The sequence below is a fragment of the Peromyscus californicus genome, unplaced genomic scaffold (assembly GCF_007827085.1).
Source record: "Peromyscus californicus insignis strain IS unplaced genomic scaffold, ASM782708v3 Scaffold_4__1_contigs__length_199733344, whole genome shotgun sequence".
Lineage (NCBI taxonomy): Eukaryota > Metazoa > Chordata > Mammalia > Rodentia > Cricetidae > Peromyscus > Peromyscus californicus.
The window spans coordinates 154,842,959-154,985,825 of NW_026294562.1; the positions used below are offsets into that span (position 1 = coordinate 154,842,959).

The 142,867-nt window shown below is 42.5% G+C and overlaps 5 protein-coding genes and 1 pseudogene across 8 annotated transcripts; 3 read left to right on the plus strand and 3 right to left on the minus strand.

The window, feature by feature from the left end:
• Window positions 1-2,141: 2,141 nt before the first annotated feature.
• Window positions 2,142-22,788, plus strand: Spty2d1 (SPT2 chromatin protein domain containing 1). The gene is made up of 6 exons (XM_052761708.1): window positions 2,142-2,454; window positions 11,867-11,981; window positions 12,722-14,257; window positions 15,924-16,092; window positions 18,038-18,115; window positions 19,774-22,788. The coding sequence occupies exons 1-6, from the start codon at window positions 2,395-2,397 to the stop codon at window positions 19,865-19,867; spliced, it is 2,052 nt and encodes a 683-aa protein (XP_052617668.1). The 5' UTR covers window positions 2,142-2,394; the 3' UTR covers window positions 19,868-22,788.
• Window positions 22,789-23,233: 445 nt separating this feature from the next.
• On the minus strand, window positions 23,234-37,132 carry Misfa (mitochondrial sheath formation associated). Of its 2 annotated transcripts, XM_052761712.1 has the most exons (5): window positions 29,785-31,236; window positions 29,206-29,294; window positions 26,311-26,348; window positions 25,532-25,609; window positions 23,234-24,033 (listed from the first exon to the last, which is right to left on the minus strand). In XM_052761712.1, exons 1-3 carry the CDS (start codon window positions 29,920-29,922, stop codon window positions 26,327-26,329), a joined length of 249 nt encoding a protein of 82 aa, XP_052617672.1. In that variant the 5' UTR covers window positions 29,923-31,236; the 3' UTR covers window positions 23,234-24,033; window positions 25,532-25,609; window positions 26,311-26,326. The 2 variants fall into 2 exon arrangements, 1 of the variants encoding a protein (XP_052617672.1); XR_008223044.1 differs by lacking the exons at window positions 23,234-24,033; window positions 25,532-25,609; window positions 29,785-31,236 and adding an exon at window positions 37,019-37,132 and having other exon boundaries at window positions 26,327-26,348.
• Uevld (UEV and lactate/malate dehyrogenase domains) lies at window positions 37,045-73,945 on the plus strand. 2 transcript variants are annotated; one of them, XM_052761709.1, is made up of 12 exons: window positions 37,048-37,435; window positions 41,569-41,653; window positions 42,239-42,304; window positions 46,694-46,857; window positions 50,416-50,551; window positions 52,036-52,154; window positions 54,637-54,739; window positions 57,549-57,719; window positions 60,362-60,535; window positions 67,222-67,285; window positions 69,618-69,741; window positions 70,575-73,945. In XM_052761709.1, the coding sequence occupies exons 1-12, from the start codon at window positions 37,172-37,174 to the stop codon at window positions 70,737-70,739; spliced, it is 1,635 nt and encodes a 544-aa protein (XP_052617669.1). In that variant the 5' UTR covers window positions 37,048-37,171; the 3' UTR covers window positions 70,740-73,945. The 2 variants fall into 2 exon arrangements, with proteins under 2 accessions (XP_052617670.1, XP_052617669.1); XM_052761710.1 differs by lacking the exons at window positions 67,222-67,285; window positions 69,618-69,741; window positions 70,575-73,945 and having other exon boundaries at window positions 37,045-37,435; window positions 57,575-57,719; window positions 60,362-60,474.
• Window positions 73,946-76,149: 2,204 nt separating this feature from the next.
• Tsg101 (tumor susceptibility 101) lies at window positions 76,150-109,029 on the plus strand. Of its 2 annotated transcripts, XM_052762847.1 has the most exons (10): window positions 76,151-76,294; window positions 82,939-83,023; window positions 87,188-87,253; window positions 89,159-89,322; window positions 91,520-91,646; window positions 95,469-95,535; window positions 97,707-97,798; window positions 106,096-106,298; window positions 107,458-107,697; window positions 108,695-109,029. In XM_052762847.1, the coding sequence occupies exons 1-10, from the start codon at window positions 76,253-76,255 to the stop codon at window positions 108,782-108,784; spliced, it is 1,176 nt and encodes a 391-aa protein (XP_052618807.1). In that variant the 5' UTR covers window positions 76,151-76,252; the 3' UTR covers window positions 108,785-109,029. The 2 variants fall into 2 exon arrangements, with proteins under 2 accessions (XP_052618808.1, XP_052618807.1); XM_052762848.1 differs by lacking the exons at window positions 95,469-95,535; window positions 97,707-97,798 and having other exon boundaries at window positions 76,150-76,294.
• Window positions 79,856-80,381, minus strand: LOC128125428 (40S ribosomal protein S12-like; annotated as a pseudogene).
• A 6,496-nt stretch (window positions 109,030-115,525) lies between the features above and the next one.
• LOC128095127 (L-lactate dehydrogenase C chain-like) lies at window positions 115,526-134,176 on the minus strand. Its single transcript, XM_052713851.1, has 7 exons — window positions 133,519-134,176; window positions 127,720-127,837; window positions 124,593-124,766; window positions 121,944-122,117; window positions 118,662-118,779; window positions 117,362-117,485; window positions 115,526-116,265 (listed from the first exon to the last, which is right to left on the minus strand). The coding sequence occupies exons 1-7, from the start codon at window positions 133,642-133,644 to the stop codon at window positions 116,101-116,103; spliced, it is 999 nt and encodes a 332-aa protein (XP_052569811.1). The 5' UTR covers window positions 133,645-134,176; the 3' UTR covers window positions 115,526-116,100.
• Between the last annotated feature and the right edge of the window lie 8,691 nt (window positions 134,177-142,867).

The following is a 142,867-nucleotide window of genomic DNA, read 5'->3' on the forward strand; positions in this document are numbered from 1 at the left end:
CATAGGGCGACTAGAGAAACAAAAGGTATGGGTTAAACAAAGGATGGATTAGGCCTAGGTGCTACTCTCTGGAGCCAGGCCAGAAGTAGCTCAGCAGGAATGCAGCCACACTATAACTGCATTCAATAATAATGCAGTTATTTTATATCTTGAGTTTCAGCTCTTTTTTGTTTTGTTTTGTTTGTTTGTTTGCTTTTTGGTTTTTCGAGACAGGGTTTCTCTGTGTAACAGTCCTGGCTTTCCTGGAACTCACTTTGTAGACCAGGCTGGTCTTGAACTTACTGAGATCCACCTGCCTCTGCCTCCCAAGTGCTGGTATTAAAGGCGAGCACCACCACCGGTTGGCTTCAGCTCTTTATCTACAGCAGCAAATAAGTAGATTGAGTTAGTTAAGGTTGAATCTACTGGGCCGGTGAGAAGGTTCAGCAGGTAAAGGTGCCCCTTGCCAAACCTGAGAGCCTGAATTCTGAGTTCAATCTCTAGGACCCACATGGTGGAAGAAAAGAATCAACTCCCACACATTTTCCTCTGACCTCCACATGTGGTCTATGGCACATATTCAAATGTACACACACACACATGATTTTTTTTACTTAAAAAAAAAGATAAATCACCTAAGATTTAATCATACAATCCCCATGAAGTACTTAGCATATTGCATGCCAGCTATCAAGACATGGATTAGGAACTTCTTATCCATTCACTAATGGGCATGAGCAGAGAAATATTTTGGAGATGGAACAGTGATGGGTAAAGGGGTTTGTTCCTGTTTTCACAGATCTTCATATTTAGCCTCAGAGCCAGCAATTAGAAAAAAAAGAACATGCGTTAAATATCTAATTACAAACTATGAAAGAAAATACTGGTAGCTGTAAGATTTTATAAAAAGAGCTGGAGCCGGGCGGTGGTGGTGCACACCTTTAATCCCAGCACTCGGGAGGCAGAGCCAGGCGAATCTCTGTGAGTTCAAGGCCAGCCTGGTCTACAGAGTGAGATCCAGGACAGGTATCAAAAAACTACATAGAGAAACCTTGTCTCAAAAACCCAAAATAAATAAAAAAATAAAAAATAAAAATAGCTGGAGAAACAATGGCTCAGTGGTTAGGAGCACTTGCTGCTCTTCCAAAGGACCCAGGTTGGATTCCCAGCATTGACATGGCAGCTCACAACCATCTGTAATTCCAGTTCCAGGGGACCAGGTGTCCTTTCCCAGTCTCCATGGGCAATAGGCACTGCATGCACATGGTACATAGACATACACGCAGGCAAAACACTCATACACATAAAATATACTTTTTAAAGCACCTAAAAGGAATACTACTATGTTAGGCTAGGGAAAGAGTTCTTAAGATGCCTGTGGGCTGAGGAAGAGGAAAATTAAGAATTTCAATTCTGTGATATGGCGAAGGCTTCATCTTGGTCTCTTACCCAACCTGAAGTGATTGCCATTCCGACACAGCAGTCAAACACCAGTTCACAGAATAAGGTCTTTGGGTTCACTCACCCCTTTCAACAGTACAAGAATTGGTAAAGAGTGCAGCCACCCCCACAGTCCAGTATGGGGTATTTCTATCACATCAAAACGATCCATGGCCCATTCCCACCCCCAGAACCAGGTATACCTAGTTATTCACGTGTGCTTTATTGAGACAAAGTGACCTTGCAAGCTCAAGACTACTCAAACGAAAGCCAGGCGAGGCTCCCAATGGGTGCACATATGTTCGGCAGAGTCAAGGCTGGCTCGGTATGTGACTAAAGGCTTTTTTCATTCCCTGGGCAAAAAGCAGCAGGCGCCTCTCTGATCTGAGTAACCGGCATCGGAGGACCAGGCGAAGCCGTGTGCGCACGCGCAGCTCGGGGGAGCCGATAAACGAAACCGAAATCTCCTTGTCCAGACCTGTCGGGTCAGCTGTTAGAACGCCACCATTTGGGATCTGAACACCCACGCGTGACACCTACAGAACCCACACCTCGGAGACCCTCGGGCTGCGAAGATCGTCAGGTGGATCGTTCTCCCGCTTAGCCACACCCCTAGCTGCTATATTGCGTCTGATTGGCTGGTAAAAGCTTCAGCCCCGCCCATTTGAGCCAACGCCAACAGCCACGTACGCCTCTTACGTGTCTCGCCCCCGAAAGCGGAAGTTGCGCGATTACCCGCAAGCGCTGCGGCCGCGCTGGGCGTGTGTGTATATATATAAACACATATGTACTGTATTCAGTTGCAGCGCGGGGGCGGCCCACGGCATTAGAAGGCGCCGGAAGTGTCCGTGTCGAGGGGCGGCGGGAGAGGAGCCACTAAAGCAAGCCAGTCAGCGGAGCTAGGCGCAGCGGTAAGACTCGTGTCCGCCGCGTCCCGAGTCCCCGGCCCAGCCGGGCTTTTCTCTTCGGCCAGACATGGACTTCAGGGAAATCCTCCTGATCGCTTCCAAAGGACAAGGTGTCAACCATGTACCGGTGAGTCTCCCGGCTTGCAGTAGGAAACCCGGGCGTCAAGTTCGTTTGTGGCGGGTGGAACTTCTCGACGAGCGTCTTTCGGCCTCGGGGAGACTTGGACTACGCCCTTTTCTGGAGTTTAGGGGGAGATTTGGGTACAGAGGGGCTGGCGATGCGAAAGGGGAGCTTTCTTGGCGTTGGTTTCGCGGAATCATGTTCCCTGAAAGGTGGACTTTGCGGCTTGGGGGGGTTTTAGAGTTGCGCAAAGTGGGTGAGTGAGCCACGCCTGCTAGAGTGCTGTCTAGCAGTAGTAGCATACGGCTTCAAAAAAACTTCAGCCCCTAAATTGAGGACCAATATAGTCAGGAAGCTCGGGGACTTTAAGGACTTCGCATGATACAGCCTTCTGGGTCTTTTAGCGGTTCTAATGCCGGTTTTAGCGTGATTTCTTGAAAAGGTTCTCTGGTTCGTGGACCCACCCACTGAGCCAAAGATGTTATCACCTGCTGAGGAGGTATCTTATGTTGGAAAGAGAAGTTCAGGGTATTTCAGAAGACCTAAGGCCAACTGTGAGGTGGTTTGGGTATGTGGCCTGCGGGTGTGTGGTAGACCTTCTTTTTTTCCTAAGGTGCGTGAGGCCCTCGGATCGATCGATTCCCTGTTCGAGCGGGTTAGGCAAAGCCGATTTCAGCTTTTGTTTCCTAGTGAACTTCAAGATTTTTATAGATTCCATTTGCTCAGTTCTATGATAGTCTCAGAGGTAAATGCTGAAGTGGTGGAACGTCTGGTTTCTGGGGTTACAGCTGTTTTGCATAAACTAATCATTTCTGGATCATCAGAAGGTCCCCACAGCACAGCTGTAAACCGATATTTTGCGTTGTGATACCTGCGGTTTGATCAGTGAAGTGTCCGACTCAAAACACCTCTCTTAGAGTCAGTCAACTAGAATTTGAGGTTTCACGTGGACTCTGCATTTCCTAGTTTTGTATATTGCAGTATCTTTTTTCCTCTCTTGCCACTTCTTGTCTAATCCAGCCTATTTTTTACTCGTTTGAATATATTAATCTAAAATAACGAGTAGTTGTTTGTATGTATGTGGCATATACACATACGATTTATATATTGTGTGTATATATTATATATATATATATATTTATAACTGTCATCTCCCATCCTGATAATAGTCACTCAGAATAAGCCTTTCTCTACACCACAACTCATAAGCCTGCAGGTTGAAGCTGTGGATGCAAAGCCTTTGAAACCTAGAGCAACAATACTTTATGCATTTGTAGATTTTCTAGTCAAGTCAGTGTTAAGTCTAATAACCATTCATCTTTGCATAATTATTTCATCTTAGATCTTCTTGAATTTCGAGAAAGGTTAAAAAAATAAAAGTTGCCGGGTGGTGGTGGTGGTGGCGGCGGCGGCGGCGCAAGCCTTTAATGCCAGCACTCGGGAGGCAGAGGCCAGCCTGGTCTACAAAGCGAGTTCCAGGAAAGTCACAAAACTACACAGAGAAACCCTGTTTCGAAAAACCAAAATAAATAATAAATTAAATAAAAATAAAATAAAAGTTACTAGCTTTAATGGCCAGGATTTGTCTTGTGGAAGAATCAGAACCCAGATTTTAAAAGCCAATAGCCGGGTGTGGTGGCTCACACCTTTAGTTACAGCACTCAAAAAGGCAGGTGGATCTCATCGAGTTCAAGGCCAGCCTGGTCTACATCATGAGTTCCAGAACAGGACTATATAGAGAGACCCTGCCTCAAATAATAATAATAATAAATTAATTAATTAAAAGCCAATAACTGCTGGGAGAAAAGCAGTCTAATATTCCAAAAATTTCAAAATACATGGTATTTCAGAGTACATGTTATTTGTTGCTCTGTGATTGCACTAACAGGAAATGAAGAAAGGTAAATTGGTGAAGTAATTTAAATTTTTTTCTCCTACCCTTAATTTAAAATATAATAATTGAATAACAGACACATTTTATGAATCATCCTTCTCTTCCCCCCAAAGAAGTAGTAAACTTAGAAGTTTGACTTAGTTTGCAATATTAACTTCTTTATCCCCACCCCCACCCCACCCCACCCCAGGCACACACAGGGTTTCTCTGTGTAGTTTTGGTGCCTGTCCTGGATCTCGCTCTGTAGAACACTTGAGAGGTGTAGGCAGAACATCAGGTGTTCAAGATCCTTAGCTACAGAGTAGTTTGTAAGCTGCCTAAGCTACCTGAGACCATGTTTCTAAATAACTAAGAAAATACTACTATCCAACTCAAAAAGCACTTTGGTAAACACACACACACACACACATACACACACACACACACACACACACACACACACACACACATACCCCTGTATGTCATGCATAACATGACCTACTTGGCCTAAACCTGCTTAGGGAATCAAGGCCTTTGCAGTAACTGACAGCATCCCTTTGTGCACTTGGTCCTTTCCCCTTTAGCTGTCTTCTCCCCTCACCTTCTTCTTGGATCCTATCAGAGTTGACCCTCAGACTTTAGGCTTCAGAGCTCTTAGACCATACCTTTACTGAAGAAAGGCAGTGTGGCTAGGGATGGGTTAAAAGCCTAGAGGTTAACATGTTGGCCTGTCACAGGTGTAGGTGTCTGTTGTATCTGGCTGCAGAGCTACAGTTGTGTACCCCTTACCTGGAGTACTTGGCACTACAAGTGTTCTGCATGTCAGATTTTTTCCCCAGAATTCTGTGATATTTGTATAAATATAATGAGATATGAGGATAGGAATGAGGTCTAAACACAAATTCATCTGTTTCATATATATATAGTTTATGTAGTTTGGAAGTATTTTTAATTTTTTATTCTTTGACAATTTCATACACAAAAATAATAATTATTGTTACCCTCCTTTATCCTCTCACCCCTCTCTCCCACTATGCCTCTTCCTCCTAAGTCCTCCTCCTACTTTCATGGTGCGTGCGTGCGTGCGTGCGTGCGTGCGTGCGTGCGTGCGTGCGTGCTCAATAGGATCACTTGCATGAGCATGGGTGAGGCATGGGCAGTTTACCAGACTCCTCCTCCCTGAGCAACCATTACCCCCTAGCTCTGCAACCTTTATTTCCTACTTCAAGGAGCATTGGGTCCCTGTCTTAAATTACTTTCCTGTTGCTGTGATAAGACACATGACCAGGCAACTTATAGAGCAGTTTATTGGGGGCTTACAAGGTTAGAGTTCATGACCATGGCAGAAAGCATGGCAGTATGCAGGCAGGGATGGTGCTGGAGCAGGAAGCAGAGAGCTTACTGGGAATGTCATCTTATAAAACCCCAAAGCTCAACCCCAGTGACACAGCTCCACCAACTGGGGACCACATATTCAAACATGTGAGCCTACAGAGGCCATTGTCATCCAAACTACCACAGGTCTCATGAGCCCCTCTCCCACACATGATTTTGGGAATGTCAGTTCCATATTGTGTAGATTTTGTACAGGTAACCACAGCTTGAAGGTTCCTCTTGTACAATATTTTTTAAACAGTTTTCTTTTTTAATTTTTTATGTATATGAGTGTTTTGCCTGCATGTATGTTTGGGCACGATGTGCATGCCATACTCCAGAGTCCAGAAGCAGGCATTAGATCCTCTGGAACTGGAGTTACATAGGGTTGTGAGCCTCTGTGTGAGTGCTAGGAACTGAACCTGGGTCCTTTGCAAGAGCATTAAGTGTTCTTAATCACTGAGCACCTTAGAGTGCCTCTGCATTGACTTTAACCCATGGTGTGAAAACAAATATGAAATTTTCAACTTCTGGTGTTCTGTTAGAAGGATCAGAGTTTGATTGGGTGTTTCCAGGTCCTTGGCTTATCCAGAGTTGAAAATAAGGGCACGCACACACATTTGCAAAAGAAGCACGATAATTTTATTTAGAGCAAGGCAGTAACAGTACAGATTAAAGACAGTACTTGACAGAACAAGAGTAAAGAAAGATACTCAGGGCCTCAGGATGCATGCAGCCTGTGGAAAGGGGGCCTGGTTTACTATGGATACAGTTAGGATGGTTCTTTATTTTGATTGATGGATAGGTTATATAATCATTTCTCTGTGCATGTCCCTCCCCATAATGCATCTGATTTTAATCCTGTCCATCCCCAATTATGCATAGGCATAAAATGGTAAATAGAGATTCTTCCTAAAAGATTACAAGATGATGCAGTTTTTTCTTATTGTGCCTGCACTCAAAACCAGTTTAAGCCTGATTGGCCTTTCTAATTGTCATACCTGGCAAACAGGAAATACTTTTGAATAAAAGTGGTAAATTTGATTGCTACCAGGGGGCTGGGGCTGGGGCTGGGAAAGTATACCATTGTTCAGAGATGAGAGACCATGTAGCCCATGCAAGTGGGGGATTGTGTGTTTCTGAGGTTGTTAGGTACATTGTTTGCAGTAGGTATGTGTACATAGTATGTGCAAGTAAAGGAAGCGGGCTGCCAAATACATTATTCCAAGGGTTTATGAATAAGCCAAACTAAATGGGGTCCCAAACTAAGCTGTCTCCTATGATTTTATGTGACTTCACTATCAGTCCTTAAAACATCACAGATTTTGGAGCATGTTGGATTCTGAATTTTTTTATTAAGGATGTTCAGCTTGTACTAGCATTTCCCTCATTGTTGTTTTTAAATGAAACAATCATCTTAATGTTTTAGTTAAAACAAAGGTAGGATTGCATCATGTGTGAAAGTATTAGGCATACACTCTTTTCTCAGTGGAATTCTGAATACAAAAATAACAGCCCATTAGGATGATGCAACCATTGTCACTGGCTTTTTTTTTTTTTTTTTGGTTTTTCGAGACAGGGTTTCTCTGCGTAGCTTTGCGCCTTTCCTGGATCTCGCGCCGTAGACCAGGCTGGCCTCAAACTCACAGAGATCCGCCTGCCTCTGCCTCCCGAGTGCTGGGATTAAAGGCGTGCGCCACCACCGCCCGGCTTTTTTTTTTTTTTTTTAAGGTAGGATTTCACTCTATAGCCATGGTTGGCCTGTGGTACTCATTATGTAGGCCAGGCTGACCTCAAACAGAGATCTGCCAGTTTCTGCCTCCCAAGTGCTGGGATTGTAATGGTTCCTCGTGAAGAGCAGTGTGGGCAAACAAGGTTTTGCTGCAGTGGTGATTGAGCTGACAGTGACATCCCTGCTGTCTGACAGCTGCTCTCCAGAATAGAGCAGTACTTCCGAACCAGTGCTTTATGGACAAGCTGCTCTTCCCTTCTTCCCCACAGGGATTCTGTTGTCTCTCTTCCCTTAACACCTTAAAGAATAATCTCTTTCTGAATAATGGGGGGTAACAATTAACATCCATTGTGCTGAGCCTGTGCCAGGTATTGTTCTAAGCACTTCGTATGTTAATTAATTTAGTCACCATAATGAGCACATGAAAGATTTTACAGATGACCAAACTGAGGCCTAGTGAGGTGAAGAAATTGCCCAAGGCCACGCAGTGAGTTATATTGGTTATACAGGATTGGTTCTAATGAAGGAGGGGATCTAATCCAGCACAGTACTTCAGAGTTCCTGCTCTTAACCCTGTCCCTCTGTTGAGTGGAGGGAATGTATTGACTTTGTCATCTTCATAGGCAGAACGCAAGCTCCTTGCCTCAGCGCTTGTTTAATACAGCTTTAAGGAATAATACTGTTGGATTTTTATGACATTCTCAATGTAAAGATGGAAAGATAATATAAAGGCCAAACCAACAGCATTTAGAAACCAGTGGACAGCTATGACCAGACCACCTGAACAGGCCCACCTGATCTTATCTGATCTCTGAAGCTAAGCAGGATTGGGCCTGGTTAGTACATGGATGGAAAACTGGCAGACAGAGGGATATTGGAAGTCTGTTTTAAAAGAGTAATCACTCTCCCAAAGGAGGGGAAAGGAAGAGAGTATAGGGAAGATCAGTTATAGACCTGTCTGGGGTAGATATGCGTGGAAATTAGGGAATTCCATTTAAGATTGAGGTGCGAGCCTAAGGGGAAAAAAAGTGTTGGAATCAAACAGAAAGTGAAGTGTGAAAACGTTTGGTCCTGAGTTAGAAGAACTGCATTCAACATGCATTCAGCTACAAAGCCTGTGCCTAAGCACCAGGAAAACATAGCTATCCTTTTTTAAGGCCATTTCTAACAAAGAACTCATTTGATAGGTGATTTTATATTAGATTTGAATGATGCTGTAAAGATTGAGCCAGGGCCTACAGCATGCCAGCAAGGGCTGTACTATTGAGCTTCACTCCAACCCTAATCAAGTGTTTTATAAACCTTGTAGTAGCTGATTTTGGCATTTAACACCATAGCCAGCCTGAGTAGATGCTTTCCGGATGTTTTATTCCCATTGCCCTTTTCGCCATCCCGCTGACCTTGCTTAATGCAAAGAGCTGTTTCCCTGCATTTGGTCCTGACTAATGTCTTGAGAAGGTGTTTAAAACTTTGTGGTGTTGGTTAAAGTTAAGAATATATTATTTGACTACTCTAATGAATACTAAGTGATGTAAAATCATCAGAAAATTTATGTTTTCTACGATTACAACAGTCTTGTTTCTCTTAAGGAGCAGTTTGGGGGTGAGGGGGAGTAACATGCTGGTTTTGACTGAGCACACTTGCTGAGCAAGGTTTCCAGACTGTGTGCTGCTTCTTAATCTGATCTCCACAGGATGGAATCAGTGGAGGAATATGTTTTTAAATGGCTTGGTATTTTCTACACCTGTTGACTTTAGAATTACAAATCTTGGCAAAATCTCTGGTGCTATACTAAATGACAGAAGTGCCACCATTGTGGATCATTCATCAGGGTCCAACAAAGTGATGAGGTTGGCTTTGCAGGATGATAAAATGGATATGCTTAGGAGAAAAGAAACTTGTCCAGCTGCTTCTCATGAAGCCCAGACAATGAAGCAGCCTGGTGCCTTGAATCAAGAGTCAGAATCAATGGGTACATCTTGGTGTGCTGTTTCTGTAGCTGTGTATGGCCATCTGATGCAGGGGACAGGCCAAATGACTCTTCTGCCTTAAAGAAAACACAGTGTGCTCCAACCTCAGGCTTTTTTTTTTTTTTTTTAAAGCATCATTCTCTACTGTGAGGTAGAGGAAATCTTCCATCAAAACATATTTTGGCCGGGCTGTGGTGGCGCACGCCTTTAATCCCAGCACTCGGGAGGCAGAGCCAGGCGGATCTCTGTGAGTTCGAGGCCAGCCTGGGCTACAGAGTGAGTTCCAAGAGTGGCGCAAAGCTACACAGAGAAACCCTGTCTCGAAAAACCAAAAAAAAAAAAACAAAAAAACATATTTTGATCTGCTTGCAGCCCTTTTTGGAAAGGTCTACTGAACTTAGTGTTAAGATACATGATCATAGCTGGGTGATGGTACTCATCGCCTTTAATCCCAGCACTCAGGAGGCAGAGGCAGGTGGATCTCTGTGAGTTCCAGGACAGCCAGAGCTACATAGAGAAACTCTGTCTTGAAACCCCCCACCCCCGAAAAAAGAAAGAAAAGATACATATGATCATATACCCAAGAAAATTTTAAACATATGTCTGCCTAGAACTACACACAAATGTCACAGCAGCATTTTTTATGAAGCCAAAAAAAAAAAAAAATGGAAATCCTCCAGATGGCCAGCTGGTGAGCAGATAATATGCTATGTATCTATACCCTGCGATATTACTCAGCTCTTGAAGGAATGAGCTCCTGACAAATGCAACATGAGCCTTGAAACCTTCATGTTCACTTCATTATCAGTCAGTGTTCTACAGAGAAACGGACAAGTAGGAATGAGTTGGGATTATCTGTGGGGCTGGCAAATCCAAAATTTGTATGGAAGGCCAGGCAGCCTGGAGTCAATACCGTCTTCTTGAGGTAGTTCTCTGCTGACCCCCAGACCTGAAGTCATTGAACTAAGTAGGGGACCATAGACATTTATGGAAGTTAATCTGACTGCAGATGTTAATCAGTTGTATCAGTAAAATTCTTTCAGGCAGCATAAGGTAAGTGCCTGGTTAAATAGTTTGGTACTGCAACCAGGTGAGCACACAGAGTTGACTATCACAGCAACACTGTAAGATTTCATTTCTTTAAATGTGTAGGATAGACAAATGCATGGAGATAGAAAGTTCACTAATAGTGATAGGTTGCCAGACTCATCACTTAAGAGACTTCTTTTTGAGGTAGTTACAATATTCTGAAAACCAATGATGATTGCTCTGGAACTCTGAATATACCAAAAAATATTTAAATTGTGTGATGCTGCCTGTGAGCTGTGTGTCTTAGTAAACTTGAATCAAGTGTCATCATATTCGTGGTAGTTTCTGGAGGGAAAGAGCTCTCAATTCAGTTTACAAAGATGTGGACTAATTAAGGGATCTGATTGTGTCTTAGCCTGGGTGACTAGAAAACAATTGGAACTGTCTTGGGATTCCTGTCAGGGATGAGTCAGTTGTCAACACTGCCATCATGCAGGATTTTCAGGTTGGATGAGGCCTGCCTTCTTGGCCAGCTGCTTTTTGAGTTGACTGATTTAGCTGGAACTTGAGCTTGTTTCAAGATACATCGTATTTGGCAGTCCTGTAGTAAGCAGATCCCTTGGCTTTCCTCCAAGGATGTCATACACAGGATGGGAGAACATTGGGGTTGACAAACTGTCTGTCATACACGGGATGGGGAGGCATTGGAGGTTACAAACTGCTGGCTTTTCCCACAAAGATGACTTTCTTTTACTATCATCACAGACTCAGATTTAGTACATAAAAAGGATGTCTGTCTCATATAACAGAAGATGGGGGACATTTTAAGACTATTGTTTTCAGGGATGGAATGTAGCCCAGTAGTAGAGTGCCTGGCATATGTGAGACTCTGGCTTCTTCAGCTCTGTAATTAAAAAAATAAAATAAAATGCTGGCCCATAGATTATGTCCCATGGTCCTAGACATGATGATTAGCTGTTTATCATGCTTCTTTAATAGTAGATACTTAAGAAATGGAAATATTTTTCTTTCAGGGTTCAGTCATTCCTGTTTTAGTCCTTTTTCTCTATGCAGTTACTTAACAACCAAAGTCCAGAAAAACACCATCTGTTCCTAGGCAGCACGGGTGATCTTGGTGAGACGGAAACCAGTCTAAAGGAACTTGTGTAGTAAATTAATATTTCATAAACTTAAATGCTACTGTTAAAGATTACAGAGAATTGGGCCCTTTGTTTAGAGTTCTTATTTTTCTTTCCCTTTCTCCTCCCTCCTTTTCCTCCCTCATTTTCTTTCTACATTTTCTGCAATACTGAGAATTGAACTCAGAGCTGGTACTTATTAGACAAGCATTCTACCACTGAGCCACACAGCCCAGCCCAAACAGACTATATATTCTGAAAGTTGAAGTGCTTATAGCTTTTATTCTGCTTTTGTTTTTAGAAAAGGTATAGTTTGGCAGTGGGGCCTCCCAAGAAAGACCCCAAAGTTAAAGGTGTCCAGTCGGCAGCTGTGCAGGCTTTCCTTAGGAGGAAAGAAGAGGAGCTTAGACGGAAAGGTATGTGCTTGTGCCTCTTCTCAGTCTCAGTGTCTGCACCAAACCCATCTTGGACCCAAAGTGTGTGTTTGTAAATATATCCTAACAGGCTAGTAAATTTGGGGATGATGCGTATGTGTCTCTGGGTTAATTTTATGGACATGTACACATGCACACATAGGGGGGTGTGTTCATAGGTTGGCTATTTGTATTGTTTTATCTACTCCCACCCCACCCACCCCCAAGGCTTTGTGATAGTCACCTGTCATCTCAGGTATTCACCAGGCCGAGGCAAGATAATTCCTTGGGCTCAGGAGCTTCAGGGCAGCCTGGACAACATAGCTAGGCCTTATCTCTTGAGGAGAGGAGGGAAAAGGTGAAAAGGCCTGGTGTAGTGACCATGTAACTCTCCATAACAAGTCTCCATTCTTTACCTTGGTCCTGACATTGTTTTAGGTATTCACTGATTCATTCTTAACAACTTCAGTGGGTGCTGGCGTTCCATTAACTTGGTGTGTATTTCTGAGCCCTTTTTTACATTTAAAGCAAAAACTAAGTCCCCTACTTGCTTGTTCATAGAGAGAAGCTTATATATGACCCACTTGTGTAAAAAAAATCTCTCATTTTGTTAGATGACTTCCTCATTTGACTCCTAGATACCTGGAAACTATAACTCGGCATTGTGTCTTGACTGTGGACTGGTGTCATATGAGCCATCCTGAGACAGTTGAAACAATGTGCTCTTGTTTTATTCCTTTCAGCCTTAGAGGAGAGAAGGAGGAAAGAAGAGCTAGTGAAAAAACGAATTGAGCTCAAACATGACAAGAAAGCAAGAGCTATGGCCAAGAGGACAAAGGACAATTTTCACGGTTACGATGGGATTCCTATTGAGGAAAAGTCAAAGAAGAGGCAGGCAGTGGAAAGCCACCTGAACCAGGGAACTGACCAAGAGTATGAGATGGAGGAGGAGGAGGAGTTCCTAGACTACAGTCAAGCTGAGTTGGAGCAGGAATATGAGGAGGAGCCAGAGCCTCCCAAAGCTGAAAGCAAACCAAAGGCCCCCCTTAAAAGTGCCCCTCCACCCATGAACTTCACTGACTTACTGAGGTTAGCCGAGAAGAAGCAGTTTGAACCCGTGGAGATCAAGGTCGTGAAGAAAGCAGAGCAGCGGCCCATGACTGCTGAGGAACTTAGGGAGCGAGAGTTTCTCGAACGGAAGCACAGGAAAAAGAAACCCGAAACAGACGCCAAACTACCTCCGCCTGTGTCCAAAAGGGCACCGTCTCATAAAGACATCACGGGCACAAAACCCAGCAAGGGTTCTGCGGACAGGCAGCTTTCTTCCAAAGGATTGCCCTTTCCTCATGCTGAGAAGAAATCCAGACCCAGCACAGCCAATGAAAGACAAGTAGCTTTGTCTTCATCCAAATCCATGCCGGGAGAGAGGACCAAGGCAGGATCTGGCAGTAGTTCCCAACCCTCACTTCGGGAAGGTCACAACAGACCTGTCCTCAATGGGGCTGGAAAGCCTCACCCCAGCACCTGTTCACCAAGTGTCCCAAAGACTTCTGCTAGTGGGACTCAGAAATCTGCTTCTGAGCACAAAGCCAAAAAACCTCTTCCTTCTCATCCCAGCCATTCCAAGCCTGGCCCCACAGTTCTCTCGCACAACAAAGCTAAGAGTCCAAGTATCAGACAGCCAGGCAGCAACTCTGGCTCAGCTCCTGGGCGACCTAGCCCAGGGACAGCTCGGCCGACAGTTAGTTCTGGCGCTATGCCCAGGCGCCAGAATGGCAGCTCCAGCTCAGGACTTGAGCAGTCAGTCAGTGGGATCAGAAAGCTGGCCAGCAATGCACATCCCTCCGGACGAACAGTCAATGGCACAAATGGGCCTGGACGACCTGCAAGCAGCTCAACTGGCCCTGGGCGACCCCTCAGTGGCCCTAGTGTTTCTAGAAGACCTGTGAGCAGTTCTGGAGGTCCTGGGAGGCCTGTAAACAGTCCACATGACATTCGACGACCAATGAGCAGCTTAGGCTCCCCTGGGCAGTCAGTCATTGGCCCTGGGAGGTCCATAAGTGGTTCCATTCCAACTGGACGAACTGTCAGTTCAGGTCCTGGAAGACCAGTGAGCAGCTTAGGACCTGGACGAACAGTTAGTAGCCCAGGCCTCCCCATAAAACCCAAGTGCACTGTTGTCTCAGAAACAATTTCTTCAAAGAATATTGTTAGTCGGTCAAGCAATGGACAGATAAATGGAATGAAGCCTCTCCTGTCTGGCTACAGATCTGCCCAAGGTAAAATTGATCTTCCTCCTAAACAGTATAGTTATCACCAAGCCATCAGGAAAGTACCTAGCTTTATAGAACCAGGAACCCTGTGACCACTTCCACATGCCCTGTAATATACTCACTGTTGATAGTAGAGAAGAGACTTATCTAAGATCTGTCATTCACACCCCCACCTGGTTCTCTTACATGCAGTAAACTTGGCTCTAATTTGTGAGAGAAAGTAACTGTACATAGCTGGTGGTTTGGTGGATAGGGTAGTGTTTTACATGAATACTAGGAGACTTAAAGATGTTTGTTAGCACCTGTCGTGTCCCAGCAGCTATTTCAGACTGTCCTGAGTTCTGTTCCTTTAATAGGCAGTGTGAAGAGCCTTGTCGAAAAGCCTAGTGCTTTAGGAATCTGCCATCTCCAAGTCATTGGTGGCCCCACCAGCTGCTTGCTGTAGATACTACATGCTGCGTAGTATTGTGAAAGTATTTGTTGAGATCCATGGAGAGGATAAAAAGAAACCAATGCCCAAATACCTTGCTTTAGATTTCAGAGCCTGGAAGGTTGTTCTCAGACACTGGTCTGTTGATAAGTACCTGTCTTTTGAAAAATTGTTCTTTGTTTTTTTTTTTTTTTCCTTTGTTTTTGTTTTTGAGGGATTGAGGAAGTTAGTGTTTTAGTTTTTTGTGGGTCTTTTTTTTTTTTGTTTGTTTGTTTTTAGATAAGGTAGCCCATATTGGCCTGGATCTCAGTGTATAGCTGAGGGTGACCTTTAATGTCTGATACCCTGTCTGTACCTCCTGAGTGCTGGGATTACAAGTGTGTACCACTGTACTGGTCTGCTGTAGTGCTGGGATCCGAGCCCAGGGCTTCATATATCCTGGCAAGCTCTCTGCTGAACTGCATGTCCAGGTCTTTTTTTTTTTTTTCAGTTTTTATCAGTCATTAGGCAAAAATAAGTTTTTCTTGCAGTCATACTTTTAACTCTCTTTAAACAATTATAATTCTGAAAATGTTTTATACTTGGGACTTTTTCTTTTCTAAAATATGGTCTTGCATGTTGCCCAGAGCTTCTTCAAAGTGCTGGCTCAAGCTCCAAGCCCAGATAGCTGTAGCTACAGGCATGTGCGGGGCTTGGATTTTTAAGAGAAATATGGGAAAAATAAGGAACTACTTTCAGTATCTTTATTTGGTAGAATTAAAAATTAATGATTCTGTGGCAGTTTGTAACTTGACTTAGTTTCAGAAATTTTACTGATCTTTTAAATCCCAGAAGTGTGTATAGCTAAGCTAGAAAATGTGACAAGGTACCATGGCATGCATGCCAAGTGAGCCATAAAGGAGAACGCAGTCCCTTTGGGTACTTTCTCCAGCAGAGGTGCTGCAGTCTACGCTGAGAGCCAGTCATGTGCACGGCTTTCAAGGGTGCCATCTATTTTGGTTTTTTGAGACAGAGTTTCTTTATGTAGCCCTGACTGTCTTGGAAATCGATCTGTAGACCAGTCTGGCCTTGAATTCAGAGATCTGCCTGCATCTGCCTTCCGAGTGTTGAGGTTAAAGGTGTGGGCCACCACCACCCAGCCAGGGGTGCCATCTTAGTGTCAGTTTCTCTGACTTCCAGACGACATAGTCCACTGCAAAAATACCATACAATGTTCTTATAAGTCATGGCGTTTGTACTTAGGTCCTCAAAGGCTCCCCTTCCCTACTGGCTACAAAAGGCCTCGAGAGTATGAAGAAGAAGAAGATGATGAATATGACTCAGAAATGGATGATTTCATCGACGATGAAGGAGAACCTCAGGAAGAAATATCCAAGCACATTCGGGAAATCTTTGGTTATGACCGGAAAAAGTAAGCTGAAGATTTACCTAAATGTCAACTTTTTATCATTTATAGGAGAAAAACATTAACAGTAGAGGCATTGAATGCTTAATTAGAAACCTTTGGGGTGGGGTGGTGGTCCTAAAAAGATTTAATCTTAGAGCAGGTGCTGACTAGTGTTTAATGTCAGCTTAAGATAGGCTAGAGTCATTTAGGAAGAGAGAACTTGAATTGGGAAAAATACTCCCTGCCAGATTGGCCTCTGGGCAAGCCTTGGTACATTTTCTTTGTTGATGGTTGATGTGGGAGGGCTCCAGCTCACTGGGCGGTGTCACCCCAGGCCTAGCTGTCACCCCAGGCCTAGGTGCTAGAGGAAAACAGGCTGAGTCAGGCATGGTGGTGCACGCCTTTAATCCCAGCACTCGGGAGGTAGAGGCAGGTAGATCTCTGTGAGTTCAAAGATAGCCAGGGCTACACAGAGAAACCCTGTCTCCAAAAGAACCTTTAAAAAAAAGAAAGCCGGGCGATGGTGGCCTCCCAGCATATGGGAGGCAGAGTCAGGCAGATCTCTGTGAGTTCGAGGCCAGCCTGGGCTACAGAGTGAGTTCCAGGAAAGGTGCCAGAACTACACAGAGAAACCCTGTCTCAAAAACAAAACAAACTCCCCCCCCAAAAAAAAGAAAGAAAGAAAGAAAGAAAGAAAAGAAAGAAAGAAAGAAAGAAAGAAAGAAAGAAAGAAAGAAAGAAAGAAATGAGGCTGAATAAGCCATGAGGAGCAAGCCATTAAGCAGCCTCTGCATTAGTTCCTGCCTATAGTTCTTGACCTGCCTTCCCTAGATAATGGACTTATAAGCTGTACAATGAAGTAAACCCTCTCCTTCCTGGGTTGGTTTTGGTCACAGCAATAGGAATCTTAACTAAGATAGTGTACATAATAGTTTCTAATGGATTCAGAGTGTTTTATGGTGTTGTTTGCTTGTAAACTGCTTTAAAAGAGAGAGCGTGAAGCAGCTTCATGTAATAGAAAGAGATGGGCTTTGAAGTCAGAAAGTCATTCACAGAGCCACAGTAAAAGTCATTCTGCTATGACACCTGCTTTTCTTTGGTGTAATGTTGTGCTGCCTGAGAATGTGGACCCTGGTCACCAGTATGGGACCATCACCATCCTTGATGTGCCTAGGAGCTTATTAAAACTTCAGGCTCTCAGGCCCCAACCTTATCCTACTGAATGCACATCTGTTTTATACAGTCCCCAGGTAAGGGTGCATGTGTTTAAAAGTTTGTGAACCATTAATGTAAAGAAACCTAGCTTCACCATATTCTGGTGAGGTAAACACTTTGGAAGCACTGTCGTATGTGGGTAAGACAGATGAGAACTGTCACATTTCCTACGACTAAGTGATTGCACATCTTTAGAAGCCCCTCTGAGAAACTAGGCCATCTGAAAAGCATTAACATCTGAGACACTTAGACAGTGAGAGGAGGAACCAGTTGCTCTAGAGCTGCAGTGGAAGCTGGTGAGTTCAGGGCAGCCTGTGAAGCAGTAACACTTATATATATATATATATATATATATATATATATATATATATACACACACACACACACATACATACATACATACATACACACACACACATACATACATACATACATTTTCATATTGTGCTTTCAGGATTTTAATGTGAGTATGAAGTGAATGTAGCTGGTTGAGGAAGCCTTACTGAGTTTGGTTCTTTTGTTAACACTGGGTTCAGGAAGAGTTGCCGTGTAAGGATTTAAGGCTCATTTAACTTCTTTACTGCAAAACTGACTTCTACCCATTGTCTGGCCTTCTCACTCCCAAACAAGGTGGGAGGAATCCTAAAACTGAGTAGTTTAGTTGTAAGCATGTTCGCTTTGTTTGTTTAATGAGAGGATGTAGCTTTTAAGAAAATGGAATTTCTGTTCATTTGTTACTTTGCTCTCTTGCCAGGTATAAAGATGAAAGTGACTATGCCTTACGTTACATGGAGAGCAGCTGGAAGGAGCAGCAGAAGGAGGAAGCCAAGAGGTGAGCAGGAGACTTGGTACATTATATAAAAATGTCATAAAAAGCCTGCAGCTGCAGGGTTTGAATGGTGGCCGGACCACACAGTTCTCTGGATGATAGTGCTGCTGGCTGGCTATGAAAGCCTTAGACAAATTCTTTTGCCTTTCTAAGGTTTTCCCATGTGTAAAATGAGAATATACTACTTTACTCATTGATGCATCGTAGGGATTAAGACAATATGTAGCCAAGGCTGCAGTTTCTCGTATGTAATGTACAGTAAAATTAGAGGCCTCTGAGTCTGCCATGGGCTGTTTGTTTTTCTTTGCCCATCAGACTTGTCTCAGTCTTGGAACCTGTAATTTTGCTGCCTCAGGGACCTAGTGGGAGTAAATTAGATTCTCTCCACCTCCTTCTTTTTTTTTTTTTTTGGTTTTTCGAGACAGGGTTTCTCCGTGTAGCTTTGCGCCTTTCCTGGATCTCGCTCTGTAGACCAGGCTGGCCTCGAACTCACAGAGATCCGCCTGGCTCTGCCTCCCGAGTGCTGGGATTAAAGGCGTGCGCCACCACCGCCCGGCTCCACCTCCTTCTTTAGCTGCCCAGTCATGAACCCCTGAGAGTTTCTTAGGTAGGGGTAATAAATTACTTTGCTTATAGTATTAATAATTTTCCTATTATAGAGAAATAATTCACCTCAGTCCCAACACAAAACAGCTTTCTTTCTTTTGACCCTCCCTCCTCCTATAACTATTTAAAATGTCAAAATAAGTATTAAGAAAGAAGGATATGGATTATTACTAATGAATAAATGTTTCCTGGGTTTTTGGCACGTGCGCGTGCATGTGTAGGTAGGTCAGTTCTCTTCTACCTTTATATGGGTGCCAAGGATCAAACTCAGAGTATGAGTTTTCTTTATTTTTAAATGTTTTTAAAAAGGATGGAAAGATAACTCAGTGGTTAAGGAGAACTGCTTTTTTTTTTTTTTTTTTTTTTTTTTTTTGGTTTTTCGAGACAGGGTTTCTCTGTGTAGCTTTGCGCCTTTCCTGGAACTCACTTGGTAGCCCAGGCTGGCCTCAACTCACAGAGATCCGCCTGGCTCTGCCTCCCGAGTGCTGGGATTAAAGGCATGCGCCACCACCGCCCAGCGAGAACTGCTCTTATAGAGAACCTGAGTTCAGTTCCAACACCCACATCAGGTGGCCGAGAACTGCCTGTGACTCCACCATTATAGCATCTGCCCTCTTCTGGCCTAGACAGGCACCTGTACTCACATGCACATACCTACACCTTTTTTAAATTAAAAAACAAAAAACAAGGCCTCTTTATGTAGTCCTGGCTGTCCTGGAACTCAGTATGTAGACTAGTCTAGCCTAGAACTCAAAGATTTGCCTCCCAAGTGCTGGGATTAAAGGTGTACGCCACTTTGCAGGGCTTCACAATCTTTTTTTTTAATTTGAGATAAATTTATATTTTATTACTTTAAATGTGGATATTAAGGGGGTTTTGTCATTCCTGTTGTAAAATCTTTAAAGTGTGTGTGTATGTGTGTATGGATGTGTATCCGTTACACAAGCAAACTCATTCATCAGCATAATAATCTACATGAAAGATGCCAGTCTTGCTTTTTAAAGTTGTAATTTCGTGTACATTAACAAATATCCTTTAAAACAATTTCTCCATAGTTTAAGACTAGGTATGCAAGAAGACTTAGAAGAAATGAGACGTGAAGAGGAAGAAATGAAACGTCGAAAGGCCAAGAAGCTGAAGCGCCATTAGCTGCTGCTGAATTTGTGAATTTTGGGTACTGCTGCAAGGATTTCCTGCCTTCAGACTGAACAAGCCCCTTATCAGTTTAGATTTACACATGAGCACTCAAGAGGAAGGAATGAAGGAAAGCATACTGTCATTTGCAGGCTATCATTTGAGTATACCATGTTTTCAAATAGTCCAGGTGGAATCTGTAATACAGATGATACGATGCTTGCCGTGTGCCCTGATGAAGTTAACATTCACAGGTGCTGGCTTTGATCCTGATGAGCTATGCACGATAATGTGGGGTCACTCACCAGTCTATTGGTCTTTTATTGTTCCTTTGCTACTTTAAAAGGAGAAAAAGATTGATGTGTGAGTAGGGTACTACCCAGATCCCAGTCAGACTTGTCCTTATGAAGGGCCCAGCCCTTCTGTGAATGCTGCCAGCAATAAAGTGACCTGTCCCAGTCTATGTTTGAATTGAAAACCCAGGAAAGAGTAGGCTTTATAATTACATGGATGTCATCCTTGTGACTTTGACATACAAAATAGAATTATATTGTATTCAGCGTTATTTGTGGATTGGATGCTAAGCATTCTTAATTTATATGATTAGGTAATAAAATTTTTCTAAGTTAAAATACAAATTTTGCCAGAACAAGAAATATTCTTTTCTATTTTTCCTTTCAGGCTTCCTGTCACATTGACCTTAGTATGAAGTAGATGAGGGCCCTTAATATTATGTTGATTGTTTTATTTTTGTCTTTGTTTTTTTTAATTCCTTTTATTAAAGAAAGATGGTTATTCAAATATTAGATTTGAAAGAGTAATAGTTTAAAAATCAACAAGTGACATATGTTGTGGCCCCCTCTGCTTTATTCCCCCCATTATAAAAGATATTTGGGGACCCTAAGGTGCCCCTGTACCTCTTGCTGTTAATAACATTGCATTTTTAGCTTCAATTCCTTAGAAAATGTTAATGACCAAAAAACCAAAAACTAAATATTTAGTGTATTGAGAGTACCACCTTCTCTTTTGTCCGTATTGCACTTTTATTTCTAACTATGCACTGTGACGAGGTATGTTTTTCCTGTTGTTGGTGTTGTACTGAGCTGTGAAACTTTAAGTTCTACCCTTCTTAAAGGCAGACCTTCAGACTTGGTCATGAGCCTAGAGTGCATCCAGGCTGACCCAGGGTCTGGCTGGAAGGAAGCCATGTCTCAAGGACAGGCAGCAACAGAGAATGAAGTGGGATGCTAGAGACCTGAAGGTTGGAAGCAGTCAGAATTCAGTTTGGGGACAATTCCACAGTGAACCTGGCTGTCTTCAGCTGTTAAGCCATGAGGGATGGGGTGCTGGAGAGGCTGTTCTACAAAGACCTCTTCCTTTTCAACAGGTCCAGATTTTATGTATTTTGTCCATGATGTCTTCATTCTTTAAGCTTGAGCATTATGAGTGATCATTTTTAGCCTTCCTTTGTGGGACCATTTGACCCAGTTCTTAAAGTTTACTCATTCTGAATTAAGTTTTAAACTTTGAAAGTGCAAGGATTTAATTTTAGAGGGTGTATAGCACCCTAACTCTCCATGTAGATTTCTATACATTGGCCACAGAAAAAAGCCTTTCCTATCCCACCGTTACTTTAGAGGGAGTATGATATTCCACTTGATAAGTAGGTTTGAAACATTTTTTTATTGCTATCACTTATGTGTTTCCCCCTCCATGATTTTTCTTGGATAACCTTTTTTCAATATTCATACTCTGGAATCTATAATTGCAGTCAAGATTTCTGGTGACTGAAAGTACTGTACTCAATTACAGGGTGCAGCTATTTGCACAGAAAAGAGCCATTATGTTAGATTAAAGTTTCAGAACTTGGGAAAGAGTCAGGTTGTAATGTCTGTTATGTCTGAGTGCATTTCTGTAACAGATATGCATCAACTTTTATGTTGAAAAAACACAGGAAAGAAAGATTGTAAGTCCAAATTGTGTCTTCCATTTTGCTCTTCTGTATTTTCTGACCACTTAGAAAAGCTCACAAACCTGTGAAGGAACAGGAGCAGACTATTCTTTTTTCAAAGTTTACAAATTAAGTGCTTGATTTTTAATGTATGCTCTCTACTGTTTTGATTTTCAGATTTTGATTCAATATTTGAAGATGTGCCTTTTATTGGGTGATGTTAATTCTCGAATGTAGTAATGTTGTTTCACAATTGTAATGTTACATGATCATGGGTGTGGCATTCTCTAACAAATTATGTGACAAGAAAGTAGTTTTCATAAAACTCGTGGCTCTGATTGCACAGTCCCACTTGCTAAAGCAAAGGGCACTTTCTTTTAAGGCTTCTTCAGAACTGGTCTTTGTACTTTCTCTATGCGATGGATGCAGTCATGTCCATTTAGAGGCAGGGTACCACATGTCACAGGCAGCCCTGTGTGAGCCATGAGAAAGTTCAAAGACTGTTAACAGAAAGTCTAAGGGAACTCGGAATTTCATTTTTGTAATGGTAACCCCCAAGATTTTCTCCAAGAAATAAATTATTTTGTATTTTATAACTTAAAAGCAGCTAGTAGTACATTTCTGAGATATAGCAGGAGACCAAAACATTTTTGGAAAGAGAATAAATATATGGAGAGAGACTGGTTGTTTTATTTTCAGTGTGCTGACTAGACTATTTATTTTGTGAGTGGATGTGATGAAATACATATTCAGGTGTTTAGTGTATGATTAAGAGTGGAATATAGATTTCTTTGAAGTTATTAAATCCATGATGTCTTTTACATAATGGACAAATCAAATGTAAAAGAAGAAAACTTTGACATAGCTTAGCTTGTTTTCTGGTGCTGTTGACCTGCAGAAGAATATACTTTTGCATATACAGGTGAATGTTTTGCAATTTATGTATATAAGAAATTGTAGGCATTAAAATATTTTATTGATATTTTTTCTGGTTTTCATTTATTGATCAAAACTTGAAGCTACTCCTTATCACCTGGAACACTGTGCTAGCTAGAAACCTCTGTAGACTTGTTAGGTTCAGAAGTCAGGCTTGTCCCTTATATACTTGTGACTGTTAAAGCTACCACTGATTTCTCTTCCACCACCAGCTACAGTGCCATTGTGTTCTCAGACATCAAGTTAAAACAACTGATGGTGGGGGCTGGCGCGTTAGCTCAGTGATTAAGAGCACTTGTTGCTCTTGCAAAGGACTCAGGTCCAAGTCCCAGCACCCACATGGTGGCTCACAACCAACCATAATGCAAGTTCCAGGGCATCTGACACCCTCTCTTGATCTCCGCTGGTACCAGGCATGCAGGCAAAACACTCAAAACAAAATAAATTTTAAATAGTAACTGAAAGTGGTCAGAGCAATGAAATCTAGCTTTGGCTCGGGGTTTTGAAGGTTTATTGAATTGAAAGAAAAACAGCAGAACTGGTATGTAATTCTTATCAGAATTATCAGGTTCAAATCACCTATAACAAACGAGCTTGAGCTGGAGAAATGGTTCAATGGTTAGAGTAACATGTAACACACACACAAAACAAAAAGCACCCCACACCCACTGGTAAGCCCAGCTCCAAAAGACAGTGGCAGAGACAGGATTTCTGGGGCTTGCTAGCTTCCAGCCTAGCCTAGAAAACAAAAGCTTCCAGTTCAGAAAGAGACTTTGCTGGAAGGAATAGGCAGAGTGATAGAAAAGGAAACCTGATGCCTTCTTGCCTCCCTGGGTACATACACTCACAGAGACATACATGGACAGATGGATGGGTGATATTGAAAAGATGAACCCTTAGGAATGTACATGAGGCTAGTGGACACACCCATGCATACAGAGAATATAGATAACTTGATCCACTACAACATGCTGAGTCTAGGTCATGTGAGAAGTACAAGAAGTACTAATAGTGTCTAGAGTCCTAAATTACTAAGAATTGTATTTGTGGACTTTGAATTCATTTTCCTCTCCATAGGAAGTGTAGTCTTAGGGGCTAGGGAAATGAATCCCTGTGTAAAGTGCTTGCCACACAAATGAGTGAGTTCAGAGTTGCAGCTCCCACATAAAAGGGAGGCATGGTGATATATATCGGTAACTCCAGCACTTGGCAGTGCAGAGATGAGTGGATTCCCATGGCTCGCTGGCCAGCCAGTCTCATCAAATGGCAAATTCCAGGTTCAGTGGGAGACTGTCTTAAAAATAAGGTGGAGAATGTTAGAAGACACCAGACATTGACCTTTGTTCTCAGGTGAGCATGCAAACATAGCGTACATAACTCTTGGTGCAGAACCTCTTACCTCTTTGGTAAGAATACCAAAAACCAGTGTTTTCTGTGTAAACTACAGGTCTGCTTTGCTGGACGTGTCTATTCTCTTGAACAGTGGAACCATCAGTCATCAAAATACTCTTCCCCGCCTCCCCACCACCACCACCACCTCACTTCTCTCATTTTTAGAGGGTTTAAGATCCCAGAGCTCAGACTCCTGATTTATTAATGGCTTATCTTATGCTTAGGCTCCCAATCCTGGACTCAAATTCACTGCATCATATTGAGAGCTGAAGTTAGGTTTTATTTCTACAAATGTTTTAAAAATGATCATTGGGGTCAGGCTAATGTACAAACTACCCAAGAGCTCTTGCAGAGGGTCTGTGTCCATTCCCTGCACCCACATTGGGCAGCTCACAACCAACTGTAACAAACACCAGGGGAATCAGAGGCCTCTGGCCTCTAAGCGCACTTGCACTCCAGTGCAGACCCACACATATACCTATAATTAAAATAGTAAAAATATATCTTTTAAAAGGATCATTGGACAACTTCTTTGCCTTTCAGGTGAGGGAGATACTTCGGGAGCAACACTGTACTTGTTTGACCATTGCCTTAGCACATAAGGTGTTCCTGGAGAAAGCCTGCATCTGCATCTCTACTGTGTCCAGGTCTGTGCTGGCAAGACACCCGAGCCTCTTAGCTTCTCTTTGGTCACTTTATAAAATGAAGCCAATACCCATCTTCAGCAGGTTTGGGTGAGGATTAAAATACTTTAGCATCTCTCCTCTATTAAGCCCCCTGTGGGGTAATTTTTACTTTTGGACTCTGGATTATGGATGTAATATATAAGAAGTGGGTCTAAGCCGGGCGGTGGTGGCGCATGCCTTTAATCCCAGCACTTGGGAGGTAGAGCCAGGCAGATCTCTGTGAGTTCGAGGCCAGCCTGGTCTACAGAGCGAGATCCAGGACAGGCACCAAAACTACACGGAGAAACCCTGTCTCGAAAAACCAAAAAAGAAGTGGGTCTAAAATCATTACTTATCATTACCCAACAGGGGACAATTTAAACGAGGTGTTTCAGCCTTACAGGCTTCAATGAATAGGACCTGGTCTTCACCCACTCTCTCCCACCTATCAGCTCACCCTCTGTCTCTGTTAGGAGAATATTGTCTTTGTCTGTTCATCTTTTTTTTTTTTTGGTTTTTTGAGACAGGGTTTCTCTGTGTAGCTTTGCGCCTTTCCTGGGACTCACTTGGTAGCCCAGGCTGGCCTCGAACTCACAGAGATCCGCCTGGCTCTGCCTCCCTAGTGCTGGGATTAAAGGCATGCGCCACCACCGCCCGGCTGTCTGTTCATCTTAAAAAGTGTGGTAACGACACAATATGACAAAATAATGTGCGATTACTTTATGTGAAACCTACAACAGGAACTGTGCAGTTGGGTGATCTTCATAGCTGCATGACTTCACCAGGGTCATCTTTGTTTACTTCCAAAGGGGTCTGGCAAGGGAAAAAAAAAAAAAGCATGTTTCAGGAGGCTCTAGTGTCACTAGGGTATAGGGTTGAGGCGGTTGCCAAGGACTGGAGGAGGAGGCTGATCCTGTTACCCAAAGCTCTGATGCTCTCCACCAGAAGTGTTCAGCACTGTGGGAACTGACAGTGCAGAGATGTCTGCCCCCAGAACCCCACTTTGGGTTGGTTTTCAGAAGTGGGCTGATGTAGGAAATGATATTGAAGGCTCAACATTTTTGAATGTCTTGTCAGCATTACGGAGATTCACTTTGACCCTGGGCCACAAATACTCTTAACCTCCGGTCTTTACAAAATAACATATGTGTAAGAAAGCACATGAGAAGCCTGGGTGTGGTACCCCCACATGGTAGCTGCAGGAGGCCTTGGGTCTGATCCCCACACCATGTAATCTCAGCAGTCAGGAGGTGGAGGCGGAAGGACCAAGGCAATCTTGGTTGCCTTGCTAGCTCCAGATCATCCTAGGCTCTTTAAATGTACATGAAAGGAACCCGGAAAGCTCCCAGTTCTAAGTAGAGTAGCTAACAGTTGAAGCAGGTAAGTTATGGGATCTTTTTCTCAAATACTGAAGAGAATCTGTTTCTAAAGTTACTAGGGTTAGATAGATTTTCATGCTTGCTGTGTTAATGTCAGGGACTCTTTGGCAGTAAAGAAGTCAAAAGTACACTTACCCCTCCTGGGGGATATTTATATCCCTTCCACATCGTTCCTGCAATGAGAACCATCCATAAGACAACGATCATCGTGGGCCTTCTTGGCTGGTGATGGTAGGGAGTGGTTATTGGAAGGCCTGGTTCTATTTGCAGAGTCCTGGGAATCTGTCTGGCTTCATTCCAGACCAGATGGTGGGTGGCCCAGCATGGCAGTTCCTGACTGGTGAACTTTGTGGTCTAGTCTAAACTAAAATGGCCATTTTGGCAGGCAAAGCTCAGACACCGATTATGACATCAGTTCCTGTGACACCAGGGCCTCAAGGGTGAGGGCAGCAATGGGTTGGCTGGGACATAGGTATGTTTGGATGAAAGAAACCTCAAAAGGCCGCTACTCTCACACCTCTGCTTAGAACCTTAGTAAGCCATTACATGATAAGATACGTATTGGCTTAAACTGATAAAGGCAGGAAAAGGTTGTTGTGAATAACACATCAAAACCACCTGGATTTATTGGGGGAATTAACAAACTAGGTGGACAACAGCTTTAGGCTATTGTTAGGCAAATAAGTTTTGCATTTTGTAAAACAGCAATCCAGCCCTCGAGTGGGCTAAACCTCCTAGTACCTCCCTGGGAAAGGAACAGAATGAAGATGTCGGCTGCTTATGGGGCTCTTTCACAGCGAGGGAGACAAGCACAAAATAATTTCAGTGGCTCAGAGTCACACTCTGTGGCAGTGGCTTGGCTAGACAAATGTCACTTCTATCACACCCACACAATCTGGTGGCTTTGAACCAGTGAGGCTGGGGGAGAAGCCAGCTATTGTTTCCTGCTCTTACTATACCTGGGGCTGGGGCTACCATCCCCTGCCTTCTGGAGCAGTCCCCCCCCCCCACCATCCTCCTGCTCTTGAGTCAGCAAATTAAGACTACCAAGAGAAGCCGGGGGTGGGGGGTGGGGGGGGATGGAAGCCTTCAATCCCAGCACGTGGGAGGCAGAGGCAGACAGGTCTCTGTGAGTTCAAGGCCAGCTAAGTCTCCAAAGTGAGTTCCAGGATAGCTGGGGTTACACAGAGACACTCTGTCTTGAAAAACCACAAAAAAGAAAAAAAAAAAGTAAAAGACTACCAAGAGTAAACTTGCTTTAACAATGGCAACTGCTCTGAAAAGCAGATCTGGATGAAATGGGTGGATTGATGGAAGCCCAGCAGAGGTTTGCTGAAAGAGTGTCACCCTCTGTTTCCAGTGGGAGATGTTCACAGGTCTGGCTTGCACCGCCCCCCCCCAACACACACACACACACACACACACACACACACACACACACACACACACACACACACACACACAACAATGAGCTGGTTATGTGGTGGTGTGTGTACCCGAGGCCGCTGTCACCAATAAATGCTTACTGATAGCTTCTCATTTCACTTAGTCAAATTTGTAGTTTACTAATTTTCAGGCTTTGCATTACACACTCAAATGTGATATTCACAAAAATAGTAAAAAGCCTAAATATTTCCCATTGTACCAATGAAGAAACTGACGTTCAGAGGATTTAAACATCTCAAGTTCACGCAGTAATTTGCAAAGTTAGGTCTTGATTTCAAATTTATGTTAACTCTAGTTTCACAATTCTCTAGAAGGGGCATTAAAAGTACTCATCTTGAAATGATCCATGCAAGATAGTTATGGACAACCATGCTCATTAAGCCAATTAAAAGCATATGAGTTGGGCAGGAGAGATGGCTCAGAGGTTAAGAGCATTGACTGCTCTTCCAGAGGTCTTGAGTTCAATTCCTTCCCAGCAACCACATGGTAGCTCACAACGATCTATGATGAGATCTGGTGCCCTCTTCTGGCCTGCAGTCATACATGCTATATACATACATAAATAAATAAACATTTAAAAAAAAAAGCATATGAGTCTTATTAATGGCCCTACCATGAGTAGGCTTATGCCTTCAAAATGTCTCTTAGTGCCCAAGCTCAGGAGTACAGCATTTTTAAAGACAAAAGCCACAATTACGTCAGTGGAGGGGGGGGTCACATCAGTGAAGGATTTGGGGTGGCCTCGTACCATCTGTTCTCTTGCAAAACGCAGCATGTTTTCAAGATACCACATGACATTATCTTTGATTTACACTTCCTTTCCGTTATTTCAGTTTTATGTTTTAGCTTGTACAAACGTTAATTACTCTAGTTAGCCTGTCTGGACCATGGTCAGGGTCACAGACAAAAGTGTTGCCAGATACGGCTGTTATGGCTGTCATGGGATAGAAAGCTGAGAAGTGTCTAAGCAAGCACAGTTGTGACAAGATGTTATTGCCTTAGTCATTTCAGTCTGAGCCACGTATGGGTGGCACGTGACTGTAACCCCAACACTCAGGAGACAGAGGCAGGTGGATCTCCGTGTTCGAGTTTGAGGCCAGCCTGCTCTACATAGTGGGCTCCAGGGCAGCTAGGGGTACATAGTGAGTCCTTGTCTCAAAAAGGGAAGAGACAAAGAAAAGGATCCATTTAGGAAGAGAAGGGAGATGAGGGAGGAAAACAAAAGCAAAGAGGAGGGGGTACTATGGTCAAAGTCTGCTCCACACATGTAACTTACATGTGTGTATGATAAAATGTTGTATATAATTAATATATGCTGATATAGAATAGTGTTTGAGAAAGAATGGACTAATACATGGGATTGGTTCAGAAGGAACCCTGTGAGGCATGGTTATTGACAGGCAGCTGGTTCTCCACCTGCTTTCCCAGCAGAACCCCTGAGTCTTCTCCTTTTACACAAGTCTCAAGCCGTTCCCCTCCACAGTTTGCCTGTTTCCCGAAGGATAAAGCATCCTGGAGCCTGCAGGGTGTTAGAGCATTCTATGAACCGAGGGACCCAGCCCGACAGACTGACCACTCACTCACAGCAGCAGCTCCTCCTCCAAGGCTTGGCTCCTTCGTCGTGTCTTGTTCTCCCAAACAGGCAACCTCTCTTTCCACTTTAGAGTTGGAGGCTGAGTCAGAAAGAAAATTAGAGGTAGACATGGCCCCACTCATTGACCCCATGAGGGAATGCTCAAAGAATGCCCCCATCCCAATGTCCCTAACAGAAACTCCTCCTCATCTACTTGGCTTGAAACTCTGAAGTTAGTCACTGTGACCAACAGAACTGTAAAAAGCTGTTAAGAAGAAGAAGAAGAAGAAGAAGAAGAAGAAGAAGAAGAAGAAGAAGAAGAAGAAGAAGAAGAAGAAGAAGAAGAAGAAGACCTATAAAAATGCCATAAAGCTAGGATACAAGTGACATTATCCAAGCAGGCGGAGGGGTTATTAAACTCTCCAAAGAAGGATACCCCAAATGGGATGAGAAGATACTGGCTTCATTTCTGTCACATGCTGACTTTCTGTTGTTAAAAACCCTCAGCTATCTTTCCTCCTTGGTCAGAAACCCCAGATGGGAGTATGAGACCAAGCCAGATATAGCAGGGATGCAAGGCTGGTGCTTACCATCGCCTCTGGAAATGTACCCATGTAGAAAGCGAGCCCAACAAAAAGCATCCAGCCCAGCACGATCATCACCAAAAGAAAAATAATTTCTGAGCTACAATCACACAGTGAGAGATCTTGGCGAAGGAGCGAACTCATGAAACCTTCCAGTTGATAGACGTGTCAAATGTTAGTTCCATTCCTCTGTTCTAAAGGATCCGAGACTCTCTAATGAAGAAGTCGGAGTCTGGGAAGGCATTGTGACATCGCTGATCATGTGACTTGGATTCAACGTGCCATAGATACTTCCCCTGACAGTACCTCAGCACTGTAAGTTCGTGTACCTTACTGCACAGCACTACCATGAGGTAGGTACGATCACTATAACCCCATTTCACTAGGGAGAAAATCAAAGCTCAGAAAGCCCACAGGACTTACACCAGGGGGCACCAGGGCACACTATTGATGTGAGAACAGGTCTGAAACACTGTTGACAGCTGCCAATGAAACAAACTGAGGTCTAGGAAAATGATACATCTATTTTGTTTTATTTTATTTTACTTTATTTTGAGACAGGGTCTCATGAATTCCGGGCTGGCCTCAAACTTGCTATATAGCCAACACTGTCCTTGAACCCCTAATCCATTTCCTCCATCTACCTCTATTTTTATCCCTACAGGACCTCTCCTATCTTTAAGACAGGGTTCCTTTAAGAGGAGGGATACTTCCTCAAAATCGCTTGGTACTTATATTCTTCAACACCCATGGTCAGTTCTCCACTGGTCCTCTTTTCTAGGTTATCAAAAGAATCCCTGGCCTTTTCCCAAAAAAAGCCTCCAGTTGGCACAATGGTTTTCTTCCCAACTGTCCTGTGGCAAATCTCCTTTTATGATCAAACTTCCTAGATGAGTGGTCTACACCCAAACCCCACCTTTACAATCTACACCTTTTCCCACGTGTTTCATTCTGATCTAGCCCCTAGTTCAGAATTTAGGTGCTCACTCAGACATCATCAAAGATCTCATTTTTGGCAAGTATAGCAACACATTTTGTTATGTCTGACCTCCACGTACACACTCTACCATAGTTCTACATGCATGCAACTCCAAAGACACAGAAGGTACTGTCCCTAAATTGTTTTGCTAAAGGTGATCATACTTCACATATGACTGGGAAACTTGTTTTCCCTGAAACAATACACCCAAGTCATTCAAATGAATCTTACAAAACCATGTGTGATGCCATGGAATCCCAGTTTTAGGGAGGTTAAGGCAGGATGACCGCTGAAGTCTAAGACCAGCATGGCTACTTAGTAAATTCCCTTCCAGTCAGAGCTGTATAGCAAGACCCTGTCTCAAAATAAACAACAAAACCTACACTCTTTTAGACAAGTTCTGTGTAGCCCTGACTGCCCTGAAACTCATAGAGATCCATCTGCCTCTGCCTTCAGAGTTCTGGGATTAAAGGCATGCATTACCATGTCTAACTCCCCCCCCCCTCCTCCTCCTTCTTCTTTTGTCTTGTTTTTGTTTTTGTTTTGTTTTGTTTTTTCAAGACTGTGTGGCCCTGGCTGTCCTGGAACTCACTCTGCAGACCAGGCTGGCCTTGGACTCAAAGATCTGCCTGCCTTTTCCTCCTGAGTACTGGGATTAAAGGCGTGAGCCACCACCACCTGGATCTTTTCTTTTCTCTTCTTTTTTTAATGATAAGTTTACTGAAGTATAATCTACATATGATAAAACTTACTCATTTTTAGTGAAGGGGAAAAAAAACTGCTGCTGAGTTTCGGAAAATATATCATCAGTCTTGTACCACCACCATCAAAATGGAAATGTTTCTGACCACCTCTAAGGAGTATTGTGAACTCTGCCTCAGTTGCTGGGTTCTGGAGACCACTTGTACATTTTTGTGTTTTCTTTTTTAACTTTTATATTTTGTTCTATTTAACGTGCATGGGTGTTTTGCCTGCAGGTCTGTCTGTACACCACTTGAGTGCCTGATGTCTACAAAGGCTAGCAGAAGGCATTGGGGCTCCTATAACTGCAGTTACAGACAGTTGTGACCACCATGTTGGTGCTAGGAATTGAACTATTTTTGCTGTTGTTTTTTGAGACGGGGTTTCTCTTTGTAGCCTTGACTGTCTTGGAACTCACTCTGTAGACCAGGCTGGTCTGGAACTCATAGAGTTCCACCTGCCTCTGACCCCTGAGTGCTGGGATTAAAGGTGTGCGCTACCACCATTATTATTATACCTTTCAAATTTCTCCAGATAATTTTTATGTTTTCTTTATTTTATTGATATGGGTGTTTTGACTGTGTGTATGCCTATGTACCACTTGCATGAAGTGCTGTGGAGGCCAGTTAAGGGCATTGGATCCATGGAACTGGAGTTATAGATTGTTGTGAGATACCATGTGAGTGCTAGAAATCTATCTTCTTGTGTTTTTTTTTTAAAAATAGATTCAGAAACTTTATTTATTTGTTTTTATTTACATTGGTGCTTTCCTTGCATGTATGTCTATGTGAGGGTGTCAGATCTTGGAATTACAGACAGTTGTTAGCTACCATGTGGGTGCTGGGAATTGAACCCTGGTCCTCTTCTCTGGAAGAGTAGTCAGTGCTCTTAACCACTGGGCCTTCTATCCAGCCCTCCCACCTTCTTATTTTTGAGACAGAGTCTCTCACTGAGTTCCCAGAACTTGCTGATTAGTCTAGACTAGCTGGTTAACAAAGCTCCAAGGACCCATCTGTCTTCACCTTCCCAGCACTAGCATTACAGGATGAGGTCACCAAGCATGGCTGTTTTAAGTGGGTTCTAGGGAATGAAGTCAGGTCCTTAATGCTTGTATAGCAATCACATAACTGACTGGACTCTCTCCCCAACCTCCAATCTTGAGTACTTTTATTTCTGTAAGACGGGCTCCTCTGCCCCCAAAACAGGGTCTCACTATGTATCTGTGGCTCACCTAGAACTCACAGACATCCATCCGCCTGCCTCTACCTCCTGAGTGTAGGGATTAAAAGTGGGTGCCACTATATCCAGCTTGTAAAATAGATTTTTTTTGTAAGATAGACTTGAAAGGGGGGTTATGGCCCCAGAGAAACTAGGTAAAGAGGAGGACACTAAGAGGGACACACATGGATCGCCCCAGGAAAGGGTTAAGATCTCCTAGGTAAACTGAATAAAGGGAAGGGGAGGGGAAAGGAGAGGAAAGGGGAGAGGAGGGGAGGGGATGAGATATGGGGACATGGGGGAGAGATGGGGAGGGAGAGCAATGAAAGAGATATCTTGACAGAGCGTACCATTAAGGGGTTGGGGAGAAATCTGCAGCTAGGGAAAACCCCAGGAACTCACAAGATTGTCCCCAACTAAGACTCACAGCAATGGTGGAGAGGGTGCTTGAACTAGCCTTCCCTTGTACTCAGATTAGTGACTATCCTAATAGTCATAATAGAACCTACATCCAGTGACTGATGGAAGCAGATGCAGAGACCAATAGCCAAGCACTTGGCCAAGATCCTGGAGTTCAGTTGAAGAGAGGGAGAAAGGATTGTAAGAGCAAGGGAGATCAGAAGCATGATGGGAAAAACCACAGAAATAGCTGACCCAAGCTAATGGGAGCTCACAGACTCTGGACTGACAGCTGGGGAGCCTGCATGGGATTGAACTAGGCCCTCTGAATGTGGGTGAAAGTTTTGTGGCTTGATGTGTTTGTTTGTGGGTCCCCTGGCAAGGGTACCAGAACTTATCCCAGGTACACAAACTGGCTTTTTAAACCCTATTCCCCATGGTGCAATGTCTTACTCAGCCTTGATGCAGCAGGGAGTGGCTAGGACCAGTCCCAACATGGTATGACAGCCTGTGTTGACTACCCAAGGGAGGCCTCACCTTCTATGAGAAGGGGATGGGGGTAGGATGTGAGTAGGTGGAGGAGGGGGGACAGGAGAAGAGGAGGGAGGGGAAACAGAGGTTGGTATGTAAAGGGAAGGAAAAAAATTTTAAATAAAATATTATATTAAAAAAGGTAGAGTTATGGGATCAAAAGTATGTCAGATTACTGGGGCTGGAGATACGGCTCAGTAGTTAAGAGCACTGGCTGCCCTTCCAGAAGACTGGGGTTAGATTCCTAACATTCATATCAAATGGTTCACACCCGCTTGTAACTCCAGGTCCAGGAGATTTGATGCCCTCTGCCTTCCAAGGACACTTATACATACATGGGGAATATAAACGCACACAGCCACATATACACACATAAAAATGAATAAATCCTTTCTCTATTTTATTTGTATCAGTATGGGTGTTTTGCCTGCGTGTATGTCTGTACACTACTTTCATTCATTCCTGGTGCCCACAGAGGCCAGAAGACAGCATTGGGTCCCCCTGAAACTGGAGTTAACAGACTGTTGTGAGCCACCATGTGGGTGCTGGGAATTGAACCCAGGTCCTTTGGAAGAACAGACAGTGCTCTTAACCACTTAGCCATCTCTTCAGTCCCAAATAAATAAATCTTAAAAAACAAAAAAGCTCAATCAGATTACATCACTCTTTTCTTCATAACCTTCTTCCAGCGGCTTCTCTTTCTTAGTAATGGCCTGAGAAAGAAAACAGCAATCCCTGCCATATATGATATCTATGCAGCTTGTTACATACACACGCAGAGATGCTTATCATATAGCTAAGCTCAGTACTGGCAGAATTTGCCCTGTGGATTCAAGTTAGATCAGTTCATTCTTCTATTGGACAGAGACATCCCACAGAATACTAACACTAGACAAGGTCACTGAGACCATGGTAAAGTGAAACACAACAGGACCACTTGATAGTTTTGTCAAAACAGAAATGAAAACAATGAAACACCAAACAGTCTCCTCCCTGCTAAGCTACGATCCTTCTGCTGCTTTGGCAGGACAGCCTTCTCGTGGTCCAAGTGTGCCTATCTTTTTTTTTTAAAAAGATTTATTATTTATTATATGTGTATGAATTATTATGTATAGGGTTATCTGCATGTTTGCCTGTGTGCCTGAAGAGGGCATCAGATCTCATTAATGAATAGTTGTGAGCAACCATGTGGTTGCTGGGAATTGAACTCAGGACCTTTGGAAGAGCAGTCAGTGCTCTTAACCTCTGAGCCATCTCTCCAGGTCAAGTGTGCCTATCTTACAAAAGATCTTCATCGGTAAATTAGCCACTGCAGTGTCTCTGCTTCCGAGAGCACGAAGTCCAGAGTAAGCCTCTTCTCCTTCTTCCTTCCACCAAGTGTCCAAATCCCACAACAGAGCTTCAGACACCATCTCCCTGAGCTGTACCAATGTCCCTCCCAAACCTGCTCCCTGACTGTGAGGAGCAGTAAACCTAGTTTCTTAACTACAGCTATGGTCCAGCCTCTGGCAGGAAAGTCTCCTCAAGCCAGAGTCCTAAGAAGTATCTTTAGAAAGCCCCACACTGCACTGTCCTGACTTTATCACCTCAGGACTGTCTGGAAGGCTGGCTGAAACAGGTTGCCTGGCTGGCAGTTGGGAGCAAAGGTCAGCCACAGAGCTAGGGACCTGATTTCCATCCCCACCATCCAGAACAAACAGCTTTCTCAGGCTATCCTTAGAGTTTCCGGTTGATTAAGTCTATATCTCTCATGTTAGATAAGCTCATTTTAGCCATTCCACAATGTGTATTTCAAAACATACTATACACAATAAATATATACAATTTGTGTCAACAAATAAGTTCTTCAAAGTTCCTCTATTTTTTTTAAATAAAGATTTGTTTTTATTTTATGTGTATGAGTATTTCAGCTGCTTGTATAGGTACCATGAGAGTGCCTTATGTCTGAAGAGGCTAGAAGAGGGTATCAGGTTCCTTGGAGCTGAGGTTACAAGTTGTGAACTGCCTTGTGGGTACTGGGAATAGAACCTTGCTCCTCTGCAAGAGTAGCAAACTGCAGCAAACAGCTAAGCCATCTCTCCACTCCACCTGCATTTAAATTGTTTAAATTATATATATGTCTGTCTATGCACATGAGTGCAGGACCCTGGGAGGCCAGAGTTGTCCTATACCCCTGGAGCCAGTCTCTCCAGCCTCAGGAATTTGCATTCCTAACAAGTTATTGTGAGGGCACTATGCCAGAAACAAAGATGGATTTTGCTAGCTATGAAGCTGGAGGAACCTCACCAACAGGGATCTCCCTCAGGTGCTGCTGCACAAAAGACTTTCAGAAGTTAGAATGAAAAAGACAGTTTATTAAGCAAAAATACAAGGCACAATTAAAATGTTATGTGGCTTAAGGATGATCTATAAGACTGACTTTTTTTTTTTTTTTTTTTTTTTTTGGTTTTTCGAGACAGGGTTTCTCTGTGTAGCTTTGCGCCTCTCCTGGAACTCACTTGGTAGCCCAGGCTGGCCTCGAACTCACAGAGATCCGCCTGGCTCTGCCTCCCGAGTGCTGGGATTAAAGGCGTGCGCCACCACCGCCCGGCAAGACTGACTTTTAAATGTGGCGGTATGCTTATTTCCTCAGAGAATTCTCCTATGGTAAGTGATATTATAAGGTGATTTATGAGATGTCACGTGTAGGCACGGATCAAAAGAATGAAAGCCATTTTGCTAAATACGTCACACAAGGCTGATGTGTTCTGATCCTAAGCGTCGCTTACTAGCCATTTTAATAATCTTGTTTGTGATGCTTATCAGGAAAGAGAATATAATTTCTGTGCAGCTGATTTTTGGTCACTCATGTCAAAATTATTTTTTAAATTTATTTTTATGTGTATGAGTGTTTTGCCTGCAAGTATGTAAGTGCACCACGTGCATGCAGGGCCCGTGGAGGCCAGAAGGGAGCGTGAGAACCTGTGCAACTGGAGTCATAGACGACTGTCACGTGGGTGCTGAGACCATGTCCTCTGGAGGAGCAGCAAAGGCTCTTAACGCTGAGCCTTCTCTCTAGCCCTATGTCGAAATTCTTGACTCTTAGTAGAAGTTAACCAGACCCAGATAAATGAGGGGACTTTTTCCTTACCCACGTCATCGTGGCCTTTCGGTCTTTTTATCATCTTCCTCACTAGCTCAGTTATCTAACAAGACTCCACTCGATTTTTCCCTGTCTACTCCGAAACTTTGATTTTGAACATCCAGCTACAATTTTTGCCTTTGATCGTCCGTCCGTCCGTTCGTGTCCCCCTACTCCACCGCATCCCACCACCCCGTTCGCATTCTGAGCTGAAATCAAGTCTTTCCCGGAAACTCGCACGCAGTTTGCACCTGTTTGCACATGGGTTCTTGCTAGCTAAGTTTCCCTCAGCAAGCCGAGGTGTTCTTCCGTCTCGCAGGACGCTCCGTTCCCCGAGCTCCGGGTTGCTTTCAATCTCCGGCTTCGGGCGAAGCCTGGGCCAAGAACCCGCCCGGGTCGGCTGAATGGAAGGAGCGGGGCGGGACGGGTCGCTGCGGTCTCCTAGGCTGCAGGTTCCCGTCAAGGTCTGGCTCTGGGCACCGCCTTGGCGTGCATCCTACCGGGGTCCGCCTACTGGAGGGGCGGGGACCTTCCTCTGCGGAGGTTTGGGCCTCGGCGGCCTCCGTTCGCAGCGGGCTCGGGAGAAGGCGCGGCGACTGCGGCGGAGCACCGCAACTCTGCAGACCATGGAGTTCGACTGTGAGGGCGTGAGGCGGCTGCTGGGCAAGGTGCGGACGGGCGGCGGGCCGGGAGGGCCCCAGCGTTCTCCTCACCGCACGCTGCCCCAGCTCACACCCTCCCTCTACGCCCCCCCCTACGCCCCCATATCCTTTTTTTTCCCCAAAAAATTGTTGTTGCCTTGACACATCGACTCATCATCCTGTTGCCCAGGCTGGCCGGGAAGTTGCGGCAGTCCTCCTGCCTCAGCCTTCCGCTGGGGTGCCTCGCCTCCCTTGAATGAGTCACTCCCAGCAACTCTACCTGCTTTGAAAAATCCCGATTATCCCATTGTGGAAGCGATTCTCCGCAGTCTTCCTCCTGTGCGCGCTTGTGACTGTACACTCCTCACTGCTTTTGTTTCTGTATTCCGATCACCTAGACTGGCCACAGCGTAGGTGCTCACGATGAAAGGCCTCTGCAGAAGCGAGTGCAGGCCCAGACAGAGCTTGACGGTAGAAAGGTGGAGGGTTCTTCCACCCTCGAGTCTCACCTGCGTCCCCATCCCGAGGCTGGATGCTCAGCATTCCCGATTCCCGCCCACGTGCAGTTAGGGGCCCTCTCGTTCAGAAGTTAGTGATCCTGATGGGGCAGATTTCCCTTGGGAAGAACTGGTTTTCTTGGACGTGGAGGTGTCTCTCTTGGGACAGTTTTTACACCTGTAAGAGTTTTAAGGGCTCCAAGATTGAAATTGTTTAGTTTACAGTTATCGGTGTAGGTTGATTGAGTTTGGTTGTCTTGGCGTTGTAGTCCAAGCTATCCTCCCACTCAAGGCAACACTTCTGCCTCAGCCCTGAGCGTTGGGATTTCAGGCTTGAGACACCACGTCTGACTTGAAGGAAGAGGAGTACCATTACGCTGGGCTGGGTGTGGTGCTGCACGCCTTCAATCCCAGCACTCAGGAGACAGAAGCAGGCAGCTCTCTGTGAGTTCAGGTCTAACCTGGTCTACTAGTTGAGTTCCAGGACAGCCAGAGCTACATAATGAGACCTTTTCTCAAAATACAGAGAAGAAAAAGAACAAACAAAGAAAAGTAGGATCACTATGCTGCCTGTCTCCCTTTTAGGGGTGTGTACAACATACCCTAGGGCAGGAATGTGTATAGCAGACTTATTTATAAAAACAAAGTATCAGAAACAATCCAAGTGTTTTTTAACAGGGATGTTCTGTAGTTTATATATTTCAAAAAACAAAAAACCTCTGGTTCCCTAATTGCTATGTTCTATTCCCTGATGAATCACCTTAAAACATATTTAATGTGAATGTTATTAATTTTTAGATGTTGCCAATGTAGCGTGCATGCATGTGTGTGTGTGTGTGTGTGTGTGTGTGTGTGTGTGTGTTACTAGGGCTTGAACCTAAGGCTTTATGCATACTTGGCAGGCACTCTATCACTATGTCCTTAGCTTCAACATTCCTTTTTTTAAAAGGTTTATTTTTTTTTATTTTTATTTTTTTTTTTTTGGTTTTTCGAGACAGGGTTTCTCTGTGTAGCTTTGCGCCTTTACTGGAACTCACTTGGTAGTCCAGGCTGGCCTCGAACTCACAGAGATCCACCTGGCTCTGCCTCCCGAGTGCTGGGATTAAAGGCGTGCGCCACCACTGCCCGGCCAAAAGGTTTATTTTTATTTATGCTTATGTGTATGTGTGTGCATGTATATACTACTTGCTGTGTGTGGTGCCCATGGAGGCCAAAAGAGGATGTCAGAACCCCTGGAGGTGAAGTTATAGGAGGTTTTGAGATATCTAGAGTGGGTGTTGGGAGTTGAACCCTAGGTCCTCTGGAAGAGTTTCAAGTACTCTTAACCACCAGCCTGCATACCTTTTTTTTTTTTTTTAAATGGGTCTCATTATGTAGCCCAGGCTGTCCTGGAACCCTTTGTGTAAACTAGGCTGGCCTCAAACTCGCCATGATCCTCCTGCCTCTGCCTCCCAAGTGCTGGGATCAAAGGCATACGCCACCACACCTGGCTTGTTTAATCTTTAAGCAGCTCTGTTTTCCAATGCAGCTTTATCATCTCCCCAAAGCAGTGCAGATAGGTATGGGGGCATTCTGATTCCCTCCATCCCCTCCAGCACTTACTGTTGTCCTTCCTTCCTTCCTTCCTTTCTTTCTTTCTTCCTTCCTTCCTTCCTTCCTTCCTTCCTTCCTTCCTTCCTTCCTTCCTTCCTTCCTTCCCTCCTTCCTTCCTTCCTCTCTCTCTCTCTCTCTCTCTCTCTCTCTCTCTCTCTCTCTCTCTCTCTTTCTTTCTTTCTTCAGAGAGAGAGAGAGAGAGAGTTTCTCTGTGTAGTTTTGGTGCCTGTCCTGGAACTCGATCTGTAGACCGGGCTGGCCTTGAGAACTCACAGAGATCCACCTGGCTCTGCCTCCTGTGGGCTGGGATCAAAGGCGTGCGCCACCACCGCCCGGCTGCTGTTGTCTCATTTTGATTAATTATGGTTTGTATCTTGACTGTGCTGTGAGTTCTCCAACCTCTTTTGTTCATTTTCAAGATTATTTTGGCTGTTCTAAGACTCATGAATTTCCATGTCAGTTGCAGTTTGGTGTTGAGATATGTGTGTGCTGCAGACAGAAACCAGGCCTCCTGGAGATCCTAAGCAAATGCTTTATCATTCAGATACCTCTCCAGCCCAAGTTTTAGACTTTTATTTAAAAACTCAATTGGCTGGGCAGTGGTGGTACACGCCTTTAATCCCAGCCCTTGGGAAGCAGAGGCAGGTGGCTCTCTGTGAGTTCAAGGCCAGCCTAATCTACAGAGTGAGTTTCAGACAACCAGAGCTATTACACAGAGAAACCCTGCCTTGTGGGACGGGGAGTGGGGGTGGGGGGTGACAGACAAGAAGCAAACAAACAAAAAATTCATTTAAAGTTTCACTAAGGGATTTTGCTGAATGTTTTGGGCAATATTACTATGTTGATGTTTTCAGATCCACAAAGACAGGATATCTTCCTATTTAAAATAGCTTTCCATTCTATGTCTTTCCAGTGTTAAGTTTTCAACGTCACTTTCGTACCTTCTGAAGTTATTTCCGAGTGTCTTGATTCTGTTTCCAGTATACTGGTAGATTTCCCTTCTCCTTTAATCCTCATCAAGTCTAGGGAGTGGGGGTATTATTTCTCTTTGCAGGGAAGAAAATAAGTTGAAAGAAGTTACATGTTGTCTGCAGGGCCACGAAGAAAGGCAGGAAGAGGCAGTTCACCTGCTGGTAGCAAACTCTTGCTTGTATTTATTTTCCCTTTGAAACCCAGGATACAGGACTAAAGGTGGAAGGTGAAGTTGAGGTGTCTCTCTAGTGAAGGAGGCATTCAGAAGAGAGTTAGGGACCAACGGGCTGGTTAGACACCTGCCATCCAGCGTGACAACCTTGAGTTTGGTTCCAAATGGTGGCAGGAAAGAACCAACTCCCCAAAGTTGTCCTCTGCCATCCACATGTCTACCCACACATATAGAACTACATTAAATAAATAAATTAAAATTAAGGTTTTTTTTTTGTTTTTTTTTTTTTGTTTTTTTTCGAGACAGGGTTTCTCTGTGTAGCTTTGCCCCTTTCCTGGAACTCACTTGGTAGCCCAGGCTGGCCTTGAACTCACAGAGATCTGCCTGGCTCTGCCTCCCGAGTGCTGGGATTAAAGGCGTGCGCCACCACCGCCCGGCCAGTTTTTTGTTTTTTTAAGTGGATGTTCAATAGTGATGAACTGTTCACATTCTGTGTTGTCCCTTAGGCTTTCCAGGTTATTTGGAGGCATTTAGATTTAACTAATCAAGGCTTGGAGTTAAGCTTGGGTTTACTACTTTACTTGGTATCTGACTTAGCAAATTGCATGGGTTCTCTAGATTTCATTGTATTTTATAAAGTAGAGCAGTTATAAACTCTAGTTAGCACCTTGGTTTAAAAGAGTAGATCAGAAAGACTTGGTGATGCACACTTATATTCCTAGCATTTGGGTGGCTGAGACAGAGAGGTGGCCAGCTTGAGGCCAGCCTGGACTGTAGAGTGAGACACTGATTAGTAATGAACTAGTAATGAATCGGATACTGGTGACACCTGTGATGGTCAAGTCCTGCTCGGGGCCTGGCATGCAACAGGCGTTAGTCTTGTTCACAGCTTTGTTTTTATTCCATGCTCATTCCTCTCATTTCAGTACAAGTTCAGGGACCTGACTGTAGAAGAGCTGAAGAACGTGAACGCGTTTTTCCCGCACTTCAGATATTCCATGGACACCTACGGTACGAGTAGCATCCTCTAGCCCTTCTTGCATTATTCGGATTACTAAGTATTTGGTCTAAAGAGCTTCCAAATTATGTGTCTTTTCTTTTTTAATCTCAGAACTTGCCATGTAGCCAGGGGTAGCCTTGAACTTCTGATCCCCATCCTCCATCTCCTGAGTGTTAGCAGTACAGGCAGGCACCTCCACTCCCAGTTTTCTTTGGTGATGGAGGTTGAAGCCAGGGCTTCATGCATACTAGCTAAATATTCTACCAACTGAACTACACTCCAGCCCTTTTGAGACAGGATCGATAATGTACCCCTGGCTGGCCTGGTACTCATTATAGAGCACAAACTGGCTTTGAGCTCATGACAGTCCTGCCTCTACCTCTCAAGTGCTGGGGTGACAAGTGTAGGACACCGTGTCTGGCAAGTTACATGCCTCTTAAGGGGGGAAGGTGGGCTTCGAGCTTGGATTTCAGTGTCCTCTTTCTTATTTATTTGTTTGTTTGTTTGTTTTGGGCATTTCTCTGTGTGCAGTCACACACTTTGATTACTGTTCTCTCTACTCCTCATTGATGTTTTGGAACTTTTCTTTCTTCTAGTTTTCAAAGATACTTCCCAAAAAGACCTGCTGAATTTCACTGGTACTATTCCTGTGATGTATCAGGGTAAGTAAAGAAACCGAGAGAATGTGGGACTTCTCTACAGGAGCATCTTACTTAATAAGAACTTAATTCTTTGATGCACACCACTCTGTTTTTACATACACCTGAGTTTGTTCAGGACCTTACCAGATCTGGCAGGATCCTATGTATAATCAAGGAAGGCCTAGATTAATGTTAATTCTGTTTAACAAACACTTGTTGAATGTGTCCACTAGGCTGGTGGGGTCTGAGGATAGAAGAGAGCCTGACAAATAGAGACATGAACTGGGGAGAGAGGGGCCCTTGCTCTCAGTAATGGAACATTAGAGTCCTGTGTTTTCCTGTTGACATCTGTGCTTGTCCCTCTGCTTTCTGTGATGTGGCACTCTACCTGTTCTGTAGGTAAAACGGAAGCTCAGCCTGATCATGTGACTGGCTGAACACCACTAGTGTTGCGTTACATTAATAGACATTTTAGAGTTCAGTGACAGGTTGAGATAGTAAGAATTTGCTCAAAAAGAAAGAATAAAATCATTAACAGTCTCTATACTCAACTGTTCCCTATTTACTGTTATGTTCAACAATGTAACCTTTGGTATAGTAGAAGATGGATTATACAATATCATTTGAAAAACACCAGCAAAGCTCTATTTCCAAAATAGTTCCTGGCTGGTCGGCAGTGGCACACACCTTTAATCCCAGCACTCGGGAGGCAGAGCCAAGCAGATCTCTGTGAGTTCGAGGCCAGCCTGGTCTACAGAGCGAGATCCAGGACAGGCACCAAAACTATACAGAGAAATCCTGTCTCAAAAAAACCAAACCAAACAAAACAAAACAAAAAAAATCAAAATAGTTCCTGAAGCAGTGCCCACAATTCCACCATTCAGCATTTGTTGTTGCTGTGTGTGAAGTAGTACATTTGTAATCCTAGACTTAGGGTGCTGAGACAGAAGAGTTGAAGGCCCCATCTCCAACAAAACAAAATGTCATTTGTTCACAGTGCAGATCAGCCCAGAAAGAGTACCAGCTGGAGGGACTAATGCACAGTAACTAATACTTACTAGAAATCCTCAGGAAGTGTTTCTCCTGATTTAATTTACTTGATTACTGACTAGAAGGCATAGGAATAAGTGAACTCGATAGAGTCAGTGCACTGAGAAGAAGGCTTTGGGAGATGCAATCAAATAGAAAAAAAGTCTCTTAAGAAGGGGTTCAGCAATGGACAGTGAGGTTTTGGAAGACTTCTTTAAATATCAGGCATTTCCCTGTGTTAATTCCTAGACCATAGCAAGCCTCCCTGCTTCCTGTCTCCCCAGCCAGTGGTGACCTTCTATAAGTGTGCAGAGGCTTTTTCTGCCTGTGATTGAAGACAAAGCCTTGGCCATACATAGGCTCTGCAGAGGCTGCAGAGTGGGAGGCAGGACAGACAGAGCTCACCTGACTTTGCTTTCCTTACCTCTCTCCTGCCGGGATCTCAGCCAGTTTTCTGACTGTTGGAACTTCACTCACACCTGTGAGTCATGACTTGTGTTCTCTGTTTTCCTTCCTTAGACATTAAGAAGAAAGGGAAGGGGATGAGGAAAGAGAAGGTGGGGACGGAAACGGATTTAGGTCATTGGTTTTGAGGCAAGAGGATAATTCTTAATACTCTGCTGATTTCAGTTTTATCATTTTAATAATCACAGTTTCTAGGTATGTGGTAGCCCCTCACAAAGCTGGGTTTTAAATCCTAAACATATCACGTGCGAGCCCTCTACTACTGTGCTACATTCCATACCCCAGCCCCAAGAAGGGATTATCTTAATACCATCATTGTTGTGGAGTTCACTGATACTCTGCCTTTCCTATAGTCTTGTGGTTAGGCCATTGATCTTTATGACAAGTCTTCATCAGAATAGCTGTTTGCAAAATTCCCCTTCTCCAGTAGAAATCAAACCTAGGGCTTTACACATTTCATGACTAGTTATTGCACTTGGAAAACCCTACTTCAGATATGTCACCATTGGAAGAGTATGATGGTGTATCTTTATACTTCTTGGTCCCTTTATAGTCTGTGATCACATGGTTTTGTAATCATAGGCTTTTTCTATGGACCAATAGATAGAAGTATGCCCATACCCACATTGTAAATACTTAGGTAAAAGCCACAGGGGATGGTTCTGAGAAAGGCCAATATAAAATCAGTACATTGCCAGGTTTTAACATGTCTATAATGTGCTAATTGCAGTCCTGGTTGCATATCAGCATAGTGAGGGAAGCTTTAAAGAAATGTCTAGACCCTGTTGCGTTGCATCTGAATCGTGAGAGATATGGCCAAAGTGCTTTCCGTGTTCATAAAATATATAGTTATGGCTAAGTATTGTGCTTAGTGGGGAGGAAGCAAGATGAGAAAAGTAGCTTTCAGTTGAAAGAGGGTTTCCATAGTGAGAAAAAGATTATAATAAGAGAACTATTTATAAGAGAACTATTTACATTCGACTTACTTCCAAGTAGGTTTAAAAGTCCAACTCATAGTGTTTGCCATGTCAGGTACTGTAACAGGCATTTTATATACATGGATTTCATCCCAACAATGCTATGAAATAAGAACAAATATTACTCTCATTTTATAGAGGAAAGGATTGAGGCAGAAAGAAGTTAAGTAACTTGGGTAAAATCACACGGCTAATATGTAGAAGTAGGCATCCTGGTTCTGAGAGGAGTGTTCTCAGTAGAGTGTAAGACATAGTTAGACTATGAAGCAGGAATAAGTGTTAAGGATAAAATAGTTGAAGTGTATTTTTAGATGTCTAGTCAAAGTTTAGTTTTCACTTACATTGGATTTAGCTTTGGGTTTTGTGGCAACCAAGGCAGACACCAATTCTTGGAAGGTATGACCTGCATGATTAAAATCAAAAGAGCATGCAGTCAGGTTCCTTCTTACCTCTTTCTTCCTCCAGAGTGGTTTATTTTGTTGTGAAGGGTTAAACAAAGAGCCTCAGAAGAGTTGAGAAACTCTCAGGTAGAGGTAAGAGCACCTGCCAGGAGCAGGACTGACAAGGTCAGGATGTGAGAACAACACCCACTGGCGTTACTTGGCCCTGAGACTACAAAGAACAAGTCTACCAATAAAAATGTCTACCCTAAAAGTTCCTTTTTCAAGCCGCCTGTGCCTGGGCACAGTCCTTCCTTTGTTGTTCTAGGCAAAGGACAGTCGCCTCTGTTTAGGTCGGTCTCTTATTTTCACGTGGCCTCAATCAATCCCGAGCTAACGTAATTGCAGTGCTGGCGATTGAACCCAGGGCCTCATACACCAGGCAACTGGTTAGACCCATTGACTCATCTTTGACCTGTTACCATAAGCCTGCTTCTTTTTCTGAAAAGAATATGGAGCACTTTAAAGAATAGTGCTGCTAAAAGATTAGTGGACCATTTGTGTGTGTGTTGGGGGGGGAGTTGTTCAGAACCCTACCCCACTCTCATTTTTGGGGTGTGGGTCTGTTGGGCTGTTGAAAATGCAGAGCATTTTGGCCCTGCCCCACTCTAAGCTCCAGGAACCTGCATGGTTTCAGTTTCATGGAGTCAGGCTGACATACACTAGGATTTAAGGGTCACTAAGACAAGGTGACTCAGCTTCTCCTCTAAGTTCTGTGTATCTAGCTCAGTTTATGGTTCATAGTACCTGTAATTATTGAGCTGCTTGAGGGCAAGTATCTGACTACAGTTGGTTCATTTATTCTTTTTCATCTGTTTGTCCGTTCTTATTTATATGACAAACTTAATAGCAGCTAATATATTAGGCATAATACCTGATGCTGGGGTTGTAGAAAGGAATGAGAGAGAATCCACAGTAGATATTTACGCTGGAGTAGAGAAGCAGGCTGGGGAAAAGTAAATAATTTCTGTGTAGAATAAATACAAAAGTAGAGAAGCTACAGTAGAGAAGCCTGGGGTGAGCAAAGTAAACTGCATAGAACAGATTCTGTGTCCCAAGCTTATGGTGCAGCACATCCTGTCAGTCGCTTCTGAATTGAGAAGCTGGCCATTGTCAGTCTCACTGTGGTATGCTGGTGCTGTGGTCAGACCCTCTTCCCAGTGCAGAGAAAATGAAAAGCAGGATGGTTTACATTTGTCCTTTATGTACAAGCTTGACGACCTTTTCTTCCTTTTATTTCAGTACTTAGAGCTGAACCCAGGGCCTTACACACACTGGGCAAAGCCTCTACTGCTGAACTACATCTCAGCCCCTTTTTTATTTTGACGTAGGGTCTTGATGTCTAAACTGGCTGCAAACTTACAATCCTCCTACCTCAGCATCATTAGGTAGAATTATAAGCTCTGACCGCTGTACCTATCTACCTATTCCTAAAATCCCATCTAGCTGCATTATATATGCCTACATATGTGTCACGATTGTTTATTTGTCTCAAATAGGTAATACATACAACATACCTATTCGCTTCTGGATTTTGGATTCTCACCCTTTTGCTCCACCCATTTGCTTCTTGAAGCCAACTGCAAACATGGAAATCTCAGTTGGAAAACATGTGGATGCCAAAGGCAGAATATACTTGCCCTACCTCCAAAACTGGAGCCATGTAAGATCAAATTGGATTTTCTTTAAGTTTTGTTTTCTGAATGTTTGTCTTTGATCTTGGTAGTACAAGTAAACATACTGCATCTTCCTTCCTTCTTTTCTTATTTATTTATTGTTTTGTTTTTGAGTCAGGGTCTATCATGTAGGCTGACCTCGAACTCAGAGATCTGCTGCTTCTGCCTCCCAAGTGCTGGGATCGAAGGCGTGCACCACCACACTGGGATAATCTTTCAATTACATTCTTCATGTGAACTATAGAAATAGCTTGAAATTGAGCTCTCTTGAAGTCTTTGAAGTTCCCAAAACACTGATGACATCAGCCTATACAGCTGCCTTCTCCAGGTCTGGGAGCCAGCCAATGTTGTTCCCTGTTTCATTATCATTTGCCGCTTGAGGGGGTACACGAAAAGCTGTTAGTAAAATACTGGAACTCTGTTTCCTAGTTCCTGCCTATTAGTTATTCTTATGCTGTATATAGATATGTGTAATTTTACCTGCTTTTTAACTTGGTGTAAGTTCATCACACTCTATGTGATCTGTAATGTGCTTTGTTTAACTGATTGTGTGTGTGTGTGTGTGTGTATAAGAGAGAGAGAGGAACCTAGGTTTTGTCCGCATTGGCTTTGGCCAGGCCTTGAACTGTAACCCTTCTGCCTCACTCTCTGAAACAGTTGTGATTATGGTTCTGCACTCCAGGCCTCATGAAGGTTTTCATTTTTCAGTGCTAAGGGTTGAACCTCAGGCGTTGCTCATTACACCCCAGCCTGGCATTCAGTTACTTAAAAAAAAAAAAATTTAATTTTATGCACTACTGCATGGGTTTGTTTGTGTGTGTGCATATGCATGCATATGTGACTTGGCACGTGTGTGGAAGTCAGAGGACAATTTATGGAACTCAGTTTTTTATCATGTGAGCTCCAAAGATCAGACTCAGGTTGTCAAGCTCAGCAGCAAGCACCTTTACCTGCTTAGCCATCGCACTGACCCTTCTTTGTTCATTTGTTTGTTTGTTTGTTTCGAGACGGGGTCTCACACTGAACCCAGAGTTTTCTGATTGGCTAGACAGGCCTGCCATCAAGCTCTGGGAATCCTCCTTCTCTAGGATCCACACACTGTCACATTAGCTTTTAAATAGTTGCTGGGGATCTGAACTCAGGTCCCCATTCTTGCATTGCAGGCACCTTACTTACTGAGCCTTCTCCTCAGCCCTGTTTCTTCTTTTTTGAATTACCTACGTTACCATTTTTTTTAAAGCTATCTTCAAAATATATTTTGATATCTGTGCCCTGTTTCAGGATCTTCTCTTTAAGATTTCTTTTATGAGGACAGGAGAAATGACTCAGTGGTTAAAAGCACTGGCTGCCCTTCCAAAGGATCCCGGTTCAATACCCAGCACCCACATGGCAGCTCACAACTGCCTATAACTCCAGTTCAAGGGCATCCGACACCCTTAACACAAACATACATGCAGGCAAAACACCAATGCACATAAAATAAAAACAAAATAAATCATTTAAAAAGGATTTCTTTTATGTAAATTGATGTTTACCTGAATATATGTTTGTGAATCACATGTGTACTTGATGCCCATGGAAGCCAGAACTAGGCATCGGATCCCCTGGAACTGGAGTTATAGGCAGTTGGATAAACCCCAGTCCTCTGCAAGAGTAGCCAGTGCTCTAACTTCTGAGCCATCTCTCCAGCCTTTCCTTCTTTTGTAAGGAAATACACAGTAAAAGTTTTAGAGATAAAGGACTTCTGTCTATAGTTTGTTTTTACATGCTTTAGGAAATAGACATAGGGATAGAGTGTTGTTTACCAGCCTGGATGGCAGATATATGCTATTTTTGCAGCTTCTCTATTTATCTGAAACGACTTCAAAATTAAAAGTTTTAACCCTGTGTATTCTGCTACAAAGTGTGTTTATCCTGTTTTCCTACATTTGGAAGATGTTGGTTTAGCATTTTCCTCCTTGTATTGTACAGGTAGAATATTTTCCACGATCTCTCTAGGGAAGCTACTTACTCTATGATAGAATTTGTTTGTACTTTTCAGTTAGGAATGTTAAAACAAGCCAGTAGGTGGTATTTCATGCCTCTAATCCCAACACTCAGGAGGCAGAGGCAGATGGGTCTCTGTGAGTTCCTGGTCTAAAGAGCTAGTTTCAGGACAGCCAAGGCTACATAGAGAAACCCTGTCTCAAAAAAACAAAACCAAAAACAAAACAAAAAAGAATATTAAAATAGTTAAAGGAATTTTGTGTGGGGGTTTAGAAACATGAAAACATAAGTGAATATAGTTCACCTTTGACAACCTGGGTTTGAAGAAAAGGTTAAATCATAAATGTGTAAAATAAAAAGGCGATGTATTTAACTATTGCTACCAGAAAGTCTACATAAATCTGTTATAAAAAGTTAAAATCTATCAAACTTAGAAAGCCAAGTGTAGTTAACACTTACAATTCTAGCACCAAGGAGACTGACGTACCACAATTAGAGGTTTGAGCCAGCCTGTGCTATACACAGCAAGTTCTAAGCCATCCTGGACTACAAAGTTCAAGACCTTAGAAACAAATAGTAGACTCAGAACTCCTCCAAAATAAAACACAAAACCCTAAAAAATAAAAAGCTTATATGTAGCCGGGCAGCGGTGGCTCACACCTTTAATCCCAGCACTCAGGAGGCAGAGCCAGGCAGATCTCTGTGAGTCTGAGGACAGCCTGGTCTACAAAGCGAGATCCAGAACAGGCACCAAAACCCTCTCTTGAAAAACCAAAAAAAAAAAAAAAAGCTTGTATGTGTTCATCCACACAAATGTACTCTGATGCTCAAAGATCGCACATGGTTGTGGTGGTGCACACCTTTGATACCAGCACTTGGGAGGCAGATACAGGCAGACAGGCAGATCTCTGTGAGTTCAAGGCTAGCCTGGTCTACAGAGTGAGTTCCAGGACAGCCAGGGCTACACAGAGAAACCCTGTCTCAAAAAACCAAATCAATCAATCAATCAATCAATCAGTCAATCAATCACGCATGGTACCATTACATGTAACAACAGTGTGAACAAACATACAGTATTAAAACTGCATAAAGTGAGCTGTACCGTGTGGAGTATTATTATACCATTGAGGTTTCCTTCTGTTTCCATCATGTGAGGTTTCTCATGGTTCTCTGATTATTTAAAATTCTGTGTAATACTAAAAGATGACATGGAATGTCTGCCATGCGTTTTTCACTGTATGGTGGATATAGCATACAAAGCATGTGTTATTTTTGTTAATTGGTATGGCCTCCAAGGCTGAGCGTGTAACTCGGTGTAAGGTACTTGCCTAGCGCACACAAGGCTGAGAGTTCAGTTCCCAGCACTGATGAAGAAAGGAAACAGGCAAGGATTATACTGAAGACAAAGAGCAGGCTCTCAGTAGAAAGTCTGGGGGAGTCAGTAATGTAAGTTTTCAACTGCGCATTGTTCAAGGGTCACCTTGACTGACTGACAATATCAAACTAGTGTTCTTTAGAAAAAATGGTGTGTAACTTTTCCCTTTGCCTGTATTCTTCAGCCTAAATCTGTCATTGTTGGATTAATTAAAGAAATGATCGCCAAGTTTCAAGAGGAACTTCCTCTTTATTCGGTGCCATCATCCAATGAAGCGCAGCAGGTTGACTTGCTAGCCTATATTGCAAAAATCACGGAAGGTTTGTATTCTCAGTCAGATCACCTTAACAGTTGAGAAGTTAGAATTTCTCACTAGTGTTCTGCACTCTTTGCTACTTAAATTCAGTAAATAAGTATATGAATGTGTGTGTGTGTGTGTGTGTGTGTGTGTGTGTGTGTGTGTGTGTGTGTGTATGTATATATATGTTTAATAAAAATTCCTCTACATCAGTCATAAGGTTGCCATATAGTTCCAATTAAGGTTTGTTAAAATGTAAAAATGTCACACTTACATAGATGGATAAAATAGTTCTTGCTTTGTTCAGAGCCCCTCATAAATTAAGTATCCAAACCTTTATCATTACATGTTTCTGTAGCTTTTTGGCTTATTCAGTATGTGGGACCAGAAGTGTATAAGTCTGAGTTTCTTATTGGGGATAAAACCAAATATTCATGCCTAGAAATTTTCAGTAGGATTTTTGTGAATGTTGGGGTCCAAGGTCAATGTTGAGTGTCTTCCTCAGTCTTTTACTAGCATATAACAATTATGCGTAATAGTGGGTTTCAGGATGACATTTCCATACATGTGCACAATATATTTCTATCCTGTTCACCCTGAACCCTTCCCTTGTGCTCTCCCACTCTTTTTTTAATGATTCCTTTTTATTTTTTATGTGCATTGGTGTTTTGCTTGCATGTATGTCTGTGTGAGGGTGTTGCATTCCCTGGAACTGGAATTATAGAAAGTTGTGAGCTGCCATGTGGGTGCTGGGAATTGAACCCAGGTCTTCTGGGAGAGCAACCCACTTCTCTTAACCACTGAGCCATCTCTCCAGCCCCAAATAAAAAATTTTAAATGTTTACAATACTGTCTTTAAAAAGGAGAACCTCTATGTAAAACAACATTCAATATAAGACACTGTTTTTCTTGGGGCGGAGGGGGTGCAATGTTTAGTCTGAGTCCGGATCTCAGGTAATTCTGACTGGCCTCAAACACTGTATAGCTGAAGATCACCCTCAACTCCTGACCTTTCTGCCTCCTCACAGTTACTGGGATTACAGGCATGCACAGAAGTGCCCAGCCTCCCCCTCTTACACCTCCTGCTCCCTAGGTGTCACTGTGTGACCCAGGCACTGCCTGGGTCTCCTGGTTGCCAGCCTTGCAGGAGTGAGCTGCCATGCTTAGTTTCAGGCTCCTGTCCTTGTCCTCGTTAGTTCAAGTTGGTTGGTTTTTTTGTTTTTGTTTTGTTTTTTAATTAATCTATAGAATCTCTATCCGAGCTTTTGAAGTTTGTTTTATTTTTAAGAAGATGCTAGAAAGGGTTTTTTGGAGGGAGGGGGACAGCAGAACAAGGTCATACTGTGTGGTTCAGGCTAGTCTTGAACTTGCAATCCTTCTACCTCAACTTCTTGAGTGCTGGGATTATAAATATATGCCACCTCACCAAGCTCATAAAATGTTAAAAGTTTTTTTTTAATATTACTTTTTAATTCTCAGGATGATCTTTTTTTTTTTTCCCCATAGGTGTCTCAGACATAAATTCAAGGGGCTGGACAAATCATGAGAATAAAATACACAATAAAATTACTGTGGTTGGAAGTGGAGATTTGGGTATTGCCTGCACATTGGCAATTTCAGCAAAGGTATGTAAACCTAGTGGCTGGAAGCATAGCTATACTTCCATTGAATTTAATTTTTTCCATTTTTTCATGTATGTGTGTATTGCATATGTGTATATGCATTTTTTGGCACGTGTAAGTACACATTGTGGGTATGTGTGCACAAATGTGCTTGTGCATGTGGAAACCTGAGGTTGATGTGGGGAATCATCTTCAATTGCTCTCCCACTTTATGTATCAAGGCAGGATCTTTCAGTCAAACACACAGCTGGATGATATGGCTAGTCTCACCAGCCAGTTTACTCTGGGAGCCCATGTCTCTGCTTTCTGAGGCTGCAATTACATGTGGGCTGCCATTCCCACCCCACATTTATTTGCGTTGGTTTCTGGGGATTGGAACCTGTTGTCTAGATCATTACCAGGGTGATGCTGTGTAACCCAACCTGCTCTTAAATAGTCTCCTTCCTCAGCCTCCTGAGTGCTGGGATTGCAGGCTTTTACAGCCATACCTGGCTTTCAGAGTGTGACTTGAAGAGTGGTAACACTGGCATCTGTCTCCTAAGAATTGGTTAGAAATGCATAGTCTTCTGCTAAATCTTCATTTTACTGCAGCCTGGTGATCAGCACCTCACGGATGATGCACCGGTACAGTATAGCCTGAGCCCTTCTTCTTCAAAATGAATACTCGGGTTGATTCTCATCTTGAGTATCTATACATATTGTGTCATTTTTCACATGTGCTAGTACTTTTGTAGGATAACTCCTATAAATGAGACTAGTGGATTACATAATTTACTGATTTTTGAATTTCTAAAATGTTTTAAATTTTTGATAGAAATTGTTAAATTGAGCTGAGTGTAAGTGGCGCACACCTTTAGTCCCAGCTCTTATGGGGCAGAGGCAGGCAAATCTCTGAGTTCAAGGCCAGCCTGATCTACATAGAGAGTTCCAGGACAACTAGGGCTACACAGAGAGACTCTGTCTCAATTAAAAGGGGGGCGGGGGAGAGTCAAATTATCTGCTATGTCAGCTGTACTAATTTATTCTCACATTTTTGGATCTTTGTGTGTGTACTAAATGAGATGGAAATACATACTTTCTTTGCATTTTCCTAGTGTGGTTCCCAATAATAAGATTGATAGCTGTGATTTAGAAAGGACTACTGTGTCTGGCCCAGTGCCATATACTTACTAATCTCACAAACACCAAAAGTAAGGCTAAGTTCAGTGACTTGACCAGTGTATAGCTAACAGATAACAAATAGAGTTGCTTTCTTAGCCTCTTTTGGTGATGCTTAGTAGGTCCCTGGGTCCTTTAGACCTAAGGGCTCCCATTCCCACCTACAGAGACTCTTAGGCATTTACTGGCTGTTACTTACAGTCTGCTCACCATACTGCCCAGGGAGCCATTCACAGGCATGGGGAGTAGTTTTCTGGGACATCTTTGGGGAAAATACTGCATGACAGCAGGATTTGACCTTAGGTTTGTGATACATTCTTTCTCTTATATTTATCTTTCTCTACATAGAGAGTGTTTGTTTGTTTTGAAGAAACCTAGCATGAGTTTTGACTTTTTTTTTTTTGTTAAGATTTATTTATTTAGTATACAGTGTTCCGTCTGCACATATCCCTGCAGGCCAGAAGAGGGCACCAGATCTCATTACAGATGGTTGTGAGCCACCATGTGGTTGCTGGGAATTGAACTCAGGACCTTTGGAAGAACAAGCAGTGCTCTTAACCTCTGAGCCATCTCTCCAGCCCGAGTTTTGACTTTTAAGCAAGGAATGATGTGCTAAAATAGACTCCCAAATCATTCTAGACTGTTTAAGATAAGAACAGATACTATCGGGCGGTGGTGGCACATGCCTTCAATCCCAGCACTCCAGAGGCAGAGCCAGGTGGATCTCTGTGAGTTCGAGGCCAGCCTGGTCTACAGAGCAAGATCCAGGATAGGCACCAAAACTACACAGAGAAACCCTGTCTTGAAAAAACCAACAACAACAAAAAGAACAGATACTAAGCTGGGTGTGGTGGCACATGCCTTTAATCCAGCACCAGGGAGGCAGAGGCAGGTGGATCTCTGAGTTTAAGGCCAGCCAGGACTACACAGAGAAACCAAGTCTCAGAAAAACTTCAAAAAAAAAAAAAAAAAAAAAGAAAGAAAGAACAAACAAACAATAATAGCCACAGATACTACCGCAAATATCTGACTCAAGAGGAACAGTAGCATACCTAACTAGTACACCATGTCCCCTTTGTCATTCATTCCATTAGAAGAAGATATAGTTTGCCTCCTGAGTAAACCATGTTAGGTCTGCTAGTCAGTAGTCAAGCCTGAGGGTAGTGTCCCTCACATAATAGTGTCTTGTTGCACACTTCCTTCATTGCTATTGTGTTACTTTTCATTCTCAAGTAGTTCAGGAGGCTTCCTTTGGTCTTTCTCAGTGAACTCATATTGAGGAGCTATGTCTGTGGAATGCTGCTCTTGTTCTAATTTTTTCACACAGGGCATTGCAGACAAGCTGATCCTTTTAGACCTCTCCGATGGGACTAACCAAGGGACGATGGACCTTGATATCTTCAACCTGCCTAATGTAGAGATCAGCAAAGGTTTGATTATTCTATTTAAAGATGGTTATGTTACTTGCTTTAGCAATTGCGTCTTAGATTATTTATTTGTGGAACTGAGAATTAAGTCCTAGATTCTTTTAATTATATTTTCACTTACTTTGGTCAGGACGTGGGCACACATGTACCATAGCATTGTGTACCTTCAAGAGTTGGTTCTCTCCTTGCCTGTAGGTCCTGGGGATCAAACTCAGGTTGTCAAGTTCAGTGGCAGGAGCCTTTATCCACTGAGTAGTCTCTCCAGTCCAGGTCCTAGAATTTTAAGGCTGAAAAGTACCATGAAGATCACCTGTTCCAAATCCCTTGTTTTACATGTTGAGAAACAAAGACTTGGAAATAAATCAGTGGATTTTTCAAAAGTCTTACACCAGTTGTAACCGGATATATTAGCAGGAGTCAAATGAGCAAATACCATTCAGACTCATTCTAATTGGTCAAAATTTTTATTCTTTTTCTCTGACTTACATCTCCAAATAAGCATTTCTATGGTCACTTCTTTTCTCGGGGTATAATGGTTCAGAGCACTGACTTTAGAGTCAGGCAGATGCGGTTTGCATCTTAGCTCAGCCACATTATAGTCTGACATTCGCAGTTTAAATGATCTCTCAACAATGAAAGCTCAGTTTCGGGGCTGGAGAGATGGCTCAGAGATTAAGAGCACTAGCTACTCTTCCAGAGGTCCTGAGTTCAATTCCCAACACACATATGGTGGCTCACCACCATCTATAACAGGATTTTGACCTCTTCTGTCATGCAGGCATACATATGGACAGAGCACTCATACATTAAAAAAAAAAAAGTAAGTTCAGTTTCTCAGCTGTAACTGGGAATGCACTGTCTGCCATGGTGCATAGAAGTGCTAAGCCAAGACTAACAAAGACACTCAGTTCACTTTGATTATATTCAAACCATACTTATCACGAGTTCTAATAAGAACAAAAAGGTTTTGTACAATAAATAAGATTTGAAATGTTATTTTAGGAAGTAAATGGTAGAGCACTTACCTATCGTGTATGAGGCCCTGGATTCAATCCCACACCCACAAGAAGAAAAAGAAAAAAAAGTTCTTGCTGTTTCATCCTTTGTGTGTGTGGGGGCCTCAGTCTCGCAGTTTCCCCACTGGCCCTCCCACTTAGTGGTAACTAGGCACCTGCCACTGAGGCTAGCGTCATTTTATTGTGTATTAACATCATATTAGTGCAGACATATTTACCTAGATAAATACCGTATTTGGGGATGCAGGTTTAAAAATATTTTACCAGGAATGCATAATTTTAAAAACAAGCCCACCAAGCCTAGAGAGCTGGCTCAGTGGATAAGAGCACAAACTGCTCTTGCAGAGGACTCAAGTTTGGTTCCCAGCACCCAGGTGAGGCAGCTCACAACCGCCTGTGATCCTAGCTCCAGGGGTTCCAACAGCCTCCACAGGCACCCACACATGGCATACACACACAGATGCATACATTAAAAATAAAATTTAAAATCAAAATAGTAAAAACAGATCACTGAACAAATGTGTTTCCTAAAACATTTCTACCTGTTATATATAAGACCAGCTTGTACATGCCACGGTGGTGTGGGCATCTTTTGTCTTTCCTTAGGTCTCTTATATTCAAAAGACTGTTTTCCAAATAATGTATCAAGCGGTTCCCCAAACTAGGATGTACTGATGGTGGTCAGAGAAGTTGACTTGCCTGTCTGTTCTAAAGATAGTAGGTCACAGTTCAGCAAGCTTTTGGATCCCTAGAGGAGACAGTTAGCTCATTTTCCTCATCTGAGAGAGCACTGTAGTTGCTTTAATGGCCACGGAAGGCTCCTCGGGGAGCTGGATATTCTCGTGTGCCAGTTGTTCCCAGTCCTGAAGTTCTTAAGGGACCTTTTAACTCTTCAGATCCTGTAGGAGACTCTTTAGTACCCGTCCCTAGAGGAAGGAAATCCTCCCCCCCCCCCATGCATCTCATTAGCCATTGGTAAGTGGTGAAATAATTGAATACTTCAAAGAACAGAATCTTTGAAAGAAATGTACAATACATGGTACTTGCCACCAAGCCAGAGACTCAGAATTACCTGTGAGGATGAGGACATTTTTATCATTCAAGGCAGAGGAAGCCAGAGGAGGAAGAGGAGGAGGACTCTGGCAAATCAGGTTGAAGCCAAGGTGGAGTGTTGTAAATTGAACTGGTCACTGATTTTTGATGCTCTGTACAAGCTTCCTAACCTCCCCAGGTACCAGTTTTCGTTCTTCCAAGGGGGGTTAATAGCACAGAGTCTGCAACCAGCCTGCCTGGGCCTGACTCCCAGCCCTCTGCCGACTTACCCGGGTCACTTCACTTGTGCTCAGTCCTCCTCCTGTTCTCCCCGGTTCTAGCACAGTCACTTTCAAGGAATCCTGTGGCTCCCAGACTCACAGTACAGAGGCCAGTGGCTGTCAGTTCATTTTACCTATAGCACATTATTCATTTCCCCTTTAAGAATTGTGAATTACATAGAAAACTCAGTCTCTGTGTGCTGGTGCTGGCTCTTTCTAACTTCCTGCCTGTCTTGTTATGTATCCCAGGCTGGCCTCCAACTTGAAGCCATTCTGCTTCTCCCTCCCAAGTGCTGGATCACAGCTGTGTACCACCATGCTTGGCCCTGGGATCCATGCTGTTGCTCTTCAGTGTTCTGATGGATAGCTATAGGGGCATGTGTGCCTGAAGGCTTTTTGTTCATAGAATAGAGAACACTTTTATCATGTACTAGCATTAGTTTGTACTGTCTTGAACTCAGACTGTTTCTTTTTGTTCATCAGATTTGTCTGCCTCTGCTCATTCCAAGGTGGTGATCTTCACAGCCAACTCTTTGGGTGGTTCCGAGTCCTACCTGCATGCCGTGCAAAGCAACGTGGACATGTTCAGAGCTCTTGTCCCAGCTCTGGGACATTATAGTCAACATGCTGTCTTCCTTGTTGCATCTCAACCAGGTAAAAGGTTTTATTTTAAATTCAAATGATGGTCCAGATCATCAGTATAATTGCTATTGCTGAATTAAAAAAAAAAAAAAAAGCCAAAGCACTGTGGTAAATAAAGAGATATTCAGTAAGACTGCTCTTACAATGAACAGTACATACATCCATATTCTCGTAATGGTTACTCCTTATAACTGTTATTACCAAGGTTACAACCCAGAGTTTCATGAAATGTTGCCGAGAAAACCATTTCTCAGCAGGTCAGAGAAACTGAAGAGGACTGCATACACACTTAGCAGACTTTCCTGAGGACCAAAACTTAACTCCTCATTTCATTATTTTCTTTCTGCTGCTTGTTCTGTTCTGTATTTCCCCCTTAATCCCTTTTTTACCACCTAAAACAAAGATTTCTATGTAAGAAAAGATTACATCATAACTACAAGTTACATATTTTCCAAAAAACACATTAAAATCTTTACATAAGAGGAAATCATGTTAAGATCACATGTTTTCCTTAGAAGCCCACAAGTAGTTAAACGTTTTCCTTTGTACTGATTTTCCCACCATAACATCTTCACTCCAAAGCAGTGATTCTTTTATTACTGATTAACTTTTATTACTGATAAAGTTTTAAGCAAGCCAAATTTATTTCAGTCAGTTCACTTTGTACTGGCAGACGGCTGTTTACAGTTTCAGTGTAGCAGATTTCTATACTATAAAAAACTTTAAACAAGTGGTCTAGCTAACCATCTTTTTCTTTTATTCTTTACACAATAGGGTCATTTAATTTCCTTTCACAATTTTGTTTTTTTCCAAGGTGCATACTGAAACCTGTGATTAATTCTTCAAGCTACATGACCAAGGAACTCAGGCCTAACCCTGGCTGTAGGGGCTTAATTGCTTTCTTTGATCATCAGCCTTTTCCACAGGCAGAATTCATGGCTCTATAATGCATGAAACTTCCTTGTTCTTATTTTCCATCCTCTGCAAATCTCACATCTAACAAAGGGGAAGGTTACATCTAGCCTATTTTTGTCTTTTTTTTAATCTCTTATTGGAGCAACAGGCAGAATAACCTAAACCATTTTCGTAATCATCTTTACTAATTGTCCCAATCACCTGTATCTTTTAGGCTGACTCAAAAAGTTTAATTAAATCATAGATTCAACTAAGTGTCATTGCTCTTATAAAAATCGTCTTCATTATAATCTGTAATTAAATTGCCCGGTGAGGAGTGGGATTTTCTTATGGAACAATCACACTGTACTAGATGCAGTGGGATCCTTTCACATAGTAACCACCGTGCCAAATACAGCAGGAACAGGGTAGCAGCCAGCAGGAGGAAGCACAGCAGAAGCAAGGGGCATCCTGGAGACAATCCCCGCCTCCCAGGGCTTTGCTTCTCTAGGGTTTATTGACTGTAGCTTTGCTGCTCAGTGAATTGAACTCCATAAGCTCCATTGCTGACTGCAGCTCCTCTGACATGGCCACCAACAAAATGTGATATTGTTTTCCAGTTGTTAGCCATACCTCCTTCCGTGAGAAAATGGTTATAACCCCCCCAAACATGTAGTGGCTTTATGTGTAAGATAACTTGTCTCTGGTGTTACAAAGATGTGAAGAAACATATCATTGTACATTCAAAGAAACTTTTTTACATTGATTTTGTTGTTTGTTGTTGTTGTTGTGAATATGTGCACACGTACCCAATGTGTATGAATGTCAGAGGACAGCTCTGCTTTCACCACGTGGCTTCTGGGCATTGAACTCAGATTGTCTGGCTTAATGGCAGCTACCTTTACATTGCACCATCTCACTCACCCTCACTGTCGTCTTTAACATTTTATATTTTGTAGATTGTTTAAAGAAATAAGTGTTTCCAAAGAGTTAGGTAGTTTGAGCTCAATCACTAAGCACGTGTTAGAAATGTTCCAGAGTTCTGTTTCATCTATAATTGTCAGAGACATTGGTCTCTTTAAATCCTGGGGTCCTTTTGTCATATAAGAAAAAGGGGAGTTGTGAGGGTTTTTTTTCAAGGTGCTAGACTCATAATAATATATGAACAGATATTTTAATTTAAGCCTAAAACATAAATGAAATTGTATCCGTGAAATGAGATTATTGGGCTGGGGATATGGCTTGGTGATAGAGTGCTTGCCTGGCATGCATGAGGCCCTGGGTTCAAAACCCTGCACATTCACATGCATACACACGCACACAGATAATTAATGCTTCATTGAAATGAAATTATTATTTTCCTGCTTTGTGTACCCAGTTTTTACCTTTCTTGCTTAACTGTTCTGGGAACTTATTATTTTCTACCCTTAGCAATTTATGTATCATGAGAAAATTATATACAAATGCCTTAACCTAGCTAGTGTTTTCAATACACTTTATAAACATACTAGCAGCCATGTTGGTGCACTTCTGTAATCCCAGTACTCAGGAGTGGAGGGGGGAAGATTGGGAGTTCAAGGCCAACTAGACTATGTAGCAAGACCCTGCCTCAGGGAGTATAATGCTTCACTGCGTTTAAGACTTTGAGAGTCTGTAGAGGCTCTAACATGCTCCACTAGTGAAATAGTACTTTCCTTGTGAGCTTGGATAGAAGCATATTTTTTTTTAATTTTTAAATTTTCTCTTTGTATAATATTTAGTGGAAATCATGAGCTATGTGACATGGAAACTAAGCACATTTGCTGCAAATCGAGTGATTGGGATTGGATGCAATCTAGATTCACAGAGATTACAATACATTATTACAAATGTTTTGAAGGCACAGACTTCAGGCAAAGAAGTATGGGTTATTGGTGAACAGGGAGAAAATAAAGGTAAGTACATCATTATTAATTTTGCTGCTTATACTCTGAAGTCATGACCTTCAAATCTATTGGGATCTTAGAATTGTGGAGCTTAGTGAATGCCTTCTGTTAATGAACCTTTATAAGGATCATTTGCTGTGCGTGTGTGTGTGTGTTCGTGCATGCATGTACACCTGTGTGTGTTGCTGGGAATTGAACCTAGGGCTTCATGTGTGTTAGGCAGGTACACTACCACTGAGTTACAACCTGGCCTCTGTCATACTCATATATTCGTTTTCCTTGAGCTTAATGAAAGACCTCTTAGACCTCTTAGTCAGGTTTTATATTTTGAATTGAATTTTGGAGTCCAGAATTAGTTTAAAAGTATTAATTTTGTATTTAAACATTTCGATACACCTGAAGCATTTAGAAATCCCCATTACTCTCTCCACATCCAACTTTGTTTATTTTTCCTAAGCTAAGTCTTCCTTCCTAAATGCATCCCTTGGTTTGTTTCTTTTTTTTTTTTTTTTCTGAAAGAATTTTCAGCCTGTGGCCTTTTTTAACAAGCTGCTTGTTCTCTCACTATCACAAAAGCATCGCTTCAGCTCCCTGTATGGAAACAAAAACGAATCCCTTTTCTTCTCCCCAAAGAAGGCCTTTGTATTTGAGATGCCTCCTGTTACACCTTGTTCCATGTTGTGAAGCCAGGCTGGTCAGGAGATAGCACTGCAGCTGCCCTCATTTAATCACACACACACACACACACACACACACACACACACACACACACACACACACGCCCGTGTAACCAGAATACAAGTGTCTGCGCTCTGCTCAGTGCTCACTAGATTCCGTGTAATGTGAAAGGTGTGGACACAGTCTCTATTTTAGAGAGAAGAAAATAGCAGATATTTTAGCTGACAAGGTACATGATACTCTTTATTATTCTTATTTTGATGCTTAGACATTTATATATGCATTTGACATGGGTTGAAATCATTAGGGAAAAAAAGAATACTATACCTATAGTACCTTGATTGATGGTAAAGGTAGTCATTGAACGAGGTATTGGAAGAATGGGTAGGATTTGAATAGGCAGTAAAGAGTGATGAAAACATTCCGGGAATGGGGAATCAGAACCAGGCAGAGGCACCAGCTAGGAACTGCCTGCAGATGGTGTTAAAATATGGACACTGGTGCATTCTCTTCAAGTATAGAATATATCATAATGTATTTAACTAGTTCCCCTGATACGTTTTCACATATAATAAATATAGAGTTGAATAAGAACATTTCAAAATATTGTATTAGGCAGGCAATATTGTAGTTACTGCCTGACTGATTCCTCCTTTGTAGTGTGGTCAATAAACTTCCTAACAACAACATAATACATACATATGTGTAGTAACTTACAAAATCACAAGAACAAAAAATAGGATGGTGTCATTTAATAAATATGGCTGTATATCTTCATCTAGTATGTCTAGGTGAAGGAAGAAAAGTAATAATTTAATAGAATCTGAAGTCTTTAAACAAGAATAATTAAAATCTCCTTCAAAGTAGTTTTTTTTTTTAAATGGCCTTTTATCTCAAATGTAGGGATTTATAGCATGTCTCTTTGTTAAATTTATTTTATGTGCATTGGTGTTTTCCTATGTCTGTGTGAGGATGTTGGATCCTAGAGTTACAGACAGGTATAAGCTGCCATGTGGGTGGGTGCTGGGTGCTGAACCCAGATCCTCTGGAAGAGCAGTCAGTGCTCTTAGCCACTGACCCATCTCTCCAGCCCTAAATGTAGGGATTTATTTCAGAAAGTTCTGATGAGCACCTGTGTTCCTAAGATACTATGGTGGCTCTGCTGACCCATCTCTTGGAAGCTTGGAGCTTCATGTAGGAGTGACCAGAAGGCAGTATTGGTTTGTTGCCAAGAGACAGTGAAAACATAGGGAATAGACATGGCACTTGTAACTTGTGTTTTCAGCTGAGAACTAGAAACAGGAATAGAGGAGAATGCAAATTGGGATTATTTAAATACAGTGTTGTAATATTTGACGTATATAGTATAAATATATATAGAGAGAGCCATGTGCAAATTTTGAAACCTAATAGAGCAAGCACTCATGAATGTACACTCAGTCAGGAGCATCATGAGCACCTTGGAAGTGGCTCACACTTCCCAGACCATCGTCCTGTTTACTGTCTAGGAATGCATCAGATGGCTTATTTGTCTTTTACAGTGCTAGGATCAATTCCACGGATCCTTGTACTTGCTAGAAAAACTCCAACCACAGAGCTGCACCCCTGGCTGTCACCTTTGTAGTCCTCAACTCTTGCTTCACAGTGGGGTGTATCCATGGCTAGGTTTTCTTACATGTCCCTAAAGGCAGAAATGGATCAGAAGCTCCCTCTGCTGGCTGCATGCTAGAGACCAACTGATAATTTTTGCACCAGAGACAACAGTAATATGATAGAATTGATTTTTAACTATTATCATTTTTTTTTTATGAAGTACTTTTTATACAGGTATCTCACTTAAATTTTACGAATACCCTGGGAAGGAAGAAACAGTTTTCTCTTTTTAAAATTTATTTATTTTTATTTTATATGTATTGGTGTTTTGCCTGCATGTATATCTGTGTGAGGGTGTCGGATCCCCTATAACTAGAGTTTCAGATGGTTGTGAGCTGCCATGTATGTGTCAGGAATTGAACCCAGATCCTCTGGAAGAGTAGCCAGTGTTTTTTGTTTGTTTGTTTGTTTTGTTTTTGTTTTTGGGTTTTGTTGTTGTTGTTGTTGTTTTGAGACAGGATTTTTCTGTGTATCCTGGGCTGTCCTGGAACTCACTCTGTAGACCAGGCTAGCCTCAAACTCACAGAGATCTGCCTGCCTCTGTCTCCCGAGTGCTGGATTAAAGGCGTGCGCTACCACGCTGAGCACCTGTTTTCTAAATGTATTGAAGAGGAAACACAGCCCAGGAAGGATGAGTGAGCTGCTGAGGGTGATATATCCAATGAAAGCAGCCCTAAATTGATGCTAAAGATGTATTCTTTCTTGCTGACACTTAATATCACTTAAATTTTTTATGCCATGCCTGGCGCAGAGTAAACACTCGGCGAATTTTTATTCCAAGATGGCAGTGAATAAGAATTAACAAAAGGAAACGTGAAAGAACACTTTGAAGTGAAGCAATGTAGGTCTTGGGAACAGTTGTAAGAATAGAAGTGTCTAAGTAGAATCCTCCTCTTCGGGTTCTCCAGTGATAGCCACAGCCTAGGGAGGAGTCCCAGGGCAAATAAGAGCTTTAGGCTCTGTTGCCTGCTTCCTCCCTCAGCTTCAGCTGCTGTTCTGCCTGGTGTCAGGGGATAGCCAGAAGGTCACCTGCAGTGATTCATGCACTCTCCCTGAACACCCATTCCCTTAGCTAGTTCCTGTTTACCGCCATGGCTGCTTAAATGCCACTCCTCCCAGAAGCACTCCAGGTTAGGTAAGTCTGTGTGTGCGTTAAAGCAGTAGCATACCATGTTACCCTTTGTCTGTTGTGTCATCACCACCGTGCCATTTACACACCTGTTCTTCATACAACAGTTGTCTCCTTTAGCTTGGAATGCTTCGCTTATTTTGAATTGAATGAATGATCCTGACACCACCTTGTTGTGACCAAAAATTAATCATTTATTCTGCACCAAGTTATACGGTTAGCTGCTCTTTTTAACCGTCTTATTGAAATCATATGTAAACACAGATTACTGCAGTGGTATTTTAGCAGTCTGAGGGCTGGATCTCAGAACCGAGTCTGTTATCTCTTTGGCACAGGTTTGGTTTTGTATGTAATAAAAAAGAGCAGTCTTATAGGCAGTATTTTTACTTTATTAATTTTTGTAAGACAGGGTCTCATAAACCCAGGATAGCCTAAAACTTGCTATGTGGCTGAGGATGACCTTTGAACTTCTGATCCTCCTTCCCTCGCCTCCGTAGTGCCAGGATTGCAGGTGTGTGTCACCATACTCAGTGATAATTCTCTAGTGCTGAGAGTTGAACCCAAGCACTCTGTTGACTAAGCTACAGCCCGTGTCCCCTATGGACATTTTTCATTAAAATTCTTGGAGCCTGTTTTTGAAAATTGCAGAATAGAAGATAAAGATGATTAAATTCGTTATTTTAAATGTCTTAACCAAGAATGGATCTACATCAGGGTGTAAAGGGCTGGGCAGTAAAACAGAAAAGGAAATAATTAAGTGAATCCTGACTTACTTATTTTGTTATAAGCAGATTTGGACACTAAACATTTTTTCTCTTAACTTATGAGTCGGGGCTTATATAGAGGAAAGATTAAAAGATGTGAGATGCATAGAGCTAGAGAGGTGGTTGAGTGGTTAATAGCATTTGTTGCTCTTGCAGAGGGCTCAGGTTGGGTTCTGAGCACCACATGGTGGCATACAACTGCCTGGAATTCCAGTTTCAGGGACTCTGATGCCCTTTTCTGGCCTCTTCAGGCACATACATAGATGCAGGCAACACACATAAAATAAGTAAATCTTAAAAAAATTTTTAAGGGGCTGGAGAGGTGGCTCAGCAGCTAAGAGAACTGGTTGCTCTTCCAGAGGTCCTGAGTTCAATTCCCAACAACCACATGGTGACTCACAACCAACTATAATGGGATCTGATGCCCTGTTCTGTCTGATACCCTCTTCTGTCATGCAGGCATATGTGCAAATAGAACACTGATATGCATAAGTAAATAAGTTTTTTAAAAATTAAGTAAAAAAAGGATATGAGATTCCTATTTATCCATCTGTTCCATCTTAACTGTGCATACTGATAGCAATACTCATAGTTTTCTGATTATTTTATCTCCTTTGTGAATTTTTTCTCATGCCTACCTTGCTATTAATTATCCTTTCAAGGTCTATAATACTGTATTTCAGTTAGCAAATGTTCTTCATGCCCCAGTTTTTAATTGTTGCTAATAATATATTAATAATATAACAGAAAACCTACATAAGTAATTCTTATATAACCTTTCTAAGTAGAACATTTAAAAAATTTCTTGGGCCTGTCATGGTGGCACATATTTTTAATCCCAGCACTCAGGAAGCAGAGGCAGGAGGATCTCTGGGAGTTCTAGCCTGATCTGCAAAAGGAGTTCCAGGCAAGCCAGTACTATATAGTGAGACCTTGTCACAAACAAAATGGAAACAACAAAAATCCAGTAAAAATAAATTTTAAAAAATTCTTAGCTTCCCATAAGTATTTATATTTTTTGTATAACAGTTCTTGGGTTTGTGCTCTTTTTTACTTGCAAAAAGGGTTGTGGGTTTTTTTTTTTTTTTTTTTTTTTTTTTTTTTTTTTTTTGTCGTTTGTTTGTTTTGGAGGCAGAGACAACGGGGTGTAGGGTATAGTGATAGAGCACCTGCCCAGAATGAGCAAGGCCCTAGGTTCAATCCCAGTGTTATAGAAAAAGCCTGAAGTTTCCTCATATTTTTCACCTTAACTATTACACAAGTCCTCAGTGGTGGTGTGGTTACTAAATATAATCTTGAATGGTGTGTGGGGTTGACTGCACGTTAGCTTCTGTCCTCAGCATCACAGTACAAGAGAGACTGCAGAGGACAAAAAAAAGGAACAAGAGGCCCCTGCACCAGGGCTGCTTATCATCACTCAGCTTGAAGAAGGGAGGCGTCCGCATTCTACCAAGTCCGTTGTTGCTGACACATCACTAAATAGTCTGGCTTTGTTTGTTTGGTTTGGTTGGTTGATTTTAATGCAGTTTAAAGTATGTGATATAAGATATTCTTCTATAGCCAAATGTATTTTTGCTTTGCCTACCCTAAAATAGAATTACATTAAAAAAAAGTCTTTATATAGATGAATATTGGAATTGGTTTCAAATGTTGCAGTTTCAGGCCAATATTAAAAAACAGCACAAATATCCAGTTGTGGGCACTTCAGTGCCTTGGCTTGTAAGTGCGTGCTTGGCATATGCAAAAAGAAGGCTTCAAGTCCCATCATTCTTTAAAAACTACGGCTTCTTTGTGCGGGGAATCAGAGTTTTTAATTATCTTATGAACACTATGGTTAGAGGATTTGGGTAACCTGGAAGGCGTGGCTTCTCTTACAATTGTAGAAATTCCATCCCAAAATAGGTTACCAAGTTATTCCTCAAATAGTCAGTGTGCTTCCCAGCAGAGCAAATGTCAAGTGCTTATAGCATTGGATAGCCTATTATCTGCAGCCGCCTGAGGAAACAACTCTTCCTGTGTGAACAGTAAAGTGGCCCCTGTGGATCTTTGCTGATGAGTGAGAACAGGTAAAGAAGCCACAAAGTAGACTTTAGGGATCATACTTTTAGGAGATTTAGGGTCAAAATCTTTCTTGTCTCAGCATAGAAAATTCAGTGCCATCAATAGAAAAGTAACTGTTGTTAGAAGGATGGAAACCTGAAAAACTGTAAAAAGATCGGATCCCTTAACCAGTTGTTACACACACACATTTTTTTTTTTTAAATCAGTGTTTCACTGTGTAGCCCTGGCTGTCCTGGAACTTGTTGTGTAGCTCAGGCTGGCTTTGAACTCAAGGAGATCTGTCTTCCTGCTTCTGACTCCTGATGGCTGCGATTTAAAAGCATAAGCCATCACTCTCGGTCATGTGCCACATCTTACTTAGCCTTAGAAAATCATTGGCAAAATATAACTAATTCTTTGTTTAATTTTAGTGTGCACATGGAGTGGCCGAGACGGAGTAATGAGTCATAGCTCTCAGGCACAGCTGTCCAGCAGGTAAAGTGCAAATTTTCGAATAGCCAGCTAAGTCACGTGCTTCACAGCTGACACGGCAGCTGTTTACACGGCAGGTTCTTGCCAGGCTTCCGTAAACAGGACTGCTCACAGGAAGTACCGAGGTACAAGGAGCAGTGCTGTGTAGGCCTGGACTTTGCAAGCTTGTTTAGACATTTAAAGGGAAGAGCTGTGTCCTGATTTGAGACAGTGATTTGCCTCCTTTATATCTAATCATCTAATACTAAGTTATTGTGGAAGAGGACTCATCTCTACAATCGCCTAGAAATGGATATAGACTAAGTACACAGGAATACATTTGGAAATCAGTCTAAGACCAAAGCTTTCCATATCCTTGTCAGAGGGGAGTGCAGTGCACAGATGCTCTGTCTGGAGGCCTTCTAGGGTTTGCCCCGTACATTGGGTTTACACAAAGATTATTTTCAGACCATTTATTATTTCTCCATCACAAACAATACTCTCCTCAAGTCTGGTGTGGCAGTAAAGTGTAGATCTGTAAAACTTCAGCTTGTAAGTTTTAGAACATGTAACAGTTGGAAAGAAAGTGTGCACGGTAATGTAAAATAATACTGCATTATTGCATTATACATTCTCCTATTTTTTTTTTATTTTGTTTGTTTTGATGGTGCTGGAGATTAAACTCAGAGCCATGAATGTGCTAAGCATGTGTTTTATCACTGAATTATGCTCCCTATAGTTTTTAAATGGAATAAATTTAAACAGGTTTAATTTACATACTTTTTTTTTTTTACAAAAAATGTATGCCTATTCTAAACTTCAAATACCACAGCTGTTTATAGATAGTAAAAAGCTGAGATAATCCATCTTCTAGAAACAACCAGTTTAACATGCCCCAACTTTATAATATTTCTGCAAATACAATGTTCATTTACAATAGGTTATACTATCTGTACCATCCTGCAAACTGATTAATTATAAAATTAAATATCTTTCTGTATTGTACATCTAAGTCTACCTTCTTATTTTAGGATTTATTTTTATATGTATAAAGATTTGCTTGCATGTATGTATGTGCATTACATGTGTGTCTGACACATGCAGAAGCTAGACAAGGATGTCAGATCCCCTGGAACTGGAGTTACAGTCAGTTGTGAGCTGCCAGTTGGGTGCTGGGAACCAAACCTGGGTCCTGTGTGCCCTTCACTGCTGAGCCATCTCACCATCTCTCCTAGTGGACTCTTGTAAGAGTGCGTTCTCTGTCAACTTCAGGAAAGGTGACTTGTTTTCATTCCTGCATTTTAGACTCTGATCTTATTAAGCTGCAAGAATGCTGGGTCAGCACCAGCAGCTTTGGTGTAGGACATGGGAATTTAGTCTTTTGGCACATCCATGGCTCTGAGTTTAATCTCCAGCATCATCCAAACAAAACAACGAGGAAGAGCCTGTTAACGCAGTATTACCTAGTCAGGTTAAATTACCTCACTCACTACTCTTCCCAACTGTTAGATGTGCTAAAACTCGCAAGCTGCTGATTTAAAAATCTACACTCTACTACCACACCAGACTTGAGAGCATTGTTGGTGATGGTGAAATAGCAAATGGTCTGGAAACAGATAGTGCCTGCGTGCTAGAAGAGGAGGTCTGCTCCCTGCAGCTGGAGTCACTGCAGTTGTGAGCCTTCTGACTTGGGTGCTGGGAACTGAACTCAGTCTTCTAGAAAAGCAGCGTGTGCTTTCCAGCCTCTGAGCCAACCAGCCCCAACCTTACTTTCATAAGAGCTTTGTGGGGTGGCATTTGGCAATTATTTATTTAACCAGTCCCCTTTGGATAACTTTTTCTCAAATACAGCAAACATGCTCACTTCAGCCACAGGACAAAGGGTGAGAAAGGGGTTTCTAGATCATTGCTGCCCGTTTTCTCTGCTATTACTTTATACTCTGAGCAGCACTTGTAACGGCTGCTTTCTTCATACAATTCCCAAAACTAGTTATCAGTCCTTTTTATTGTTGTCAGCGTTGATAGGCCGAACTGATATTTATATGGCTTTTTGTTCAGTTGTTTTTGGTGTGAGACAGAGTTAGTCCTGGCTAGCCTGGAACTCACTGAGTTCCATCTTCCTTTCCCTCCCAAGTGCTGGGATTAAAGACATGTGCCACCATGCCCAGATGATACTTACTGTTTAGGTAATATTTAAATATTCATGATGGGGAGCATCTTTTTTATGCTATGAGGGTATTTGTGTTTTCTCTGTGAACTGTGAATCTCACATCTTAGGAAGAACTTAAGTAATAATTATATTATCTGCAAGCCTTCTTAAATTTTCTGACATCTTTCTCTCTCTTTTGTAATCTAGAGCCATGGAACTATTGAGGGTAAAAGGCCAGAGATCTTGGTCTGTTGGACTGTCTGTGGCTGACCTGGTGGACACTATTGTAAATAATAAAAAGAAAGTGCATTCTGTATCAACTCTAGCAAAGGTAACTTATTTTCATTCCTGTGTTTTAGACTTTGGTATCTTTGGTAGTAATCCTATAAAGGCAGCAGAACTGCAGTGTCAGCACCAGCAGCTTTGGTGTGAGACAAAAAGTCTTGAGTTGCTTTGCTGTGGGAAATCGGCATGATCAGCTTGTCCTTTCACTCCCACATAACTTGGGGGCCTTCTCAAAGATGTTCATATAGTCTATGCTTTTCCTGGTTGTCCCTAGGCCAGCAAGTCACCCCAGCAGTTTTCTGCCTTTTACCAGAGCATAAATTCCCCCCAAAACACAGCTCACATGAGGCATAAATGCTGGGGCAGATTTTTTTGAACACCAGGAGGGAGATGCAATATGGAAAGAAAATGTAAAATAACTTACTGTGTGTGGCTGTGCCCAGAGTCCATGCTGTCTTTCCCCAAGGACTCTACTGTCCATCTCTGGATTAGCCTCCAGTCTGCTGACCACATTGCAGACAGCTAGTTTAACTCCCTGCAAAGAGGGTGTCTTTGACCAGGCTCTTCCTAGCTCAAACATTTTCTGGAGCCATAACTCAAGTTTCAAAAATCAGTAAACAAATTAAGTTTAACTTGTATCACTTTGCAATAGAAAAGTCAAGGGAGAATTCTTTTCATTATCTTACTTTTTAAATTTGTTTTTATTATTTTTAATTATGTATATGCGTGTGAGTGCAGGTGCCCATAAGAGGCTATAACTCCTGAAGCTGGAGTTATATGCAGTTTGTGACCCTTAACTGCTGAGCCATCTCTCCAGTCCCATGATTTTAATATTTTGTGTTAATTAAGCTTTATTATAATCCCAACTTTTCATTTCAGGGATATTATGGTTTAGATAATGAAGTGTTTTTAAGTTTACCATGCATCCTGGGAACCAGTGGAGTATCTGAAGTCGTCAAAACCAGAGCAGAAGACACAGTGACTGAGACACTCCAAAACAGTGGGTCCTCAATCCATGATCTTCAGCAGCAGCTGAAACTGTGATTCCCAAGTGCAGGCACCTGAAGGGGGAAGCTTGCTTAATTTTGCCAGCACACATAGTTTTGGGAACTTACACAACTTACTATTTGTTCTTACAAACAGCCTTTATAGTAGATAGCTTCTTAGCTAGCTTTGTAATTTGAAGCCTTGAGAAGTTAGAGAATGGGAAAGGATCTAATTTCTTTTGGAGTTTTTGACATACCTACAGCAGGGATAAATATTCATTTGCATTGTGTATCATTTTAAATTGCATTTGTCCTAACTTAAGGCACATCTAGCACTTTAGAGAGGTTCTGAAAGAAACTCCTTCCTTAAAGATTGCTGTGGACATTTATTCTAAGCATGGTGAGCTGAAGGTGGGATGGGCACAAATCTGTGGTAGGTGTACATGCAGAGACTCATGGCTTTACCCATCAATTCGCTTCTTTTGCAAGATCCAGTAGATGGTAATGGCAAAGCATTTTATTTTCCTTCTTCAAATTCACTAGCTACCAAACATTAGAAAGGATTTTAGTATGCATTTTAAATTGGTTAAATGGAATTTTAAATATATGAAAAATAATTTATTTATTTAATTTCCAATGAGACTTCCTTTCTGAAAATTTCTATTATAACCTCTTCTTGGGCTAGAAGATCTCGAATGTATCTTAAAACTGTGTTAGTAGAAAAGGACAGATGTGTTTTTCTGTGGCCATAGATAGTGAATAACAGCCAAACAGTATATTTTGAGACCAAAATATGAAGTTTTCATAAAAAAAAAAAAAAAAAAAAAAACAATGGTCTTAAGGGAGAGAGGCCTTGGTCTGCTGCTTCTGAGCAAGCCTTAGTCATCCCAGAAGAAGCACTTCCGACCGCGTGCCTGGGTGGTTGGTTAGTCAGTATCTCCACGTGGGAGAGACAGCTCAGTGACTGCTGTGACACACTGCTGGCACAGCTCCTGTATCGTGAGCTCTTTATCTGTAGAGTCCTGACATTGACTGGCTGAGGTCGGACTGTTTCTCTTCATTACAGAGGAGGAAGTTCAACTTTGGTGTCTGAGGTTGCATGGGTTCTAAGGAGCATTGCTCACCTGTACAACCTCTTACTCTTTATAGGCAGTAACAAGGGCTGTGGGGAGGCCTAGAGGCCTAAAAGCCAAGCTGTCATAAGACACTAAAGTTGAGACTTGGGATACTATGAATTACTTTCATTTTCATGTGGGAGCCTTTTTTTTTTTTGGAGATAGGATCTTTATGTAGTCCTAGCTGTCTTGAAGTTCACTATTATAGACCAGGTTGGCCTCAAACTCATAGATCTACCTGCCTCTGCCTCCCAAGTGCTGGTATTAAAGGCGTGCAACACCACACCCAGCTATATTTTTAAAAATATTTTTTACAAAGATTGATTAGCCTGACCCCCAGAGACTCAACAAATAACACAAGTGGTATGTGCTGAAGACAATGTTTATTTATTTAGTCGTTCAGCCAGTGGTTATTAGGAACTTCTCACAAAGGAAACTTTATTGAAGAACATGCCCAGATTAGGGACAAGCCTTGCTGGTACTTACAGATTAGCAGGGGAACACAGTAACAAAATATCATGTAAATACAAGTGTGCTAAGTGCAGTGAAGTCCAGAGCGTTTGGAATCCGTCTGTGTAGAGAGAGGAGCTCAGTGGTTTGTAAGGTGGAAGGAAGTAATCTCCTTCTCAGTGTGACACTGGGTAGTTAAACAAACAAGTGAGCTTCAGCAGTCCACGTTGGAGAAAGTAGAAAAGTAATGTGCTGAGGAAGACTCCCAGCAGAGTTCACTGGATTAAACCTTGGACATTCAGGCTAGGGATGTAGCTCAGTGGTAAGGTGCTTGCCCTATATGCAGGTTTTATAGTTTTTGGTCCCAGAACCACAAAACTTGGGGTAGTTGAGGAGATATAAGCATTAGTTCTTTGTAGATGATTTTGGTGTTGCTTTTACTGGAAAGTAAAGTTGAAACAATCATTTATGTGTTTTAAAGTAGTATTTTCTAATAAATGATAACTAATTTGGAATTCAGTAATTCCTAAAATAGAATTTCTTTCTCTTCATTTTGTTTTTGTTTTGTTTTTTGACACAGGGTTTCTCTGTGTATCCACTTTGGCTATCCTGGAACTCACTCTGTAGACCAGGCTGACCTCGAACTCACAGAGATCCCCCAGCCTCTGCCTCCCAAGTGCTGAGATTAAAGGTGTGTACCACCGCCACCTGGTCCTCTTCATTTGTTTTTGAGACTAGTCTCAAACTCTCAGCAATCGTCCTACCTAAGCCTCATGAGTACTGGCTACCATGCCCAGCAACAATTTTTGTTTTGTTCTGTTTGTGGGGATCTAACCCAGGATCTGATGCGTGCTAGGCAAGTCTTCCACCATTGTGGTTCACCCATAACCTAGTTTCTAAAATCTAATAACTCTCTTGAACCATAAACCAACTGCAGATATTATAACAATCAACTGCCAAGAATTATGTTAATTATAGAAAGCAATGTCAATACAACAGATATTTACTGAACACTCACTATTATTCCAAGTATTTTGTTAGAGTTTGACCTCAACCTCAAAAGGTCATATAGTACAGAAGTCATTTTCCATATCACACATTTCCTTCAGTAGCAATCATAAATTCCTTATAAGTCAGGTGGTACTTCATTTTGATTTGATGATTATTTAATAATCACAGGGCTTCTGTCTGGTAACTTTCATTTTCTCCAAAGTTTTTAATGGTTTAGATGATGTTGACTTGATTAACCTATATATTGTATCAGTCTCAAAACCAGAGGGAAATATACAGTGTTTGAGAATCTCTCCTCTGGTACAAAGACAAGCTCTGCAGTAATGCTCATTTCCTAGATAATATCTACCATCTGATAAATTTCAATCAGTTTATCGATTATACATCAAATTATAAACCTGTTGTTTTTATCTTATTATGTTCTGAAATTCAGGTTTTGTGAAAAACTAGTGAAATATTTATTTCCTCATTTAAAAAACACTATGTTAAGTAAAATGTTTTTTCTTCTTGCCATCTGACAAGGAGGGGGAAACGTTCATTTTTCTAAAATCATGCGGTACTTCATAGTTTTTATTGGGACTTGGATTAAAATGCTTTTTGGTACTGAAAGGTATATTTTTCATTTTCCAATTTACATTGTTTTCCTTAACTATAAAAAATAACAAAATAAACTTTGATTTTAAAAGGACTGCGTGATGTCTGATTAAATGAAAGAAAATACATTCAGATTAAAGGGTTTTTGTTTTTGTTTTTCATGTTATTCTCGGGGCACCCATGTCCATTATTCATTCAAGTGGCTTAAGTACAAAATGAAGAAAATGATCTTTATCAGTTGTTTCCAAATTAAAAAATATATATTTTAGATAGAAACTTTTGAAACAGGATAATGTTATATAGCCTATGCAGGACTTGATCTTTTGATTATCTTGCCTCAGGCTCCCAAGGACTTCAATTATAAATTATAGATCACCACACCTAGTTAAGAAAACTTCTAAAGCAGTGTGTTACTTAGTACTCCAATTCATAGAAACAGTTGCTAGTTAAAGGCATTTCTAAGTAAGCTACAACTTTAAGAACAGTTTAAAATCATGCTTTTTGAGTATTTTAAAGACATGGCGGGGGGGTGGGGGGGTTGTTCAGTGTTCTCCTCCATCACTCTTATCCTATTCTTTGAAGCACGGTCTCCTCCTGAACTTGGGACTCACATCTTTACCAAGCTGGATGCCGGCAAGCCCAGAGATCCTTCTTCACCCGTCTGGAAGCCAGTGCTATAGATGTTACAGGCGTGGGTAGGAATGCCCTGTGAGGTCTGAACTCTGGCCCTCATACTTGTAGAACAAGAGATTTTAACCACTAAGCCCAATGACTGTGCTTATAAAATTAATAAGAATAAATGGTTGATATGTCACAATTTTTTAAAAGATTATTTTATGGGTGTTTTGCCTGCATTATATGTATGTGCACCACCTACATGCCTGGTGCCCACTGAGGTCACTGGGATCCCCTGTAACTGGGAACCTAAACCTAAACCTTCTGCCAGAGCAACAAGTGCTCTTAGCTGCTGAGCCATCTCTTCAGCCCCTATAAGAAGCTTTTATTAGAAATTGAAATTCAATTGAGCTCGAATACCACCTCTTGCATTCTACAAGGTAATTAAGATGTGGAAATAGAGGCCGGGCAGTGGTAGTGCACACCTTTAATCCCAGCAGTTGGAGGCAGAGCCAGGCGGATCTCTCTGAGTTCGAGGGCAGCCTGGTTTACAGAGCGAGATCCAGGACAGGAACCAAAACTATACGGAGAAACCCTGTCTCAAAAAACCAAAGGGGGAAAAAAGGATCTGAAAATAGGGCTGGTGATGAACCAGCCTTCCTTCATTTTAGGCTTGAAAGCCATCTTATAGTAAAGACAAAGGTTGGGCTATGCCCCACCCGTAACCTTAACTACAAATGGCTCTATACTGCCTGTTCCAAGATATGACCACCTTGTTAAAACCACCTTTTCAACCACATCTTTGTTTCACAAAAGATGGTTATGACCAATTTATTATGCTCTGCTTCTGTAACCCTATTTGCCTGCCAGATCCCCCATTTGGAAACCTCTTACCCCTAAGCTATAAAAGCCCTTATTTTTCACGTGTCCAATGTTGTCCTCTTGAACCCCGCCATAGGGGGAGGTAGCCAGTATACACAAATGAAAAACCTCGCTTTGCTTGCTTCAACTGATTTGGCCACGATGATTTGGATTGGTGGTCTCTCTCCTTGCATCTTTGGGATTAACACTGGAGAGATGGCTCAGAAATTCAAAGGGGAAAATTCTTTTTAATTTGAAAATAAGCCTGCTCTCAAGGACCTGCAAAGCAGACTGCAGCCTGTGTTTATCATTATGGTGCGTGCACAGGGATTATTAGGGAAAAGTAGTAATTAAAAGTAAATTAGCCAGGCGGTGGTGGTGCACACCTTTAATCCCAGCACTTGGGAGGCAGAGCCAGGAGGATCTCTGAGTTCGAGGCCAGCCTGGTCTACAGAGAGAGATCCAGGACAGGCACCAAAACTACACAGAGAAACCCTGTCCCTAAAAACAAAAACAAAACAAAAAGACAGTAACTAACAAATACGCCTGTGATACATCAAGAGGGGCCTCAGGCATCGTTGCCTAAAGCAACTCCTGGGGTCAGAATGCCCACAAGCTAGTCAAGCGAGTGGCGCGGACTCCGGGCTTCCGCGGGACACTGCGAGGCGAGGCTCGCTAGCTGGCCAGCCGAAAGGCTTACCAACAGTACCTGCCCGGCCGGCAACTGTGGGAACTGATAAACCCCTAAGCCCAGGCTCAAGCCGCAGAGCGGCGTCCCCGGAAGTGACGCGCAGGAAGCGGAAGCACGGCGCGCCGGCTTCCTGCTTGGCGGGGGCGGGGCGGCGGCGATTGTCTGGCGGCCTGGGGCGGCCTGGGGCGGCCCAGTGGCGCTGACCCTCTGCCTGCGGGGACGGAGGCGCGCGCCATGGCGGTGTCCGAGAGTCAGCTGAAGAAGATGATGTCCAAGGTGAGCCGGCTCCCTAATGGGCGGCCCCGTGGGCTGGGCTGAGGCCGCCTTCCCTCAGCGGAGCGGCCCTTCCCGCCTTCGCCTCCATAAACAAAAGCGGGGTCGTGCCTGGCGCGGCCACTGCTGTTCGCCCGGCGCTGCTTGCTGTCCCAAGCGGCCCTGCCATCGCCTTGTCCTACGGGCCGGAGGCTGGCCCTGCTCAGATCCGGTCCCCGCATGCCTCTCCCCGGCCCAGCCCGGTCCGCCGGAGCTCGGGAACTGTTGGTGCAATTGGCTCGCTGAAGTAGAGCGGCCAGAAAATCTAGAATGCCAGTCCCTCCCCACTCTGGAGAACTCTGCAATTCCGTGTCATTGCATGCATTAACTGTGATTAACTCAGTTGTTTGCTTGTTTACTTTGAGTTGAACTTAAAATTCTCACCGCTTGACTGGTGGTGTGGGTTTTTGCTTTCAATTTTTAAAAGGGCTTTTAGATACTTTGCATATTAATTTCTTAGTTTGATGATCACACGGGGCACCTGACTCCACAATGCCTTTTATAATTTGCCACATTTAATTGGAATAAAATCTGTGTCATGTAGTTGAGTCCTAACTTCTCCAATTCATCGAGTTGACTTTGATACTTTTATCAAAGCAAGAAGGATAGAGATCGTAGATTTAAGAGGTTTCCAGTTTACAAGGAAACAGGAATAAGCAGGGCGTGGTGGCGCAGGCCTTTAATCCCAGCACTCTAGAGGCGGAGGCAGACAGATTGTGAGTTCCAGACCAGCCTGGGATATATAGACCCTGTTTCAAAGCAAACAAAACATTATGTTTAGAAAACAAACACCTGGTAAAAGTAGACTTTTTCTAGTAAATTCATGCCCATATTCCTTGAAGACGAAACCTCTGTGTCTTCCTTGTCTAACCATATTTTCTAGGTGTCTTGATTCTTTTTTCCCTGTAGTTATCCCTAATAACAGTAGGGCTAGGCCCAGTTAAGATCTATCTAATAACGTTTATCTTCATTTCTTTTTCAAAGCTCCAATTAAACTTTTAGAGCAGTAGTTCTCAACCTTCCTAATGCTTCGACCCTTTAATACAGTTCCTCATGTTATGGTGACCCCCAACCATATAATTATTTCATTGTTACTTCAGTACTGCTACTGGCTCATTATGGCTCGTTCATAAATATCTATGTTTTCATTTGACACCCCCTGGGGTCGTGACCCACAGGTAGAGAACCACTGTTTTAGAGAGGACCCTGATGTAGCCCATTAACTTCATCTTATTGGAGAATCTCTACCCTTATCGAGATATTCTGGCCCATGCAGAGAAAGAGTTTAATATTGCTACATATCATTTTTCTCCTTTGAACTTTATGTTAGCTCCTGTTCTAAACAGGTTTTTGTTAACATTGGTTGTGATTTTATCAATTAAGTATATTTCTACTGTTAGTCCATCTTGCTTTATGCTTTATTCATACCAGTAACCTTCTGTTTTTATACACAATATTTTGTTTACAATAGAAGATGAGTCACTACTAGCTGGGTAGATAAAAGTGGTCACATTAAAAGTTGCTATTGAGCTGAAAATGGTGGCACATGCCTTTGTTGATTGGAAGGTAAAGGCAGGCAAATCTGAGTTGGAGGCCAGCCTGGTCTTCATAGTGAGACCCTGCCTCAAAAAAAAAAAAGGTGTTATTGTACCATAAATTTTGGGATACAACAGTGTGAACAGTTAGGCTAAAATTGTACTCCTGAACTTAATTACATAGAAGCCAATAACTATCAAAATCATGGTAAAAATGTAGGGAAGTTGATAACAGCTTTGGAAGAAAGAAAATAAAGCAGGAAGAAATAGACAAGGTCATAGTTTTCTGCCAGATGGTAAGGGGAGAAGTGCTATTTGAGCAGAAACCTGACAGTAAAAGGAAACGAGCTTTGGAGCAATCTGGGGTGAGAACATTCTAGGAAGAAGTAAAAACAAGTGCAGAGACTTGAAGCAGAAGTTTGTATCAGTGATATGGGAGATTTGGAGAAACTTACCGGCCAGTGTAAGGACTTCAGCATTTGATTGGATTATGATAGGAAACAATTGAAGTTTTTTTTAAAATTATGTATATGGAGCCAGATGTAGTGGCCCACACCTTAAATAGCAGGTCTCTGAGTTTAAGGCCAGACAGACAAAGCTACATGGTGAAACGCTTGTCACCCCCCCCAAAAAAAAGCATATGTTTGTGTATGTGCACATGAATACAGGTGCACACAGAGGCCAAAGGTATTGGATCCCTCTGGAGCTAAAGTTACAGGTATTTGTGAACCCCCTAAGCATGAGTACTAGAAACTGAACTCTAGTCCTCTTCAAGGTACCTTTAACCACTAAGCCATGTCTCTAGCTCTAGCAGAGATCCACCTGCCTCTGCCACTGAGACTAAAGGCATGAGCTACAACACCCAGCCCAGTTGATGTAAATTGTAACGGGACTGCATGGGTGCTCTATTGAGACTATAGAGTGGAAGTGAGACAACGCCTGCTGCTGCTGCTGCTGCTTAGACCATGGATATAACTATGAAGGTAGAAGTCAGATTCTGGAGGTAGATGTATATATACATTTGTTAAAGGATTTATTTTTAAGTATACATCTATCTGTATGTATGTGTATGTACATGTGGGTGCCCACAGAAGCCAGACGAGGGCGTTGGATCCACTGGAGCTGGAGTTATAGGCAGTTCTGAGTCTTCCAGTGTGAGTCTTGGGAACTGAACTTGGTTCTTTTGCAAAAGGAGCACGTGCACTTAGCCACTAAGCCATCTCTTTAGCCCAAGATTCTGGATACATTTTGAAAGTATTGCTGAGGGGGATTTGCTGTGGATTGAGAGAGAGATGCTCAAGGGTAACTTTCAAGGTTTGGTACAGCTGCAAGAGTTAGGATGTGAGAAGAATAAAATTGGGAGGATTATAAGGAGTTTTGTTCCTGATCAGTTTAACATTCATTAGATACGCAGCTGTCAAAATGGTAACTGGATATACACAGTACTCCCTCTTCCTCTACCCACAGGCGATACATTCCAAGACAAAGCAGATATAATGAACCTGTATATGTTGTGCTCTTTCCTATGCATGCATCCCTATGAGAAAATTTAACTTACAAGTTAATTACAGTAAGAGGTTAATAATAATAAATGTTACAAGGTAGACCAGTTATACAATATATTCTAATAAAATTTCTGATGTTACCACTCTTGAACTTCAGGCCCATTGAGTAAAATAGTTCTTTGAACACAAGCACTGGGACAGTTGACCTTAGGCCTGTCAGTCACTAACAGGTGGGGTAGCCTATAATATAGTGTGGATATGCTGGATAAAGAGATGACTCACTTCCTGGCAGGACAGTGGGATTGGCGATTTCATCAAGATGCCATGCTACTTAGAAATGCAATTTAGCTAGGTGGTGGTGGTGCACACCTTTGATTCCAGCATTTGGAAGCAGAGGCAGGTGGATCTCTGTGAGTTCAAGGCCAGCCTGGTCTACAGATCGAGTTTCAGAATAGCCAGGGCTACACAGAGAAACCCTTTTTTTTTTTTTATCTTTTGAGGCAAAATTTTTATTTATTCATTTCTTGCACTTGAAGTACTCCTCGATGACATCCTTGGCCTGAGATTCTTTGCCATAGCCCTTAACCACTACACAACTGCAACCAACCACTTTCCGTGGTTTCCCCTCTCGATCGATTTTACAGAGGCCTACCCATTCCCCTAGTTTCTTGTTGTCATCAACCTTAATTAGGTTGATTTGGTGCTCAGCACAAAGTGCCTCCACCAACTTGACATACATAGGCTCATAACAATTGGATGCGAGCACACAGAGATGGGCTTGGCGCTTGTCTAAGGCTTTGGCAGCTTCGCGGATGCCACGTGCTAGGCCATCGTGGATGAGGGCGGTCTTCAGCACCTCTTGTAAGAGCAGTATTGACGTCCATTACACCTCCAGCAGCAATGCCTTCCTCGGCCATGGCGGTGGATTACGGGTGAGGCCGAATCTTGAACGCACCCGAGCCTCCGCCTCCGCGCAACTCGGCGGCGGCAGGGGCGAGAAACCCTATCTTAAAGAGAGAGAGAGAGAGAGAGAGAGAGAGAGACAGCTTAACTTATATGAATTATTTATTTCTAGAATTTTCTGTTAAATATTTGGGGATTGAGTTTGACCATGAATCACTGAAGAAAGGGCTACTACATGTGTCTGGTGTTTATGGAAGAGGTTCGGAATGAAAGCTTTTTTTTTTTTTTTTTAATGTGCATCTGTGTATTGGTGCACATACGCCAAGGCAAGCATTTGAAAGTCAGAAGACAAGCTACTGAAGTCAGTATTCTCCTTTCATGGATTCTAGGGATCAAACATGGGTGGTAAGCTTGGCCAGTAAGCTCCTTTACTTACTGAGCCATCTTGCCAGCCATATATATATATATATGTGTGTGTGTGTGTGTGTGTGTGTGTGTGTGTGTGTGTGTGTGTATATATGTATGTATGTATGTATGTATGTATGTATGTATGTAATGTGGGGGTTTTAACATATTTGAAAACACAAGAGAGAACCCAAAGAAGTGAAATTAGATGAAGAAGGTAAAGGAGTGAGTCCTGTGGCTCAATAATAATCGACTAGAAGGAGAGAAACAACAAAGAGGATGAGAAAGAAGCCAAGCTTTAAAACCCAAATGAAGATCGTAGGTTTTGTTGTTTTTACCCTTTCATTACGTGTGTGTGTGTGTGTGCGCGTGTGTGCTTACACATGCAGCGATGAGCATATGGACCTGAGAGTGTACCTTGCAGGAGTCCATTCCTTCTTTCTACCCTGTGGGTCTGGGGGATTGCATTCAGATTTTCAGGCCATTACCTGCTGAGCTGTCTTACCAACCCATGAGCACATTTTAAGAGGAAGAAATCAGCTTGGTCAGATACCACTTATAAATAAAATGAAGACAGAATTGGGCATGGCACACCATATAGCAGGCATTGGTGACTTTCATAAGCAATTTTGATGAAGGCTGATGTTGCTGAGGCAAAAATCATAGAAGGTCCTTTGAGACCGCTTTTCACATCACAAAAAACCCTACAAGCTTTGCCTTCAAACCTATCCATATCTGATCACATCTCACTATCTCCATGGTGGAATGTCCAAAACTGTAGTAGGTTTAAAGAGAATCATTCTAAACATTAAACAGTGATTGCTGACACCACAAGAATACCCAGACATGTTTCTTCCCAGTGAAGAAGCGTGACCAACCATCTCTGCAATGGACTCGCTAAAGAGAAGAGATAAAGAACATAAAAATCTTGACTATCACAAGTTTTAGATCCAAAAACTAATTCAAAGGATCATGTATGTTAAAATATACCAAGGGAATGAAGTGAGCAGCCAGTTACAAATAATGGGGCCTTTGATAGGTCAGATGGACAGGTTTGCAACAAAGAAGTTCCGTGAGTTAAAAATAGAGATGAGACTGTCATTATCAGCTGAATACTAGGTTAAATGTGGGCTCTCCATATGGTTAATATAATTTAGCAATAAAGAACCATGCCATACTGATGCTTTGCTTTCTGCTTGTTATTAGAGTCTCTGTTGGAATAGCTGATTGCTTTTTATTTATGTTTTCTCCCCTGTACTGAGAGAATTGAACCCAGGACCATAGGCATGCTGGGTGAGCTCTCTACCTCTGGATCACATTCTCAGAAGCTAACTGCTTTTCAAGACAAGACAATTAAGAGCTTTGCATGGATAGAGCTTGTCAACCTGACTGTCAGTGTATTATGATCAGTTAGCTCCTGCCATATGTGCCTAAACTAGTGTGCTCGTTCTGTAGTAGAGGAGAGACCAGTAGGGTGAGAAACAATACAGTGAGTGATTTGTCGCAACATAGTGGATATTGACAGTGAATGCTACAGTTTTGAGAATGAGTGAAGTGTGGGAAAAATTTCATTAAAAGAGAGAAAAATGCAGCATAGTCTTTGAGTAGTCTGTAATTCTCCAGCTTCTCAGGACTTGAGACAGATCATTATTTTGAAGCCAGATTAGGCAGCAAAAGGAAACCCCATTAAAAAAAGAATTCTTTTGATGGGAACATTTTTTTTTTTTCTAATGCCTGCATTTATATCTGTGCACCTTGTTTGTGCCTGGTAGCTACAGAAGCCAGAAGAGGGCATTGGCTCCCTTGGGACTGAATTACAATTTTGTGAACTGCAATGTGGATGCTAGGAATCCATCCTGGGTTCTCTGGAAGAATAACCAGTGCTGTTAACTACTGAGCCCTTTTGATGGGGTCTTTTAACTTCAGTAAAAGGGCTAAAATAGTAGTGAGCAGCTCTAGTAAGAGTTCACATAGGTGGCAGTAAAGAAATGAGAGCCTGAGGTTAATGTTAATGAGGAGTAGAAGATTCGAGAAGACTCTAACAAAGAAAATAACATTTTAAGAAAATCCATCCTGGTGGTGGTTGTGCAGGCCTTTAATCTCAGAACTTGGGAGGCAGAAGCAGGTGGGTCTCTGTGAGTACCAGGACAGCCAGAGCTACATAGAGCCCTGTTTCAAAAAACCAAAAAAAAAGAAAGAAAATCAAACAGTAAAGTGATGCACATTGGTTTTAAGTAAACTTTAATTTTTTTTTTTTCAGTACAAATACAGAGATCTAACTGTCCGTCAAACTGTCAATGTCATCGCTATGTACAAAGATCTCAAACCTGTATTGGATTCGTATGGTAAGTTTATGCATCGAGAACATCCATCACTGTATTTGAGTTTGTTCCTTGTGTTTATAGCTACAATTTTCTTGTTTTCCTTTTCAGTTTGTTGGGTATCCAATTGAAGGGTTGAACTTACACCTAATGAAAGTGTCAGGAAACAGGAGAATATAAGTCTGAAAAAAAAGGGTCTGTTGAGTGCTTCCAAGTCTTAAAAAGCATTACTTTGAAGCCGGGCGGTGATGGCGCATGCCTTTAATCCCAGCACTCGGGAGGCAGAGCCAGGCAGATAGATCTCTGTGAGTTTGAGGCCAGCCTGGTCTACAGAGAGAGATCCAGGACAAGCACACAGAGAAACTACACAGAGAAACCCTGTCTCAAACAACCGGGGGTGGGGGTGGGGTAGGGGGATGGGTATTACTTTGATACAATACTACACAAGTTTAGGCTTGGGGGATATTTGTTTTTCTGTACAAACCCAGAGCCTTGTATGAGCATGTGTACCTCCAGCCCATAGGAGGGAATTGTAAAGATAATTTAGTTTATTTTCCAGAGGGTTTTTTTTTCTTCCAAAATACTGAGAGAGAGAGAGAGAGAATTTTTTTTGTGATGGTCTTTAGTTTAGGTGCCAGTTTGTCTTTATACTGAGACAAAATAAATTTGTAGCTTAAAAAGTAACATCTAGAGTTTTGTCTTTTGGTTTTTCAAGACAGGGTTTCTCTGTGTAGCTTTGCTCCTTTCCTGGAACTCACTCTGTAGCCCAGGTTGGCCTCCACTTAGTGGCCCGGCTGGAGTTTTGTTTTTTGTTTTTAAATATAGCAGTCTTTTCTGTCCTCACAGAATGCTTCTGGAGGCAGAAAACTGGATTTTGTCACTGAGACTTTGTAAACTACACTCACTGCAGGGCTTTGAAAACAGTAGGCCCTATGGAGAGGTGGTAGGTAACAGGGTGAATGATGAAGCCCTCTCTCAAACCCAGGATAAGCTCCTTCATTTCAGTCTGCCTTATTTCTGTTCATTTTTTTTGCATTGACTTACGAAACTCCTCATGTTACCAAAATTAATTTCAACATGGCTCCAATAGGCCAGGCTCTGACCTTCAACTCAGAGATGAGCCTGCCTCAGCCTCCCAAGTGCTGGGATTAAAGGTGTGTGTCAATAAGCCCTGTATTTAGGTGTAGTTTTTACTATATACTAAAACTGACTGTTAATCAAAACTGGTAGATTCTAGCATCATCACACAGATTTTATATGGCATTATATGACTGAACCCAATCTAAACTATTATCAGAATACTTTTAGAGTAAACAACACCCTAAACTTAAATGTAATGTTCCAATCCATGAATATTTTTGTTTTGTTTGATTTTAAGATAAGGTCTAACTCTAGCCTAAGCTGTCCTGGAACTTAATACATGGTTCAGGCTGTCATTGAACTCATGGTGATCCTCCTGTCTCAGTGTCCCCAAGTGCTGGAATTACAGGCATAAGTCATTCTGCCCAAGAACATATTCTAACTTTAAATGCACAAAATTAGACAATTGTCAGCAGAAGAGCAGGTGTTGCCAGTGTAGTTGTGTGTGCTATCTTGTTTGTTATAGCGTGTGTCAGCCTTTCTCACTGAAAGATTATCTGGGAAAGTCAGCCAACTTAAAAGAGGAAAGAGGCTGTGGCTCAGTCTCAGACTTCAGTCAGTGATCTCTTGACTCCATTGCTGTGGGGCTGAGGTGGGACCAAGCATCATGGCAGAAGGATATGGTGGAGGAAAGCTGCTCACCTGATAAAGCAAGGGAGCAAAGGAAGAGAGAGAGATATTCCAGCTTGGTCCACTGCCTTCTAGGAATGTCATCACTATGAACATTTTGGTAAATTGATTCCCTGCTGAGACTGTGGTTTTAATGTCCAGTCACCTCTCCAAAGCCCATCAGTAGGCAATCAAGACTTCAACGCAAGAGCCTTTGAAGGGTGTTTCATATTGAATCCATGTGGGGATCCCTACAAGCCTCACAGCTGGCAGCAAACTGTTCTGTGGAGAGGCAAAATTGAAAGTTGGTTCAGCACTACTTAGCCAGGCTGGTTCAAACTTCTTGAGTCTAATGCCAAGGGGTTTATTTTTTACATATTTAAATACAGTAAACTTTGGAAAAAAAGTTTCTTCATGATATCACGACAAAGCTTAAGGAATGACTACATCTAAACTCCCTTGCAAAGTACTTGTCTTTTGCAGAGCACCTATGACCTCTTCCACAAGAATGGGTTCTGTTGACTGAGAAACAGTGCTCAGGACAAGGGCCTAGGGAGGAAGGGTTTGTAATAAGCATAATAGCAAACTATTTTGTAAAGTGCATAGGACCTCTTTCATGAGGTTGAGTTCTAGTGACTGAGAAACTGTGCTCAGAGTTCTAGGGGACTTGGGTAAGAACTGGCTCCACAGACTAACGAGATCACTGGGTCATCAAACAGTATCTATTCCAGTCTTCCATGTAAACAAGTGCTACTTTCTTCTGTTAAAGAAAAAAGCCTGCATGTTTAACAACGTGGACCTTGTACCCTTCTACAAATCCACATTATAGCCTTTGCCTGTGTGATAGTGTTCTTTCCAAACAATTGTTAGAAATAAAGCATTTAACACAAATTATGCAAAAGATAGAAAAGGCTCCCAGGTTCATTTCCATTCCCAGCACCCACACAGCAGCTTACAACTGTCTGTGACTCCAGTTCCAAGTAATTTGCCACCCTTTTCTGGCCTTCGTGGACTCCAAGCATGCACGTAGCACAGACACGTGTAGGCAAAACACCCATACACATAAAGATTTTTTTTTTTTTTTTTTTTTTTTTTAAGAAGTGGAAAAAAAATAGCTGGGTGGTGGCAGACCATGCCTTTTATCCCAGCACTAGGGAAACGGGTAGATCTCTGTGAATTCGAGGCCAGCCTCATCTACACAGTGAGTTCCAGGTCAGCCAGGGCTACACAGTGAAACCCTGTCACACACACAAAAAAAAAAAAAAAAAAAAAAAAGGAAAAGGAAAATGTGGTACATGGGTTGGAGAGATGACCCAGCAGTTAGGAGCACATACTGCTCTTCCAGAGGACTCATGTCTAATTCCTAGCATTTGCATGGCAGTTCACAACAGCCTATAACTCTAGTTCCAGGGGATCCAATGCTCTTTTCTGTCCTCCATGAGTACGTACATACATGGTCCACTTAAATACATACAAGCAAAACACATAAAATAGAAATACATGTTGAAAGAACATGTCTGTATTTAACTGTAGAGACACCTCTATTTTCAATACTGTATTTTGATTCCACCTTGGGATTGAGAATGACAGGATTTCTGTGTAAATAAGGATGGTCTTGAACTTCTGATTCTCCTGTCTTGACCTTCCAAGCACTAGGATTATAGGCGTGTGCCACCATGCCCAATTTATGCAGTGCTGATGATTGGAACCCAAGGCTTCAAGCATCTAGGCAAGCACTCCATCAACTTGGCCACATCCCCAGCCACAGTGAGTGGGGTTTCTAAAACGAAATGATGGGAGGTTAGCTTTTCGTATGGCATCATTTGTCAGTGACTTCTTCCTTTTTAGTGGCACTGCAAGTGCTCCATTGAGTTAAATACTCAGCCTTGATGGTGATTTTTATTTTTTACTGATATATTTATTCTTGAGATTGTTAAAAACAACTTTATTGGCAATATAATTTTGGCATAATCAGTGGCATCCATCTCAAGCCTATAGCTCAGAAAACTTCAGAATATTGTGGGTTTTTTGTTTGTTTTTGTTTTTTTCAAGACAGGGTTTCTTTGTGCAGCCCTTACTGTCCTGGAACTTGCTCTGTAGACCAGGCTGGCCTCCAACTCAGATCCACCTGCCTCTGCCTCCCAAGTGCTGGGATTAAAAGGCATGCACCACCACTGCCTGGCTCTTTAGAGTGATTTTTAAGTGGGCTTAGAATCGTGTTAGCTGGAGACCAAAAGCTCGTATTTGGGAATGCAGCACTCAGATCCACTTTCACAAGTAACCCAAAGCTTTTTACGTAAGTGAGTCAACAAAGGAGTTTTATTATTGAACACTGACAAGTTAACCTCATTCCATAGTTAACTGGTGTTTCTGAAAGAGCAACTTACGTGATGATCTCTACAAAAATGCTCGTGATTACATTTTGTTTTTTCCTTTCAGTTTTTAATGATGGCAGTTCCAGGGAGCTGGTGAACCTCACTGGAACAATTCCTGTGCGTTATAGAGGTAAAGAACTTATTTATGTTTTCATGGTAGATGTATCTGCTGACAAGAACATGCTGCCAAGGAGTTAAAAGTACATTGAATTTACTTTCTAATGGCCTTCTTGACAAAACAGAGGTTTTTAACTTCAGTTCTAATTCAACTTTATTTAGCAACACCATCTCACAGTTTTGTTTCGTTTTGTTTTAACTTCTGTGTCAAGATATAACAACAAACAAGTGTCCCACAATACAGATGGAACTTGATGTTTCATGGAATCATAGCACTGTAGAGGGATCTTAGGTGTCTGCTAGTTCAGCCTCTCTCACCATTCACCCCTTTCTGACCATGGGATGCTGTACTGTGTATCGGTAAGGTGGTGCTTTAAAGTTGGGACAGAATTAGATTTGACTTCCTGCTGTGCCATCTGAATTTTGTGACCATGGACATCCACAGCATTTGGGGAATAGTACCTAGCTCAAGTACTGACAGTTCATGGAAGTGATACATGTAAGGCTTGTCACGCAGCCTGGTATGTACTAAGCAAACAGTAAAAGGCACCTGTTATTTATGGTTATACTATTGGTAATGATGCGTTTGGATGACTAGTCTCTGTTAATCAGTCAACTGTCTGCTAAGTACTAAATGATGAGCGAGCATTCAGTTCTTAAGAGCCTATTATGCTTTGGGACAGTTGTGTTTGTTTATTCCTTGTGGGTAGCTAGGACATATATGTCCCCAGAGAGAGGGGCTGGGGTCAGAGGCCAGTAAAGCCTTCAAAGGCCCTCCCCTAATGACCTAATTCTGTGACGTAGGCCCCAGAATATTGCCATCATCTGGGAAATGAGAGTTTAGAACATGATCCTGTGGGGGACATTACACTGCAGTTCTGTGATTGCTGTGCTGTGAGATTAAAAAGGAGAAGAAGGGCACATAGGAAGATCACAGGGATAATGACACTTGTCAGTCATTTGTGGCTGACATGGTCCTAGGGGAAAAACAGTTAACTGAGCATCTGTGATGAGCATAAGCTTAATTACTAACTTCACCATTGCACTTGGGCATGAGATCTGGTGAGGGATGCAGGTTGTGGAAGTATGTATGAATATTGACTTTATCTCAAGTAAGCCTGCTTTTTTTCCTCAACCATTCTTCATGAGTCATAGCATACAGGTCCAAGTTACTGTAGGGATTTTTTTTTTCCAAAAAGCAGGGAATTCTGGATATTGGTAATAAACCTAAGGCTTTATGTGTTAGAGTTACACATTGTAGGTGTGTCTGAGGGCTGAGAAAAAAAAATCAGAAGCTCCACTAGCATCTGATTTCTTTAGGTGAAACATGCTTACATATTTTTTTGTGCTGAAACTGTAAAGGTGAAGCACGTGTAAGTTCCTTCAGTGTTGAAATGGTTGTTTAGAACATTTGAGCACACTAAAGACTGGTCTGTGTTTAATGTGGTGACTATTGCATCTTTTGAGATCCTCCATTTGACTACAAGTAGTCAAATTTCTTTACTGGGATTCTATTTCATAACCAAGAGGAGAGGGTAACAACACTGATTCTGAGTAATTACCACTGAAACTGCCCTAAACATGGGTCTGGTAGAAGACACATCAAGACGTCTGCTGACCGTTGGGAGGACAGAGACTGGCTTCCTTCTCCTTTCCCAGCAAGGTTTTTTTAGCGGAATGACAAGAGTCAAGCAGCAGAAGTTGAGTCAAAAGAACCTTGTCCAGCAATAAGCAGTCAGCACTTTTACCTTTCAGGTGTGGCTTGCAAACCAAAGAAAGCCCTAAGAAGCATCTTAAATTTTAAAAGATAAATAACGCCGTTGGTGATAGTGGTAATGGTGTTTGTTTCTCTCAACCTCATATATTATACTGCTGCAAAATGATAAAAGAGTAATTGAGGTTTCTTCTTCTCTCTCAGGTAATACATATAATATTCCAATATGCCTGTGGCTGCTGGACACATACCCATATAATCCCCCTATCTGTTTTGTTAAGCCTACTAGTTCAATGACTATTAAAACAGGAAAGCATGTGGATGCAAATGGGAAAATCTACCTACCTTATCTACATGATTGGAAACATGTAAGTATTATGTGGTTCTTGTTCTTCTTTTTTTGGGGGGGGGTTCGAGACAGGGTTTCTCTGTGTAGTTTTGGTGCCTGTCCTGGATCTGCTTTGTAGACCAGGCTGGCCTTGAACTCACAGAGATCTGCCTGGCTCTGGCTCCTGAGTGCTGGGACTAAAGGCGTTCACCACCACCACCTGGCTATTATGTGGTTCTTGGAAGTGATTGCATGTATGTTCTGCTCACTAGCGTCTGTCTTCAGTTTACACTCAGGGAAGATTCCAAGGACAGTAGGTAAGTTTAGACAGTGAGTGGACTAGTCCCTGAACTGAGGCATTTAGAAAAGGCTCTTGTTTATTCCTTTGTTTGGTTTTTGTTGGTGGTTGGGTGTTTTTGGACAAGGTTTTTCTGTGTAGTTTTGGTGCCTGTCCTGGATCTCTCTCTGTAGACCAGGCTGGCCTTGAACTCACAGAGATCTGCCTAGCTCTGCCTCCCAAGTACTGGGATTAAAAGTGTGCGCCACCACTGCCTTGCCTGGTAGTTGTTTTTTGTTTTGTTTTGTTTGTTTGTAATCCAGGCTGGCCTCAAACTTGTAGAGATTCATTCTGCCTCAGTTTAAGTCCTAAGATGACAGACATGAGCTATAATACTAACCAGCTAAAAAGGTTCTGTAACAGAATCTAACAAAGTTCAGAAGTAGAATATCATTTTTAAAAATAGGTACACTGCTGGGTGATGGTGGCACACGCCTTTAATCCCAGCACTCAGGAGGCAGAGGAAGGCAGATCTCTGTGAGTTCCAGGCCAGCCTGGTTTACAGAGTGAGTTCCAGGACAGGGTCCAAAACTACACAGAAAAACCCTGTCTCGAAAAGCAAAAAAAAAAGGTGCACTTATTCTTCAAAGAATTGCTGTCAAGGATAACAGCTTGTGTTTCTGCCGCTGATAGTGTAACTGACAGAGCGGTATTTGTACGACAAATAACCCAGAAGCCTATATTGTGTTGGTGTTCTCTAGAGAAACAGAACCAATACAACGAGTATCTTACAAAAGAAGGGTTTTTTTAAGATTTATTTTTATTTTTTGTATATAAATGTTTTGCCTGGGTGTATATATGCACCACATGTGTGCCTGGTCCCTGTGGAAGCCAGAAAAGGGCCTCAGATCCCATGAAACTGGTGTTGCAGTCAGTTGTGAGCCACCATGTAGGTGCTGGGAACTGAACCCAGGTTCTCTGCAAGAGTAACGGGTGCTCTTAACTGCTGAGCCACCTCTCCAGCCCCACAAAGGAGACTTATGAGATTGGTTTGTGTGATGGTGTTGGGTAAACCGACAGTGGCGATCTGTACACTAGCTAGGCTGAGAGCTCAGGAGCTCCTCAATCCATCAGAATGGATACTTCAGCAGTCATTCCCAGTCTGTGGAGATCCAGTAGTTGTCAGTCTGCATTAGGAAGCCAAAGAAGCTGGGTTCCAGTGTCAGAGGAGGTAGCAGCAGCGGTGGTGGCAGTGGGGTAGATACAGACGTGCACTCACAAGCAAGAAGTGGAAGACGGGTAGGAAAGAGCAATGCTGCTTTACTCTGACCTTTTTGTAGCTGGGTTGACATGAGAGGGTTCTGCCTGTTCGGGGAGGGTCTTCTCTGTTATTTGATGTCAGATCCAGTCAAGTTGACAACCAAAATTAACGATCACATTTATCTCGAGAGGGAGAACTTGGAGATAGAATGAGCTTGTGAGAGCCTGGCCTTGAGCAGGCCCAGTCCATTTATTGAGGTGATCCTCACTAGTTGCTGTTTCTGGAAGGCTTATGCCTGCTCTATACTTTTTCACAAGTGATCACTACACCAAAAAGAGAGATGTGGGTGAAGAAGATACAAACGTGTTTCTGTGCTCTTGTGTAACCCGTTGTCTGATGTGAACATTGGTGTGTTTAGGAAAATTTCTGGGGCCAGCCACACAAGCCTGGTGACATGAGTTTGATCCCTAAACTCAGTTAAGATGGAAGCAGAGAACTGGCTGCAGAGTTGTCTCCTGAGCTCTGCACATACTGGTGCATGTGCTTGTGCACACATGTCTAATAATAAAAAGCCAAGAGCATCAAGAGTGTCCGACTGAGTTAAAACTAACAACAGCAACAACTACAGAAAAAAATGCCAAACTCTTCTATTTATTGAGAAATAATTATAGTTTGGGGTCCCCCCCCCCTTTTTTTTAGCCACGGTCAGAGTTGCTGGAGCTTATTCAGATCATGATTGTGATATTTGGAGAGGAGCCTCCGGTGTTCTCCCGTCCCACTGTTTCTGCATCCTACCCACCATACACAGCAACAGGGCCACCAAATAGTAAGTACAACTAAGCTCATTTTAAAATTTGCAGAAACAAAATGAAGCCTTGTAAAACTCTTAAAATAATCTTACTTTGCTTTTTAGCTTGTCATGTTAGTGGAGTTTTGGGAGATATCCTGAGGCCCCATGTCCGCATATACAGGTTCCTACCAAAGACTGGCATTTGGGCTTCTATCTGTGGGTAGAAATCAAAGTGTGGATGTTCTGGATTCCAGAGTGGAAGAGAAGATGCCAAATAGAGCTAGAAGTTTTAAATTATGCATGCCATGGAAAAGCCTTATTTGACTACCTAGAAAGCAGATGTAATTTGAAAGGTAGCCTGAGGTCTCTCTGTGACTCCAGGATCAGTGTTGTAGAGAATTAATTGCAGTGAACTAGCTCATTCCCTTGAGCTAGTTTGGGTATACACAATTGGACATCTAGCTCTGGGGTGCTTCTCTACGGTACAGCCAATTTGTGACTACCTTGTTGGAAGGATGAGGGCATGGGGACAGTACTGGTCTGCCCCGGGACAGCTCTATTCCTGTTCTGTTTATGTAAATGATTCTTGCTGCTACTTCAGAATCATCCTGGGTAATTGGGAGTTGGTTGTACTTACTTGTTTGGACATTTTTGTTTTGTACTGTTTTTATGGTGTTTTAAGCTGTGATTCTGACAAACTTCTCTTTGAAGACTGAGCTTTATCTCCATTACCTAAAGTCATTCATTCTCTTGTTTTTAATCTGTTTTTCCTGAAGAGTATCTTGATCCATGGGCAGAATGGAAATGTAAAAGAAGTGACTCCTTTCCTCTCCTTCCTGTCCCTCCCAGAATAAGCTTGGCTTTAGGACAGTGCTTCTTCTGTTAAGGATGTTAGTGATTGTTTTTGTCTTAGTAAGTCCTATTGACTGAATGTTTTAAGTTTAAAGTGCCAGATATTTTCTAGTCTGATCCCCTCATTTATTTGTTCAGATTTAGTTACCACTTAAGACAGAGGGAACGTTTCTGTATTTCTTTCAGTTTCACATTGGTTTTGGAAGTACAGTATTCCAGAAAGAAACCACACTAGTCAGTGTTGCAGTCAAGTTTCGCACTCACTGTCTCATCAAGCACTGAAGAGCTAGTTTAAGTAAATCACTAAGAGACTACTGTACTGTCCATCTAGTCCAATTTTAATAACATTTTAGACATTAACATTATCATCAAGTATGTCTATAAACAAAGGTCTGGATTGTGCCCATACACATCCTAAGTAATAGCCAAGAGGCTTTGATACATATTTGAATAAATATTTAATAGTTGAGAAGTTATTACTTAGAACATTTTTTTATCTCTTTCAGGGTAATTTTTAAATAATGAGTCATGTCACAAGACATTGTTAAAAAAAACAAGTAAATAGCCAGGCTGCTGTGGCACACACCTTTAATCCCAGCACTTGGGAGACAGAGCCAGGTGGATCTCTGTGAGTTCAAGGCCAGCCTGGTCTACAGAGCGAGATCCAGGACAGGCACCAAAGCTACACAGAGAAAACCTATCTCGAAAAACCAAAAAAACAAAACAAAAAGCCAATAATGTGTTCCTGTAGTTCCAAAGACTTTGGAAGTTTAGCCAAGAGAATTGTGTGAGCCTAGGTGTTCAGTACCTGTCTGGGCAGCAAAGAGACACTGAGTCTTTAAACAGTCAGCATTATGGGACCGGAGAGACAGCCCAGCATTCAATACTGTTGCTCTTGCAGAGGACCCACATGGAAGTTTACAAGTATCTATAATTCTACTTCTGGGAGATCCAATGCCTTCTTCTGACCCTGCAGGCACCAGGCATGCATATGGAGCACATAAGTAATTGCAGGCAAGACCGGCAGACACTTAAAATTAAAGCCAGCATTATATCCAAACTTTATTTTTTTAAAAAGATTTATTTTAATTCATGTGTTTATGTGGGTATGTGCGCATGAGTGCAGGTGCCAAAGAAGGCCAGAGGTATCAGATCCCCTGTAACTGGAGTTGCGGTCACTTGTGAGCTGTCCAGTGTGGGTAGTAAGAGTAGGACTCAGGTTCTCTATAAGAGCAGTACTTGCTTTTAACCACTGAGCCATTTTTCTAGTCCCTCAAACTCTGTGTGTGTGTGTGTGTGTGTGTGTGTGTGTGTGTGTGTGTGTGTGTGTGTCCTGAAGTAACCAGTTTTTAAGAAAAGGAAAATTAGCCGGGCGGTGGTGGCGCACGCCTTTAATCCCAGCACTCGGGAGGCAGAGCCAGGCGGATCTCTGTGAGTTCGAGGCCAGCCTGGGCTACCAAGTGAGTTCCAGGAAAGGCGCAAAGCTACACAGAGAAACCCTGTCTCGAAAAAACCAAAAAAAAAAAAAAAAAAAAAAGGAAAATTGCTTATAGTTATGAAGAAATTACTACTCTGAGATATTGGTTTGTACATTGGAAAAACTAGCATGGAAGTGAGTGATATTGACCTTGTGTGTTGCTAATACTTAACAGTGGAATCGCCTTTTCTAAGAGATACTCATAAATGTCAACTGTGCTTCCTGCTTGGAAAGCGTCTATGTGTGGAATGGAATTGTGACATTTTGGGAGCTTTGGGAGGGGGTTGTTTTTGTTTTTTAATTAAATACTGAATTTCATCTTTTGTTATACTTAGGGAAAGTATTCCAGCATCTGCTGATACATCCTAACAAGAAGGCATGAACTCTGTCTGATATGTTGGGCTGGTAAAGGCTTCCAAGCCTGTTGTTGATAGCAGCCCAGTGTACTTCTCCCACTTGCTTATATTCTGTCCTCTAGGTCATTCTTTGAAGGCTCCATGTCTCTTTTCTTGAGCGTCATCTGCCATTCCTCTACTAGATCACTTCTGTTTACTGTACCTCTTAGATTTAGATTAGCTCCTTTCCTGGATGATCCCGTAGATAGCACTCTGCTTTCCCTGTCGGCACAATTAATAGAACATAGCTACTTGTGACTCTTTATGGCCCCAACTAGATTCTAGCACTATGTGGCCAAGGATTCCTTCTCGTCTAATGCCTTCCCTTCTTATCATCCTCTTCTCTTCTTTCTTTTTCCCTTTCTCCATCTCCCCTCCATCAAATCCCTGTTCCTGCCACATAGAAGGCAATAAAACATTTGTTTGTTGACTTAAGTGCTGATTCACCATTGTATCTAATAAGGAAAGTTGGAGTAAAATTGACTCTGAGGGCAAGTCCTTTTCCATCAAAGCCAAAGTTAGCCTTTGGCGCCACTGACCTTATGTGGGTCTGAATAAATGAAGCATTCTTGAAGGCTAATGGCTTTTACCTTTTCCCCCTAGCATTTCCAAGCTTTTTTTAACCGGTCTAGATGAGTGTGGATGTAAGTTTTTTATAGGATTTCTTACAGTGATTTGGAGTGTCAGGTTCTCAAACAAGCCAACAAAACCAACAGTGCAAATCTTTAGTCAACATGGTCTTCAATGTCCCAAAATTTTGTAGATGCAGGGGCAGATTACCTCCTAAGTAGCAGGTCTTAGAGCAAATGGGGCTAGCGTTACCTTCTAAATTACAGATGAATATGAGGCTATAGAGCTGACCAGATTGACCTGTCTGCCAGTCATTTCTTGTTGGGATTTGTGTGAGTGTTGTCACTCATGTTTAATGATTTGGGAATTAAATGACTTCAAAATATTTATTCCTTAAAGAACTGTTAGTTCCTTAAAGAAATGCTGATGTTGGTTTTGTTTTGAGCCTGAGATTGGATTCTTAGTGTGGAATTTTGCTGTGGTTTGACAGTGATGCATATTACTCTACAGCCTTTATATTTAGGACTGTGCGTATGACTTTCAAATGTTAAAAATTATTTTTAGCCTCCTACATGCCAGGCATGCCGAGTGGAATCTCCGCATATCCATCTGGATACCCTCCCAATCCCAGGTAATGAAAATTCTATTATGTTTGGAATCAAAATAATGCTAACTGGGGAATTAAATAAAGTTAGTGGAAATTCAGTTAAAGGTTGGTTTATTGGTATTCTTTGAGGTAGGTCTGGCTCTGTAGATTCATAATCCTAGTTCAGCCTTGAATTATAGGCCTGGGCTGCCATTTGTGGCTTATTGGTGGCATTTTGTGGTAGATGGTATGCATATAATTCCAAAATAGTTTTAGGTTGTCTAGAGAAATGCAGATTTGGTTTTTGTTTGTTTGTTTTTTGGTTTTTTTGTTTGTTTGTTTTTTGGTTTTTTCGAGACAGGGTTTCTCTCTGTAGCTTTGGAGCCTGTCCTGGACTAGCTCTGTAGACCAGGCTGGCCTCTAACTCACAGAGACCCACCTGCCTCTGCCTCCCAAGTGCTGGGATTACGGGCGTGCGCCACCACCACCTGGCGCAGATTTGTTTTATTTACTAGAGAGAGAGAGGTGATGGGGTTGGGGTTGGTAATGACAGTGAGCTTGATTGGTTTGGGGCCTTGAAATGCTTGCTTTTTCCTTTTTGAGAAGTTTATAGGAGTTAGAGAAATAGCTCATTGGTTACATGCACTTTCTGCTTTTCCCGAGGGACCTGAGTTTGGTTCCCAGCACACAAACTGGGAACTCCAGCTGCAAGGGGTCCAGCATTCCCTTTTGCCTCCACTGGCACCCACACATGTACACACATAAAGTAAAAATAGCTGGGCATCAGCACTCCAGAGGCAGAGGCAAGTGGATCTTTATGAATTCCAGGCTAGCGAAGGATACATAGTAAGACCCTGTCTCATTAAGTAAGATAAATACAAATAAATATTTACAAAGAAACTTTGGATTTTCCAGAACCCAAATTTAAGACTGTTTTTTAGAATACACAAATGACACAAACTACCCATAAACAAGTTTTTTAAATTTTGTAAAGATTTGCTTTCAGATTAAATGTTTGAAAGTTTTAAAGGTTACCAATAAGCACTAGACAAAATTTAAATACTGTCATTCTCTAATAGACTAGAAATCAGAATAGAAAATTTTACTCTTCTGTTACTATTGGGGTCTTGTCCTTAGGAATATTGTAGTAGTTTCTGCCTCTGTGAAGGTAACCGTATATAATCACAGCCAAGCAAGAACATTTGACCATTTACTATTTGGGGGGGGGGGGGGTTATTTGATGTAGGAGCTCACATTTTTTTTAAAGGTGTATTTATTTTATGTGTATGAGTGTTTTTCTCATGTGTATGTCTGTGCATCACTTGCATACCTGGTGCTCAGAAGTCAGAAGAGTGTTTTGGATCCCCTGAAACAGGAGTTACAGACAGTTTCGAGCCACCATGTGGGTGCTGGAAATTGAACCTGGGTCTTCTACAAGAACAACTGAACCATTTCTCCAGCTGGTCTAGAACTCACCACAGCCTCCCAAATGTTGAGATTATAGGTGTGAGCTACATTGTCAGGCTGTTTTGTAGGTTGACTTCTTTGTTTTTCGTTTTCTGAGATAGAGCCTCACTATGTTGCCCAAACTAGCCTCATCTCTTTGTTTTTGAGACAGTCCTGGCTGTTCTGGAGTTCTCTTTGTAGAACAGGTTGGTCTCAAACTCAGATTCGTCTTCCTCTGCCTCCCAAGTGCTGGGATTAAAGGCATGCACCACCACCACCACACCTGATTTTTTTTTTTCCTTTAAATGTGTATGAGTGATTTGTTTGCATGAATCTCTGTGCACCATATGAATGTCTGGTACCCACAAAGATCAGAAGAGGGTGTTGGATCCCCTGGAGCTAGAGTTACTGGTGGCTGTCAGGCAACATGTGGGTGCTGGGAACCGAACCTGGGTCCTCTGCAAGAACAGTAAGCACTCTTAACCATTGGGCTCACTCTCCAGCCCCTGACCGAGTACTCAAAGCACCCTCTTGCTTCAACCTCCTTCATAGATTGTCGGCACACACTGCCATGCTTGGCCCTACAGTTTACTGTAAACCCAGTGTCATTAGTGTAATTTGCATATACTGTTCCTTGAATAAACACCTTCATCTCTAAAACTGTAAGTTCATGAATTGGGAATATAATATGTCAAGCTTAACTTCCTCAGTGAGGTTCTCATAGTACCTCAGTGTTGGGTCATCTTCACATTTGATATTCTTTCCTGTAGTGCTTATCCTGGCTGTCCTTACCCACCTGCTGGCCCATACCCTGCCACAACAAGCTCCCAGTACCCTTCCCAGCCTCCTGTGACCACTGTTGGTAAGTAGTATGAGCATTTGTATTGTTCTACATAAGTCCAGGTCTCCTGTGAAAAGTGTGTTTCATTTTTACATGTAAAATTTGATGTGGTTTAACATCCTATAAATGAGCCTTCTGACATTTAGAAGTCTAAATATGTGGCTGATAGCTCACTAACACTTTCCTGATTGCCACATTTTACTGGTGAATCTCACATGTGTTGAGTCAAGGGTCTGAGGGTCACCTTCACAGAAGCAGGTAACAGACTGGAATAGTTCTAAAGAAAAAGCCCCTAAAGTAAGGTTGGGTACTGCTAGCAGATGGTAGGGCTTTGTGGCCTGGCTGTGTGGAAACAGGGAAGAGCACCTGTAACAGAAAGCACTCTGAGTTCTGCACGAAAGGGTCAGTAAGATGGTGTTGCACACCAGTGCTGTTTGCTTTGTAGAGCTGTCTGAACCAAGAGTGCTTCTGCAGCCTATCCTGCTCGGTGTGCCTCCCTGTTGTCACTGCATTTGCCTCCTAGTTCTCAACTACCTCTGCTTTGGCCTGAAGAGTGTCTCCACTGGAGCGTACGGCTTCTAACTTACACTGGGTTATCGTCTCAGCCATTTCCTTTCTTACCTACTGGACTTCTGCCATGGCACATAAAAACATACCCTAAAACAGCCTTTAAAAGCTTCAGCTGCACTTCCTATTTGCACTACCCCATTTACTCTTGCAGCAAACTTCCTGAGACTGCAGTCTGTCCTTGTTATCTTTAGCCCTTCTTGCCTTCCCTCTACCATTCTTTGAAAACTGCTTCTGTAAGCGTCATAGTGACCTTTCTGGGTTTAAATCCAATAGCTGGTGGCTGCTGTCTCTTCCTTGTTCTGACTTCGACATCTGACACAGTGGGCTGCTGCCAGCTTGATGCTCTTTCCAGGGAACCACACTTTGTTCTTTTCCTCCTAATTCCTAGGTACTTGTGCTCAGTCTCTACAGGTTCCTCCTCTTAATGTTGGAATCCCTGATTAGTTCTTGGCACTTTGATTCCTCACTCTGGTGGTAGAGCTTTAAATGTCCTGTCTGTACCTCTCTCCTGACCTCTGCAGTCTTATATTCAGCTGCCTTCTTGCTGTCTCCACTGGATGTTTAACAGACATCTTAAACTCAACATGACTCAAGTTGAACTCAAGTCTTTCAACACCTGTTCTATCTATAGTCATCCTTGTTTCCTCTAGAATCATCTTATCTTCAAAGTATCTAGAATCTAACCATACCCATTGCCAATACAAGTCACCATTATCTCTTCTAAATTACTGTCTGAGAACCATCAGCCCCTGCATTTGTTATTAACATAAGCATCCTGAAGGATCTTACTCAAACATGAGTCAGTGATGTCACTCCTCTGCTGAAATCCTCGTTTCACTGAGTTCAGTATAAAGGTTTTTAGGCTTAGAAGGCTCTGTGGGATCCTGCCCCTCAATCTTTCTATTACTTTATTTCCTGCTATTCTTATGTCATAGAATTTGTTCATTGCTTATTTCCTTTGTGTTATCGTCATACTGACTCTTACCAATCTGTGCTACCTCCTCTTCCACAGCTGAATGTATTTTGCTAAGTATTTGAATGAATACAGGTTGATGCAAGGCTGGTGTTACGTTTTCTGATGTCCTGAGATCTGGTACCGGAATCTCATGTCTGTGCCTTTGCTACCCAGACAGCGTCTGCTTTTGTTGTCATCATCTAATGGCATGGCTTTGATATATTAAAATATGCTTGTCTTTTCTGTAATGTACTTTCCTTTATACAATAAACTTTTTGTTAATTTTGAGACAGGGTCTCACTAGCCTGGAACTCAGTTTGTAGACCGGGCTAGACTTGAATTCATGGAGATCTGCATTTCTCTGCTTCCCAAGTGCCGAGATTAAAGGCATGTGTCCACACACCTGGCCCTAAACAATATAACTTTCAAAAGAAATGAAGATGGATGAATGGATGGATGGATGAATGGTAGGAGATCTTTAATTCAGTCTGTATGTTTAAAAAAACAAAAAGAACAAACTACTAAATTTGGGGCTGAAGAGATGGCTCAGTGGTTAAGAATACTGACTGCTTTTCCAGAGGACCCATGTTTGATTCTCAGCCCCCACATGGTGGTTTACATCTGTTTGTAACTTCAGTTTTTAGGGAATCCAATGCCCTGGCCTCCTCAAGTACCAGCCACACAAGAAGTGCACAGAAATGCATGCAAGACAAACAAACACTCATACACTTAAAATAACATTTTGTTTAAAAAAAATCTACTGTTTGGATTCAAGCAGCAGCAGAGAAATGGGAATAGAACCGTTGCCTTATTTCTTAAATAATATAATCACTTTGATCTCAGTTATAAATGTTTTTTGTCGGTGTATGTATATTCTCAGCACAGGTTTGGTGGTCAGAGGATGGCGTTGGGGAATCTGTTCTCCCTCCAGCAATGGGTTGAGGGATTGAACTCAGCTTGTTGGGTTATTGGGCTTAGTAGTTTACCTTTTGCCCATAAAAGACTTCTGCAGTTAATTCATTTCAGAACATTAGACTTGAAGAATTTTATAGCTTAGAAATTTCCATTTACCCTTAAAATGGGCTTTTATGGAAAATGATACATTTAAAGTTAGATTTGACTTGAGATTTGAAATACCATGTTTTTTAGAAAAGTACCACCCATGTCACAGCCATTTCAGTCATGAACTCACAGCAGCTTCACTGTGGTCACCTGTACAAGACTAGATCTGACCATAGCACATTGGTAGGTGGTGGGCTGTTACGGCCTTAGCCTCCTGCTAAATTATCAGCTATTTTTGAAAATTGAAGATTTTAAATAGAGTCTCGTGTGGTGTGTTGTTGGTATCTTCTCTTTGCTTCACTGTGATCACCTAAGTCTTGGTTTCTTTGGAGCAAGAGTCCTGTTGCTTGCACAAAGCTTAGCATAATGTTGAAGCTGTGTCCATCCTAGTGAAAACTATCATAAGCACTATGCCGAGTTCCAGGTTGGCACTCAGTACTATAAATGAAAATTCTGTGCATGTGGTTGTTTAAAGGTTTTCTCCTACTTCAGAAACCAACTTTTTGCATTGTTAATATAAGAAGAAATAATCCTCATGGTTTGAGGATTATCATAGATCCACTTTCTGAGTAGATAGTTTGTGATAATTCAGGCTCCATAGTTACTGTACAGTAAGTAGTATTCTCCTGTATCTTTGGTTTTGTTCCCAGCGATTTCTACCCACTGTCAATTCCAGTCCCAAAGTATTATTTGTCTTGTCTTGTTTTGTTTTGTATGTATGTATGTACGTATGTACCTATGTGGTGTCTGTTTTCAGATGTGTGTACATGTGTGAAGGGAGGCTGGAGGTATACCTTGGGTGTCTTTAATTGTGCTCCATTTTTTGAAACAGGTCTGAGGACCAATTTTGTGGACCATGGGTTAAGGATGAAAAATCAGAAAAGTTGGGGCAAAGAGATATTCAAAGGGTTAAGAGCACACACTGCCTTTCTAGAGGGCCCAGATTTGATTCTCAGCACACACTTGGTGGTTGACAGCTGTCTGCAACACCAGTTCCAGGGAATCTGACACCCTCTTCTGGCCTCTGCAGGCACTGCATTCATGTGGTACGCAGATGTATTTGCAGGCAAAACACCTATACACATAAAATTTTAAAAATGAGATAATAAAAATTAGAAAAGCTGCTGTTTATCTTGTTTCTGATAGGTTAATTATAGATTCACTAATATTGACTTACTGGAAATGGTGGTCAGTAAGTACTGATAGAGAACTGAGTGGCGTTAAGTCAGGCATTGTGTGCTAGGGCGCTTTAACAGTAGCCTAATTACTTGATGAGTAATCCTGTTGAGTTGAGTGTTGCTTTCCTAACACTAGGAAAATTGTATCTTATTTCCTAAGGGTTAAATTTGGTGATGAAAACCATCTGACATTAAGTTTTGAGGATTTATTATTACTGTTATTACTACTACTACTACTACTATTATTATTATTATTATTATTATTATTATTATTATTATTATTATTAAAGTCTGACTTTTGTTTGTTTGGAGCTCGCTCTGTAGACCAGGCTGGCCTTGAACTCACAGATAAGCGCCTCTGCCTCTTGAGTGCTGGATTAAAGGCGTAAGCCACCACTACCCCTACCTTTTTTCTTTTGCCAGTCTGGAATTGTAGAACTCTACAGTCCTAAAAACTGAAATCTGGCTCTGCTTGCTTAGATAACTCATTGTGTGGGGGCTTAGCTTGTTGTAGTAGATACAGAGAATGTAGGATTTCTCTTAAGCCACTTTAAAAAACTAGTTTGAAAACTGACTAAAAATTGAGAGGCTTCAAGCAGTTGTATTTTTCTTGTTTCAGTGGCAAGCAGCTCACTGAATTTTGAACTAAAGTTCAGAATGTTTTGGTTTTCTGTTATGAAGATTATTTTCATTGTGTGGATGCCCTCAGACTGGAAGCACAGGTGGCTGTGAGCTGCCACGTTAACCCCGAGAACTAAACCCGGAGCTCCAGTAAGGTCCCTCGCCACTGAGCTGGCTCTCCAGCCCCATGATTTTTATTGCTTCAAAAATCCTGGAATTTTCTGTTTGACTTTCAGTTTCAGATTGTTTTGTTCTGTTTTGGTTTGGTTTTTTTGTTTGTTTGTTTTTTTGAGACAAGGTCTCACTGTATAGCTCTGGCTGTCCTAAAACTCACCATGTAGACTATGCTGGCCTCAAACTCACTGAGATCTGCCTGCCCCCCAATTGCCATCTTTCAAATTTTAATTAGAATTCTTATCATATATGAAAGCATGCTAGATTTCAAGTAAGCTTGGATGTGTTTTATAGTAAAGTCTGTGTGATAAGAGGTTCAGACTGGGTCTCATCCCAGCATCTGCAGCCTAATGGAGGTAGTGACCTTCACAGGCTGGGCACTTTGCTGCCTCAGCTTGTTCCCACTCTGAATGTTACTGGCTTGGCTGAGAAAAGTCTTGGACTTGTTGTTGCTGTATAATCTTTTTTTTTTTTTTTTACCTCAGCCTTCTCAATAGCATTTGCTGCTTGTTTTTGTGATGATAAACAATCTGACTTATTGTAGTTTTGATTTGCATTTCTCTGCTGGATAAAAATGTTGAACAGTTTTAATGTATTAGCCATTTGTATTATTTTTTTAAAGATTTATTTATTTATTATGTATACAGTGTTCTGTCTGCATGGATGCCAGATGCCAGATCTCATTACAGATGGTTGGGAGCCACCATGTGGGTGCTGGGAATTGAACTCACAGCTAATGCTCTTAACCTCTGAACCTTCTTTCTAGCCCCCCATTTGTATTATTTTTGAAAACTGTTTGAACTTCAGACTCTTCTGCCTTGTGTACTATGATTACAGCAGCCTAGTTTGTAAGATAACAGGGATCGACCCCAGGGTTTTGTTCATGCCAACCATGCACTCTGCCAACTGAGCTATCATGTCAGTTACTTTTCTGGTAACTGTAACAAAACACCTGACAGAATGTACTTAAGGTTTATTTAGCTCATAGTTTGAGGGTAGAGTTCATTTTGCCAGGGAAGCCAGGGCAGCAAGAGTATAGGACAGCTACTGCTCATACTGCCTCTGCAGCCAAGCAGCTTGGCTGTTTCCACTCTTTATTCAGCCTGGGGTCCCCACCCATGGAGTGCTGTCCTTCCCTTCTCAGCCTAATCTAGAAAGCACATCAAATACATATCTCCCAGAGGTTTGTTTCCATGGTAATTCTAAACCCGTCAAATTGACAGTCAAGATTGGCATCACAGATGCAGGGGTAATGAATGGCTCAGCAATTAAGAGCACTTGCTACTCTTGGCAAGGTCCTGAGTTCAGATCACAGCACCCATGTCAGATGTCTCACAGCCCCCTGTAGTTAGTTCTAACTACATCCCTAGGGGGTGCCCTCTTCTGGACCCCTCAAGCACCTGCACACATGGTGTATATCGACACACACATATGCACAGAAGTACATTGTTTTTAAAGATTAACCATCATAGCTACATTTGTAGCTCCCTTGCTGTCTAATTTTTGAAGGTCTTATAGATGCTAGGTATACTAGAGTTGACAGCAACTATCTTCTGCTCTGTGGAGTGTCTACTCTTCTGTGCAGGACCTTTTAATTTGATGCGGTCCCATCTGTCACTTGGTATTTCTGGAGCTGTTGAAGACAGAATCAGAAAGTCACTGCATATTCCTGATCTTTAAGTGTTTCCCCTGTTTGCCATTGGAAATTTCAGTTTAGATCTTAAAGTTGTTGATCCTGTTTAGTTTTTTGGTTTTTGGTTTTTTGGTTGTGGGCTTTTTTTTTTTTTTTTTTTTTTCTTCAGATAAGAAACAGGTACCTAATGTCAGTCTTCTACATGGGAATGTTGGGTTTTCATGGTTCTGGCATCTTTGTTAAAAGTCACATGGTAATAGATGTTTCGTTATTTCTGGCTCCTCTACTTTGTTCCATTGATCTACATGCCCACTTTATGCCAGTATTGTGCTGTTTTTAAGTATAACACCAACATTGTTCTGCTCAGGATGGTTTGGGCTGCTGTGGTCTTTTGCATTTCTGTATGAATTTTATGGAGAATTCCCATGACCTAGTTTATAAGAACAATATAAATTCCAAAATTAAATGTGTGTTCTTTAACATAGGAGATTGAAATTGAACATCAGTGTGACATGGTTCATTAGACCAGATGAGGTAACTTGGACCAAATCGGTTGGTGTGTTTGTATATGAAAAGCCCATATAAAAAGATCCTTAAGTTTTGTTAGTTCAGATAACTTCTACAACACAGATAAATGGAATTGAGCACGCTATTATTGTTATCATCTGGGCACCTGACCACTGAGATGAGGGCATTTTGCCTCTGACAAGCATAATAAAATTTCATGTAGGTTATAAAGAACTGGGTTTTTTGAAACAGGGTTTCTCTGTGTAGCCACCCTGGCTGTGCTGTCCTGGAACTCTCTCTGTAGACTAGGCGGGCCTTGAGTTCACAGAGATCCACCTGTCTCTGCCTCTTGAGTGCTGGGATTAAAGGCATGTGCCACCACTGCCCAACTGCCCAGCTAAGATCTGGAGTCTTTTAAAGACTTTAAAACTTATATTCCTAATATATCTTTGTCAAAATGGGCACATAATAAGATAACTATCTTCACTGGTCTTCTCATCCCTTGGGTAGGCACTAAACTTTCGTATAACTTTCTTGGCCGGGCGGTGGTGGTGCACACCTTTAATCCCAGCACTTGGGAGGCAGAGCCAGGCGGATCTCTGTGAGTTCAAGGCCAAGTCTGGTCTACAGAGTGGGTTCCAGGACAGCCAGGACTATTAGACAGAGAAACCCTGTCTCAAAAAAAAACAGAGAGAGAGAGAAAGAGAAAAGAGTAAGTGCTCTTAACCATGGAGCCATCTCTCCAGCCCCTCTTCCTTTTTTAAAAAGTACTTTACAAATTAGTACAGTGTAAGGAACTGGAGATTTTGATTTGGCCTTTATGCTGTCCTGATGACTGAATAGTTAAATCCTTTTTTTAAATTATTTTGTTTATTTAGTGTGTGTGTGCTCAGGTGCGTGCGTGCGTGTGCGTGCGTGTGTGTGTGTGTGTGTGTGTGTGTGTGTGTGTGTGTGTGTGCTGGTGCCCATGGTGTCCAGAAGAGGGTGTCAGATCTCATGTAACTAGAGAGAAAGGCTTTTGTGAACTGTCTGATTATGGCTGCTCTTTACCACTGAACTGCCTCTCCAACTCCTGAACAGTTAATTCTTTAAGTCAGAATGAGTCTGGATGGAGCCTAAGAAATACAGCTCTTTGATGCATTTAGCAGGTAAAGAAATGTCTCCCGTGTGTATTGAATGGTGAAGTGTGTGTGTGTATGGTTGGTTCCACCTTCTACTTGTTGAAGCAGGGTCTCTCTTGGTTCTGCTGCTGGCCTGTGAGCTTCCATCCACTTCTCCTATTGCTCCCCCTATCAAGATAGGAATACTGGAGTAACAGATTAGGGCCACTGCATCCAGCTTTTTACTTGGGTCCCACAGATTGAACTAGGATTTTCAGGCTTAAGTGGCAAGTGTTTAGTGGTCTCAAATTTAGCAGTTCCAAAGCCACCTTCAGTTCCAGTGTTCTGTAGAAGGATTTACACAACTCTCTGAAAACTTTCATACAGCTGGTTATAGCTGCTCATAGCAAAAGGATACAGATTACAATGGCTATGTACTTGTGGGGCTGTCCAAGGGTTCTGAATGCTGAACACCTACCTGAGCCTTGGTGCCCAGAGTTTTGCCTTATCTCCTGCAGGTCCCAGCAGAGACGGCACAATCAGTGAGGACACCATTCGAGCATCTCTCATTTCAGCAGTCAGTGACAAACTGAGATGGCGGATGAAGGAGGAAATGGATGGTGCTCAGGCAGAGCTCAATGCCTTGAAACGAACAGAGGAAGATCTGAAAAAGGGCCACCAGAAACTGGAAGAGATGGTTACCCGCTTAGATCAAGAAGTAGTAAGTAATACATTGGAGACTTATATTTGAGGATTTAATTATAACCCAGGCAGAGGGTCCTGTGCACACCCTGGATGTGTAAAGTAAAAGTTCAGTGAACAGTGGATGTCTTCACACCCATGAATGTAGCTCTCTAAGCAGGAGTGGAGGTATGCACGTATAGTCTCAGTTCTCAGGGGCTGAGGACAGTGGGGAAAGGAAAGACTGGAGTACCCAGATCTCGGTGCAGCCACATCTGGTTTCCTACTGGAAAGTGGATGCTATCTAGAAAATTGCAAGGGAATTTGATGCCAGGAAATGTGAATTATAGAGTTCCATGAATGGTAAAGATCTGCAGACCTTGAACTACTTATGAGAGAATTATATTTCTAAATGTTGTTTGAATCAGTATTAAAAGTATCTTTGAGGGGCCTGGAGAGATGGTTCAGTGGTAAGAGCACATACTGCTCTCCCAGCACCCACATTCGGCTGCTCACAACTGCCTGTTAACTCCAGCTCCAGAGAATCTAACATCCATTCCTGGTCTCCTTAGTACCCGCTGCTTGGACATGCATGTACACACACACACACACACACACACACACACACACACACACACACACACACAAATAAAAAGGTATCTCTGCAGCTTCTCTGCTTTCATCGTCCAGAGACATTTGGGGCCTCAAGAACCTCGTATCAATGCAGCCTGTGCTCCTTCACTCTTCAGACTTTCTCTTGTGTTTGTATAAAGTGAGCAAAAGTAGTACCCAACCATTTCAGTTCAGGAATGTGGCGCCAATGTAATGTAGAGTCTACAACCACCACATACATGTCTTCACCAGAGAAAGTGTTGTAGTTCTGAGCATTGACTCCTTGACATAGATGGGAGGAAGTTCTCCTGTGGGAAAGTCTTGTTTGATGGTTGTCTCTGGGGAGGGACTTCCTTTTGGAAAGTACCGGGTCTGATAGTCCAGTTCTCAGTACCATGTGCCACTTTCACAATTATGCTCATTTCGGGGAATTTCCACCATTTCTTCACACATTTCACCAGTAAGTCATTGGAAGCATTTGTCAGTCTGCTGCTTACAATACTGTCTGAGGTTGAGTTGTAGATGTGTCACAGCAGATGGTCATGGACATTCAGTATAAAGTCATGCATGGACTGTTCTGTTTTCAGGCTGAAGTTGATAAAAACATAGAACTTTTGAAAAAGAAGGATGAAGAACTAAGTTCTGCTCTGGAGAAAATGGAAAATCAATCTGAAAATAATGACATTGATGAAGTTATCATTCCCACAGCCCCACTATATAAACAGATTCTAAATCTGTATGCAGAGGAAAATGCTATTGAAGACACTATCTTTTACCTGGGAGAAGCCTTGAGGCGGGGAGTAATAGACCTGGATGTGTTCCTGAAGGTAGGCATCCTTCCTCTGCTTTGCAGGGCTCAGGTTCACTACAGGGCAGCTTGAGATGAGCATCACTTCAGACTTCTTCTGCCTAGTGGGTCAGAAGGCAACTCAGATAGCTGCTCTTTTTTCCAATGTCACGTCACCTAAATTTGAGATTATTGCCCACCCCGTTTTGGTTTGGTTTTAATCCAATAATGGTATTAGAGTTGGATCATTTTAGGTCATTTTTTCCGGATCAGATAGTCTAGAAGGAAGTGGCTATCCTTTTTAATGCAGGTTATCTCTGGCTTGCTAATAATGAGCAGACTTGAAGATCTAATAAGCTTTGCTTGTTGCTGTCTGTTGGGTCATGGAGAATATAGGCATATAGCGATAGTAACCGGCCACTCTGTTTTTGACCTGGCATCTGGTGATAGCTCAGCGTTCATGCAAGCTGGGGCAGGGCACTTGGGAAAGTGGCTAAGCCATGCCCCTTGGGTCTACTGTAAGCAGCATGAATGGCTGGGTATAAACTAGAGATCACAAAAGAAGGCTCTTTACCGCTGTCTTCTGGCTGGGTTGCAAGGCATAAGAAAAGATGGAAATAGAGAGGTAAGAAAAGTAAGCTGTTTTCTAGACATTGCCTGGGGCAAAGGTAGCGCCATTTCTCCTCATCTCTTCTCTTCCTTTTCTCTTAGTCAAGAGACAATTTGGTAATTTGTATTAAGCTTGCAGTATGTTTTTCTGTCATCTTGGTATCTTGAGATGTAGCGAGGTACTGGGGATACATCGCAGGGTATGACACTTATCTAAGGTGTACAAAGCTCTGGATTCAATCCTCAGTACTGCAGAGCCAAACCAAGCACCCTGAGCCATGTCCTGCAGTGTAGTGGAGTTTTTAAAAGCTGTGTGTAATGAGATAGGGTTCCAAAGGTTGCTATATATATTTAGGATTGATAGATGTCTCTGACCTCATGCCTGGACCAAAGCCATTCTAAACTGTTAACATTTTCCTCCCTCCTAGCATGTCCGCCTCCTGTCCCGTAAACAGTTCCAGCTGAGGGCACTTATGCAAAAAGCAAGAAAGACTGCGGGTCTTAGTGACCTCTACTGACTTCTGGTCTCAGCTGGAGACGGACCTCTTCGTAAAGCATTCTTTTCTTCTTTTCCTTTCTCTCATCAGTAGAACCCAGAATAAGTTATTGCAGTTTATCATTCGAGTGTTAAATATTTTGAATCAATAATATATTTTCTGTTTCCTTTGGGTAAAGACTGGCTTTTATTAATGCACTTTCTACCCTCTGTAAGCTTTCTGTGCTGTGTTGGGACTGACTGGGCTAAATAAAATTTGTTGCATAATTTCTCTTTCTTGGACTTGGGGAAAGATGCATAAAACCTAGTCAGAAGCCCGGATTCTCATTAGCAAACAAGGCACCGTGCCCATCTTAAGTTGCAGGTCAGTATTCTGGAGGAGAAAGACAGTTCTCTTTAGTGTGGGGTATAACACAGAGAAATCTGTATATTGGAGGATATGTATTTCTTTATAGAACCAACAACTTTGACTTTTTTTAATCAAGAACTCTTGTGTTAACTAGGCAAAACAATCCAGCCACAGTGGGGAGTTATAGATTATCTAACGGCTCATGTGTGGTATTAGAGGAAAAAATCATAACAAATTTTCAAATATTTGAAATGAACTTTTTAAAAAATAGGATATGCCAGGCAGTGGTGGCGCACGCCTTTAATCCCGCATTCAGGAGACACAAGCAGGTGAACCTGAGTTTGAGGACAGCCTGGTCTACAAAGTGAGTTCCAGGACAGCCAGGGATACAGAGAGACCCTGTCTGGAAAAACCAAAATAAATAAATAATAAAAAATAGGATACCTTAATTTGGAGTAGGTAGTTTATGTAGTATTTAAAGGGAAATTAATATACATTGGGCATCCCTAGCCCAAAATCTGACATGTTCCAAAGTTCAAAACATTTGGGGGACGGAGGGTTAGATTTTAATCCATTTCAGATGAGGGCTTGAGTGGTTAAAGCCTACATCAGATATTCCAAAATCTGACTAATTCTGAATCTTGTGACATATCTGGAATCAAGCACTTCAGATAAGGAATACTAAACCTATAGCAGCAAATGCCTATTACAAAACCAGAAAGATCTCAAATTACAGCCCAGACTTCTCCTTAAGAAGCAACAATACAAGAACAGTACATCAAAGCAAAAAAGAAACCAAGAAATATATAAATTATGGTGAAAATAAAAAATGAAATGCCAATAGAGAGCATTACTGACACTAAAAACAGGTCCTTTGAAACATGAACAAAGCTAAGAAACCCAAACTAGCTGAAATTTTAAAAAGGCCTTGCAGGTGTTGGTGTGCATACCTGTAGTCCCTGCATCAGGAGAGCATCAAGTCCAAAGCCAGCCTGGGCTATACTGTGAGACTTAGTCTAAAGAGAGAGAAGACAAATGATTAAGATCAGGAATGATGGGGGTGGAGAGATGGCTCAGAGGTTAAGACACTGGCTACTCTTCCAAAGGACCTGGGTTCAATTCCCAACATCCACATGGCAGTTCACAACTATCTGTAACTCCAGGATCCAACACACTCACACAGACATACATACAGGAAAAACACAAATGCATACAAAAACTAATTATTAAAAAGAAAAAAGAAAGGAAATGCCCTATAGGCTTGCCTACAGCCCAGTTTTACAGAGGCAGTTTCTCAGGTTGAGGTTTCCACCTCTCAGATGACTCTAGCTTGTGTCAAGTTGACATGAAGCTAACTAGCATAATTGACTTATCAACTTGACACACAAACACATTATTGTTAAACCATAACCTTTCCTTTCTTGTTCATCCTCAAATCACATATTAATAAATATCAAACTATAAAACATTACAAACTTAATAGGCCCACAGTCTTTACAAATTCAAACACTTTAAAACTCAGTCTCTTTAAAATTCCAAGATCTCTAGCAGGGGTGATGGTGCACACCTTTAATCCCATCACTTGAGAGACAGGCAGGCAAATGTCTCTGAGTTCGGGACCAGCCTGGTCTACAAAGTGAGTTCCAGGACAGCCAAGGCTGTTACATAGTGAAACCCTGTCTCGAAAGATCAAAGTCTCATCTTGGCTGTGGTGGCTCACACCTTCAATCCCAGCACTCAGAAGGCAGAGGCAGGTAGATCTCTGTGAGTTCGAGGCAAGCCTGGTATACAGAGTGAGATCCAGGACAGGCTCCAAAGCTACACAGAGAAACCCTGTCTCGAAAACAAACAAACAAAAAAGTCTCTTAACTATGGGCTCCTGTAAATCAAAATAAATTACTTTCTTATTTCAAGAGGGAAGGACTAGTTGTAAGTGTTGCAGCTCGGATAGAAAGCTATCCTGGCAACTGGGAGCCAAGGAATGCCACAGTCATTGAAAACATAGCCACTTTCAGCTCTGCTCGGTGGAGAGGTTTCCCCAACGCAAGAGTAACAACTGCTCGGGCAGGGGAGGGTTTCCTGAGCAAAGTTGTTAGAGCTCTGCTCCGTGGAGAGGTTTCCCCAACGCAAGGGTAACAATTGCTCAGGCAGGGGAGGGTTTCCTGAGCAAAGTTGTTACAGCTCTGCTCCAGCAAAAGTTGTTAAAGCTGGGCTCCTCCAAGGCGAAAGTGTCACACTGCACAACAAACCTCACTTAAGAGATTTAGTGGGAAAGAAGAATCCATGAGGGTAGCTGCCTCTAAGGTGAGAAGCAGCAGCAAATTGAACAGGGTAAGAGCTTATATAGGTTTTCTTGGGGGTTGGGGCTTTCCAGGATGGCTTGGGATTGGCGGGTTTTGTGGTCTGATTGTGGAGCAAGCTCAGGACTTGGTGAGATTTCAAACCCTAGTCCTGGGGTCTGGTCTGGGGCAGGGTGTTTTTCCCTTGGCCCTTTTTATCCTACACTAATGCACAGTCACAATCTGAACAAAACAAAACTAGACCCCAACAGTGTAAATCACTTAATGCCCCCTGTCTGGGTTTCACTCACGATCTTCTGGGCTCCTCTAAAGGGCCTGGGTCCAGCTCCACCCTCTGCAGCCCACACAGCTTTCTCCTAGGCTCACACACACTCCACTCTGCCTTCATCTGTCCACCTTGGTGATCATCCTAGGGTACTGACATCTGACAACCCAACTGCTAGGTTTTCTACAGCAATTGGGCTGTACTTTCACCAAAGTCTCTTCTGGGCTTTTCTTCGGGACTCCAGCCCTGTCACAGTGTCAAGCCTCAGCTGCTCTCCATGACCCTTTTATGACTTGAAAACCAGTACCATCTAAGTGACTCTTATATACTACCAAGTTCAGCTATCAACATGAAATACAATGTCAGCCACCTCTGGAACACAGCTTCTGTGTGCTGACCCTGAGGAAACACTTCCCAGAAGACTTCACTTCAATTATGCTAAGCTCTTAAGAAATCACCACTGAGACCAGGAGTGATAGAGCATGCCTTTAATCCCAGCACTTGGGAGGCAGAGGCAGGTGGATCTCTGTGAGTTCAAGGCCAGCCTGGTCTACAAAGTAAGTGAGTTCCAGGACAGCCAGGGCTGTTACACAGAGAAACTGTCTTAAAACATCAAAAAGAAAAAGAAAAAAAACTGACTAGCATCCATTGCCTCAACAAATGGTGGTTCTGGTTTCCTGTTAATCAAAGTTGATTCTTCAGCTCCAGCTCACCAGACACCATGGATTCCTCATACAAATCAACACGTGGGTTGTGATCCTGTTGGGGGGCTGCATATCAGATAGTTACATTATGATTCATAACAGCAAATTTACAGTTACGAAGTAGCAATGAGAATAATTTTATGGTTGGGGGTCACCACAACATGAGGGTGCAGCATTAGAAAAGTTGAGAACCACTGCTCTAAAACATCACAAGCCAGACCTCCATTGTCCAGATGGCACTGTACATTCTTATCTTCCAAGCTCCTACAGAGCAGCTTACTGAGCTCTCAACACTCGGTGGCTTTTCTAGCTCTTAAAGTTTCCAAGTCCTTCCACAATCTTTCCACAATAACATAGTCAGGTCTGTCACAACCATACCCACTATCCTGGTATCAGTTTCTGTCTTAGTTAGGGTTAGTAACTGCTGCTGCGATAAAACACCATGACCAAAGCAAGTTGAGGAGGAAAGGGTGTGTTTGACTTACACTTCTACATCACTGTTCATCATCAAAGGTTGTCAGGGCAGAAACCTGGAGTCGAGAGCTGATGCAGAGGCCATGGAGGATTGCTGTTTACTGGCTTGCTCATTGTGGCTTGCTCAGCCTGCATTTTTATAGACCCCAGGACCACCAGCCAAGGGATGGCACCATCCACGTCAGTCTTAAGAAGATGCACTACAGGCTTGCCTGCCTACAGCCTGATCTTATGGAGGCAGTTTCTCAAGTGAGGTTCCCTGCTCTCAGATAACTAGCTTGTGTGGAGATGACATAAAACCAGCCACCAGAGTGCACTACTCTTGCAGAGGAGCAGAGTTCAGTGCCAGCATCCCTGTCCAGCAGCTCACAACCACCCATCCCTCAACTCCTGGAAAATTGAATATTAAGCAACATTTTCTCAAGTAGAGCCAAGTCCTTATAGCTAAGATTTTTGCATTTAATTAAAATATAATAAAATTTCAGTTCACCATTTCCCCTTCCTCTTCTCCCTTTTACATTTCCTTACTGGGCCACTCCCAAAGTCATGGCCTCCTTTAAAAAAAAAATATATATTTATTTATTTATTTATATTTTGGTTTTTTGAGACATGGTTTCTCTGTGTAGTTTTGGTTCCTGTCCTGGATCTCGCTCTGTAGACCAGGCTGGCCTCGAACTCACAGAGATCTGCCTGGCTCTGCATCCCAAGTGCTGGGATTAAAGGCGTGCGCCACCACTGCCTGACTTAAAAAAAAGATTTTTAAAAAGTTTTGTTTTGTTTTGTTTTGTTTTTAATGAGGGTGTGTGTTTGCTTGCATGAACACATAACCGTGATGCAGTGACTGCAGGTGGTCAGAAGAGGACATCCAAGCCCCCAGAACTGGAGTTACAGCCAGTCGTGAACCACATGTGGCTGCTGAAAACCATAGCTGAGCCATGTCTCCACAGTCCCAGGCCTTCTCTTCTTTAATCATTGTTACTACACATAAAATACAACCCTGCTCTGGGATGTCTTTCTGTACACTGTGAATATGTGTTGCTCTGATTGGTTGATAAATAAAGCTGCATTGGCCTATGGCAGGGCAGGATGGAAGTGGGAAAATGCAAGAGAGACAGTAAAAGGAAAGTAAGGGGGGATGCCTAGCCGCCACCCAAAGAGAAGCAAGATGCCAGCAGATTGGTAACGTCACAAAACATAGATTAATGGAGATGGGTTAATTTTAGATGAAAGAGCTATCTAGCAAGAAACCTGCCATAGATCATACAGTTTGTAAATAATATGAAGCCTCTGAGTGATTATTTTATAAGCAGCTGCAGGACTGCTGCAGGACCTAAGAAACCTGGCTACACAACTCGATGGGTTGCTTGTGTGTTTTTTAAGGACTGAGCATTAGGTATTGGATAGTCAATCAGGGCTCATCCTAAAGTGAAGTTTTAATTTGGTGGACAAAAGGAGTTTTTAAGTGACAGGAGAAATGGTTTGGCAGTTAAAGAGAACTGGCTGCTCTTATAGAGGATCTGGGTTGTGGTCTCAGCACCGGCATCAGGTAGCTCATGATTTCCTGAAACTTTAGCTCCAGGAGAGACATTGCTCTCCTGGCCTCTTCACGCCTCTTCACTTACCTGGCATGCATATGGTGTGTGTACAGGCAAGCAAGCCCAAGTGCACACATCCACTCACACACAGACACACAGTGAAAATAAGTCATTAAAATGACAAAGCCCATGGGGGAATTCTTTCCACCTGTTTTAATAACTATATGTTGTTCATTCCAGGAAGAAAATAATGGAATCTTCACTAGGTGACTAATGAACACTGTCAGGACGACAGGACTACAAGGCTATGAGGGTTATCTAGATAGTAGTAGAGGGCTGAGCAGCCAAAAGGTGATTGACCCAGTGTGAGTATCCCTAAAACACAGGCATCCTCAGGGCCTGTGCGTCTATCTTGTTGTCTGAGGAGTCCCGTTCTATTAGTATGTCACCTTGCACTTGGTTTCTTAGTTTTTCTTCGTATGTTTCCAACATCTGCCTCAAATTCTTCATGGAATCAAGGAAATGGCGTGCATGTGTAAATCAGGAAGAGCACACGCACTTCCACCTTGAATGTCAAGAGGAAGTGACTGACACTTTTCTAACATTAGCGATGAATTAGTTGACGCACACTAAACACTGCAGCTCACTGGGACAGAGTCCTAATCAAAGCATGGTGATGCAGTTAGTAGTGTGCTAAACAAACCCCCTTCCTCTGCCTCCTGGGCGCTGGTCTCACCGCACCCAGCCCTACCCCACTTCAAAAGTTGTATCTCTGTTTTCCTTCTGATATATATGGTCGTTTTTTTTTGTTGTTGTTGTTTTTTAAGATTTATTATGTATACAGTGTTCTGCCTGCATGCCAGAAGAGGGTGCCAGATCTCATTACAGACGGTTGTGAGCCACCATGTGGTTGCTGGGAATTGAACTCAGGACCCTGGAAGACCAGCCAGTGCTCTTAACTGCTGAGCCATCTCTCCAGCCCACATGGTTGTTTTTTTTAAAGCTTTATTGTTTTCTGTTGTCTGTGAATGTTTCATCTGCATGTGTGTGTGCCTGGTGATCAGAGAGTGCAGAAGATGGAGTGAGATCTCCTGGAACTGGAGATCCATGTGGGTGCGGGGGGACCAAACCAGAGTCCTCTGGAAAGGCAACAAGTGCCTTAACCACTGAGCCATATCTCCAGGCCCTTGATATGTATGATCTTATATTTAGTAAAGAGTATACACAGACATGGGAACTAATTAAGCAATGTGATGCAATGAAAGAGACACACTGTGAAACTTCAGGCTAGAAGGAGGATTTCCTGTGTCACATGTGCGCTGTGGAAGTTGAGAGCTATTCACTCATTGGTGTCTCGGAATCATAATTCCAACCTGTACGGACCTCATTGCTAGAACAGACACAGGATTCATAAAAGGCAGACATTTCAGCTGGGCATGGTGGTACATGCCTTTAATCCCAGCACTTCAAGGCTTACAAGATCTCTGAGGCCAGCCAGGTCTAGAGTTCCAGGCCAGCCAGGCTCTATAGTGAGACCCTGTCTCAAAAGAAAGGGGAGGAAGAAATGTCTTCAGCACTTATCTTTCTGACCTCAAGAGACTGCTGTTATGTCATAGGTCTCCAATATTTTGTTTAACTTTTTATTATACGGAAACACTTGAAAGGTGAAATATGCAACCACACATCTGTAAAAGTGTAGAATGTTGAGACTTCATATTTCCAGGTTCTTCTGGACGTTCCAGAGTGTTTCTGCACTCTTCCTGATAAGTTCCTCCTCATCAGGGTTCAGGTTCACTTTCACAATGTCCGTGACGCCATTTCGTCCCAAGATACAAGGAACACTGAGAAAGATTTCTTCCTTTATCCCATATAAGCCCTGAAATACAAGGTCACATCATTGTTTGATTCCCTTGCCACTGTGCAGGAGAGCATCAGAATAAAAATGAGCAGTAGACTATAGCACCAAGCAGAGCTGTGCAGAGGCAGAACTCAGAGCCATCTTTGTCCTGGACCGTGTGGGTGGCCACCAACAAGAAGAATGTGCCAGGATTAGGGAAAGGTAAAATCTCCCTCCCTCCCTCCCTTAACAGACCACCTTGATTTCAAAAGGGAAGGATGTGGTGCTATCTTTATGTGACCTTTTTATCTGGTGAAGGGCTGAGAGCAAGCAGCCTCTGTGTACACCAAGGGGACAGGGAAGGCTAAAGTGGGTGGTGACCAGGAAGCCTCTACTTTGTACCTTTAACAGAGGGCACCACTGAGTCTGGAAACTAGTTGCTAGATAGTGTCTTAAGCCTCCAGAAGTGAAGTCCCAAAGGAGGAGCCCAGCACTACTCCAGCATGCCTAGGGTAGTATGTGGGGACATGTCCTTGAGATGTAACCCTGTCCTGTACCCTTAAACTGCCACTTTTCCTGGAGAGCCACCCTAGAACTCCCAGGCTGGACAGTACATGGAAGAGGTATAGCCACTACATTACTTGCCTGTGGAATTCTAGCCAGTGGCTCAACATTCTCTACATTCCCACAGCCAAGGCTATGGAAACAGCTGTGAGACACTGTTATAGTCAGCCTATACATCTGCCCGCGTAAGCCAGCATCTGCTGTCCCATACTACCTACCCCACTGCCACTCCTGGAAGATGAAACACCCAGGGAACTCTTCCCATCTTCCTGCCCTGCACCCCCGCCCCTCCAGGGCTGAGGCTTCCTTTGTGGATGGTAATGGAAGAGCTTTGGCTGTAAACATGTCAGGGTCTCTAGACTCTGACAGTGCCTCCCAATTTCCCATACATGCCCAGAGTCTCATACTCTGCAACTTTCCTAAGAGTGCAGGGTGGTCCCTCCCTCCTGTGTTCTCCCAATACTTCTTCCTGCATCAAACTCTCCATCGCCTGCCTCATTCTCAAGTTACTTTACACTCAACCTCACCAGTGACCAGGAATATGATAAATGCACATTTCCTCCAGGCATACCTTAACCAGTGTGGAAACGGGATGCACCCTCCTAAGATTCTTTATCATTGATCCCGCCAGATCCATCACAGAGAGCCCAATAGCCCAAGAGGTGTAGCCCTTCAGCCGAACAATCTCATAGGCACTGCAATGACATGAGGAAGGAAATCAAAATCATGACAGGTCAACTCAGAGACAACATTGTTGCTCACCTATCCCTTATGAAGCATCTCTGTCTATGCCATGCTATTAACATTTTCTCAGAGTTCTTCTAGAAGTGTTCATGACTTACAATTTTTAAAAATAGACTTCAGCCAGGCATGGTGGAGCACAGGTGAATATCTTGAGTTCCAGGCCAACTTGATCTACATAGTGAGTTCTGGGCCAACCATATACATATATATGTGTCTGTATACATATATATGTATATATAAGCACACACACACACACACACACATATATATATATACACACATATATATACAATAAGACCCTGTCTCAAAAAAATAAGTCATTATTACTTGAAACAATTAAAAGTCAGGCATGGTGGCAAATGTCTTTAATCCAAGTACTAGGAGGCAGAGAAAGGTAGATCTATAAGAGTTCTAGGTCAGCCTAGTCTACATAGAAAGACTCTGTCTTGAAACAAGACAAAGAACAAAAAAGAATCAGTTCATCTGTATCATGAAATCAAAATACTAGGACATAAGCACCACAAGATGGAATTAACTTTTATTTTATTTTATTTTTATTTTTACTTTTCAAGATAGGGCTTCTCTGTATAGTCTTGGTTATCCTGGAACTAGTTCTGTAGACCAGGCTGGCCTTGAACTCACATAGATTCACCTGCCTCTGCCTTCTGAGTGGTAGGATTAAAGGCATGTGCCACCACCACCTGGCTCAAAATTTATTCTTTTATTTTTTAAGACTCATTTATTTTGTATGCAGTGTTCTGCCGGAATGTATGCCTACATACCAGAAGAAGGCACCATATCTCATCATAGATGGTTGTGAGCTGCCATGTGGTTGCTGGGAATTGAACTCAGGTTCTCTGGAAGACCAGCCTATGCTTTTAACCTCTAAGCCATCCCTCCAGCCATCAAAATTTATTCTTGTTTCTTTGTTTTTCGAGACAGAGTTTTTCTGTGTAGCTTTGCACCTTTCCTAGAACTCACTCAGTAACCCAGGCTGGCCTCAAACTCACAGAGATCTGCCTGCCTCTGTCTCCCAAGTGCTGGGATTAAAGGCATGTGCCACGACTGCCTGGCTTTATTCTTAATAATGATGATTGGGGCATTAAAAATCACAGAACTTCTGTCACCTTTCCACCACTTGTTTGTGGATCTGTTTCCACCCTTCCTTGTCTGAGTCCGTTCCTAATGCTGGGTTCAGTGACTTCAGAGGTATGCCAGCAACATTCACACCACTCCATAAGGGCACTAAAGAAAAACAAAACAAAAAACCAACTCTCCATGTGAGCTCCTCTTGCCAAAGCTGAGTCAGTGGCTTGATTTCAGTGCTGGGCTGTTTTGTTGGGGGTGGGGAGGGGATTCTATTCTGTTTGGGTTTGGTTCTTTTGAGAAAGGCCCCAGCTGTCTTCAAATTCCTGTCTTCCTGCCTTTGCCCTGAGTGCTGGATGACAAGCATATGCTCCCACACTAGGCTAGTGTTGACAGACAGGCTTTGCTCTTTGTTTTTAAGAAAGGGTATCATATAACTCTGGCTAGCCTCAAGCTCAATGGATAGCCAAAGGCGGCCTCCAACTCCTGATCCTCCTGCCTCCACCCCCACCTCCCAAATTATTAGATTTTAGGCATATATCACCACCCCCGGCTTTGGTTGGTTGAGAGTGTTGAACTTGCTATGTACCCTAGGATGTCTGTGAACTCCTGATCCTTCTGTCCCAGCCTCCTAAGTGCTGCCATTACAAAGTGTTCACCAGCACACCTAGGAGTATTTTTTGTTTGGATTTTAATGTTAAGATGTAATCTCACATCATATAAAAAGCAAGGCGTTAGGGTGTTTCTAGTTTTTTTAAGACCTATTTTATTGTTTTTGTTTGTATGTTGTGATTTTTACTGAGGTGTACCTGTGTGTCTGTATGTGGGTTTGTGCACATAAATGGCAGCAGAGTCCAGAAGTGAGTGTTGGATCCCCTGAGGCTGGAGTTACAGGTAGCAATGAGCATCTACTCTTTAGCTGCTGAGCTATCTCTCCAGCCCCCAAAATAAATGAACAGAAAGAGGACTTATAGGAAATAACATTAGAAAACACATAGTTGAATTATTTATAGCTGTATGGCACAGGAAACATTTTAAAGCAATATACAAAATGCAGAATCTACAAAGAAAAAGGATTGCTAAGAAACATGCTATCAATTAGAGGAGAGGGAGTTGCACATATATACCACACTTCCCCACAGCAACAGAGCTGAGGAGCAATAAACAGCCGCATAGACTCATATAAACTATTTCCAAGGATATGAAATCAAAACACCTCTGTATAAACAAGAGAGCAGAGATGGAATCCCCAGGCAAGGTGGCTCTGTGGACTGCCCAGGATTGGTAGAGCTCACTGAGAGACCCTGACTCAAAATAAGGGTGGAAAGTAATGGGAAAAGACACCTGACATCAACTTTGAACCTACACACATGCATGCACACCAACACACACACACACACACAAGAAAAAAAACATCAAATAGATGAATGGGATTGTATCAAGAAATAAGAGAGTGGAGTGTAGTATAGAGCAGAAAAAACATCTGTAAGTTACAGATTGATGAGAGGTAAAGTTTCAGAGAACATAAGGAACTCAGACATGTCAGTAACAAGAATAGATGCACTATTTGTTTAGGAATTTGAACGTGTACTTCTGTTAGGAGGAAAATGGAATGTGCTTCACAACACTCAACATGGAAGTTCAAAACAAAACCATGAGAGTTGGCCTATAATCCCAGCACATGAGAGATTGAGGCAGGAAGATCACCTCAGCCTCCAACATCAAAGTCATGCTTAACATGGTAAGGAGAACAGCCTCTGTGTCGCCAAAGCACGTAGTATTGCCGATCTTCAGTGGGGAGCAGTTACACAGCCTGAGCTACAGAGTGAGTCCTTTGCTCAAAAAACAAAAAACAACCAATAAAGCTAAAGGCAGAACAACAAATTCACAGTGCAACTCCTCTCTCCCTAATCAGAGTGACAACTGTCAAAAAGACAAGAGGTAACAAAGGCTGGCAAGGCTGTGGAGAAAGGGGACACTCGTGTCCTGGTGATGGCAATGTGAGTTGGCACATCCATGTGTGGGAAACAACATGGAGATACCTCAAAAACTAAAACTAGAATGAACCATATGAGCCAGCATCCCATTACTGGGCAGGTCATACAACCGAAGAAATTGAGGTCAGTATATTGAGGACAACAGCTGCCCACCTGTTTACTACAGTCTTACATGTACCCTCCAAGACTTACAGTCAGCCAAAATTCCATCAAAAGACAGATGGAAAGAATAGTGTGTGGGTGTGTGTAATACAATACTGCTCAGCCTCAAAAGGATCCAACTTTGTCATTTGTGATGACCTGAGTTAAACAGGAAATTATGTTCAGCAATATGAGCCAGACACAGACAGTCAACTGGGGAGTGATGTCATTTAAATATGAAATCTGAAAAAGCAGACATGAGAAAGTGTAGAATTGAGGCCACGAGATACTAGGGAAGGTGGGAGAAAGGGCGCCCTGGGGCAGCACACACTTCTGAGCAGAAGAGAGGCAAGTGCTGGTGCTCGGTTGCAGGGTAAGCAGACTGTAGTTGGTGATTATGTGCTCTTGTGCTGGGCACGGAGTTTAGCTGACAGAGTGCTTGGGAAATAGAGGCAGGAGAGCAAACTTCAATGTCATCCTTAGCTACTGAGCAAGGTTCAGGACAGCCTGACATCCAGGAGACCTGTCCTTTAAAAAGGGCAAGTATGGTCTCAGGCTGGAGAAAAGGCTCAGTGGTTAAGAACAGATTCTGCTCTTTCCAGCACCCACATCAGGCAGCTTACAACCACCTGTAACCCCAGTTCCAGGGAGATACAGCACCTCTGACCTCTGCAGGCACCTCTACTCAGGTGCACATACCCACACACAGACATACACATAATTTAAAATAATAAAAAACATTTAAAAGATTGTCTAGATGTCAAACTAGATAGGTTTTTAATGTTCTCATCACAGAGAAGTGATAGATTGATGAGGTGACCACGAAGCTGATAGCATTGATTGATCACTAGGTTACATATGTATGCATCAATCATCTAAGTGTACTCTCCATATATGCATAATTATGCATCAATAAATGTTTTCCACTGTTTCAGACAGGGAATTGTTTTGTAGCCAAGGCTGGCCTAGCACTAGCAATCCTCCTGCTTCTACCTCTGAAATTGTGGGATTCCAGGAAGACACTACCATGACTCACTCAATTAAAATAGTCTGAAAAACATACAAATAGAAAAAACATACACCAAAGAAAATAACAACAAAATGAAAATTATACAGAGAATGGGTTCTGAAGAGAAGCATTACTGAACACTGGAAAGGCACTTACAATAACTGGGTCACACTCACCACTAGAGTCACCGTGTTCTCCGAGAACCCAGCCATGGCAACTTGCAGGGTGGACACCCAACTTCTCTCCAATCAGGTAACGGAAACGGGCAGAGTCTAGGTTACAGCCACTTCCAATCACACGAGTTGGAGGGAGGCCACTTATTTTCCATACCACATAAGTCAAAATATCCACTAGGAAGAACAATTTCAAACATGGTTTGAGAAAGATCCGTAGCTTTTATAAAAAGATAAATTGTCTGGACTCAAATGCTAATTCATCAAAGTTCAAAGTACAGTAAATCTTAAAGTTGGCATAGTAGGGCTTTTTATGTGAAATCATTCACTATTAGAATCTTAAAGCATCTTCTGAGATACTCTATGGGCTTTTCAGCAAATCTAATAATGGGTCAGTTTCCACCTCTTTAGCCCCTGGATTTCTTCTTTCCATTGGCTCATCCTCACCTGAGCTATCAACATGTTCCCTGGAATAATGCATGGACACAGCCGCAACAGTCTGCAGTTTTGTGAGCAATACAGAAACTTCATGCCAACTTGGCTTTGATGTTGAAGCTCTATCTGGCTAGACTAATTTCAAAAATAAGACACTGGGGAATAAGACACTGGAGTTAAACATTTGAAAGGCTAACAAGAGCAGGGGTGGTCAGAACACAGGGAACAGAGAGTGCTCGTGACAATGTCAAAGGCACAATGCTGTGGGATGTCTTTCTGTATGCTGTGAATATGTGTTGCTATGATTGGTTAATAAAGAAGCTACTCTGGCCAATGGCGAGTCAGGTTATAGCCAGGCAGGAAATCCAAGAGAGAGTCAGGAAGAAGAAAGGCAGAGGCAGAGGAGATGCCAGCCTGCCACCCAAGGAGCAAGATACCAAAAGACCAGTAATTCCACGGCCACATGGCAATACATAGATAAATAGAAATGGGTTAATTTAAGATAAAAGAGCTAGCTAGCAAGAAGCCTGCCATAGGCCATACAGTTTGTAATTAATACTAAGCCTCTCAGTGATTATTTTATAAGTGGCTGTGGGACTGTGGGTGAGAGAGATTTGTCCCGACCATGGGCTGGGTGGGACACAGGAAATCTTTCAACTACAGCACAGGACTTTGAAAACAGGTTCTAACAGAGCCAAACACTTCAGAGTATGTGACTCACTTGGGCCTCCCTGCCCCCATCACTTACTCCAAAGAAAGGAAGAAGTATGACCACACAAATGCTTGCACATGAATGTTTGCATTATCCTTATAAACCTATGAATGGGCCAGGCAGTGGATGTGCAAGCCTTTAATCCCAGCACTTGGGAGGCAGAGGCAGGTAGATCTGAGGCAAGCCTGGTCTACAGAGTGAGTTCCAGGACAGGCTCCAAAGCTACACACCAAAACACTGTCTCAAAAAACAATCAAACAAACATCAACAGGAGCTGCAGAGATGCCTCAGTGGTTAAGAACTGCTCTTGTAGAGGACCCAGGTTTGGTTCCAAGCACCCACATGATGGCTCACAACTGTCTGCAACTTAAGTTCAAGGGGATCTTACACTCTCTTCTGGCCTCCATGGTTACCAGGCATTCATGTGGTACCCATGCATACATGTAGGCAAAACATTCATACACATAAAATAAACATCAACAGGTGAAAAAAAGAGTATTTGAAATGTATAAACAGGACGCAGAAATGGCTCAGTGGGTAGAGTGCTTGCTATCCAAGGGTGAGGACCTGAGTTCAGATCCCTAGTACCCATGTAAAAAGTAAAACATGGGGGTGGGGTAGAGAGATGGCTCAGCGGTTAAGAGCACTGGTTGCTCTTCTGGAGGACCTGAGTTCAGTTCTCAGTAACCACATGGAAGCTCACAACCATCTATAATAGGATCTGATTTTTAAAAATATAAGTACATAAAATGGGCAGGTAAGGGTTGGGGATGTAGAGACCGATAGGCCAAAGAACCTAGTGGTCAGGAGTCTAGCCAAATGGCAAGCTCCAGGTTCAGTGAGAGATGCTGGAGAGCAGGGGAGGAAGACACCAACCTCTTTCCTCCACATGGGCTGCAGGTGCATACATCTGCTCATCCCACCACACACACATGGAAACATCAACAGAAGACTCCAGCAATGCAAAGGCACAAATCCCTGACACATCTCAGACACAGATGAATCCAAACTAACTGTGCTGTAAAAGGGGCTGGTGTAAAAAAGTTTGTACTCTCTGCTGGGTTTTGTTTTGTTTTGTTTCTGAAGTCCCAGAAAATGAGTCAAGCAGGAAGATGAAGGATGAACCACAAATGAGCCCATGGCCCTGCAGCAGTGATAGAGATGCTCCAGATCTTACTGTGATGGCACCATGATGGCATCTATCAAAACTTAGGGTGCCAGCGGAGGTGGCGAAGGCCTTTAATCCCAGCATTTGGGAGGCAGAGCCAGGTGGATCTCTGTGAGTTTGAGGCCGGCCTGGTCTACAGATCAAGATCCAGGACAGGCACCAAAACTACACAGAGAAACCCTGTCTTGAAAAACCAAACCAAACAAACAAACAAAAAACTTATGGCCTGACAGACTTGGAGTGAATGAAGCTTATTACCCACAAATGCAACCTTCGTGAAGTTTCGAGTGGAATGGTGTGGGCCAATTATCATTCAGGGAGGGGATGGGGTCCTCACCTGGGTTTGAGACAATCAGTAGTTTACAGTCAGGACTGTTTTGGACTATGCCAGGAATGATGGATTTCATGATAGTAACATTGCGCTGGACCAAGTCAAGGCGCGATTCTCCCACCTTCTGCCTTGCACCAGCTGTGACGATAACTAATTTGGAGTTGGCAGTTACACTGTAATCTAAGAAGGAAACAGAGGGCAGTATTTGGATCAGGACTGCAACCACTGTGCCTTACTCTGTAAACGTCCATCCCATGCTGTTGAGACTAACCTCCACATCCTGGTTTTGGAAACAGACAGACTCCCCACACTGGAACATCTTGCATAAAGCCAAACAAGACTTGTTGCCACTTGCCAGCTTTCATAAAGCCCCCTCCTCATCTGCTATTCCCTTTAACTCTCGTTCCAGGAAGGCCTGGGGCAAGGAAGTCAGCAGCGCTCTGGCTTCTGTCTTTGCTTTCTTCTGTTGCTGGGATTTGAACCAATGGCCATGCCACCACTGAACTACATCTCCAGCACCCTGGCTTTCTAGCAACACCCAAATGAATTAGACGTTTGCAACTTGCCAGGAGATGGTGGCACATGCCTTTCATCCCAGCACTCGGGAGGCAGAAGCAGGTGGATCTCTGTGAGTTCGAGGCCAGCCTGGTCTGCAGAGTGAGTTGCAGACAGTCAGAGCTGTTACACAGAGAAACCATGTCTCAAATAACAAACAAAAAACAAACAAAAGTTTAGAATTTCTTTGTCTGTTTTAGGATTCTAAAGGCAATAACAGATTCACCTCTAATTATTGTAAGGAACCATATTCAGTATTACAAATATGTGTGATCTTAACCCACACAAGTAAATAAACTACTGATATTTACTAAGTGTAATTATCACTCTGGAAATTATTTCACTTACAATATCCAACCCTAATAAACAGCTTTGCTTATCATTATTAAACATTATTAGACACTTTCAATTAGCAGTTCCTCTAAGCATGTAAACATTTAAGACATATCATTCAGATCCTCATTTATTTGTGTGTGTATGTGTGTGTGCCATGGCATGGCATTCATGTGGAGGTCACAGAGCCACCTTGAGTCAGTACTCTCATTCTTCCACGTGGGTCCCTGAAATTGAACTCAGGTCATCAGGCTCAGTAGTAAGGTCCTTTACCACACTTCTAAAACAAACAAAACCACCACAACAAAAACAGGGTCTCAGGGCTGGAGAGATGGCTCAGCAGTTAAAAGCACTAACTGATCTTCTAGAGGACCCAAGTTCAGTTCCCAGCACCCACATCTGGTGGCTTCCAACTTTCTCTAATTTCAGATGCAGATGATCCAATGCCTTTGGCCTCCACAGGTACCTGCACTCATATACACATAACTACATGCAGATATATATACAGACACAACATCTTAAAAATAGACAGGGCATGGTGATGCACACCTTTAGTCCCAGCACTTGGAAGGCAGGGGCAGCCAGACTTCTGTGAGTTTGAAGCCAGCCTGGTCTACATAATGAGTTCCAGAACTGACAGGACTATGTAGAGAGACCCTAAAAAAAAGCAAATAATAGTAATGATAGGTAGATAGATAGATAGATAGATAGATAGACAGACAGACAGACAGACAGAAAGATAGATAGATAGATAGATAGATAGATAGATAGATAGATAGATAGATAGATAGATAGACAGACCAGCAAATTAATAAGGATAGTTACATGTTTTGGGTCAATATGAAATGTTTATGGTGCCTCTCTAGGACACTTTTAAATTAAATAACTACCTTCAGTGCCAGTCATTTTAAGATGTATTTATTTACTATTTTATGTGTTTGAGTGTTTTGTCTCCACCATGTGAGTGTATGTTGGTGCACCACATGTGTGCAGTGCCTCAGAGTCTGGAAGAGAGCATCAGATCTTAGTTAACCTAATCTGTAACCTGGGGTTACAGATGGTTTTCAGTCACCATGTGGGTGCTGGGAATCAAGCCCAGGTCCTCTAAAAGAGCAGTAAGTGATCTTAACCACTGAGCCATCTTCCTAGCCCCCAAGGAGTTTTGCATTATTTTGTCTTGCAAATTTCCCCTTTTATAATTTAATGGTCTTTAAACAAAAATGATAATCAGGTTTGCCAAGTGTGGTGTTGCATGCCTCTAACCAGCACTCAGGAGGCAGAGGCAGATGGATCTCTGTGAGTCTGAGGTCAGCCTGGTCTACATAAGAAGTTCCAGGAGAGGCTCCAAAGCTACACAGAGAAACACCCTGTCTTGAAAAAAAAAAAAGCAACAATAATAACAAAAAACAACAACAGTCAACTAATTAATGACTTCATTCATTCATTCATTAAGCCTTTATTCAGGGCTCGGTGGCACACACCTTTAATTCTAGCACTCAAGAGAAAGAAGCTGGCAGATTTGTGTGAGTACCAAGCTAGCCATGACCATATGGTAAGATTTTATCTCAAAATAAATAAATCAAGCAGAAATGAGTCTTTAAATTGTTATGTCATAATGTCAGTGATATATATGCATGTATACATATATGTACGTTGATATTTTTTGAGACAGGGTTTCTTATGTATGTTGGTATTTTTTGAGACAGGGTTTCTTTTTTTCTTTTTTTTTTCTGGTTTTTAGAGACAGTGTTTCTCCGTGTTGTTTTGGTGCCTGTCCTGGAACTCACTCTGTAGACCAAGCTGGCCTCAAACTCACAGAGATCCGCCTGGCTCTGCCTCCTGAGTGCTGGGATTAAAGGCATGAGCCATCACCGCCCTGCGAGACAGGGTTTCTTTATGTAGCGTTGGCTGTCATGGAACTTGCTCTGTAGACCAGGCTGTCTTCAAATCCAGAGATCTTCCTACCTTTGCCTCCTGAATACAAGACATACTCCACTGCCCAGCTCAGTGATATTTTTTAATATTATACTTAATTTGATTACCTTTTCTAGTTTTTGAGATAGGGTTTCATATAGCACAGGCTGGCCTCAAACTCAGTATGTAGTTGAGGCTGGCCTAAACTTCTGATCCCCCTCCCACGTACACCTCCCAAATGTTGAGATTACAAGGTATCCAAACCACTACATGTGACAAATTGAGTACTTCTTACAAAGCTCTGAAACTAAAATCGTAAAACTAAAACCACCTTTTCCAGAGACGATTTTTGAAGTGTTGAAGAAAAGGCTGCCATGCAGAAGATCCATTGTCTCTCCCTTCAGTTTGTCTGCATCAGCATCAATAAGGGCAAGTTCATCAGCCAAATCCTGAAACACATAAAAGTTATAAATGCCATGGTCCAAACTTTTAGGAGACCAAAAGGGTTCCAGGGCAGAGAGAGGAATAGAATGTAGAAGAAGTATCAATTGCTTTACCTTTACAAATCTATAAGAATTTTATAGAATTGTGTCTTTAGATCTTTTTTTAGAGATTATATTTCATTTTTTTTGAGTATATTTCATTATTTTTGTTTGTTTGTTTGTTTTTTTGGTTTTTCGAGACAGGGTTTCTCTGTGTAGCTTTGCGCCTTTCCTGGGACTCACTTGGTAGCCCAGGCTGGCCTCGAACTCACAGAGATCCGCCTGGCTCTGCCTCCCGAGTGCTGGGATTAAAGGCGTGCGCCACCACCGCCTGGCTGATTATTTTTATTTATTAGTTTGTGTGTATCTCCATGGTGTGTATGTGTAACATGTGTGTCATACTCCAAGACCAGAAGAGGGCGCCAGATCCTCTGGAGCTGGAGTTACAGGTAGCTGTGAGCTACTTGATGTAGATGCTGTAAGAGTAGCAAGCACTCTAAACTACTGAACCATCTCTCCATCCACCTAGAACTGAGTCTTTAAATAACACCTTAAACACAATGAAAAGTGAAGGAATTCTGTCCAAAGGTTTTTCACTGTGTTTAACATCAAGCCAGGTATCAAGCTGCTAATGTTGCTTTTACTGTGCATCCTTATGGCCAAACAGAGAGAAGCCACCTACGATGTCTTTCATTATCACTCACCTCACTTTCATACTGGCCCCAGTATCAACCCTCCTCCTTGGTAATAAAAATCCTCATTGGACTGGGAACTCACCAGCTGTGCTCACTGGTGTACAATTACTGTATTCATATAAAAAGATATCTATCAAAACCCCTGATAATTAATCCATTCTGAACACACACAGGTGGTCTAGCATGACAAACACAGTGTCTGTGAGCTTTGACCACTTTTCTTTTAAATTATAAACATATTATATAACATTACTATAACATATCAAATTATAACATAACACTCTGAGAACAAACTGTATTGTCCCTTGCCTTTTTTGAGACAGATTCTCATGTAGGACAGATTGGCCTCAAATTGTCCATGCAGCTGAGGATGGTCCCTTAAACTCCTGATCTTCCTCAGTCTACCTCCTAAAATACTGATATTATACGAGTGTGTCATCAAGCCTGGCCTGAACAACTGTATTTACTATCACATAGAAAGACAGTGCCTAAGAAGGAACTCAATAGAGGACAATCTATTCTGAGACTGTGCCTTATGTGCCTGGCCTCTAGGCTGCAAGAGTATCTCAAGCTAGTTGGTTATTCCTCAATTTCCAGTCATTCAGACAAGCCATGCTGATACGATCCAGGTGCATCTCAGACTCATGATTCTTCTGCCTCAGGCTCCCACGGGCTGGGATTACAATTCGACTACACATTCCTGGTTTTTTTCTAACTCTATTTGGATTTTTGTCACAACCAGAGATTATAGGACTATTAAGAAATTTATTCTCAGCCAGGCAGTGGTAACACACAGTGACCACACCTTTAATCCCCGCACTTGTGGGGCAGAGACAGATGGGATCTCTGTGAGTCCGAGGCGAGGCTGGTCTGCATAATGAGTTCCAGCACAGCCACAGCTATGTAATAAGACCATAAATCAAAATAAAACAAACAAACAAACAAACAAAAATCCATTCTCAGTGCTAGAAAGATGGCTCAGTGGTTAAAAGCACTGGCTACTCTTCCAAAGGACCCAAGTTTAATTCCAAGCACCCACTTGACAGTTCACAACTGTCTGTAACTCTTGGAATCTGACACCCTCACACAGACATACATGCAGGCAAATGCACACCAATGCACATAAACTAAAAATAAATAAATTAAGCTGGGCAGTGATAGCACACTCCTTTAATCCCGGCACTCAGGAGACAGAGGCAGGTGGATCTCTGAGTTTGAGGCTAGCCACTACAGAGTCAGTTCCAGGACAGGCTCCAAAGCTGTACAGAGAAACCATCTCGAAAAACAAAAACAAACAAACAAAAAAATGAATAAAATTAATTAAGGAAAAAAGAGATATGTATTCTCTTTGGTTCCAATGACTACATTCTAATAGCTCAGAGTAAGAAAAGGGGCATCTGTCAGCTGCTGCTCTACTTGAAGCAGTTACCATGCAGCTCTTCCAAAAAATGATACGGAGCTCTCCATCAGTGCCTGAGTGATGGGCTCCAGAACGTGCCTCAGTTACCAATGAGAATAGCCATGGCTCTTGGTAGATCATTTGCACATAACCTACGCACATCTTGTGTATTTTAAAATAATCTCTAGATTTCAACTAAAAGCTAATACAACAGAAATACTATGCAAATAGTTGGCATACTGCATCGTTTTTACTTTTTTTTTGAGCTGAGGACTGAACACAGGGCCTTGTGCTTGCTAGGCAAGCGCTCTATCACTGAGCTAAATCGCCAACCCTCATTTTTACTTTTATAACTCTATTTTATGTGCATGGGAGCTTGGTCTGCATTTAAGTCAGTGCACCCTTGCCTGCTGCCCACTGAGGCCAGAGGAAGACACTGAATCTCCTGGGACAGAGTGTGGCTGCTGGGAATTGGACCTGGATTCTTTGAAAGAACAGCCAGTGCTCTTATTGCTGAGCCATCCGGCTCTCCAGTCTCTAATGCACTGCACTGTTTAGAGAATCATGATACAAATGGTCTTTGTATGTTCAGGCCACACAAGTTTTAAATTTTCAACCCATAATTGGTTAAATACATGGGTGTCTCTGTGTCTATATGGAGGGCTGAGTGGATCCCAACATTGACTAAATTATGTTGTGTATATAGAATGGAAAGAAGAGAAATTTCACACAGTGAAAGGAAACTAGACCATACCTACAAATTTAGGTCTATGTCAATCTGGGTGTGGTTGGTAAATCAGAAATCACTTGAAGATTTTCAACAGAGAAATTAATAAAGGAGTAGCTGACAGGGTGGAAAGACGTAAAGGGGACATTGAGGTAACCCAAAACTTGTAGATGGGTCTCAAGCAACCACTCCTAGGCTAGAACACAGGAGGCAAAGGGAGGGGCTCCTCTGCCAAAGCCACTGAAGGGGAGAAGCTGGAGGCCAGAAATGAGCTCTGAAATGGGCCAATATCTCCAAGTGAAATAACAGTGGCCAGATCATCAGGTGGCAGTGGTTGAGGGGGTGGCCAAGGCTCTCCTCTAGCCTTTCAGTTTTCTCTAGCGTTACCTATTGATGGAACCTAAAAAGATGCAAACTAGAAATGCTGTGTTTTGAGTGACAGCAAATTTTAAGTAGTTTCTGATGTTTGCATGTGTGGGTTTTTTTTTTCTCGTTGTTGTTGTTGTTGTTACAGGGTTTCATGTTTCCCAGGATGGCCTCATGCTTGCAATGTAGCTGAGGTTGACCTTGAACTTCTTCTGGTCCTCATAGCTCCACCTTCTGGTACTAGGATTATAGGTGTGAGCCACCAAGCAAGGTGTATTTGGTCTTATTGATCAAAGCCAGGGCATTGTGCTTGCTAGGCATCTCCACCCTGATAGCTGGCTATTGCTGTTTTGAAATAGGGTCTTGCTATATAATACAGGCTAGCCTCGAACTAGTAATCCTCCTGCCTCAGGCATTTATCATCAGGCCTGAAAAACAAATTTTTTTCTTTCTTTCTGTTTTCTTTGGGGGGAGTTCAAGACAGGGTTTCTGTGTCGAGGGCTATGTTAGAACTTACTCTGTAGACCAGGCTGACACTTTGTCCCACTAGGACACGACAGCAGCCTGTGCTTCTCCCACTCCTACACTCATCCCTTCTGTGTGTTAAATAACACCTCTCGATACACCGATGTCATGATTCTTTTTCTCACTGGCATGGGTGGAACTTTTCAGACAGGGTCTTGTGCAGTTCTAGCTGGCCTCAGACTTGCAAACCTCCTGTCTCTGTTTCTCAAGTGCCAGGTAGAATAGGTCCTTTGTTTGTTCAAATGTCTTTTGCCTGATGTATGTCTATACAACACATGCATACAGTGGGCACAGAGGCCAGAAAAGGGCAGCTGATCCCCTGGAACTAGAGTGGCAAGTGGTTCTGAGCTACTGGTGTGGTGCTCAGAACCAAACCCAGGTCTTCTGGAAGAGCAACAAGTGCTCTCAATCATTGGGTCATGTCTCCAGGCCCTGGAATGTCAATCACTGGGTCATGTCTCCAGGCCCTGGAATGTCAATCATTGAGTTGTCTCTCCAGCCTTTTTTTCAGTTGGTTGTGACATCACTCAGTCGTTAACTTTCTGTTGTCTAACTGTTCCCTTCTAGGTTCCTACTGAAGTTTCAATTAACCATGATGGGAAGTCATGGTCTGTTCCTCTTTTGGATATGTGCAGTTCCCCAGTGGTATATTTTCTTAAGTTATTACTTTTATCTGTGTACGTGTGTAATATATGTGTATTCAGTCAGTCATGCAGCATGGTGCACATGCCACAGCACATGTGTGGATGTTAGGGGCAGTACTACCAAGGGTATGGACCCTCACTTCCCACCTTGCTTGAAACAGGGTCTCTGGTTTTGGGTTTTTTTTTAAAGATTTTATTTATTTTTTATTTATACAGTGTTCTGCCTGAATGTCAGAAGAAGGCATCAAATATCATTATAGATAGTTGTGAGCCACCATGTGGTTGCTGGGAATTGAACTCAGGACCTTTGGAAGAACAGTTAGTGCTCTTAACCTCAGAGCCATCTCTCTAACACTTGGGCCTCTGGGGTTTTTTTGTTGGTTTTTTTTTCTGGTTGCATACACCAGGCTAACTAGCATTTGAACTTCCAGAAAGCCACCTGCCTCCACTTCCTATGTCTGTAGGAGTGCTGGGACCACAGACACACATGACCATGTCCAGCTTTATGTAGGTATTGGGGGCTTCAAACTCAGGTCCTCACACTTGTGTGGCAAGTGCTCTACACACTGAGCCACCTCCCCAGCCCTGGCAGTCTGCTTTCTAATTGTCTATTCACAGCAAAAAGAGATAACTACCTCCCCAAGCCAAGTGGGATGTGCCTGTGGTGGCGGTGGGGTGTAGTACCACCTGGTTGATTAAGATGCAGAAGAGAACCTGGCAGTTGTGTCTCCTCAGATACTTCCCACCTCCTCCTCATCATCTCCACCTTTGAGGCATCCAGCACTTCCAATTCCTCAGCCTTTGGGTTTTGGAATTGAACTGACTTTGCTTCTTATATCCCTCTGCAAGTTTCCAACAATGTTCAAAGTGACAGTGAAGCACTTAGGACCACAACATCTGTGCTCAGAAGGCCAGGGCCCAGGCAAGCTGCTTGGCTGGCACCACAGTGTGAGTCACACCCATCTCTCCCTCTCTTCTTATCCTCTTTCTCTCTCCCATTTTCCTCTCTCCTTCCTCCTCCTCTCTTCTCACTCTCCCCAAGAATTTCACATAGTCCAGCCTGGCCCCAAACTTGGTCTGTAGCTATGGATGATCTTGACCTCCTGACCTTCTTTGCCTCAGCCTACCAAGAAAACCTACTAGGATTACAGGCCTGTGCCAAAAACCACACCTAGCAAATGCTTAAATCTGTCAACACCACAGATTTTCTGTATTTCTGTTAAGGGATCAGCCCTGCAACCCTGACCTGAGAGCTTACTTGATTTCCTGCACAAAAGACTTTAACTACTTACCTTCAGTAAGATACTAATAGCACAGGCCATGCCGACATTTCCAACTCCGACCACAGTGATCTTACACCGGGAGGTTTTATCTTCTTCAGTTAGGTTCTGAATGAGCTGCTCCTTGACAGTGGACATGCTGAGCCTAAGGAGTAGAAGAAAATTTCAGTGGACACGAACCCCTACAGCCAAGACATGGAACAACCATTTTTTTGGTGAGGAGTGGAGTTGAGGCAGGGTTTCACAATGTATCTAGGACTGGCCAGGGAGTCACTATGTAGTCTAGGTTGGCCTGAACTCATGGCAATCCTCCTGCACTTACAGGCCTGTGCCACAATACCTGACCTAGGAGCTACCTCTTGAGTATGCAGATCACAGCAGCTGGGGGGAGGAGGGAAGCCAGAGAGTTCCCTGACTAGAGTGTGGAAGCAAAGTGCAACCTTGTACAGCAGAGGACTGTGGAGACAGGCTCCTCCCTTCCTGCTGGCTCCTCCTTCCCAGCAGGCTCCTCCCTTCCTCATCCCCACAGTGGCTTAAATGCTTTCCTTCCCAGGTGGATGAAGGCACTACCCAAGGCCTCTTAGGAAGCAACAATAAACCCTACAACTGACACCACGGCACAGGTGTGACAACAGGACCACGGTTAGGCTCAGGAGCCAACGCTGTAACGAACGAGGAACGCGCCAGACCCTACGTCACATGCAAGCTCCGCCCTCTGCCGGCCAGGTACTTTTGTGCGTGCAGGCTCACTGCTGACTTTTCAGTGTCTGAGAGAGGGGCTCCACAAGGTTTCCAAGGCCGCTAGTGGAAGGTCTGCGTAATCCAGGGACAACACGGAAGATGGCAGCTGGCTTGGGAAGCGCCTCCTTGAAGACTCTGGCATGAATTATGCCACCTTTCTTTTGCGAGGAAATGCCGAACTTTGAGTTTGGGGAGCATACCCCAAGCCTTTGCCTTTACCTCTCTGTTTGTAAGCGTTTAAATAACTGCTGATGTGGAGAGATAACCCAGTTGGTCAAGCGCGTGCTATGCAAGCCTGAGGACTGGAGTTTTATCCCCAGAACACACATTTAAAGCTGCGTGGTTCTACACGCAGTGATCCCAGTGCTGGGGAGGCAGAGACAGAGGCTCCCTGCAGCTCCCTAGACAGCCTGGTAAGCTCTAATTAGCAAGTGTCCTTGTCTCAAAGAACAGGGTGGATGACACCTGAGAGGGGAGCAAAACCTGATGTTATCCTCTGGCCTCCATGTGCACTAGCATGTACACACACACACACACACACACACACACACACACACACACACACACACGGAACTCCAATTCCAGGGGAATTGGATGCCTCTGGCCTCAAGGGCACTTGCACTCACATACACAAATGCCCCCAGCCCATGCACACACACAGACACACACAGACACACTGTATTCGTCAGGGTTCTCTAAAGCAGTGGTTCTCAACCTGTGGGTCTCTCCCCTTTAGGGTCATATATCAGATATCCTGAATAACAGATATTTATATTACAATTCATAACAACAGCAAAATTACATAAAAGTTATGAAGTAGCAACAAAATAATTTTTGTTTTGTTTTGTTTTATGAGACAAGGTTTCTCTGTGTAGCCTTGGCTGTTTTGGAACTTGCTCCATAGACCAGGTTGATCTCAAACTCACAGAGATCCACCTGCTTCTGCCTCCTGAGTGCTGGAATTAAAGGAGTGCACCACCACCGCACTCCTTCCTGCAATGAAATGATTTTATGGTTGGGGGTCACCACAACATAAGGAACTGTATTAAAGAGTCGTAGCATTAGCAAGGTTGAGAACCACTGCTTAAAGGAATAGGATCCCAGAATACACACACACACACACACACACACACACACACACACACACACACACACACACATATATATATATATATATATATATATATACATACATACATACATACATACATACATATATATTAAAAGAGGATTGTTAAACTGGCTTGCAGGCCATGGTCTGGGTAGTCCAACAATGGCTGTTTCACACTGGAGAGGCTGAGAATCCAGTAGTTGCCCAGTCCACAAGGTTGGATGTCTTAGCAGTTCCAAACTGCCAATGGAGGTCTGGAGGACTCCTGACCAGCTGCTCATCCAGTCTACACTGGCATCCTGAAGAAGTTGATTCTAATATGGATGACAGAATGCCACAGCAACAGAAAAGATGAAGTTGCCAGTGAGAGTGAGGGCAAGCAGGCAAAAAGCAGTTTTCTTCTCTCAGGTTCTTTGATATGGGCTGCTACCAGAAGGTGCCACCTAGACTTAGAATGAGTCTCCCTGCTTCAGGCAATCTTATTGAGAGCTGCTGGTAGCAAAAGTCCATGGAGTATACAGCAGTGACAACTAGAGTTCAGAAGGTCAACCAATCAGAACTAAGGGTTCTGTTGGAGGAAACCATCATGCAAGGCTATACAGCAGTGACAACTAGAGTTCAGAAGGTCAACCAATCAGAACTAAGGGTTCTGTTAGAGGAAACCATCATGCAAGGCGTTGTGAAACTACTGCCTTTTGAATGAACTGGCTGTCTCTTATTGTAAACTTGTTGTGCAATAACAGCTATGATTCTCCCCATTTACCGTGCACCTCCATGTTATGTGTACACATGTAATCTCACGATTGAATCTCAATCTTGGGCACGACTTTTCCTATACATTTGGGGTAACTGGATAACTGTCCCCAGTTGTGTTTCTGTTTATTTTTTATTAACATACATCTGGCCAGGACCATTCTCCAGACAAAAGTATTTCAGCTAAGATACCTTTTTCCAAGGACAAAACTGCACATAGATAAACAATAGCTCATCTCACTTACAGATAAGGGAAAATAACCACTAACAATTAAATCCTCAACTCCTTACCTTCACTCCAGGTTATTTACAGACCCTAACTAAAGAGATTTACTGCTCACATTCCTGGGATGATGTTTTAGTCACTTGCTAGTTGCTGAGTCAAGGTTAGTTACTCCCCACTGATGCAAGGAGATTGCCTTCAAGGCCAGGCAGGCCATAGGTGCCAAGTTTCTTTTTGTGCAAATTAAGTTTTGATTCCTCCTCAGGCAGGTGCTATTCCTAGATTTCCTAATTGATCTTAGCCTTTAGTTGACCCTACCAGAGAACTCTGCTTTAGTCACTCCCCTTTTGTGTTGTAATTGGAAACTGACATTTATTGCTTTATGTGTGGATCCTTATCACCTTTCTCTTGTCCCCTGAAAACTTCAAGCTTCAATTGCTTTGCCAAAGAATTACTGCTTGTGTATACTGATCATGATTAATGCCCAAATGACAACAGCTGGGTCATAACTCCACCTCAGAACTATCCCACACACAACTACAGACACATCATACATTTTAGGATAGATGGCAAAGTCCCCTAGGGAATGCTTAATGTTTTAGTGTCTTGTGATTTAAGTGTGGTCGTACAGGGGGCTGGAGAGATGGCTCAGCGGTTAAGAGCACTGACTGTTCTTCCAGAGACCCGGGTTCAATTCCCAGCACCCACATGGCAGCTCACACCTGTCTGTAACTCCAGTTCCAGGGCTTCTGACACCTTCACACAGACATACACACAGGCAAAAACACCAATTCTCATAAAATAAAAATAAATTTAAAAAAAAAATGTGGTCGAACAGATCTTAAGCACTTAAGCACTGATATTATCTCAATCAATGTTACATTACATGATAGAGGAAAGAAAAGGCAAATGGATTAGTATACATGTAGATCGGCACAAACAGGTTCTTAACAAAGTAGGACAGAGGCACTTATGCCAATTATACTCGTTTCTGCAATTGGTTACATGGCCTTAGCAGGTACTTCTAACTTCCTCTACTATTCACTCTGTATTTCCTCCACCCTCGGCAAGTTTGGGTTCTTCTCCTGGAGGAATGACCCATACCTTCTTCCAAACTGGCAGGGCCCTTTGTCACCCTGCCTGGATTACGTTGTGGTTTCCCAGTGGCTTTAATCACAGGCCATGGTAGGATCAAGCGACTCCCTAAAGGATCCTCTGCACTGCAGGCATAATCCTTCTCACCTGCATTGTGGAGAAGCAATCCAATGTCCCCACGGTAATCTGGATCAATCACCCCTCCTAACACTACTATTCCTTTCTTAACCTGTTTTTAACTTAAGGTATCAGAAGCCCAAAGTCGGTGGGGGTTAAGGGGTGGGGTGGGGAGTCTGGCTTTAGTTCAATGGAATGCTTGTTGTGTCTCCTGGCACTACACTGGCCCCTCTGAAACCAAAACTCCTAAGCCTTCAGAGCTTAAGGTCTTAGGAACAGAAGCAAAAAAATTTCCTACTGAGTCACTAGAGGTGATGTTGACTGGAACTTTTTTTCCCATCCCTTAACTCTTGGATTTATGAATCCTGGCTATGGGAAAAAAATGCACCATATAGTAGATGTTGATTCAATAATTCCTTCTGGGGGATCCTCCCCAGCCCTCCGAACTGCTGCCGCCTAATTGGTGCTGTAACTCTGTCTTCAAAGGGCTGTTTCACTCATATCAGACCAAATGCTTTCGGATGGTTAGGGAACATGGTAAGAGCAGTGGGTTTCATGAGTGTGTGCCCACTGTTGCAGTCCTCTGGCTTTGAAGTGAGTTCCCTGATCAGAAGCAATACTGTGTGGAATACCATGACAGTGGATAAGGAAGGCATTCTGTAAGTCCACAGATGGTGATTTTGGCAGAAGCATTACATGTAGGAAAGGCAAATCCATGACCAGTATAATCTCCTCCAGTAAGGACAAAGTGTCCTTTCCATGAAGAAAGTAGTCCAATGTAGTCAACCTGGCACCTGCTGGATGGCCACCATATGGTGTCATACTAGGGGGCTCAGTGTTGGTCTCTGTGGTTGGCAGATCTAGCACTTAGCAGTAGCTGTAGCCACATCACCCTTGGTGAGTGGAAGCCCATGTTGTCAAGTGCATGTATAACCCCCATCTCTGCCACCGTGCCCACTTTGTTCATAGGCCCACTGGACAAGGACAGGGATGGATTGGGAAAGAGGCTGACTGTCCACAGAACAGGTCATTCTGTCTCCTTGATTACTGAACTCCTCCTCTGCTGAAGTCACCTTTTGATGAGCATTTACATGGGACAAAAGTATCTTCACATCCTTCCCCTTTGTAGAGAGCTGTTCACAAACTTCTTCCCCAGATATTCTCACAACTTTCTTTTTTTATGTTTTATTTTATTTTATTTTTTCTATTATCAGTTTAATACAGTACAAATTCTTATCCTAATAGTGAAATGTTGCACTTAAGCTTGCCCAGTGATTGAGTAAAACCAAAACTTATTATAAGCCACAGTCATCCTAGGGTCCCCCTTGCTATATAGCCTCCCTGGTTCTGTGGATTGCTATTGGTGAAATTATTAAGGCCACTCCACGTAGTTAAAAGGGAGATTTATTTTGTGGGGTAACTTACAAGTGAAAGGATAGGCTACAGGGTCTGGGAAAGGTGTGGCACAGTCCGGCAGTGTCTCTGGAGAACTCTGCTTGGTCTACCTCCAGTGTCCAGGGTCCAGGAACCAAGAGAGCCGGCGCATCCAGATCTCGGGTCTTCAGCTTCCTCTCTCAGCCCTACCTTGAAGGCGTGACAGTTACCAAAGCCTCAATGGGGGTTGGAACTTCCAGGTCAAAGCTGGAATGGCTACCCACTACAGGTTGCAGTTTGATTGTTTTTTGCTTTATATCTAGTATCCACTTATGAGTGAGTACATACCATGTTTGTCCTTCTGGGTTTGGGTTACCTCACTCAGGATGATATTTTCTAGTTCCATCCATTTGCCTGCAAATTTCATGCTGTCATTGTTTTTCTCTGCTGAGTAGTACTCCATTGTGTATATGTACCACATTTTCTTTATCTATTCTTCAGTTGAGGGGCATCTAGGTTGTTTCCAGGTTCTGGCTATTACAAATAACGCTGCTATGAACATAGTTGAGCATGTATCTTTGTGGTATGATTGAGCATTCCTTGGGTATATGCCCAAGAGTGGTATGGCTTTGTCTTGAGGTAGATTCCCAATTTTCTGAAGAATCGCCATACTGATTTCCACAGTAGTTGTACAAGTTTGCACTCACACCAATAGTGGAGGAGTGTTCCCTTTGCTCCACATCCTCTCCAACATAGACTTTCATTAGTGTTTTTGATCATAGCCATTCTGACAGGTGTAAGGTAGTAGTATATCAGAGTCATTTTGATTTCCATTTCTCTGATGACTAAGGATGTTGCACATTTCTTTAAATGTCTTTCAGCCATTTGAGATTCTTCTTTTGAGAATTCTCTGTTTAGCTCTTTAGTGTTAGACCCCAAAATCTAGGGTCTCAAATGAGCACCCCAAGAACCCAGACTCCAGTCCAGTTGATGCAACAGTGCGAGGTTTTTATTGAAGAGACTGTACAGACGGGCTACTCTTGTCCTGAGAGCAAGAGTCGCATCTTGCTGCAGCCACATGGGGGCTTTTAAAGGAAAAACCCACAAAAGCCATAAGATTACAATTCCCATACAATTTAGTTTCACAAGATCATGGTCTGATCACAGAGTGGGTACAGTCACGTCCGCATGTACATTCTTCCTGAAACCTCAAGGGGGGTATCAGGGTGGGAGTGGAGTTTATACAAAGGTCATAGTGGTCCTTCCTGGAACACTTGCAACTATCCCAATCACAGTTGAGCACATCTCTTAACAGAGATCCTTTTACATTGTTACATTGTTGCAGGAGTGATTGAATAATGGCTGAGTCAGGTGGCCCTTGGAACTAGTTTTCTTTTTAGTTCCTTATTCTCCTGGGGCTTGGGGGGTGTAAGCCTGAAGGGTTAAGGTCTTTCATTTAGCCCATTTTTTAATTGGATTGTTTAGTATTTTGATGTCTAGTTTCTTGATTTCTTTATATACTTTGGAGATCAGTCCTCTACCAGATGTGGAGTTGATAAAGGTCTTTTCCCATTCTGTAGGCTGTCTTTTTGTCTTATTGACCATGTCTTTTGCCCTACAAAAGCTTTTCAGTTTCAAGAGGTCCCATTTATTAATTGTTGTTCTCAGTGTCTGTGCTACTGGTGTTATATTTAGGAAGTGATCTCCTATGCCAATGCGTTCAAGACTACTTCCTACTTTCTCTTCTGTCAAGTTCAGTATAACTGGATATATGTTGAGGTCTTTGATCCACTTGGACTTAAGTTTTGTGCATGGTGACAGATATGGATCTATTTGTAATCTTTTTTTTAAAATTTATTTATTTATTATGTACACAGAAGAGGGTGTCAGATCTCATTACAGATGGTTGTGAGCCACCATGTGGGTGCTGGGAATTGAACTCAGGACCTCTGGAAGAGCAGTCGGTGCTCTTAACCTCTGAGCCATCTCTCCAGCCCCTATTTGTAATCTTTTACATGTTGACATCCAGTTATGCCAGCACCATTTGTTGAAGATACTTTCTTTTTTCCATTGTATAGCTTTGGCTTCTTTGTCAAAAATCAGGTGTTCATATGTGTGTGGATTAATGTCAGGGTCTTCAATTCAATTCCATTGGTCTGTATATTGGTTTTTATGCCAGTATCAAGCTGTTTTTATTATTATAGCTCTATAGTAGAGCTTGAGGTCAGGGATGGTGATGCCTCCAGAGGTTGCTTTATTATACAGGATTCTTTTAGCTATCCTGGGTCTTTTGTTTTTCCATATGAAGTTGAGTATTGTTCTTTCCAAGTCTGTGAAGAATTGTGTTGGGATTTTGATGGGGATTGCATTGAATCTGTAGATTGCTTTTGGTAAGATTGCCATTTTTACTTTGTTAATCCTACCTATCCATGAGCATGGGAGATCCTTCCATTTTCTGTTATCTTCTTCAATTTCTTTCTTTAGAGACTTAAGGTTCTTGTCAAACAGGTCCTTCACTTGTTTAGTTAGTGTTATCCCAAGGTATTTTATATTATTTGTGGCTATTGTAAAGGATGATGTTTCTCTGATTTCTTTCTCATCCCTTTTATCATTTGTGTATAGGAGGGCTACTGATTTTTTTCAGTTGTTCTTGTATCCTGCCACTTTACTGAAGGAGTTTATCAGCTGTAGGAGTTCCCTGGTAGAATTTTGGGGTCACTTATGTATCATATCATCTGCAAATAGTGAAAGTTTTACTTCTTTCTTTCCAATTTGTATTCCCTTGATCTCCTTTTGTTGTCTTATTACTCTAGCTAGAACTTCAAGTACTATCTTGAATAAATATGGAAAGAGTGGACAGCCTTGCCTTGTTCCTGATTTTAGTGGAATCGCTTTGAGTTTCTCTCTGTTTACTTTGATGTTGGCTGTTGGCTTGCTGTAAATTGCCTTTATTATGTTTAGGAATGTTCCTTGTATTCCTGATCACTCTCAGACCTTTACATAAAGGAATATTGGATTTGGTCAAAGGCTTTTTCAGCATCTAATGAGATGATCATGTGGTTTTTTTCTTGCAGTTTGTTTATATGGTGTACTACATTGACAGATTTTTGTATGTTGAACCATCCTTGCATCCCTGGGATGAAACCTATTTGGTCATGGTGGATAATTGTTTTGATGTGTTTCTGGATTTGGTTTGCCAATATTTTGTTGAGTATTTTTGCATCAGTGTTCATGAGGGAGACTGGTCTGTAATTCTCTTTCTTTGTTGCATCTTTGTGTGGTTTGGGTATCAGGGTAACTGTATCCTCATAAAAAGAGTTTGGTATTGTTCTTTCTGTTTCTATTATGTGGAACAATTTGAAGAGTGTTGGAATTAGTTTTTGAAAATCTGGTAGAATTCTGCACTGAAACCATCTGGTCCTGGCTTTTTTTGGTTGGGAGACTTTTAACAACTGTTTCTATTTCTTTAGGGGTTATTGGTATATTAGTTTATCTGGTCTTGATATAACTTTGGTATGTGGTATCTATCCAGAAAATTGTCCATTTCTTCCAGATTTTCCAATTTTGTTCTCACAATTTTCTAATCTTCTCTTTCCAATTCCCTGACCCTCCAGCCAATCTGTTGGCTATAGTTCATGAATCAGTGAACAATTGGTCATCTGGTCAGTTCTCATTTCAAGCAAAACATTGACCATGTGTACTGCCCAAAGTTCTGCCCATTTTGAAGATTTCACTTCCCCAATGTCATTCAGGGGTGTCCCAGAAAGGGTTTGTAATGCCACCGCTGTTCACTTCTGGGTAGTGCTGGCATAATGTGCAGAATCATCAAGAAACCAGGACCTATCCTGGTTTTCATCGGTCAACCACTCATAGGGAACACCCCATGAGGTGTATGCTTGGGACAAAAGGCACTGTAACAGCAACAGAAACCACAGGCATGTGGGCAA

Coding starts and splice junctions, on each gene's coding strand:
- Tsg101 (XM_052762847.1), top strand. CDS start 76,253: ATGGCGGTGTCCGAGAGTCAGCTGAAGAAGATGATGTCCAAG. Junction 91,647..95,468: donor AGCAACAGGGCCACCAAATA/GTAAGTACAACT, acceptor AATTATTTTTAG/CCTCCTACATGCCAGGCATG. Junction 97,799..106,095: donor GCCTCCTGTGACCACTGTTG/GTAAGTAGTATG, acceptor TATCTCCTGCAG/GTCCCAGCAGAGACGGCACA.
- LOC128095127 (XM_052713851.1), bottom strand. CDS start 133,644: ATGTCCACTGTCAAGGAGCAGCTCATTCAGAACCTAACTGAAGAAGAT. Junction 122,118..124,592: donor ACTGATTGTCTCAAACCCAG/GTGAGGACCCCA, acceptor TGTTCTTCCTAG/TGGATATTTTGACTTATGTG. Junction 116,266..117,361: donor CCGTTTCCACACTGGTTAAG/GTATGCCTGGAG, acceptor CTTGTATTTCAG/GGCTTATATGGGATAAAGGA.
- Spty2d1 (XM_052761708.1), top strand. CDS start 2,395: ATGGACTTCAGGGAAATCCTCCTGATCGCTTCCAAAGGACAAGGTGTC. Junction 2,455..11,866: donor AAGGTGTCAACCATGTACCG/GTGAGTCTCCCG, acceptor TTTTGTTTTTAG/AAAAGGTATAGTTTGGCAGT. Junction 16,093..18,037: donor TTTGGTTATGACCGGAAAAA/GTAAGCTGAAGA, acceptor CTCTCTTGCCAG/GTATAAAGATGAAAGTGACT.
- Misfa (XM_052761712.1), bottom strand. CDS start 29,922: ATGAGTTCGCTCCTTCGCCAAGATCTCTCACTGTGTGATTGTAGCTCA. Junction 29,295..29,784: donor GTACATTTCCAGAGGCGATG/GTAAGCACCAGC, acceptor TTTCTGACTCAG/CCTCCAACTCTAAAGTGGAA. Junction 26,349..29,205: donor TTGGAGGAGGAGCTGCTGCT/GTGAGTGAGTGG, acceptor TTCTCATTGCAG/GAACGATGTGGAAGGGATAT.
- Uevld (XM_052761709.1), top strand. CDS start 37,172: ATGGAAGGAGCGGGGCGGGACGGGTCGCTGCGGTCTCCTAGGCTGCAG. Junction 42,305..46,693: donor TATTCCTGTGATGTATCAGG/GTAAGTAAAGAA, acceptor TGTCTCAAATAG/GTAATACATACAACATACCT. Junction 57,720..60,361: donor CCTTGTTGCATCTCAACCAG/GTAAAAGGTTTT, acceptor TATAATATTTAG/TGGAAATCATGAGCTATGTG.